Source organism: Lepus europaeus, chromosome 2, assembly GCF_033115175.1.
Source record: "Lepus europaeus isolate LE1 chromosome 2, mLepTim1.pri, whole genome shotgun sequence".
In the NCBI taxonomy this organism is placed as follows: domain Eukaryota; kingdom Metazoa; phylum Chordata; class Mammalia; order Lagomorpha; family Leporidae; genus Lepus; species Lepus europaeus.
In genome coordinates, this window is record NC_084828.1 from 12,544,655 (window position 1) to 12,657,667 (window position 113,013).

The 113,013-nt window shown below is 54.8% G+C and overlaps 2 protein-coding genes across 2 annotated transcripts; one reads left to right on the plus strand and one right to left on the minus strand.

Annotated features, from left to right (window-relative positions):
* The first annotated feature begins 9,967 nt into the window (after nt 1-9,967).
* Nucleotides 9,968-81,755, plus strand: URB1 (URB1 ribosome biogenesis homolog). The gene is made up of 39 exons (XM_062206104.1): nt 9,968-10,195; nt 16,208-16,347; nt 16,956-17,107; nt 17,931-18,063; nt 22,333-22,429; nt 24,951-25,036; nt 26,266-26,391; nt 27,420-27,544; nt 32,471-32,666; nt 34,162-34,299; nt 36,533-36,706; nt 37,418-37,544; nt 38,363-38,479; nt 39,534-39,646; nt 41,379-41,495; nt 42,686-42,802; nt 43,596-43,734; nt 44,403-44,573; nt 45,304-45,497; nt 47,208-47,426; nt 48,017-48,196; nt 49,436-50,291; nt 51,013-51,214; nt 51,782-51,968; nt 54,138-54,196; nt 56,597-56,790; nt 58,311-58,421; nt 58,710-58,773; nt 61,812-61,983; nt 62,415-62,520; nt 72,195-72,355; nt 72,887-72,998; nt 74,399-74,505; nt 75,333-75,476; nt 76,478-76,587; nt 77,461-77,658; nt 78,699-78,940; nt 79,475-80,038; nt 81,164-81,755. The coding sequence occupies exons 1-39, from the start codon at nt 10,054-10,056 to the stop codon at nt 81,358-81,360; spliced, it is 6,789 nt and encodes a 2,262-aa protein (XP_062062088.1). The 5' UTR covers nt 9,968-10,053; the 3' UTR covers nt 81,361-81,755.
* Nucleotides 81,756-84,247: 2,492 nt separating this feature from the next.
* MRAP (melanocortin 2 receptor accessory protein) lies at nt 84,248-94,444 on the minus strand. Its single transcript, XM_062175422.1, has 3 exons — nt 94,216-94,444; nt 86,332-86,431; nt 84,248-84,801 (listed from the first exon to the last, which is right to left on the minus strand). Exons 1-3 carry the CDS (start codon nt 94,319-94,321, stop codon nt 84,588-84,590), a joined length of 420 nt encoding a protein of 139 aa, XP_062031406.1. The 5' UTR covers nt 94,322-94,444; the 3' UTR covers nt 84,248-84,587.
* Between the last annotated feature and the right edge of the window lie 18,569 nt (nt 94,445-113,013).

Sequence of the window (113,013 nt, forward strand, 5' to 3'; positions counted from 1 at the left end):
ATGACTCTTCAAACAAACCGCAAGGTGGTGACAGAAACAGCTTCCAAGGAGTCCCTTTGAATGACAGTGGCTCTTACCTCCCGGACTCCCATTTCTGAACGCCCCCTTCCCCCTCCTCCCTCCCTCCCTCTTGTGGCCTCCTCAGACCTGGCCACCTCCCTCACCCTCTTCCCCTCTGTGATTGACAGGTACACTTGCATTCTGGGACCTGACTTTCCTATGAAATCCCAGCCAAGTCTGACTTTAGCTTCAAGTGCTCCGAGGCCTGGGGATATGGACGGCTAAATATAAATATATGAATATAAATATATATATATATCTCCCTTTCTTTTAAAAATGTTTTATTATAGTATAATACACATAACATAAAATGCACCATGCCAACCAGTTTTAAGAATATGATTCAGGGGCCGGCGCTGTGCTATAGTGGGTAAAGCCACCGTCTGCAGTGCCAGCATCCCATATGGGTGCCGGTTCGAGTCCCGGCTGCTCCTCTTCCGATCCAGCTCTCTGCTATGGCCTGGGAAAGCAGTAGAAGATGGTCCAAGTCCTTGGGCCCCTGCACCTTCATGGGAGACCTGGAAGAAGATCCTGGCTTCTGGCTTCGGATTGGCACAGTTCTGGCCGTTGTAGCCATTGGGGTGTGAACCAATGGACAGAAGACCTCTCTCTCTCTCTCCCTCTCCTTCTCCCTCTGCCTCTCTGTAACTCTGACTTTCAAGTAAAATAAATAAATCTTTTTAAAAAATAATAATACGGTTCAGTGCTCAGTGCATTCATATTGCTGCACAAGCCTCCCCATCACGCATCTCCAGAACCCTGTCCATCATGCAAAACTGGACAACTCCCCATCCCCCTCTCCCCCGCCCCTGGCGCCAACCACAGGTTCACTTTCCATCTGTGCCACTTCGGCTGCGTGCGGAGCCATCTGCCCTGTGTCCTTTAGAAGCTGCTGCTTCGTTCTGCGAGGCAGCCTCCGGTTCCCACCTGTTGCCCAGGATGAACAAAGGTCCCTTGCTTGTCTGTGCCACTTGGGCCCCGGCTGTGACCTTCTCACCTGGAAAGAAGGTGGGCATGTATACACCCAGAGGATCTCCCCTAGGTCAGCAGCAGATTAGTGAAACAAAGCCAAGCAAACCCTTAGCAAGAGTCTCTGGAATAGGAGGGCATGGCAGAAAGGCCCAGGCCTGGTGCCCACGCCGAAGACCTGGAGGGAAGCCCTGGGTCAAGCCGCTCCTGCACATCCGACCACAGATGCTGGCGAGGTGCTGCCAATGGCGCCCTCTGTAGGTGGGAATTTTAGTTTATGTCTGGGACTGGTGAGCGGCTCCTAACTTCAAATTTTAATTTCTTTTAAATGGTGGTAAAACATGCATGACGTAGCGTATGCCATCTCAGCCGTTCGCAGCTTGCGGTTCAGTGGCATTGAGTATATCTGCATTGTTGTGGGGCCATTGGCAACACCCATCCAGAGCGGCTCATGTCCCCAGGCTGAAATTCCCTGTGCATTGAGACCTGGCCCACAGCAGTGGACCATTCCGCTTTCTGTCTCTGCAAATCTGAGTGCTGCAGGTGCCTGATGCACGTGGAGTCCTACAGCACGTGTCTTTTTGTGACTGCTTATTTCGCAAGATTGCGGCTTGGGTCAGGATTTCATTCCTTGTTAAGGCTAAAATGTCACCCCTGGTATGTATTTGTGTATCACACTTTGTTTACACTGATGGGCACCGACTGGGCCGCTTCCACCTCTGGGCTGCTGTGTATAACGCTGTTCCGAACATAGAAATACAAAGTGATCAAAGTTTTTATTTTTTTCTTTTTCTCAAAATATATTTAGATAACCTTTTTTTGGTTTTTGTTTTAAATATTTGTTTATTTATTCATTTGAAAAAAACAGAAATACAGAAAGAGAAGGGGAGAGAGAGATGGAGACAGAGAGAGACAGAGATATTCCACCGGCTGGTTCACTCCACAAATTTCTGCAAGGGTCATGGCTGGACCAAGCCGAAGCCAGGAGCCAGGAGCTCTGGGTCTCTCATGTGGGTGCAGGGCCCCATGCACTACTTTATCAGGCACATGAGCACGGAGCTGCACTGGAAGTAGAACAGCAGGGACTAAAATCGGTGCTCGTAAGGGATGCTGGAGCTGCACCGTTCCATAATGCCAGCAGTTAAATTATCACTCTTTTATTTTTTAAAAGAATTTTATTTATTTATTTGAGAGGCAGAGGTACAGAGATGCAGAGGCAGAGAGACAAGAGAGAGAGAGAGAGAGGTCTTCCATCTGCTTGCTCACTCTTTTTTTTTTTTTTTTTTTCTTTTGGACAGGCAGAGTGGACAGTGGGAGAGAGACAGAGAGAAAGGTCTTCCTTTGCCGTTGGTTCACCCGCCAATGGCCGCCACGGCCAGCGCACCGCGCTGATCCGAAGGCAGGAGTCAGGTGCTTCTCCTGATCTCCCATGCGGGTGCAGGGCCCAAGCACTTGGGCCATCCTCCACTGCCTTCCCTGGCCACAGCAGAGAGCTGGCCTGGAAGAGGAGCAACTGGGACAGAATCTGGCGCCCCGACTGGGACTAGAACCCGGTGTGCTGGCACCGCAGGTGGAGGATTAGCCTATTGAGCGGCGGCGCCGGCCCATCTGCTTGTTCACTCTTCAAAGGGCTGCAATGGCTGGAGCTGAGCTGATCCAAAGCCAAGAGCCAGGTCTTTCTTAGCCCACTAAGCCACAGCACTGGCCCCTAAATGATCACTCTTAAGGGAAAGCTTAAAGCTACCACAAAGAATATAAACCAAACTTCACCAAAGAGAATTCAGAATCAACAAAAACCAGTCTGGTGTATGACCTAGAGCAGAGATTCCCAAAATTTCTCTGTTCATGTCTCTCAATAATTTTTCATAATGTCTAAAGACAGAATACAGGCACACACATACTCTTTTTATTTTTTATTTTATTTATTTATTTATTTATTTTGACAGGCAGAGTGGAAAGTGGGAGAGAGAGACAGAGAGAAAGGTCTTCCTTTGCTGTTGGTTCACCCGCCATTGGCCGCCGCAACCGGCGCACTGCGCTGATCCGAAGGCAGGAGTCAGGTGCTTCTCCTGATCTCCCATGCGGGTGCAGGGCCCAAGCACTTGGGCCATCCTCCACTGCCTTCCCTGGCCACAGCAGAGAGCTGGCCTGGAAGAGGAGCAACTGGGACAGAATCTGGTGCCCCAACCGGGACTAGAACCCCGTGTGCTGGTGCCGCAAGGTGGAGGATTAGCCTATTGAGCCACAGCGCCGGCCACACACATACTCTTAACCACTATGTTTATTAAATAGATAGACTCAATGAGTATTTGTTTTAATAAGCAGAAGTTTGAAAAAATACACTTAAATTGAAAGAAAAAATATTTTAATCTTATCTTTAAATAACCATGTTTATTTACTAGTGAGGTATGTGTACCCGTTGGGCATGGCACTCTTTGTACAACCTTGAACTGAGGTTGGACCCTGTGCCCCCTCATTTCCTGTCCCATGTTGGTTTTTTAGTACTACTTGCTTTTTCTTTTTGATCACAGTAACTACTGAAAGCTCAGCTTCGCAAAGCCGTGACATCATCAAAAAGCAAGTAGTACAATCTAATGTTGAAAATAGGAACTGTCTGGCCGGCGCCGTGGCTTAACAGGCTAATCCTCCGCCTTGCGGTGCCGGCACACCGGGTTCTAGTCCCGGTTGGGGCGCCAGATTCTATCCCGGTTGCCCCTCTTCCAGGCCAGCTCTCTGCTATGGCCCGGGAAGGCAGTGGAGGATGGCCCAAGTGCTTGGGCCCTGCACCCGCATGGGAGACCAGGAGAAGCACCTGGCTCCTGCCTTCGGATCAGCGCAGTGCGCCGGACATGATGGCCATTGGAGGGTGAACCAACGGCAAAAAGGAAGACCTTTCTCTCTCTCTCTCTCACTATCCACTCTGCCTGTCAAAAAAAAATTTTTTTTTTAATTAAAAAAAAAAGAAAATAGGAACTGTCTCCAGTGAGCCAGTGGTTTGCCTGGCAAGGAATGGATGTCAAGAATCTCTGTACTCCCCTCAACTTAGCAGAATATTCCAGAATAAACCTGTAAGCTTCTTGGGGCACGGTGCCCTTTGGTGCCCAGTTTCAGAACTGGAAATCCAGACAATTCAATTCAAGTCATGGGCACCACACGAATCATTTTGTCTGACTCTCCATAGATCTCATTTTACCACGCCTGCCCTCCTGCTGCAGACTGCTGCTGCTGTGGTTTGGTTACGGGTTCAGTGTCCCTCCAGGCTCCACGTGTTGGCAGTTGGGCTCCACGGTAGAGACATGGGAGGGGGTGGAACCTCTAGGAGCTGGAGCCCACTGGGAAGTGGTTGGGTCATTTGGGACGCTGTTCTCGGAAAGAGATCCATATGGTTCTCCAGAGAGGGTTGTCACAAAACAGCAAGTCTGGTGCCTTCCCAGGCTCTGGCTCCCTGTCTCGCCATGTCATCTCTCCCTCTCACACAGGCTCTCATGCTGATGCCATCTGCCATGATGGGATGCAGCTGCAGGGCCTTCACCAGAGCCAGCGCCATGCTGTTCCGGCTTTCAGCCTCCATGGCTGTGAGCTACATAGACCTCTTTTCTTTTTGCCCAGCCTTGGACATTTTGCTATAAGAATGGAAATCAGAATAATACACAGATACTCTGGGCCTTTTTGCTGTTGCTTGGCCACTCTGGTCTATCTAGTTCCTGCCTCAGTGCCTTTGCCTGTGCTTGGCTTCTCCTTGGAATGCAGTCCCCGTGGGTTGTCTGGCCTCACCTCCCGCCCCGCTAACTCATTCAGGCATCTGCTCTCTCCTGCCCATGCTAGTGATCCTCGCCCATCTTACTCCCCTTTGGGGCACTCATGCTGACCTGTCTGCCATGTTGTCTGTCTTCCTGCACCTCAGCAGGTGGGTTTCCCAAAGCGAATCTCTCTGAAGACATGATTACATTTAACATTAGCAGTTCAGGATTACTTCAATGTAACAAAGAAAAGTGATCGTGTTGATGCAATTCGAATGTTAATACATGAAAAGGAAGTAAAGACCAAAGCGAAGAGTGCCAATGCATGAAGTTGTCGTGATGCACTCTGAGAGGAGACGTTAAGGGAGATGATGATGATGGAGTGGCACTGGCACTCAGCTGGTCTTCCAATCCTTCCACCTCTTTTTTCTTCATCTTGCTTTATCTCACTGGCCAGGATCTCCAGTAATAGATAAGAGCGTAGATAGTGGAGAGCTCTGTCTTTTCTATTGCTCCCAGCCATAACGCAAGGGTCCCTCAAGTTTTTCCTGTAGGCATGACAATTTCTGCAGGTCTTTGTCATGTTAAGGGGTTCCTCTCAGTTCTAGTTTTAAGGAATTTTAAAGTATTATAAATAAGCATTTTTTCAAATGCCTTTTTTAAAGAGATTTTATTTATTTACTTGAAAGGTAGAGTTACAGACAAGTGAGAGGGAAAGACAGAGAAAGATCTTCCTTCTGTTGGTTCACTCCCTAGATGGCCTCAACAGCCAGAGCTGCGCCGATCTGAAGTCAGGAGCCAGGTGCTTCCTCCTGGTCCCCCATGCAGGTGCAGGGGCCCAAGGACCTGGGCCATCCTCCACTGCTTTCCCAGGCCACAGCAGAGTTGGATCGGAAGTGGAGCAGCCAGGTCTCCAACCAGCACCCATATGGGATGCCTGCACCGCAGACAGAGGATTAACCTACTATGCCACAGCACCGGCCCCAAATGCCTTTTTCCATCTATTCAAATAATAATTTATTTTTCTCCTTTAATCCATAATTGTGGCTATTTGTTTGTATTTATGTACACACATCCGTATCCATCATTGAAGTAGTTCCCTCCTCTCCTCTGTCTGTATTCTCTTTGGTTTTGACCTTAGGGTTATATTGGCCTATTATAAAAGATGTTGGAATACTTTCTTCCTTTTCTGTTTTGTGGAACAAACTGAGCTAGGTAAGGATTTTCTATTTCTAAGAACATCATTAGAATTCACCTGATGAATCATCTGTGTTTTGGAAAAGGTTTGATTGGCTTGTCATTTTCTTTAGTTGTTGGTGTATTTAGATTTTCTAGTGCTTTTTGTGTCGATGTTGGGACTTTTACCCTCCAACAGAATTTAGTTTCAAGGTTTTGGATGAATAGTTGTTTATAATACTTTTTATTATTTTAAAATCTGTGGTGTTTGTATACTAATTTAGTTCTTTTATGTTTTAAGGCATTTTTTTTGCATCATTTCCTTTTATCTTCCCAGCTTTGTCCCTAGAACATAAAAACCAGAACCAATCAATTTTTGGCCTAAGAATATTCTTTAGTGGGTTTTTTCTGTTCTTTTGTAATTCATTTCTGAGCTTACTTTTGTTTCTCCTCCCTTCCTACCTGTTTAGGTTATTGCACTTTTTCCAATTTCTTGATTTGAACATTTTTGATTAGCTCACTTGTTTCCAATCCTTCTCACTTTCTGATGCTACTTCTGAAGTTCACAATGACTGTCTTTGAAATCATCCATCCTTGTTTTCCTTGTTAGACAAGCAGATAATTGAGAACCGTCTTGATTTGTGCAAATGTCACACTAAAACACTCACTACTGGCACTGGCAATGTGGTGCCACGGGGGTTAAGCTGCCGCTTGCAGTGCTGGCATTGGTTCAGGTCCTGGCTGCTCTGCTGAGGCTCAAGCTTCCTGCTCACGTGCCTGGGAAGGCAGCAAATGATGGACCAAGTGCTTGGGCCCCTGCACCTGCGTGGGAGACCAGGATGGAGTTCTTCGCTCCTGCCTTCAGCCTGGCCCAGACCTGGCTGTTGCAGCCATTCAGGGAGTGAACCAGCTGATGGAAGATCTCTCTTTCTGTCTCTTTCTCTCTGTGTCTCTTCTACTCTGCCTTTCAAATAAATAAATAAATAAAATTTTAAAATATTGGTGGTTTCTCAGTTTGAGTCTCTCTTACAATTGAAATTACAGAGATCAGAATTTGCATAAACAATGCTATACCTCGCCTCAACGTGGGATTGAATTAGCAAGCCTTTACCCAGATGAAACGATGCAGGACAAAGCAATCAAAACGACGTCACGTTGTGTCCAGCAGTGCATTCTTCTCACATTCTGAGTCTATGATGGATGCGATTTAACATGAACTTGAACATGAACTTGACGTGCATCCTGAGCGTCTCCCTTCACGCCTTTCCAGAACTTGAGTCTAACACTGCAGATGGAAAGGAGCAAGAAACACAACGAACAGGTGTGAATGTGCAGTGTGGCCTCTGGAGAGGAATCAGTGGGCTCCTCGGGTGGGACGCTTCCCTCGGCTAATTCACCGAGGTCCAGGGGTCCATTCAGAAGTCTGCAGCCAAGGGTCTTGGACACTGTTCTAGGAGTGAATTGGTCCTTTAGGGTAGACTCACGGGAAATCAAGCACAATACCCAGGTTGATGTGTCCATTCACTCATAGTCATATCTCTATAGACATTTACTTAGCAAGCATTTCTTGAATCCTATGGTGTGTGGTCTGGGCAGTGCGAGGCGAGCACTGAATTTTGTTGTGTGCCAGTCTACAGTCCACATTTTAATAAAGAATATCTACTATCACAGGGTGATAAGGTCAAAAGTCAAAGGAGGAGGGTAAGGAGATAGAGAATGGAGGATGGAGAGATCACGGCTTTCTCAAGGGAGAGGCTAAGCCAAAGGGAGCCCAGGCAGAGTTTCAGGGGGAGGGAACAAGTGCAAACGCCCGGAGTGGGATTCCAGCTTCCAGCAGCCTAGGAACAGGGATGCTCAGCCCCTGGGGACTAACCCGTGCAGGGCTTTTCTATGCAGAGCCACGCCACTCCCTGGAGGTGGGGTGCTGAGCCAGAGTCTGGGCAGAGGGCTGTGACCTGGTGCCAATGATTGCTGGCACCCGGTGGTGTTCCTGCAGCATCTGCCTGGGCTTTCTTGCCCATCTCCTGCCAATCAGGGTTGTCCCTGGCTGAGGCTGGGATGGGCACTGCCAACTCCGGTTTCTTGAACTTGGGGCTAGATACACTGGGTGACTTCTGGCTTCCCCTTTAGCTGGGCAGTCCTGGCGACTTCCTGGCACTAATTATTTGTGAGGCAAATCAGTCCAGAACAACCGGAACTTGCCCAGGGTTACAGAGTCAGAAACTGAAGCTTTGACTATGCTGCTGCCTCTTTTGGTCGATTCGTCCTGGCAGAAAACCAAGCTGGTGTTGACAACGCACCCGAGAAGAGAACCGATGTGGACCAGAAGTCTGTTTTCATTAAGAGTAAAAAGTGTGGTGTCTTCTGCAGTCTGATTGTGAGCATATCCCATTCTCTTAATATTGCAGCCTCCGCTCAAATCAGCAGGGGCAGCTCCCTCTCTGACATTCCCGTAGGCAGCGGCTGTGGTCAACACTGGGTGCCTTTTTCCAGTACAGTCTTGGAAACCCCAACAGGTCCCAAAAGGCCACTGTCCTCAGATGCTCACTGTCCTCGCTGCCGTGGCGCAGCGGGTTAATGCCCTGACCTGCAGTGCCGGCATCCCATATGGGCACCAGTTTGGGACCCGGCTGCTCCACTTCCGATCCAGCTCTCTGCTATGGCCTGGGAAAGCAGTGGAAGATGGCCCAAGTCCTTGGGCCCCTGCACCCACATGGGAGACCTGGAAGAAGCTCCTGGCTCCTGGCTTCGGACTGGCACAGCTCCGGCAGTTGTGGCCAATTGGAGAGTGAACCATTGGATGGAAGTCCTCTCTCTCTCTCTCTCTCTGCCTCTCCTCTTTCTGTGTAACTCTGACTTGCAAATAAATAAATAAATTTTACCAAAACAAAACATCCACTTGCAGAGCAAAAGTCCGTATTTGCTTGGCCTAGAGGACAGCCTGGCAAAGAATTCCAGGAATCATCAAACTCATCGGCTCTTAGCTGATTTGACTGCATACTCAAGTATTAAGTCGTATTTTAAAAATGCACCTGCCTGTTTCCACATTCAATTTTTTAAAAAAATATTTATTTATTTGTAAGGAAGAGTTACACAGAAGAGAGGCAGAGAGAGAGAGAGAGAGATCTTCCATCCACTGGTCACTCCCCAGATGGCCGGAACGGCCGGAGCTGTGCTGATCCAAAGCCAGGAGCCAGGAGCTTCTTCCCGGTCTCCCATGCAGGTGCAGGGCCCAAGCACTTGGGCCATCTTCTACTGCTTTCCCAGACCACAGCAGAGAGCTGGATGGGAAGTGCGGCAGCCCGGACTTGAGCGTCAGCAGGAAGCCGGATCGGAGGCAGAGAACTGGAACCGCGCACTCCGACGCGGGACGCGGGCGCCCGGAGGCAGCCAGCTCCTCGCCGTCTCTTCCACCGACGGATTTTCGGTGTGGAGGCCCGGGCCGTGCCCCGCCGGTTTCCACCCTCGTCCCCCTCCCCGGGACCCTCCGTCCACCCACGCGGTCCCAGGAGCGCAGCGACTCCTACCCGACCAGGCGGTCTGCTCTAGGCGGTGGCCGCCCTGGGGCGGGGGTGGAGGGCACCTGCACAGTCCTCGGCCAGGCGTCGGGGCCGGAGGACCTCCCAGCTCAACTAACCAGGCCTGCTGGTCAGCGAGCCAGAGGGAACCCACTCCCAGGCGCATCCCGGGCGCGTGAGGCAGGGTCTCCAGGTGACACCGTCAGGCGCCTGCGGGTGGCGAACTAAGTCCCTGCCACGGCGCACAGGGTCGGAAGGAGAAGGGGTCTGGGAGTCTTCCCGCCACGGGGCTCCGAGGCTCCGGCGTGAGCCACAGCCACAGCGACCGGCGGAACACCGGAGCGGCGGGACTCCGTAACCTAGCAACCCGCTGCCCCGCCCTCCTCGGGCCCCGCCCCTTCCGCCGGCTCGGTCATCAAGCCCCGCCCCTTCCGCCGAGCCCGGCTGCCAGAGGCCCAGCGTCTTCCGCCCGCCCCGCCCCTTCCGGGCCATGTGTAGGGGCCCTGGTGCGCGTCAGCCCTGTGCACGCGCCCTCTCCCCGGGCTGCCCCGGCAGGTGCGTGGTCGACGTCGCGCCCCAACCTCGCAGCGATGGGGGTTCCCAAGAGGAAGGCCCGGGGCCGCCAGGACGGGGCGGCCTTGCCGGCGGGAGCAGCCAAGCGGGCCCGCCAGGAAGAGCTCACGGGCGTGCAGTTCAAGGCCCAGCTGAGGGACCCGCAGGGCGCGGCTGCGGGTGAGTGCGGGCCGGGAGCACGTGCCTGCCCGGTGTTCTCCGAGTGCCGGGGTGCGCGCCAGGCCTCCGGGGGTGCGGGGCACCCGGGCCCCGGTGGTTGGGCCCCGCACCTTTCCTCGCCGGGAGCCGGCCGGCCGCGCGGTTGCTGTTGTCGGGAACGAGAAGCTAGGGTGCCCGTCGGGAGCACCCGGAGCCTCCAGCCCCGTGCTGACCGCTCCCGGGCAGCAGAGCCCAGAGCTGGGCCAGGGGCCGGGTGGCTTCCTGTACAGCGCGGCTGCCCTTCGCAGCTGCCTGGCGTCACTTGGGAAGGTGCAGGTTGTCAGGGAAGAAATAGCAGCGAACGGGCTGTGTGCAAACGTGGTCAGAGTGCTAAAAGAAAACAGGGCGGTATTTCTCCCAGGTTAACGGGATGATGAAGTGTAGCGGTCAGACTCGCCTCGATGTGCGATTTTTCTCCTACAGAATTTTTTTTTTAAGGTTTACTTATTTTTATTTGTTTGAAAGACAGAGTTAGAGGGAGAGACAGAGAGCATCCACCTGCTGGTTCACTCCCCAGATGCCTATAATAACCGGGCTGGGCCAGGCCGAAGCCAGGAGGCAGGAGCTTCTTCCAGGTCTCCCGCTGGGTGACAGGGGCTCAAGGACTTGGCCATCTTCTGTTGCTTTTCCAGGAGCTGGATCGGAAGTGGGGCAGGCGGGACAAGAATCAGCACCCAGGCCGGCGCCGTGGCTCAACAGGCTAATCCTCCGCCTATCGGCGCCGGCACACCGGATTCTGTCCCAGTTGCCCCTCTTGCAGGCCAGCTCTTTGCTGTGGCCCGGGAGTGCAGTGGAGGATGGCCCAAGTCCTTGGGCCCTGCACCTGCATGGGAGACCAGGAGAAGCACCTGGCTCCTGCCTTTGGATCAGCGTGGTGCGCCGGCTGCAGCGCACGGGCCGCGGCCGCCATTGGAGGGTGAACCAACGGCAAAGGAAGACCTTTCTCTCTGTCTCTCTCTCACTGTCCACTCTGCCTGTCAAAAATTAAAAAAAAAAAAAAAAAAAAGAGTCAGCACCCATATAGAATGCCAACGTTGCAGGTGGTGGCTTAGCCCTGTGCTCTACAATGCTGGCCCCTCCTACAGGTTTTTTTTTTCTTTTTTTAAAGATTTATTTTGGGGCCAGCACTGTGGCATAGTGGGTAAAGCCGCCACCTGCAGTGTTGGCATCCCTATGGGTGCTGATTCAAGTCCCAGCTGCTCCACTTCCGATCCAGCTCCTCGCTATGGCCTGGGAAAGCAGTAGAAGATGGCCCAGGAGCTTGGGCCCCTGCACCTGCGTGGGAGACCTGGAAAAAGCTCCTGGATCCTGGCTTTGGATCAACACAGCTCTGGGCGTTGCGGCCATGTGGGGAGTGAACCAGCAGCCTCTGCCTCTCTGTAACTCTGCCTCTCAAATAAATCTTTTAAAAAAAATAAAAGATTTATTTATCTGAAAGGCAGAGTTGCAGAGAGGGAGAGAGATCTTCGGTCCACAGGTTCACTCCCCAAATGGCTACAGCAGCTGGGGCTGGGCCAGGCCGAAGCCAGGCGCTTCATCCTTGTCTTCCCCCATGGGTGCAGGGGCCGGAGGACTTGGACCTTCTGCTGCTGCTTTCTCAGGTGCCTTGGCAAGGAGCTGGGTGCCCATATGGAATGCCAGTGTCGCAGGCTGTGGCTTAACCTGCTGCACCACAATGCTGACCCCTCCTACAGATTTTAAAAAGCATTTGAACACTGAATGGCCAGTGGTAGTACAAGATTCTACGTTTCACTCACTCACTCTTCAGTACTAGGGGCTTTTATTTGGTAGGGTAGCGGTAAAAGGATGAATACAAGTCTGACGTGGGCTCTGCCGCTGTGGGGCCCACAGTCGGGTGGGGGAGGGAGAGGGCAGTCCATAATGTCACATTCCTTACCGTCCCCAGCCCGGGTCCTCCAGAGCAGAGGTGCATGGAGCTTGAGCCTGCTTTACGCTGCTTGCAGCTCAACCCGGGGGATCAGAGAAAACTCCCAGAAGGAAGCGGCTTTTCAGGAGCGTTGTAGGGTGGGGCAGGGATTGGAGCATTTCTGGCAGAGGCAGTCACGTTTTTTTTTGTTTTGTTTGTTTGTTTGTTTTTAAGATTTATTTATTTGAAAGTCAGTTACATAGAAGGAGAGGGAGAAAGAGAGGTCTTCCATCCGATGACTCACTCACTCCCCAACTGGCTGCAACGGCTGGAGTGCACTGATCCAAAGCCAGGACCCAGGTGCTTCTTCCTGGTCTCCCATGCAGGTGCAGGGGCCCAAGGACTTGGGCCATCTTCTGTTGCTTTCCCAGGCCATAGCAGAGAGCTGGATAGGAAGAGGAGCAGTCGGGACTTGAACCAGCGCCCAGATGGGATGCCAGCACTGCAGGTGGCGGCTTACCCACTACACCACAGCGCCGGCCCCAGCAGTCATTTTTGCAAAGGTCCTATGCCCTGTTTCACAGAGACCGCCACGGCCTGCAGCTGCCTCATGCTGATAGGCGTCGGTGTAGGTGAAGGGCGGGGAGATTGGGCGAGGCCGACGGCACTGGATGGAAGTGTGACTCCCTCGTGGGAGGCTCTGTTGGGTCTCCCCTTTGATACGATTTCTTGACTTCCTGAGGTGGGATCGCTGGGAGATGGGGTGCAACAGGTGCAAGTTGGGGGAAGGTTTCTGATGCCGCTCCCTACCGTGTAGTGGAGGAAAGGGCTGTGGTGTCACACGGTGCAGACCCCGAGGGCTCAGGGGTGCGTTGGTGTCAGCATCAGGAGGATCCTGCATCGAGAAGCCGTGTGCTTCAGGCCAGCTCCTGGGATGGTTTTGCCGCTGCCTCCACCAGCAATACAGAAAAGGTCCTGTGGTGGAAGTCCCATCCCCTTCTGCTTCTGTGTCCCATGACAGGAAGGGCTAACTCTGGTCACCTGGGTGTTCCTGCAGGTGCATCTGCCTCTGTCCCCCCGGGCCTGGGCGCATCCCCTCCTGAGTCTCTGGTCCCCTCCATTGTCCTCATCCTCGTTCTAGCCTGGGTGCCGTCAGTCCCTGCTGGGCCTGTGCCTGGGGCTGCCCGGGGTCGTTCTCCCTTTCCTACCCTTGTGCCCTCTATGTGCAGCAGTGGGATGAGCTTTCCTTTTTAATATTTGTATATTTATTTATTAAAGGAGTTACAGAGAGACAGAGAGAGATCTTCCATCTGCTGTGGCCAGGGCTGGGCCAGGCTGAAGCCAGGAGCTTCAGGGTCTCCCCACATGGGTGCAGGGGCCCAAGCACTTGGGTCATCTTCCATTGCTCTCCTAGCGGGGAGCTGGATTAGAAGTGGGAAAGCCGGAACTCGAACCAGCACCCACGTGGGATGCCCGTGTTGCAGGTGGCGGCTTTATGCCACAACGCTGCCCCCGCGCCCACCCCCCCGCCATGAGCTTTTAGAACTTCAGATCTGATCGTTTCACTTCTCTCATGACAACCTCCAGGGATGTCCCAGGGTCTTTAGGATAAAATACAAGGTCATTACTATTACCTTTGCCCTTCCCACCTCTCTGTCTTTGTCTCAGATCACCCTCCCCACTCATTCACGTACTGGGCCCCACCCTCTGCACCCTCCAGTTTGGGGCCTTGGCAGATCCTTGGCCTGCAGCCCTCCGACTCGTTCTTACTCTTAGCAATGTCGGTTACAGTGTTCTGTAGAGAACACCTTCCCAGCCCTCCGGTGTAAATCTTGCTCCCCAGTTGAAACCACACCCCATGCACCCCTGTGTCCTGCTTCCTAGCCCTCTTCCTGCACTGTGCGGTCCCTGCCTATCACAGAGGTTATGGTGAGTGCCTCATAAATATTCATGGCATGGACTGGTCTCTGCCGATACTGCGTGGGTGGAGGCCTTGCCAGTTTGTTCACCAGCACATCCCAGCCACCCCCTGTAGTGCGGGCTGCGTCCTCAGGGAGTGGTGCGTGCAGAGAGAGGACAGGTGCACTGGGCCAGCAGTCCCCACCTGCTGTACCTGGACTGCCCAGAGTTAAGTGAGAGTGTGGCAAATGAGTCCTTGAAGAGAAACATTAGCACTGACTACCCTCTGCATTAGCAACCCCTGCCCTCCCTGGTGTTCTGCTTTCTTGAAGGAGGCAGTGGGGTCCTGTGAGTGCTCAGGTGAATCACAGCTACCGGGCCAGAGCAGCCTCGCCCCTGCTCATGAGCTGGAGGCAGCAGTGGGGTCTGGCCCCAGAGCCTTGGTGGCACCTGCCGCACCCCAGGTGCAGGCGCTTGGTGCGTGTTTAGGGAGTGAGTGTAGCTGCTGGGGAGTGCTGCACCGCAGCCTACATGGTGACTGCACTGGGGCCAGGGCTGGGGCACAGTGGGTTAAAGCCCCAGCCTGCAGCGCTGGCATCCCAAATGGGCGCCAGTTCCAGTCCCGGCTGCTCCACTTCCAGTCCAGCTCCCTGCTAATGCGCCTGGGAAAGCAGCAGAGGATGGCCCGAGTCCTTGGACCCCTGCACCCATGTGGGAGACCTGGAAAGAAGCCCTGGCTCCTGACTTCAGATCAGCTCAGCCATCTGGGGAGGGAACCAGTGGATGGAAGACCCCTCTCTGTCTCTGCTGCTCTCTGTAACTCTGCCTTTCAAATAAATAAAATAAATCTTTTAAAAAAAAATTAAAAAGACCTTTGCAGGCCAGCAGAGGGCTGAATGGCCTGCCACTGAGGACAGCCAGGGCTCTTTTCTGAGGGTTCGCTCTGTGCTAGGCGCGTTCCGTGGGAGCTCTGTGCTAGGCGCGAGGCTGAGGCGCGTTCTGTGGGAGCTCTGTGCTAGGCGCGTTCCGTGGGAGCTCTGTGCTAGGCGCGAGGCTGAGGCGTGTTCCGTGGGAGTTCTCCGCTGTGTGCTCCCGCGGGCCCTGGGAAGTAGGTCCCGTCATGGCTCTCGTTTCTCAGGTGTGGTGATGAAACTCGGACAGCAGTGACTCGCTCACCTCCCCAGAGCTCGCAGGTGCACGGCCAGGCAACTGCTCCGGAGTTTACGTTCTTGCCTGCTACGTTCTTAGTGTTAAATCCTGCTTGTGGCCCCAGAAGTCTCCAAACTCAGCCCTACACGTGTGGAACTGGGTCAGCTGGCGGGCCTGGTGCCGATAGAGGGCCAGGCCCCACTCGGACACCCCCCCACCCCCACCCCCCGCCCGAGTCCCAGGGATCAGTTCCATGAGCGTGAAAGGATGCTCCCTGGGCTCCAGAGCCAGGCTGTCTGTGTTGCAGTCCTGGCTCTGCCACTTCCCGGCTGTGTCGCCCTGCACAAGGGCCTTGGTTTTCTCATTTGTAAAATGGAAGGACCTACTAGCGCTGAGGGCAGTGGGTCACAGTGAGACTTAACTGATAGAAACAGGTAAGGCTTGTGGTAGTGCTTCATTACCTTGCTGTGAGCCCATTTTATGGCTTCAGGAAGGCAAGCTGAGGGGCGGAGAGCGTCCAGGGGAGTAACTGCAGGAGCCAGGAGCAAGCCCGGGAGTGTGGGCGGGCGGTTTGCTCTGTTCCTCTCCTGCGTCGTCTTTCCTGGGTGCCTTGATAACGTCCCTGTGGGTTCATCTGCTCGGTTGGCCGTAACGGAGTGCCACAGCCTGGGTGGGGTACGCACAGAGATGGTCATCTCCCGGTTCTGAAGGAGGCAGGGCTAAGCCGGGGCTCCGGTGGGGGCTCTCTTCCCGGCTTGCTTATGGCTGCCTTCTTTCCCTGTTCCCACACAGCTCTGTTGTCTCCCTCCCCTCCTTAAGAGGACCCCAGACCTGCTGGACTGGCCTCACCCTCAGTGACTGTGATCCCCCCCCCGAAGGCCCTGTCTCCATGCCGTCTCTGGGGGTTAAGGCGTCAGCGCGTGCACGTGGGCGGTGGGGACAGCCGGGTCTCCAGCGTTCACCGCCGCTGCGTCCTGCAGGGGCCCGGGGGCGTCGTGGCCGGGACGGTGTCAGAGGAGGCTGCCCTCGTTCACGATTGGACGCAACTCTCATTTCAGCCTTGGAGGCGTTCGTGTCCGCTGCCCGGAAGCTGCCGAGCGAGGACGTGTATGATGTGGTGGAAGGGTACATAAAGATCTCCGTCGAGTGCGCCGAGGTCTTCCAGCTCCTGAGTGGGGAGAAGCGGCCCGAAAGTGAAGTATGTGGTCCCTGACCGCCTGGCGAGCGTGCTGGGGGTTTCCTGGACGGCCCCAGCTTCCTCAGACAATCACGTTTGCGCCTGTGCCCCGGGCGCACGTTTAGCCCTGCCCTCATGGTCCCTGAAACACGGCCTTGTTAGCACCTGGCGAATGGTGGAGCAAAGGGTCTTCATCAAAACGTGCTTGGTTTCAGCACGGGGGACACAAGCCTTGTGTCACAGACTGAGAACACAGGTTGAATTATCTCCTGAACATGTGAGGACCTGTTGAGACGTCGGAGTTTGCGCTGTAACTGAATGTCCTCGAGCTGTGGGGCCCGCTCCTCAGCGTCTCTTTCCTCTTCGGTTTCAGGCTGTGCGGTTGTACATCGGCTGTCGTCTGCTTGGCTAGACTGGGGGGGCAGACTGAGGGCTTGGTCTTGGCGGGTTGGCCTGCTAGGCCGGCACCCTCCCAGCTTCCTTGCCTCGGCCCAGGGTCTGGGGAGGCCTGATCCTGCAGGTTGGGGGTTTTGAGCCTGCAAGTGACCATGGCCCAGACCGAGGCGCACTTCTGTGCGGGAGGAATGGGGATTCAGTGGTTCATCCGTGGTTGAATCCTGCCTTTGCAGATGCTGTTAATATTTCAAGTTTTTGAAGCCATCCTGCTGAGGACAGCCAGCGATCTGTCGCATTTTCACGTCGCGGGCACCAACATCGTGAAGAAGCTGCTGAACAACCACATGAAGCTCATCTGTGAGTCCCTGTATGCCTCGGGGTACAGGTAAGCCGCCGCGCGCCTGCGCCTGGCAAGGACCAGCCTTTGGGTTTGCTCTCGGCAGGAGTGTTTGACGTTTGTCTTCGCCCATGAAGGACAGCTGAGCTGTTAGCAGGGCTTCTGGGCCATGTCTCTGCCCCCCTTCCTCTGAGAGCAGCCCCTGGCCATCAGTGCCCTAGGAAAACCCCAGACAAGCTTGTACCACCCATTTCCCTCCTGCCTTGGTGGCTCGCCTCTCGGCGCGGGGTTCTCTGTGCCCTGGGGACTGTGCAGGAGTGTCACTGGGCAGGACATCCGTTGACCACACTGCATCCCACAGCACTTGCACTGTCCCCTCTGTCCCTTCAGCCTGCTCTGTGTTTCTCCCAGAGACGGCTGTCCTTCTGCACAGAACATTCTGTGTCTGTCTGTTGATGAGATGTGGGGTGCACACGGCCAGGGCCCTAGCCTGTCTTTCGGGATGGCGCCTCCCCATGCCCTAGCCCCATGCCTCACCTGTTGCAGGTAACTGCAGATGGAGAGGGCGCCAAGAGCTCACTTTTGGAGAAAGTGAGGAGGTTTGTGAGGCACTGTGAGGAGGTCTCTCTCGGTGCCCTGCACATGCCGGAACTGAGTTGGGATCCCTCGGCCACACGCTGGTTTCCTCCAGGGACCCGTAACATCTTTGCATCTTGCATTCTGGGCTCTTGTTTTGCTTTTATTAAAAACAGAGCACATCTGCATGGCTCCTTCCTTCCGTTCTCTGCCCGGGGGGAGAGCAGATCACGTGGTGTGGCTGGCTCCCTGGTGAGCTGCTCCTGACAGGCCTACCGTCCCTGTCCCCGTGCAGGATGGCTCGAGCCTGCCTCAACATGATGGCCGCCATGGTGACCCAGGGTCCTGAAGCTGCCAGGGACGTCTGTGGCCACTTTGATTTGAATAAGAAGACCTTGTACACCCTGGTGACCAAGAGGGATTCAAAGGTGAGAGCCCCACGCGTCTTGTTCCTCCCATGTCCCTTCCTTTGGCGGGGCCCAAGGTTGGTTTGTCTGCTTCTCTCACACCTTGGTCCCACCTAGGTGGGGCGGTGGCGTCTGTCCAGGAGGCAGAGGCTGATCCGGAGGGCTCTGGGGTTCGGAGGCGCAGCCTCCCTGGCGTGGGGATGACATGGCTTGTGAGTGTGTTCTCTGCGAAGTAACCAGAGAACTCCACACGCCTCTGACCCTGAGGCTGCCGTGTCCCAGCCCTCTGTGCTGTCCTGTCTCCCGTGGCAGAAACCCTCGCAGTGCTGACCAGTGAGGCCGCCCCGGTGCCTGTCCTGTAGTGGGTGGGGCTGGGCCGTGCCGGACAGAAGTGGGGTGTGAGTGAACAAGATTCCTGGCAGCCGGAGAAGCTGCATCTGGGTTTGGGGAGGCTTGGGGAGAAAGCACAGTTGGAGAACGCTCGTGCCTGGGAAAGGCCATGCTCCCCACGCACCTGCCAGCTCCAGGCTGTCAGAGCGCCCGTGCCGCTTGCCAGTCGGCCCCTGCGGGTACCTGGTGCTGCAGCCACGCTCTCTCTGGGAATTGAGCTCTCTGGCCAGCTGAGAGACTGAGGTAGTGATGTGTAACACCCAGAGAAGCCTGTCCTAGCCACCTCTAGGGCAGATGTCCTGGTTCTTTGGCCTTAGCTGGTGTCAGGCTGGCCCAACTCCCTGGACCTCAGCCCTCCAGTCATGCAAGTAGACTGAGGTGCCTGGGCCACGCAGAGGGCAGCCCCACCAGGGCCTTCCCTTCCTGGACTTCCATCCCGGGGCCAGGGCAGGTTATTTCGTCGCTCAGGGATCTGTAAAATGGGAGTTACTTCAAGATGGAAGCGTTTCTACCATCCTTTCTGGGTTCTTCCATATCAGATGTCTTAAACAGAAGTGGTATCTAGATATTAGACTTGTTTCTAAATACAGGGAATGTCAGGGATGTTAAAAAATGGAACAATACGAGGAGCACCCAGTGGTCCTGCTTCAGTCCCTGCCCCCTCTGTGTGTCTGGGGCAGTGTACACAGCAGAGCCCAGAAGCGTTTCCCTTAAATATCTCAGCGTGTGCTCTGACAGTCTAAGATCTTTCACAGCCGTTGTCAGTTATCACACCCAGCTCCATTAGAAATTCCCAGTATCCGCTGACACCCAGTGTGGCCTCAGGTTTTCCTGATGATCTCAGAAGTGTCCAAGTCAGGATCCAGACAAGGTCCACATGTTGTGTTTGGCTGATGTGTTTCAAAGACTTACTTATTTATTTGAAAGTCAGAGTTACACAGAGGAGAGGTAGAGAGAGAGAGAGGGAGGGAGAGATGGCCGCAAGGGCTGGAGCTCCTCCGATCTGAAGCTAGGAGCCAGGAGTTTCGTCCAGGTCTCCCACGCGGGTGCAGGGACCCAAGGACTTGGGCCATCTTCTACTGCTTTCCCAGGCCATAGCAGAGAGCTGGATTGGAAGAGAAGCAGCTGGGACTCTAGAACTGGTGCCCATATGGGATGCCGGCGCTTCAGGCCAGGGCGTTAACCTGCTGCGCCACAGCGCCAGCCCCCAAGGCTGATGTGTTTCTTAAACCTCTTCTGGGTCTTCTGAGTTTTTGTTTGTGTCCTGCCCCACCCAACCCCCCTTGCTTGTTTTCTTGCCATTTATTTGTGGAAGAGGTTGGTTAAGGTTTTTTTCTTTTTTATGAGTGCATTTGAGCATGATAAAAGCCTCATGTACAAGAGGATGATGGGTGGACTCACCCGGCCAGAGCAAAGCGTTGTTAAAATCCTGTGCCAGAGAGCAGTTTTGCCAAATATATTTTGGTCTATTTTAGACAGCGTTTTGCAAAACAAGCCTTAAAGGGCTCAGGACGTCTTCTTCCTGGGCTGGTCACCCTGTGAGGTCACACAGGAGGAATGAGGAGTAGGCACGGGGCCTGCTTTTGCTGGGAGTGGGATCCTTTTTTGTTTTTAAAGATTTATTTATTGATTTATTTGAAAGGCAGAGTTAGAAGAAAATACAGAGAAGGATATTCTACCTGCTGGTTCACTCCCCAGGTGGCTGCAATGGCTGGGCCTGGGCCATGCCGAAGCCAGGAACTCCATCTGGGTCTCCCACGCCAGTGGCAGACTGGGCCAAGACTCTTGGGCCATTTCCCACTGCCTTCCTGGGTGCATTAGCAGGGAGCCGCAGGGGACGGGGAGCAGCGGGGCCTCCACCTGGCGCTCATATTGGATGCTGTCATCACAGGTGACAGCTTAACCCCCTGCACCACGGTGCTGGCCCCGGGGAGTGGGATGCTTTGGGTGGAGGAGTGTGCGGCTGTGTGGATGCCCTGGCCAAGGCCAGCGTGAGCGGGCAGCTGTGTGTCAGGGTCAGGAGGGTGAAATCGGGGGGTCTGGTATTTACAAGGTGGAAGTCAGGAGCTGAGAGAGCTACATTCCTTTGCAGTCAGGATTTGATTACTGGATGGACCCACAAAGCAGTCTAGTCCAACTCTGCTGTATACGAGCAGGATAGAAAGGTCTAGAACAGGAGAAATTGGGACCAGCATTCCAGGGCCCTGGTTCCAAGTACTGCTGCTTCAGCAGGAAGTCAGACCATTGTGGGGAGAAGCTACAGCCCGGTTTAATCCGCCAGGCCAGCGTTTGCCAGCAGTCAGTTGCTGCACAGGGCATAGGTAGACTGGGCCAAGCAGTGGCTGCGTTTGGATCAGTCCGTCTTTAGTTGAACACGGAGACATCCAGGTAGCTTAGGAGCGGGGGCAAGGACAGGACCCTAGTCACTGCATCCTCACTCAGCCCGTCATGGGGTCATGCATGTGCTGGGTGTTTTATAAATCGGTGAGTAACACTTGCGGGCGATGGGAGCTGCAGCTGGTTCTCGGCTCTGGTTACCACCAAACTCTAGCTCTGCACTGTGAGGAGGCCCGCAGATCCGTCCCCAGAGCAGGGGGCTCGTTGAAGCTCTCAATGTATTTGTAACAGGCTGGCATTGGTCAAAGAAGGGCTTGCTGAAATACCATGTGACACGGGCAGACGCAGGCCCAGGAAGTGAGTGTGTGTGACACGGGCCCAGGAAATGAGGAGTGCGCGTGACACGGGCAGATACGGGCCCAGGAAGTGAGGAGTGCGCGTGACACGGGCAGACGCGGGCCCAGGAAGTGAGGAGTGCGCGTGACACGGGCAGACGCGGGCCCAGGAAGTGAGGAGTGCGCGTGACACGGGCAGACGCGGGCCCAGGAAGTGAGGAGTGCGCGTGACACGGGCAGACGCGGGCCCAGGAAGTGAGGAGTGCGCGTGACACGGGCAGACGCGGGCCCAGGAAGTGAGGAGTGCGCGTGACACGGGCAGACGCGGGCCCAGGAAGTGAGGAGTGTGCGAGGCCTCGATCCCCCGCTGAGGCAGCAGGGTGGATATGCTCGTCTTTCTCCGAAAGAAGCACCTTCCCCCATAAACCAGGAAGGCACTGGGGAGAGCCTTACACGGAGACCCAGCTGGCGCCGGTTGAGAGGAGGTGACATGGACGAGCCGAGGCCGTGAGAAGCAGAGCGGCTGTGAGGCCCACACGCGGCAGTGGGGTTTTGTGCGGTCTTATTATGACCCCAGTTCTTGGCCATAGCTGCTGCGTGCCTCCGAGCGAGCTTTTTCTCTTTAAGTTTTATTTATTTATTTAAATTCATTTGAAAGGCGGAGAGAGGGGAGGAGGAAGACATCTTCCAGCCGCTGGTTCACTCCCCAGATGCCCGCAACAGCTGGGGCTGGGCCAGGCTGCCGGGAGCAAGGGCCTCCACCTGGGTCTCCCGAGTGGGTGCAGGGACCCAGCTCCTGGAGCCATCATCTGCTGCCTCCCAGGGTGCACGTTAGGAAGCCGAATAGGAAGTGAAGTAGCTGAGACTTGGACCAGGCGCTGGTATGGGACACTGTGCCACAGTGCCCAGCCTCTGCGTGAGTTTTTAAAGCCTCAGTTTCCTCATCTGTAGAGTGGGTGCGGTAAGCATCTCCTCTTCAGGTTGTCCTGAGGACTAGATGGGGTAGCGTTCAGAATAGTGCCTAGCACACAGTCCACACTCAAGGGTTCTCATCATCATCGCCACTGCCGCTGTCAAGGGGAGCAGGGCCATGTGGAAGGCAGGGCTGCCCCTCAGTCTTCCCAGGCGTCCAGTCCTTGTCTGCTACTGACTTGTCCTTGGCAGTGCACTCTTGTCTCCTTCGGCGCTGCGTGGACTCTGCGTGTGACATGTGGTCTCTGGTCCTCAGGGAGTGCCCGACGTCCGGCTGGCCTACATCCAGTTTGCTCTGTCCTTCTTGATCGCTGGTGACGACAGCACCATAGCGCAGGTGCTGGAGCTGAAAGGTATGTGTCCCCTGTGTCCCTCAGAAAGCCCGCTCGTCATCGCTCTCCAAGATCCGCTGCCCACCGTTCTTCCCGGGTGACCAGAGGCCGCAGCCTCTTTCACAGGCTGAGAATGTGTGTGCGTGTGGCCTGGCAGTGGTGGTGCAGGTTTGACCCCACTGGTCAGAATGAACACAGGTGTTCCTGTCTGCCATCTGGATGCCCGGCAAACCCCTCACCAGGACAAGTGCCGGCCTCAGAGAGGCAAACCGGGGTGAACAGAGGAGGCCCAGCTGCCTGGCCTTCCTTGGCTAGTGTGTTATAAAATACAGCCTCACCGCCTCGGGGGCTGTGCCATGTGGTGCCGGAATGTCCGTAACTGGGCTCCAGGGAGTTCCAGCCTGGCCGCCTTCTGGGGCTGTCTCCAGAGAGAGGCTTGGCGTCCTGTGACCTGTTAGGGCCATTTGCATTTGGTCGGGAGGTTCAGGAGCTTGATGAGTGGCAGCCTCTGCCCTGGCACGGGACAGAGCTCTGGGAGCTGGAGGAGGAGGCGCGTGGTGCCGGGCCTAGTGTGGTCAGCTGTCCACTCTGAAGGAGGCGGGGGTCTGAGCTTCCTCCGGGATGTGAGGGTGCAGGTGCAGGGCCCCTGTGTGTTGTCCGCCTGGCCTGGGAGTAGTTCTGGGGAGGAGTTGCTTTCTCTGTGCAAGACACAGCAGGCAGTGTTTCCACTGCTGGTTGCCAGGAACCCAGGGTAGGACATCCTGCTGCTGCCGGGGCTGAGGTTTCCTCGCAGCTCCCCCGGCCCTCTCAGCCCTCGCGCCTGCTGCTGAAGGACAGTGAGCTCTCGTTTACGTGCCGAAGGGGCAGCACATCCAGCAGTGTGGGCTTTCCGCCGGCAGTCTGGCCATGGGCGTCAAAATGCCTAGGCTGTTTGATCGGCAGTCCCATGTCAGGTCCCTGTACTAAGGAAAGAATTAAGGGTGTGCGAAGAGGTTTTGTTAGGGAAGATTTTTTTTTCATGTTCGCTGAAAATTGGGCTCCTAACTATCTATCAGTAAGGGATTAGTTGAGCAAACTGAGCACCAGCCATAAGAGGACAATGCAGCTACCAGAAATGCCGTGGGGATGTCGCTGCTGGCATCCGGGTTTCCTTGTGATACGTGATTGGCGTAGCCTTGGTTACCAGCTGCAGAAGGGTGATTCCCATCTCACTGGAGGTTGAGGGGAGTGGCTGACTGCGTCAGAGGGCTGGCAGTTCTCTCATGGGGCAGCGGGGCCCACCTCTGCATCGTGGCAGGATGGCTGACTTTGAATTTTATTCTTTTGCTTTGGTATTTCCTGATTTTCTTTCTTTTTAAGAATTATTTTCTTTATTGGAGAGGCAGAGTTACGGAGAGAGAGGGAGAGACAGAGAGAGAGGTCTTTCATCTCCTGAATGGCTGCAATGGCTGGGACTGGGCCAGGCCGAAGCCGGGAGCTTCTTCTAGAACTTTGATGTGGGTGCAGGGGCCCAGGCGCTTGGGCCATCTTCCACTGTTTTCCCAGGTGCATCAGCAGGAAGCTGGATGGGAAGTGGAGCAGCCGGGACTTGAAACAGCGACCACATGGGATGCCGGTGCTGCAGGTGGCAGCTTAACCTGCTACACCACAATGCCGGCCCTCTGATTTTCTTTTTCTTTTTTTTTTTTTTTTTGACAGGCAGAGTGGACAGTGAGAGAGAGACAGAGAGAAAGGTCTTCCTTTTGCCGTTGGTTCACCCTCCAGTGGCCACCGCGGTAGCGCGCTGCGGCCGGCGCACCGTGCTGATCCGATGGCAGGAGCCAGGTACTTCTCCTGGTCTCCCATGGGGTGCAGGGCCCAAGGACTTGGGCCATCCTCCACTGCACTCCCTGGCCACAGCAGAGAGCTGGCCTGGAAGAGGGGCGACCGGGACAGGATCGGTGCCCCGACCGGGACTAGAACCCGGTGTGCCGGCGCCGCTAGGCGGAGGATTAGCCTAGTGAGCCGCGGCGCCGGCCGATTTTCTTTTTCTAAGAATAAGAAATTTGCTTTTGTAGAAATTATGTGACACCTCTAAAGATGTGCAGACCAAGTAACACTAGATGTTACATCTCAAATGCTTCAGCCTGGAGCCACCGTGTGCTAGCAGGGACACAGCACCACATTCTGGTGGCCATCTCCCCCCGGGTCGGAAGGTACACAGCAAGCCAGAAGCAAACCAAGTCACACAGAAGTCACTCCTACCATGAGCATAACTGTAGCAATAGAGCTTTAGAAAACTGTTACAACACACACACACTCTTTCAATCAGTATTGATTTTACTTGATGTGAGAAGAGAAAAGAAAAAAGAATTAAAATTCTGTCATTGCTTCACGCTTAAGTACTTTTGGTTTACTTTGTCAGGAAAGGGGTTATTATTGTACCTTGAACTTGTATAATTAAAACTGAAAAAGAGACATTGCTTGCTAAATAGTAACATTCTCACATCTGTTCTATTTTCAAATATTTCTGAGTTTAATGCTTTGAACCTTTTATTTTCAGAGTTTATTCCTTGCATTTTTAGCTCCGGCATAAAGGAAGATAGGATTTCTACCATCAATATTTTGTTGTCCACATTGAAAACAAAGGTACGTGTTTGGTAAGCAGCATTTCTGTTCCTCACTTTCTCCTTGTCAGTGAAGAGCCCCTGGCGTTTTATGGGACACCGTCTGTGGGTTATGGTTGTGTGAGTTGAACGGGAAGCAGTTTCTTAAGTACAGGCTTGTTTGGGGTGATGAGCAAAGCCTGGGCCCGGGAGGCTGAAGACTGGCAGCTGCGTCCATCCCAGCAACGGCGGGATAAAAGCGCGGATTGACATTGCACAGTTGCCCAGTGTGATGATTGGGAGCTGTAAGTTACAAATACTTCTTCCTTGTCACACCTAGCAAAATGTCATTTTCCATATTTTATAGAAACTTACAATTTGCTGAAAGGGTCATTGATTTGAATACAGAAGCACCTGAAGTGATCAGTTAGAAACCCTCCCGCATGTAAAGTTGTTGGAAGTCCACCAGAAGCCTGTTTTCCTGTTCAGGGGACTTTTTTTCAAAGATTTATTTTATTTATTTGAAAGACAGAGTTACAGAGTGAGGTAGAGACAGAGAGAGAGAGCTCTTCCATCCACTGGGTCACTTCCAGATGGCCGCAACGGAAGGAGCTGCACCAATCCGAAGCCAGGAGCCAGGAGCTTCTTCTGGGTCTCCCACATGGGTTCAGGGGCCTAAGGACTTGGGCCATCCTCTACTGCTTTCCCAGGCCACAGCAGAGAGCTGGATCGGAAGAGGAGCAGCCGGACTAGGACCGGCGCCCATATGGGATGCTGGCACTGCAGGTGGAGGATTAACCTACTGCGCCATGGCACTGGCCCTACGCTGATTTTTTAAGTCGATAATTTTGTATGGCTGCAAATGATGTTATATATGTTCAGTGGCTTTTGGCAGAAAAAAAAGATTACCCACCCTCTGTTCTAAAGGAATATTTAATGATGTGGAAAAAGCAGCTTATACTGCATAAGTAAAGGAGACACACAACCATATGTAAATATAATCTAAGGTAATAAGAGATAACCAATGTATATATACATATATATATATATATACATATGAATACCCACACACACACAGGAGACTGAAAAGAAATAGACCAAAATGGTAAATGGATATCCTGAGGTTGGGAATGGGAATGTTGGTGGATTTTATATTTGTATTTTCCTTTTTTTTTAATCAAGCTTTCTGCAATTGTCACATGTTGAATTTATAGGACTGAAAACACAATACATGTTATTTGAAGGGTGACTGAGTTTTATCATTGCTTGCAGGTAGTTCACAGTAAAAGTATCACGAAGACCCAGAAGGTGCATTTCTTTACCGCACAGTTGTTGAGCCACATAGCGTCTCTCTACGCCTGGAATGGGATTGTCGACGTGAACCCGGAGAACACAGAGGTGCGTGTCACTTCTGGCTCTCAGTGGGCCTCGGCTCTGGGGTGTGACCGCCACAGCTGAGAGACTCAGAAACCTTGACAGTACGCTGCACTTCCATAAAAAACCAGCGCCCTCCTTGTGTGATCCATCTCTTTCGGCTTATGGTTATGTGGTCGTATTTTTCTCTGCTATGTGCAATATGATTTTTTTAACAAAAAATTATAGCACTAAGATTTTTGTTCTGCTCTCTGGGTTATCACGAGTGCAATCTGTATTTGTTTTCATTTTTATTAATGGGAAAACGATTGGTCCCTGTGGTCGAGTAAGCAACATCTTGTCTTCGCTGGGATGCCTGCCCAGAGCTTTGAGCATCAGCCGGGCTCCCTCTTCCTCTGACCTTGCCAGACCCCTGCCCTCGTTCCTGTGTAAAGTCTTTGAAGTTTCAAGGTTTGCTTTTAACTGTCTGGGGGGCCTCACGTGGCCTCATCCAGCGGACATGCATAATTTATTTTGTAATGGTTAATTCAAGTGCCAAATTAAAACAGTTGCTTTCACATTGACCCAAGGCCAGCGGGTGTTTTAATTTTCCTCCTTTTCGTTTTCCTTGGGGCGTTTCTGAACGTGGATTTGGCCAGAGCAGTGACGGCTCCGACTTCCTGTTAACTCTGATAATTTACCTCTCGGGAGCCCACTCTTCACTGGCTTTCATCTTGGGGACTCGCCTGTGTCCTCTTGTTTTGAACATGTTTCTGTATGCTCCATTACCAGGAAGCCTCAGGGGCTTCATAAAAACACGCCCAAATGGGGGATTTTATTTGCAAGAGCAAGGGAAATTAAGTCATTTTTAAGCTTTTAAAAATACAGGTTTAAACGTGCTCCTCTTTAGTGTTCTTTTGCCCTGATTGGTATATCTGTGTTTTGATTTTTTTTCTCCTCTGTGTCTTAGACCGACACCAAGTGTTTAATATGTTCTTGAAGTTGCCCATTTTTATTCTGGAGCTATTGTAAAGGCCTGGGATTCAGTCTTTTTTTTTCTTAACCCCTTCTAGATGTCTGCTGAAGAGGCCGGGAAGGCCATGGTGCGGGAGCTGGTGCACAGCTTCCTGCTGGATCTGTGCTGTTCACTCAAGCATGGCATTAACTTCTATGATGCGTCTTTGGGCACCTCTGGCAGGTGAGTGGGACGTACCGAGTATGAACCCTGGGGGGTTCCTTACATGTCGGCACGTACTTGTCTTCCTAGTGGAAACCGAGCACATGGTGGAGTTGTAGTAGGTTACAGCCAGAGTGGTGGATGTTACCGGTGGGAGACCCAGAGAACTCGTGTGCATTCCACGCCACCTGGGGTGGAGATCGCATGGTAGCAATTTATTTAGGCCGCAGAGGACACGCTGCTCGCCCAGGGAGGGGCTGCACCTGACTGCTTCGAGTCAGTGGCGTGGACGGAGTCAGGATGGGTTCACTGCATCAGGCTTCCTCTGACAGGTGCAGGCAGGATTTCAGAGTTGTGCTCTTGCATTTGATTTCTTATGTCTTAATTAGCATAATGGTTCATCAGTAGGGAGGTCAAGTCCAGATCTGATGGTTTGTGTTACATTCTTTTAGACTTTTTCTTTATAATACAGGGATACTTCCAGAAGTTTGTGGGAAAATGGCATTAAGAGGTACACTGATGGGCTGGTGTTGTGGTGCGGCAGGTTAAGCTGCCGCCTATGGTGCCAGCATCCCATATGGGCGCCAGTTCATGTTCCTACTGTTCCACTTGTGGTCCAGCTAATGCCCCTGGGGAAGCAGTGGAAGATGGCCCAAGTGCTTGAGTTCCTGACACCCACATGGGAGATTCAGGTGGAGTTCTAGACTCTTGGCTTTGGCCTGGCCCAGTCCCAGCCATTGGAGCCATTTGCGGAGTGAGCCAGCGGACATGAACCAGTGGATGGAAGATCTCTCTCTGTCTATCTCTCCCTCTATCCCTCTGCCTTTCAAATAAATAAGTAAATACATCTTAAAAAGGTGGTAAGCATAGGGGCAAGTGTTTAGCACCTCAGATGTCAGTTGATGCCCACATCCCACATTGGAGTAGCTGACTTTTGCACCCGGCCCTGGCTCCAGACTCTGGCTTCCTGCCAGTGGAGACCTTGAGAGCAATGGTGCAAGTTCAGCTAGCTCAGTCCCTGGCACCGCTGGGGAAAACCTGAATTGAGTTCTCAGCTCCTGGCTTCCGCTTGGTCCAAGCCCCTGCCATAGTAGGCATTTGGGAGTGAACCAGCAGGTGGGAGCTTGCTCCTTGTTTCTGTCTGTCTCACTCTCTCTCACTTTCTCTCTCTTACTTTCTCTGTCAAATAAATTTTTTAAAAAATTTAGGTTTATTTTGATGCAAAAAATGTTTGAAATCCTTGTGTAGCTTTTTCATAATACACATTTTCCATGAAGTCTTTGAAGACCCCTGTACATATTGTTATATTTTTTTGATCTCCAAAGTAGACTACTGGTCCTCAGTCTCTTTAATTAATGGATGTTTTTTCTGATCGTTGTGAATGGCTTATTTCTTGCCCCGTGACCACATAGCATTATTAGACGGATTGAGTTGCATGTAGTTGGGTTTACTTCCGATTTCAGCTAGTCAGGAAACCACTGGTTTGCCCCGGTGGGGAGAATCTGTGTCTGCGTGTAACTTTGCATGTAACCCAGATTGCTAGGACGCCTCTCGGCCCACCATTTCTGTCCTGTCTCTCTTTTCTCTCATCAGAAAGAATGGACTCTCTCCTCCTGAGATGTCCACAGCAACCTTTCGTAGTCCAGCGCCCTGTACTTAAAACACAAGCATCTCCCCAACGCCTCCTGACTCGCCCCATGACATACGTGGTCACGGATGAGTTACTGAAACACCGTGTCGTTGTGGGCACTGTTGGGAGTGTGCCATGGGGGTTGTGTGTTTTGTGAAACCATGGGCGAACGCAAATGTTTGTGCTTAGGGGAGAGGAAGTGAGTTGTGTTTGTGGGCAGCGTTCAGAAGTGCTGAGACAGTTTAAATCCAGGGTTCCCCAGTGTCCTGTGACTCCCTCCTTGCGTTCAGCCCCACATCGTCACTGCAGGGAGCCCTTCCCAGCAATCCTTTTGAAGTAACGCCCCACCCCGCTGTCGCTGTCCTGCTGCCTGGCCCGCGCTTCTGACCGCCGTCCACCACCTTGCATGCTTGTTGCTCTGCTGGTTGTTTTGGCTCCCAGAGCGTGAAGCAGGTGTTGATGGAAGGCCAACGCTGCAGTGTAGGGCAGGGCTCGGCAGACTTTTTCTATAAAACACCATCTGGTACTTCAGGCGTGGTGCTGACCCAGTCTCTGTTGGTACTCAGCTGTGCATTGTAGCACCAAAGAGGCCCCGGGGGTCAGCAGATGCCAGCATCTGGCACAGTGGATGAAGCCACTGCTCGCAGCCCCAGCTTCCCGCATCAGGATGCCAACTGGAGTCCCGCTCGCTCCACTTCTGACCCAGCTCCCTGCTGATGACTCTGGGGAGGCAGTGGAAGATGGCTCAGCACCCATGTGGGAGACCGGGATGGAGTTCCCACAGACTGGACTATTGCAACCTCTCTGGGGAGTGAACCAGTGGGTAGTCATCTTCTTTGTCCCTCTCTTTGTTGGTCTGCCTGACAAATAAACGAGTCAATCTTAAACACACAAAACGAAACAGCTGGATTCCAGTAAGATGCTGTTTACAAAGCTAGGCGGTGGGTGTAGCGTGGAGGTGAAGAGAGCAGATAACGCGAGTCGGACGGTGGGCTTCAGTCCTAAGTTTGAGCCCTTGGGCAGGTTACAAACCTCCTCTGTAAATGGAGAGAAAACTCGTGCCAGCCACGGAGAGGTGGGGGTGCTGCGTGCCGTGAGCAGCATCTGGCACACGGCCGTCGGTGCTGTTGGTTTATTACGTTGCTGTTGATGGAAATCGGGCGTGGGTGCAGTATTTTTAGCACTCTGTAGATTTCACATTCTGTTCATCTGACGGTACAAACTGCCTTTGCTTAGTTCATGAAAATTTCACATTAGGATTTTTATGTCATTTTTTAAAGGATAGTTTTCTGGTCAAAATTATGCTCTAATTCTTTTTTGAAAAAAAAAATGTATTGTTCGATTGCGTAGAGCTGTTCTATGGCCTGGTAGTTCCACTCGATTTCTAGGGGACATAAGACACTGTGGATCCCAGAAACCATCAGCTCGGCATGCACGAGCTCCGGCATTCCCGGAGTCCAGGGACAGGAGGGAGGCCCCTGTTCCTAGACGGCCTCAGGGTGGGGGAACCCAGCGTCTGTGGCTTTGGCTGGGATCCCAGGATCATTGGTCGCCTATTGTAGGTGTCACGTGTGCAGGTCTTCCTGAGGTTTCCCACCTCTTACATTAATCATTGTGTTGGTCAGGGTTTTGTTGTTGTAAGAAAGTTCCTGAGAAAAGCTCGTTGGGAAGGAAGGAAGTTGACTTGAACTCAGGGTTTTGGAGATTTGCAGTCCATCGCTGTGGCCTCTGGTGAGGGTGGCAGTGGTGAGGTGGAGCGCTTGGACAGAGAATGGGTTGTGGGTGAGCCAGGGAGCAAGCAGAACTGCCTTCTGTGGGCCTGGTGGCTTCCGTGATCCGAGGACCTCCCTCTAGGCCCACCTCCCAAACTCCGTAATTAGATTAAACGTCTGCCCCCTTAGTGCCGCTCATTTAAGACCTTGAGGGGGCCGGTGCTGTGGTGTAGTGGGTAAGGTCACCGCCTGCAAAGCCAGCATCCCATGTGGATGCTGGTTCGAGTCCCGGCTGCTGCATTTCTGATCCAGCTCTCTGCTGTGGCCTAGGAAAGCAGTGGAAGATGACCTAAGTCCTTGGGCCGCTGCCCCCGCGTGGGAGACCTGGAGGAAGCTCCTGGCTCCTGGCTTCGGGTCAGTGCAGCTCTGGCCATTGTGGTCAGTTGGGGAGTGAGCCAGCGATGGAAGACCTCTCTCTCTCTCTCTCTCTCTCTCCCTCTCCCTCTCCCTCTCTGTGTAACTCTGACCTTCAAATAAATTTTTTTGAAGACTTTGGGGCGTGAAAACTGTTAGTGTCCGAGCCGTGTGCTGTTCAGGCCAGGGCAGTTGTCCGCTCAGCCTTTTGAAGTCTGTTTGCCTGCCTGTTTGGCCACAGAAGGTTTTTTTCTTGTACTCACTTCTTTCAGCTGCTGGACGGAGGTGTAGGGATTTGAAATAAGCTGGGAGCAAAGGGAGCAGAAGGCCTCGTGCCGTCCTGGCTGTTTCAGAAAGAACTTCACGACATTGGGGATCCATGTGCCGATCTCAGGAGCATTTCATATTTAAAAAAGAACTATCCATTCCGAAGAAAAATGCCGTATTTGTATGTTTTGTCCTCACATACATGTTCGTATTTTTTCGTGTGTTCGAGGAAAGAGGTCAGTGAGCTCTCAGGAGTGCGTCCTCTCTGCTGGTCTTGCCCCTTTAGAGCAGCCTGAGTGTCCCGTAGGCGGCCGGGGAGGGCAGGGAGAATGGTTTTCTTCCCCTTCTTTAGAAGTCAGATTGAACTCCAGGGAGAGAAGGAGGAAACAGACGGGCCTCAGACAAAGTGGAGACTGGTTTTCAGCCACTGAAGAAGGGGACAGGAATTCAGGCCTCTCTGCCAGAGCCATGGAACCCCTGCCTATGCCCAGCGGGACATGCCTGCTCTGCCCCAGGGCCGTTCTAGGAGCTGTGGTGTTAGCGTGAGATCTCGGTGCTTTTTTTTTTTTTTTTTTTTTTTTTTTTTTAAGATCTATTTATTTATTTATTTGAAAGGCAGAGTTACAGAAAGAGAGAGAGAGAGAGAAAGAGAGAGATGTCTTCCATCTGTTGGCTTACTCCCAAAATGGCCACAATGGCCGGAGCCGCGCTGATGCAAAGCCGGGAGCCAGGAGCTTCTTCTGGATCTCCCACGTGGGTGCAGAGGCCAAGCACTTGGTCCATCTTCTACTGCTTTCCCAGGCCACAGCAGAGAGCTGGATCAGAAGTGGAGCAGCCGGGACTCGAACCGGCGCCCATATGGGATGCTGGCACTGCAGGCAGCAGCCTTCCCTGCTGACCCTCCCTCTCCCCTTTCTCCAACAGAGGAGGAAACCTGACCCTGCTGCACTTCCTGCTGGGGTTGAAAACCGCCGTGGACGACGAGCTGGTGGCCGAGCTGGTGGTGAACATCCTCCGGGTGTGCCCGGACTTGCTGAACAAGTACTTCAAGGAAGTGACGTTGTCCTTCCTGCCCAGAGTGAAGGCCACGTGGCAGAACAACATCAGGCTCCTGAGCAAGGTGGTGCTCGGGCTCCCGCCTGCGAGCCGGCGGGGGCTGCCGGGCGTTCTTGCCCAGTAACTACAATAGGAAGGCCTTCTTTGGGGGACCAGGAGCGTATTTTTGATCATATAAATTTGCAGTCCTTATCTTCCAAGTATAGAAGTATAGTGTTGCTTTTCATTGAGCTGAATTTTGAGTTTTTGTTTTTGGTTTTGTTTTTTTTTTTTTTTTTTTTTTTTTTTTTTTTTTTTTTTTTTTTTTTTTTTTTTTGCCTTTTGAATCTGTGGAACCAATTTATCTTTGAAATTTTGCTTAGAGTAAAAATCTTATTGAATCTCAGCGCAGGTAGGCCAGAATTAGTGAGATGTGTGAATTGTGGGACAGTTCTTTTTGAAAGCCTTTTTTTTTTTTTTTTAAACATTTCTGTCTTTATTTGAAAGAGTTACAGAGAGAGAGACAGAGATCTTCCATCCCCTTGGCTCACTGCGCCAATGGCCTCAATGGCCAGGACTGAGCCAGGCTGAAGCCAGGAGCTTCATCCAGGTCTCCCATGTGGGTGGCAGGGGCCCAAGCACTTGGGTCTTCTTCCTGTGCTTTCCCAGGCACTGGAAGTGGAACAGCCGAGACTGGAACCTGTACCCATACGGGAGCCGGCATTGCCAGCGGCTGCTAAACCTTCTGTGCCACAGTGCAGGCCTCTGTCAGTTTCCTTTGGGTCACAGACGTCAGCAGCCCCCCGCCTGCCCTGGAGGCACTTACTGCTCGTTCTTTGGCAGTGATGCCAGGCTCCATTGAGCTCGCTCTCTCTGCCTGATGCTGAGATACCTGAGATTGTTTTCTTAGGCCTCAAGCTAGGCCTGGCCGTCTGTGAAACAAGCTTTGATCCTGAGTCTCTAAGGTCTCCTTGAGGGCCGCTGTGTGCACTTCTCTCGTGTATCCTGGGGCAAGAAAACACACTTTGCCCCTCACTGGGGAGCACGTAGCCCTGCGGCCAGCATCCCTGTTGGAAGCTGCTTTGGATACTGCCCTCCTGGGTGCAGGCCACAGGCAAGTGTGTGCTCCCTTAGGCCCAGGGTGCAGTCCTGGCTGTTTTCTAGGTCTGTAGTCCTAGGGAAGTTGTCTGACTTCATTAACACCCGATTTTGTCATGCATACACACGTTTTATTTTTACTAGAAAGTCTCCCACACACAGCTTCTCAGAGGCATTGTGAGCCGTCAGACGCCTGACCTGGGCGTCCGTGGCTGGTAAGCAGGACTGTCGTGAGTTCCAGCGGTGATCTGTTTGCCATCAGAGGTTTTTAGTGGCTCCCTAGACCACAGGCCCAGCTCTGCTTTGGAGGTCCCTGACTTGTCTTTAACAAGTGGATTTGGGGGTTGATCTTGAGGCCCCACGCCTTGCAGTGAGTCATTCCTTTTTGCTATGATTCCTTGCTGCAGGGGCTTTAGCTTACAAAGAGCCTCAGACTTGAATCTTGCGTCCAGCACCAACTGGATCTCTTCTGCTCTCTCTAGATCTACGAGGCCCAGCCGGAGATTTCCCGGGCATTTCAGACCCGAGAGTTTATCCCCTTGCCACGGCTCCTGGCCATGGTGATGGTGACCACTGTGCCCCTGGTCTGCAACAAGATCATGTTCACCCAAGCATTAAATGTAAGGCCAGACGATTGCCCCCCCCCCCCTTCTAGAATGTTCTCTCGCTAAACCTTCTGGCTGTGCTGCATGATTGGTCTGCGAATATCAACGTGGATGTATTTGAGTTTTGTTAGTGAGCCTCTGAGGCTTCAGGACAGGGCTTTCATTTGCAATGGTCCCATGAGTACAGGTCTACCTGCCTGGGGAGAGGACATCGGAGTGGGGACCCGTTCCCTGTAGGGGGCGACAGATTTGCATCCTTGTCCCTGCTCTGTCCCATTACCCGGACTTCTGAAGCCCTCCACACCTGCCTGGGGCTGCCCTGGGGTGGGAGAGGTTGGCCTAAGAGGAGCGAAAGTTCTTGGCAGCATCTTATTCACTTAGGGCAGGGCTGCACCTGTAGGGAAGTGTTAAGATTTCGGGGGGGGGGGGGGGGCACTTACTTTGAGGACCAGCTGTTTTCAGGCATTTGGATAAGATATATTCATAGAAAAATTGATGCTTCCACTTCATGTCGTTATTTTCTTTATTGTAAAGTCCTCCAAGTCCCATAGAAGCTGTATTCTTTCACCACAGGCCCAGGTGAACGACCTCCTGGGTCCTGCCAGCCCCTCCTGAGCCCGGGTTGCCTCCGACCTACCTGGAGGATGCCGGGTATTCAGAGTGACATCTCACTTGTTGTGTGATGGGGTGGACCAGATAGGCCGGGGCGAGTGACACAGGCACATGTTGGCCCCAGTGGTGACGGATGACAGTCACTGTAGAGTGGCCCAGACTCCTCAGACTGTGTACTGGGACTGACTGGTGTTTTTTGACTGAGTGTGGGCAGTAGAGAGAGGGAGACCTGTGGACCAGGCAAGAGGGCCTTTTGTTCTGTTTGCCAAATGATCCTACGCAAATCTAGAGCGCAGTTAGCTTGCCCCTCTGTTTCCTGGGAGACATTACTGCTTCCCAAACGGGAAGGCCCCTGTTTGATGCACCTGCTCTGTGGGCTGCTTCTGTGCACCCTCCACCTGCCCCAGCTTAGTCCCCGTGGGCTGGGAGGTGAAAGGCTGGCCCTCGCCTCCTCTCAGTGCTGTCTCAGGGTGGAGGGGGGCCCCAAGACAGCGACCCATGCCCCTGGGCGAAGTGGCCCAGGGAGTGAGAGAGGATCCAGCCCTCTCCCTGTGGCTGCTGACGTTTGGTGGTGGCCCAGGGCTCGTGGGCCACAGCCGTGCCCTTCCCAGGAGCCAAGACAGTGCTTCCATACTTGAGAGACCCAGGGACACAGACAGGCCTACATGCTGTTTAATTTTTAATTCCTTGCAGTATTGTCTAAAAAAACTCTCAACAGCATATATTTTTAGAGTGAGAAAGAAGAAGCTTAATTTGGAAATGGGAAATAAGGTATTTGGAAGCAGGGGCGCAGGCTGCTTTTGGGTGTTGCGAGCCCTGTGGGCATCCTACAGGCATCTTGTTTGGGCCCCGCCTTCCCGGTGGTTCTGAGGCAGGAGCCCGTAGTGGCTTAGGGTATTCAGTGCAACGTGTGCGTAAGGTGAACCCACGGCCGGTGGGAATGCTGGGCACTGGGCTGTGCGGGTGTGAAACAAAGTCCGTGGGAGACCCCTTTGGTTCTGTCTCTCTGTGAATCTCCAGCCTCCCACCCCAGGCTTCCTTCCTGTGCCCCCAGGGCCTTGTGAAGATACGGATTCTACATGCATTGATCTAGGCGGGGGCCGAGAGAGGCCATTGCTGCACTCACCCAGGGTGGGGTTCTGTCCTCCTATTGGTAGCAGCACAGGTCCTTGGGCCTCACTCAGCTCTGTGTCCAGTGAGGACTCGGAAGTCCTCCTGGCTGCAGTGAGTGGCAGCAGGAGGCGGAGTGTGGAGCCGCTGGCTGCCCGAGCCGCCGGCTGGTTTCCCACCATGGGCCCTGGCGCATTTGCCTCGGTGGCAAGGTGTGTTCTGGGCACGTCTCGCTATTGCAGGTGGTGTGTGTTAGCTGAGTGGCTGTCAGAGGAGGCTCACCGATGAGCCGATCGCAGAAGCCACCGTTGGACTCTGCCTTTAGCAGTTGCTCTCCCAGCACCTGCTGAGGTCAGACCTGCAGGCTGTCTGCGAGGGGTGGGGGGCAGCCCAGGTCACCCCATCTGATGTAGAGACAGCATCTTGGAGAGATCCAAGGAGCAAGAGCCAGCCCCGCCCAGGGCCGGGGGAGCCCACGTGCACTGTGCAGCTGGAGACGTGTGGATTTCACTCTCTTTCTCCCCAGTTGGACAGCAAGTCTGTGAAGCACACGGCTTTATCCCTTGTTTCTGTCATTTTGAAAAGAGCGTTAAAAACCATTGACCACTGCCTGGACAAAGAGGTGTGGCAGGAGCCAGGCGTGTACACGGCCGCGATGATGGACGAGTTTGTGCAGCTCTTCAGAGAGGCCCTGAGCAAGGTAGGCACGGGGCCAGGGTTGGACTGGCCCTGCACACCCCCCTGCGGACCACAGCAGGGCAAAGCCATCTGCGGAGCGGAGTGCGGGCCGGGTGTGTCCTCCAGCAGCTTGGGTGCTGAGGGCCCACTGATGAAACCCGTGATTCTGGTCAGGCAGTGAGGTCACACTTAGAGCGCAGTCCGGGAATCCTGTGCAGAGGGAGAAGTCAGATGATCCACTTGTTCTCCCGGGGCAACAGTAGTGGGGCCACGGCTCTTGGGGACCCTGTGGCCCCTCGCCCTCTTGCACACACTGATGGTCCCATGGCCCTGGGGGTGGAGGGTGGCTTGGGGAGGCCGTCTTGGTCCCTCCCATGATTGACTCTGCTCATGAGGGAGGCCAGGCGCCTGCAGATTGGCTGCTCTGACAGCACCGTGGGCATGTGGACCAGTGTCTTGTGCCCGGGGGAGTGATCTTAAAACGGGTCATCCTCACTAGCACGCTTGTGTTTTCACCACATCCTTGCCGGTGTAGTTTTAGAAGGGATACCTGGGAACACAGCGTAGGAGGGATGTGCACCTGCTCTCCCCCCAGCCTTTCTCCTACACTCAGGCTCACTCACACACACTCAGATATTTGCACCTCCCCCTCTGTGTTTTTGCTTATGCTCAGCTCATTTGTTTCCCTTCATTGTTAATGTGACCAATTTCTTTGCTTCTTTTTCCCTTTTAGATCTTGCCAGACCTGAACACTATCGTGTGGGTCTGGCAGTCCCTGAAAAAACAAGAGACAAAACAGGATGACCGGAAAGGGAAGAGAGTGGGTGACAGGGCTGCGGCGGCCCGGGAGGCTCAGTGTGGTGAGGGCCTGGGGGCCGGAGCTGACCTGGGGACCGTGAGGCTCAGTGCGGTGAGGGCCTGGGGGCCGGAGCTGGCCTGGGGGCCCATGAGGCTCACCAGTGTGGTGAGGGCCTGGGGGCTGTGAGGCTCATCACTGTGGTGAGGGCCTGGGGGCCGGAGCTGACGGGGGCCGTGAGGCTCATCGGTGTGGTGAGGGTCTGGGGGCTGGAGTTGACATGGGCAGCCTGGGGTGGCTGCGATCTAGAGGGTCCTCTGACCCTTCCTGTTTCAAGGCCCCTCTGGCCGTCCTTTTTTGCTGAGGGAAAACAGTTGGAGTGGACCTGCAGATGGAGTGTCAATACCCCGAGGGCTGTGCCCGGGCCTTCTGCCGGGCAGTGTTTCCTGTGACACCGGCTGCCTGGTGCTCTGGCCTTTCAGTGGGGGGTGAGGGGGGCGGGGGCGTGGCACTCTTGTTCTGCAGATGGAGGTGGGCTACACAGCCTCCCAGGGGTAAAATGTGTTGGCTAAGACTTTATTGGCTGGGCAATGGGCTCTGTTCCTATAGATGCATCACAGTTAACCTGATCACAGCCCTGCCAGGGGAGGCCGCGGTTTGTGTCCCCAGTGCCCAAAAGCACAAGAGACAACGTAACCTTAGCCTGTCCAAGGCCTTCACAGGGAGACAGGATGTGCACCCAGGCTCCTTGAACATCTCCATCTTTTTGCCATATTGCCTCCCTCCTCTGGCTCTTGGGGGAATCTGTCGCAGCCCCAGTGCTGTTGGTGACCGGGGGCCTAGGGCACGTGTGTCTAACTCGAGCCATGTGCTTTGGCGCAGACGATGCGGAAACTATTCTCTTGAAAGCCGTGCTGCTCCAGGTCATCTGCCTCTACCAGAAGGTGGTGCCCCACGTGGTCACCCAGTACAACTTTGACTTCAGCAAGCTCCTGAAAGGTGGGTGTCGGGGCACGGCCGGCCAGCTGGGGAGGACCTGAGAAGGTTCCCTGGGCCACGGAGCAGGGAAGTGGCAGGCAGGTGGCCTGCGTGCGTGTCGCCCAGCCTGCTGAATTGTGTTTACACCAGCGTGGACTTCTTGAGACGATGTCAGATGAACACTTAGCAGCAGTGAGGGTGGAGAAGGGCAAAGCCAGCTGCCTGGTGACTGCTGCGCAGTCCACAAGTCAGACCACACGGAGCTGATTCTCCAGCGGCTTCTCAAGGGAGCAGGCGTACGGGGGGCTCGCCGAGGCAGGAGCCTTGTCTAAGGGACGGCTCGTCCATACGAGAGCAGTTTTGATGTGGCTGCCCCATGTTCCATCCCAGGGAGTCAGGTTCAAATGGCATTTTGTAAGGGTCACACACTTATCTCCCGTGGCCTGTGGTCCGCTTTGCCCAGTAGGGTCAGCTTTGTAACAGAGCCTCCGGGAGAAGACTTGCAGGCCTGTCACCCTTGGAATCTATATGAGCCTTCAAACAACCCTTTGCAAAAGCTGTAATTAAATTTGTAACCACCCCAAAGGTGAAAGCGCTCCTTGCTGTGGGAATATGGGATTTACTAGGGTGTAGCCATTTAGTATTTAGTAGCTGTGTCCTTCCAAGCAAAGGAGAAACCCAGAGCCCAGGCCAGAGCTTAGGGACCCAGCCTCAGGCTCTTGCCCTCTGGAGAGCAAGGCCTGTGCTGCACATGAGGGATGACGTTAGCGGATGGCCACACTTGGGGGCAGTGTGGTATGGCGGTGCCAGTGGGTGCATGGAGTAAGCCTGGGCTGGGTGGCAGGGGGTGCTGCTGTGGGCGAGTGGAATTTGGGCTTCTGGGATAGAGCCGCGGAGAGAAGTATCAGTCAGTGGAGTGTGCCTGGGCACAGACTCCGTGACGTTGACTACAGGACACAGGGAACAGGAGCCCACGTGTCCCCTCTGTCCTTCTAGATTTCCTCATCTGGTGAATTCCTTATCTGGTTGCTGGGCCACTGCTTCTGCCTGACTGTTTCTTCTCTTGCCTCCGTAGGGATCATCTCCGAGCAGGGCCTTGGGGAGGAGGCACCCCCCATTCTGCAGCACCACATGCTGAAGGTGGCCCTGGAGCTGCCTGCCAACAAGTTTCTGTGGCTGAAGGCACAGGTAGGAAGTACACAGCCCTGTCTCCTGCTAGCTCACAGGCTGGGGCTTCTCGGCTCCCTGGCTGTGTTGGGGGAGTGATGGAAGAAGGTAACAGCTCTCCATGTAGAGCGGCCTCCCTGAGCTGAGCAGGCCCTGACCCTTGCGCTGGCCTGCTTGGGAATCTGCTTTTGGAAAACAGATGCTTATCCTGTCATTCTTGCAAATATGTTGTCGCTGGGTGGGGCGGGTTTTCACCTGTTTATCTTGACTGTTTTACATTTTTGAGTCACTTTTTTTAAACCTTTTTGGAAATAAACACACATTCCTTCCCCTTTGTCCTCATCCTGGAAGAATGACGGTGTTGGGAACAGGCACGGAGCCTGCTGAGTGTTGGGGACAGTGGGAGAATCAGTGCACACCACTACAACGTCCGCCTTCAGTGAAGTCGTCCAGGGCTTTCTGGAGAACCACAAAGGGGTTCTCAGGATGCAGCGGTTTGAGATAACTCAGATGCTCTGTCCTTCTGTGCAAAGGGGGAATTGGCTGAGCACCATGAAGCTGGGCTAGGTGTGTTTCTCAGTAGCTCAGACTATGTTTTTAGTGACTTGGGTTTTATGTACAGTTTTATGCAGAACCAGTGATATGGACACGGACATCGGCACTTTTACCCGTGGCATATCCAGAAAGGTGGAGAGCGCTGTGGCACTGTGCTGGTTGTCCTCCGGCATCCCAGTTGTGGGTAATCGTCTCGAGCCCTAACTGACGCCTGGCTACAGCATGTGCATCTGTGGCTGCTCCACGCACCTCACTAAAGACAGGGCACAGGGCCACGGGGCGGTCAGGGGACCTCCCTAAGGTCCTAACCACTTGTGGTGGGCCCTGCTCTCAGTTTTCCCACCTCTGAGGTCACAGCCCCCAGCCCCGGACAGGTGACAAGTGGGTGCTGTCACTGACTGGCTTTCACTGTGGCTGAACTGGCCCAGTGGATCTTCGTGATCTCGCTGGAAAGTGAACAGAGGCCTCTGACTTTGACAGAGCTGGTGTTGAGACATGTATTTCCTGAGCCCCACCTTTTACAAGGTCATGACCAAAAGTTCAGGACTTTTCTGAAGTACCCGCATATAAGGGTCTGCTGGGCTAAGCCAACTCCAGTGCTGGACAATGTTTGTGGTCATCCTCTTTGGCAGGGGCCACAGCACATCACACAGACACAGTGCAGTTTGAGTCTGGGATCTGGGGCTGTGTGGACTTCTGAGCCTTTTTGGAGGATACGTTATGTACAAGTAAATGGTTACTATAGCTCTGGCATCCTGCTGCAGTACAAGCAGTAGGCCTTTGATGGAGTCACACACCCCTGGGGCCACTCCCCACCGCCCAGCACCAGGACACCCTGGGCTGGGGGCTCCTTTTGCACGTACGTGAAAATAGGCTAACAGCTCTACCCACTCCTAGGGTTGTTGGGAGGAGTAAGTGAGTGGGTGAGAATGTATCAAGACCCTAGGATGGCAGCAGCGTACGGAGGGCATTGCCTGTGCTGTTACAGTTCTGTTTTTCCTACAACTGATGTTTTGGGGTTGTGAGTGAGTTTCTGAACTTCTGAGGTTACCTGCGTGTAAAATCACCGGAGTCTTGCTGAGCTCTGGCGGCGTCCTGGGCAGGGAGTCATCTGTGTGCTTAGCAAGGAATGGCCTGTGTTATTTTTACATTCTGTGGCTACATGCATTAAAAATATATCCGATCGCTTACGCTCTAGGAAGGCCCAGACACAGAAAGTGTGGCAGAGCGATCCGTGTTCTACCTGCTGATGAAGATGTTTGTGACCAGTAGCCACTTCCAGCTGAAGTCGTCGACCCAGCTTCTGATCATGAAGGTGCGCGTTTCCCCGTCTCTCACCCTGGAGAGCGCTTTGCAAGGGTCCCCTGTGCAGGGGGTGCTTCGTGAACAGTCGTCGAACTCAGGAACAGCGGCTTGATGGCAGCTTAATGTGTCGCGTCTTCAGCGTCGCTGCGTTTCTGAGAGGCAGCGGGGTAAAGTGGACGAAACATGGGCCCCGAAGTCCGACTCCTGGATCCCAGTCCTGATTCTACAGGGGTGCTTCAAGAAGTTTGGTGCTTTAAGAAGTTTATTTTGGTGCAAAAAGTTTTGAAATCCATTCATAATTTTTTCATACTGCTCACTTTGCGGGTTTTTGACGCACCCTCTGACTTCCAAGGTGGCCATGGGCGGTGGCCTCGCCTCTCTGAATGGCCCCTGTGGTGGCAGGGCCTGATGCGGCCATTAGGTTGGGAAGATGGAGTGTGGGAGAGGAGCTTACCCTGGACATGGTCAGCTCAGCGCTTGCTCCATGTCTGCTCTCTGGGGAGAGAGCCTCCTTGTCCCCAGAGTCTCGGCCCTCTCCCTGGTGTCCCAAAGCCTTTTGGTCTCATCCATCACCCCGAGCTCAGATGTGGTCAGGGTCCGAGGGAGCTGGTAGGAGTCTGCTTCCGTCCCTCTCTTACTCTGCACTCGGTTCTCCGGGCTGTCGCAGGAAGAACTTAGGTCCTCATTTCAAACTCCAGGAAGGCTAGAGGCTGCAGAACCCGCAGTCACTATTTTCAGGGTGTGAGGATTTGGCCTTTCACCGTTGTTAAACTTGCTGTACTTGAACCTCGCCGTCTGAGCTGCCTGACGATGGTGCTGAGTGCTTGCTTCTGCAGGCTGCCCTTGCCGCCCAGGTGGCACAGGTGTGAACCCGACCCCATCACCGCGAGTAGGTGCACTTGACGTGCTGAGGTTTTGCTTTGGTGCACACTCTTGCGGGGCTCTGTGCCATGAAGCCAGGCGCTTAGACCTCAGGGGTCTGTCATCAGGCCACTGAGGATGTCATGTAGCCCCCTCGCAGATCCAGGTCCTGCCTCAGGACAGGTCGTGCTCCGTGGGAAATGGGGCAGCTGTTATGAACACGTAGCTTTTAGAGGAAGGTTCTGGACCACCTTCTCCTGTTTAGCGCCCCTGGTGCTGGCGCCTCAGCTGCCTGGGAGGCGGCTTCTCTGCTGACCTCCCCCGTCTGCTTGCTGACAGATCCTGCGGGACACGGGGGTGTTTGAGCACACCTGGAGGGAGCTGGAACTCTGGCTGGAGCATTTGGACAACACGGCGGAAGAGCGCAAAGAGGCCGTGATTCAGTTTCTGGAACGTGTAAGCAGGTGTTCCCGCATCCAGGAGCGGGTTGGGAGATAACCGCGACAGGTCAGCCTCGGCCTCATCCAGGCGTGGTGGCCGTGCCCAAGGCCGCTGCGTCCTGGTGCCCTGGTTCCTGCCGAGACCTCCGGATCTACTTGGCTGTGGAATCTGTGCACTAGGAACCTAGGGCTGCACCCTGTTTCGTTTCCTTTGGGGAATTTGGCTTTTGCACAAGACATGCATTAAAAGCACTAAATACACTAAGAGAGTGTGAAAAGCAGCGGTATACTCAAGGGAGATAGACTGTTTTTTAAATGCTACAATAGAAAAAATTTTTTTTGACAGGCAGAGTTAGAGAGAGAGAGAGAGACAGAGAGAAAGGTCTTCCTTTCTGTTGGTTCACCCCCCAAATGGTTGCTATGGCCAGCGTGCTGCGCCCATCCGAAGCCAGGAGCCAGGTGCCTCCTCCTGGTCTCCCATGCAGGTACAGGGCCCAAGCACTTGGGCCATGCTCCACTGCCTTCCCGGGCCACAGCAGAGAGCTGGACTGGAAGAGGAGCAACCGGACAGAACCGGTGCCCCAACCGGGACTAGAACCCGGTGTGCCAGCGCTGTAGGTGGAGGATTAGCCTAGTGAGCTGCAGTGCTGACCAATAGAAAATTTTTAAAAAGACAGCTTTGCAGTTGAGTTATTGCTCCCGTTAAGCACTGTTCACGTTAGCACTTCCCGTGGTGTTGACCGGTGCCCTTTCTTTTCATATCGCCTGTGGCCATCTGACCGTCTTTCACCTGGCTCGCTCCTGCTCAGGTCTTGTTGACTTTGGTGGCGAATCCCTATTCCTACACAGACAAAGCATCTGACTTTGTCCAGGAAGCCAGCACGCTGCAGGCCACCATGACGAAGCAAGACGCCGACGACGTCAGCATCCCTGTCTCTCACATCGATGGTAGGTGCGCCTCCCTCTTGTGCCAGGGGGACCTGCAGATGAAGCCACAGTGGCCTGGGGGAGGCGAACTGCAGCTGTCCCGTGCCTGTACATCAAGGATCAGCCTGCTGTGCAAGTGTTATCTGTTCACGGGGCGGGAAATATGGACAGAACCTGCCGGATTGTGTTCATTCGTGCAGGTTCTACGTGCCAGGTGCCGTCCTAAGTTACCAACACCCTGTGGGCCCAGGATGGTCTTATTGTTCTCATTCTATAAACAGATAAGGCAGGTGAGGCCCAGGGAGGTTAAGTAACTTGCTCAAGCTTACATATATAGCAGAGTCAGGATTTGAACCCTGGCCCTGTGGCCCTTGTCTAGGCTTTAACTCTCACGCTATTTTGCCTCTCAGACTTCAGCTTGTTTGCCTGAATCTCCAGTTTAAAGGTTCCTCGGGCTGCTTGTGTGACTTGAGGAAAGGTGTGGCTGTCATCAGCCCGGCTGAATGAGCTGTGTTTTGTCAGATGCAGTGTCTCCGCCTGTTTAAGATCCGACTGTATTGTTATGTATTTCCCCCAGGAGAGTTGAGGTTTTGTTTTTTCTGTGTTTGCGAACAGTCTCTTGCTTCTGTAACCCTGGAGGGTTATTGGCAATGGCTCTGCCTCACCTGGGTCCCTGCTCTGTGTCTCAGATGTTCTCTACATGGTGGACGTCCTGGTGGAGGGCAGTGAAGGCTTGGATGAAGAAATAGGGTTCTTGTTAAACGAAGACATGATCCTGCTCACTTTTCCGTTCAGCGCGGTGGTTCCCGCAGCCCTGGAAGCCAGGAATAAACTGCTCCTTGGGAAGGAGAATGAAACAGGTACGTGGACAGTGAGGCTGCTCCGGCCGCATCAGGCCCTGGGTCTGGGGGTGGGAGACGCCAGAGGCTCCGGAAATAGTCGCTGAGGACGGAAGGCAGCAAGTGCGTAGGTCCACCTGGGCGGCAGCCGCCCGGCGTGCATGGACTAGGTGGACAGTAGCCATGACGCTGATGTTCTGCCTCGGTATTTATTCTGGGTAACTTGATGCTAACGGTGAAGCCTTCATTCTGCTGGGTCTTCCAGGCAACTTAGGCCCAACAAGTGCTCCCAGATCAGAGTAGTGTAGTCTGGGGAGCTGAGGCTTGGCCCCAATGCATCCGTGGTTCGATGAGGAAAGTTGTCTCAAAGTCTAGAATGGGCGAGCTTGCTCTTCTGTGGGGCTGTCCTGCGGCAGTCAGCTCAGGGACCCACTCTGTAGCTCTGCCATCTCAGCATGTGGCTTCAGGATCCCTGGGGAAGGGGAAGAGAGAGGGGACAGGCAGGCAGGGTGAATGCCTGGTGTGTCCCGGTTCCTCTCCAGTGCCTCTACTGCCTGGCCATCCAGTGTGTCAGGCCCTGATGTCTTCTCATGTGCTGTGCTCACTAGCCCCCAGCCTAGTCGTCAGCAACAGCAGCATTTACCTATGTGTGGGTGTGGGGCGCTCCGGGAGTTGGCGTGCAGTGTTCCGGGCCTTGTGGTAGTGCTAGCTCTCAGAAGGGCGTTCCAGCAGGCCTCTCGTTCTCTTGCAGGGGAAGGCATCGTGGCGTATTTGACCGCAGTGCTGACCGACCTCCTGCACTCGCAGAGGGACCCCCTGGCCCTGTGTCTTCTGCTGCAGGCGTATGACAAATTTGAACCTCCAGGCCCGCCCTGCTGCCATCAGCTCTCCCGGTTTCACAGATACTACAGCCTGTGGATCCCTGAGCAAGCCCGAGAGGCTGGGGTAAGCTGGGGCTGTCCTGCGGCCGCGTAGCCAGGGAACCACGCAGTGCACAGGGTGAAGCGTTTGCCCTCAGTTCCCTCGTGTAGAGGGGAGGCTCAGTAGCGTCACTGTTCTCCACCAACGTGACTGCAACACGACGTCTCAGTAATGCAGCAGAGCGCAATTCCCGTGCTGCGTGGCGGTGATAACTGCTGATCACGGTCCCGGCACCGTGTCAGTGTCGCTCTGACCTGTGCACACTCGTGCCGCAGCTCTGCTGCAGATCTGAGCTTGTCCACAAGGCCCGCAGCAGGCACCGTTGTGTTAGAGCCAGGAAGGTAAAAGAAAACAGTTTTCTTTGGGCGGAAACTACATTTTTTTTTTTTTTTTTTAGTATTTATTTTTTATTTATTTGAAAGTCAGAGCTTTCATCTGCTGGTTTACTCCCCAAATGGCCACAACAGCCAGAGATGGGCCTATCTGAAGTCAGGAGCCAGGAGCTTCTTCCAGGTCTCCCACATGGGTACAGGAGCCCAGGGACTTGGGCCATCTTTTACTGCTGTCCCAGGCCATAGCAGAGAGCTGGATCAGAAGTGGAGCAGCTGGGACTCGAACCAGCTCCTATGTGGGATGCTGGCACTGCAGGCGGTGGCTTTACCCACTACACCACAGCGCCAGCCCCTGGAAACTGCGTGATGGGAGTCCAGCTCCAGTATGGAGTATTGCAGATGATGGGAGGGGCAGGAAGCTAACTTTGCTGGGTGTGCTTACCTGTATTCTTTCAGTTCTAGCTCTGCACTTGGAGAAGCAGGTAGCTTGGGGCCTCCTTGTCTTATGAACGCTAGCCAGCGTTGATAGCATGATTTCTGTTTGTTTGCTGGGGGCATGGTAGACCCCATACTGTGTGTTCTGTGTGCATTTTAAGACAGTTAAGCCTCACAGCAACTTTGAGAAGTAGATCAAGACACCTACCCTCCTCTATATGGGTACACTGAAGCACCAAGTGATGGAGTTGGGACTCTGCCCAGGCAGTCTGGCTGCAGGGCCCACACCCGACACAGCTGTTGCCAGCTCCCTCCACATACAGGCCCTGGTTGCAGCCAGACGGCGCCCTGCCCTGTGTGGAGGTATTACACCTTCAGTGCTGTGTCCCCTAGGGGATCAGGGGGCAGTGTCTGCCCTCTGTTGAGTAAGTCACAGCAGTGAGTCTGCGCCCACACGGCGTGTCTGAGGCCCCTGCAGTAGGCTTGGGTGGGGCCTGAGAGTCTGCTGTCCTCACATCCCAGCCAGGGACCACACTTGGAGAACCACCGAGTTCCATGGCACGTGCAGCCTTGGGTTTTATTAGCCTCAGGAAGCGGGATGTTGATAATAACGTAGGCCACTTGGGATAAGGCAGCAAAGGCGCTTTGGGGATTCTGTTGGGGAAGGAGCCACATCCGCCTGAGGCAGTTGCTCTGTTCCCCACATAGACCTTGTGTTCTTCCAGCGCAGCTCCGGGGCAGGGCGCCAGAAGGCAAGTGGCTCCCAGCGCGAGCCGCTGTTGGTGTTGTGATTTCCCAGTTCCCAGTGAGGCCGATGACTACAGTCCTCTCTGTGGCCTGCACCTGGAGAAACCGCCCCATGTTGGGCCAGTGAGAGCGCGTGGTGCGTGGGATGCGTGTGGTCGACCGTGAGCTGGGGATGTGCGTACTAACGTGATTGGTCTCCCATCTCTTGCTGCTCCCTCAGCCGCTGCAGGTGTCGGATGGCCCTGTGCCCCACGCTACGCCCTCGGCCTCCAGCTTCCCTGCCTTGCTGCAGGCAGCCTACGAGAGCCAGATGCTGCATGATGAGCACGTACAGGCGCAGCTGCAGGCCGCCCTCCCGCACCTCCCCCTGCGCCAGATCCCACGCTCGGCCAAGCAGGCACTGCTGTACTTGCGGAGCACCGTGGACAACTTCGCTCAGGTGAGCCCGTTCCCCCGCCCTGGCTCCCGTGCTCCCACACTCCCTCCTCAGAGACTGTGGCCTTTGGCTTGGGGCCACGCCAAGGGACAGGATTTCTGATGGCCTCAGGGCAGGCCCGTGGCTCCTTTGCACACCAGTTGGCACCGCCTTTTTTCCCCGGAGCAAGCAGGGACAGTCTCGGCCCCAGTCTGTACAGGCCAGCCGGCGCCCCAGCAGCTGGCTCCCTGTGTGCAGCTGTCGACTCCTGGTGGCTGTGGTCAGGACGGGGCCCTCCTGTGAGAGGCTGGGCAGTGGCCCAGCCAGGCGGCCCCTCAGTCTGTCATAAGTTCTGTCCTGCAACAGTGAAGCTGGGAACCAAGAACTCAATCCAGGTTTCCCAGGTGGAGCCATCTTGGCTGCCTCTCCCAGGGTGTGCGTTAGCAGGAAGCCCTCCCCGCACGGGTGTTGAACCCGAGTGCTCCCATGTAGAGTCAGGTGTGTAAACTGCTAGGCCAAGGCCTGTCCCTGCTGCTCTGGTGACGCAGGGTCGTGGCGGTCACTGGTGGCCGCCAGCCCCCCCGACTGAGGCTTGTGTGTCTCCCTCCTCACAGCTGGGCAGAAGCGCGGGGCCTCCCCTGCTGCTGCTCCTCCTGGACCTCCTCAGGCGCCTGGTTGTCCACTGTGAGCAGCTGGATGCCCAGAACCGGCAGAAGTGCGAGGCCGCCCGGGCTGAATCCGACCTCTTTCTGGACATGGAGTCCATGGCCGCGCTGGAGTTGGCCAACGACCAGGTTACCGTGACCCTGTCCCGCGGGTGCCCCCTTGGCCTTTTCCTGTGAAGTCACCGATAGGGGCCTTCTCTGCACTTCTGGTCAGACAGGTTTATTCATGGTAGAAAAACAGAAATGCAGAAAGCCACAGCCACTGCCTGTCGCTCCCCACCCAGAGAGGAGCAGTCAGCGCGGGCAGCTGTCCCCAGGCCTGCTGTGTGGTCTGGAGGAGCCCAGCGTGGGTTTTTCCCGAGTGGAGGATGGTGGTGGGCAGGTGCACTGGGGAACTCGTGCTCCCAGCAGCAGCCAGCGCCTCTCTCCTGGCATCAGGCTGACGGCAGCTGTGTCATGGGGCCGGGGCGAGGGCTGCTCTCGCAGTTCGCCACAGCTGGGAGGCAGACACCTCGCAGTGTCGTGGACCTGCACACCACAGCCCTCCTGCTTTGGTCTCCAAGTTAGAGTTGTGGGCAGGCAGCACCCCTGACACGTGGGCTGCTTCTCTGCTCCTGGCTGGCACTGCTCTCTTGGAAGGGGCGAGGGCTCCTCTTGCCTCCTCTGATGGATAACAAGGAAGAAAATTCCCTGCCGTCCCTTTCTGGTGGGACTTGGTGGCTGGGGCATCAGGATCCGATCTTGGTCCAGTCCCGCTGAGGGTGCTCAGCTGCCTTCTCGTCTCCTCTGCTGGGGTCGCGTCTGGTCTCAGGGACCTCCGAGACCCTGTCTTCTGAAACAGGACCACCTTCAGGCCGGGACTGGGGCCCTTTAACCCCAGTCTGCCTTCCCCAGACACATGGTCTTGTTAGGCTGTACTCATTGCACTCACCTCTCCCCAGCTGTTGGGAGACCCCCGAGTTCTGTAGGAGGGCCAGGCTGTGGAGAAGCCAGTGGGTGAGTGCTCTTCATCACATTAATGTCTGTGCGTGGCCTGGCCTCTCCGCCTGCTGGCTGTGAGAGCAGTGTGCACACAGTAGGCCACCCAGGCTGGATTCATCAGACTGACCTGCTCATGATCTGGGGCGCTGACGAGTCCCTGATGCCCACGGCCATGCAGGGGAGGCCATGTGTGGCCTTGTGTCCATGTAGCTCTGATGGGACAGCAGCTGGGGCGCGGTGTACACCTATAAGGGCTGTGGAGGATGGGCTGGGGTAGGAAGGCTGCCCTCTACTCTCACTGAGCAGGGCCCATACGTGCACAGCAGTCGCTGCCTCTTCCCCCGCCCTGAGCCCTGCCTGAGGCTGTGCCTTGTCGCTGTCTTTCAGACCCTGGAGGAGGTGCTGGTGGCCGTCCTCAGACACCCCACGCTGGAGGGCTGGTTCCTGGCCCTGGAGCAGCAGGCCCTGCCCCCACACACCCTCAGCCCCGTCCTTGTGAAGCTGCTCGCAGCCCACTCCAGTGCAGGGGTCCTTCAGCTGCTGGGGTCGTGTGCCCCGATCCTGCAGAACATGGGTCAGCTGGGCCTCCTCTCCAAGTACTCGGAGGCCATCACTCAAAGCGTGCTCAGAGAGCTGCGAGCGAGGAGGGCAGGCCCAGCGCCGTCGTCACCCAAGACCCTGCCTCAGCTGGAGGCCCTGCGGGAGCTGCACCCGTACATGGAAGGCACCCAGCTCCGCGAGGTCACACTGGCCCTGTTGGGCCTGCCTGAGGCCCACCTGCTGGCCCAGCGCCCCACAAAGTCCGCCGGGGAGGAGAAGCGCCTGAGCACTCTGGGGCAGACCCTGGTGCAGCTGCTCACCAGCAGCCCCCAGGACCGGCTGCGGAGTGGCGAGCTCCTCTGGTCCTCGGAGTACGTGAGAGGCCTGGGGGCTTTGCTCCCCGCGCTGGCCGTGGATGAGCTGGACGCCGTGTTCCTCCGCGCTCTGCAGAGAGACCCAGTGCTGGCGCCCGTGGCCGGGGCCGAGCTGCTGCACTACTGCCTGGCCCGGCGGACACAGGCCACCCTCGGCATCGCCGCGCTGCTCCTGCAGCAGAGCTGCACGCACCTGCTGGGTTTCGAGCTGTGGTGCAGGCAGCCCGGCGCCGGGAGCGGCCTGCGAGAGAACCCAGATGACTTCCTGCCCCTCGTCCACGAGTACCTCCGGTGCCGCACGCGGGGGCTCTTCGCACGCCCAGCAGGAGGTATGAGAAAGGATGGGCAGCTGGGACGTTGAAGCAGGAGGAGCTGAGGCAGTGCACTGTGGGTCCGCCCTCAATCCCTGCTACTCCACATTCTGAGCTGTGGTTTGCCTCTGTCTCCTGGCTTCTGACCCACCTCCGAGGACCGAGAAAGCCGCAGCCCGCTGGGGCCTGTGGACCTCATGGCTTGACTCACACCCCTTGTGCTGCCCCATAGGGGCTGGGGGGAGGGCTGGGCAGTCACTGAGGCCACCGGGCCTGTCTGGTGAAGCTGCAGGAGTCACTCGGGGATAAGCCTTCGCTTGTCCGTCCTGCCCTCCCCACCTCTGGGAGGAAGGTGGGTGAGTCGATCACCCCTAATGAATTCCTGTGCATTGAACCTGAGTGAGTTTGCACTCGTTGCTTTCCCTGTTCCGCGTGCTTCCTCCCAGAGTGACAGGTGTTTGTGGAAGACAGCGCCCTGCAGCAGGGACCTTCCGGCCTGATCCGGGCCCACCTGCCCTCAGGTGCCCTCCTTGCTCCTGCGAGTTCAGAGCTCCTGGCATGGACTCGGTTGGAGCCATCCCCGGGTCCACTGGCTAGAGTGTAGAACTGGACACTGAAGGGAGCGCCTGGAGGCTGCCGAGTCCAGGAAAGGTGGATAAACGCGGCCCCTGTGAGCTGCCCTGAGCCGCCTCCGGCTGCTGTTGCCTGTGATGATGTCGCCTCTGTGTGTCTGTCCTAGTGTCCTCCGCTGTGGTTCCTGTCCTGAGGAAGGCGCTGTGGAGGCGGCTGCAAGATAGGCTTCTCTGTGCCGACGACTCCCCGGCATCGGACCTGCACCACGAGGTCCTGGCCCAGCTGGTCCCGTTCGCGAGAGCCAAGGATCTCCACGTTCTCATGGGCCAGCTGCCCGGCTTGCTGCAGGCTCCGGGCACTCACAAGGGGTAGGGAGGCTCAGGCTGCTCGATGGCTGGGGCCCACTGCTCTTTCTGGAAGTAACACAGTGAAAGATGAATGGTTGTGTTGCTGTTGTGTCGAGCGGCCGGAGGGCTGCTCCTATGAGAAGTCTGCCTTCCAGCCCCCGGCCAGGCAGATGCGTCTCTGTGAGTGGCGGGCGGAGGCTGATCGCCTGAGATGGGTGGCTCCGGGGACACAGTTGGCGGTGCCCACGTTTGTTATCGTCCCACTCTGGCATCTAACATGGAGGGGGCCAGGGTACTACTAAGTTTCCCCCCACGCACAGGGACGCCCCCAGAAGAAAGAGTCACATGGCCCAGAATGCCAGTGGGGCTGCGGTTGAGACACCTGGTCTTGACAAAGCTGGCCATAGAGCCATTTTCTGGAGAGTTACTATGGCTCTCCTTAGTGGTAAAAACCCTGGGATGTGCCTGATGTTGGCCCAAGAGTGCCGGAGACCCGTGCTCCCTGTGAGGGGGGGCCTCTGTCCTCTGTGCCCTGCTGGATCTCAGCCTCCCTCTCACTCTGCGACTCCTTCCTGTCTCCTGCTGCAGTTGGAGCATGGCGGACTCCATCTCGGCGGCCCTGGAGGGCTCGGCAGAAGAGCTGGCTGCCTGGAGGAAGACCCTGCTGGAGTGCTGTATCAAGTGGCTGGTCGTGTCTTTCAGCGGGAGCCCCCAGGGTGATGACGGCGCCCAGGACCAGGAGAAGCAAATGCTGCTCAGACTGACTGAGTTGCTGGTGGGTGTCCTTTCCCAGACAGAGGGTTAACTTCAAGGGAAGGCATGCCCAAGACAGACCAAAGTTGCAGATACGTTTCAGGCCGTGTGGCCCGGTAGCAAATGAGAAGGGCCCAGGGGTGGAGCGGCAGCCCCTCAATGGCATCTCTTGTCAGGAACAGATGCTGGAGTTTGTCAACTGCTTTTTTGCATCTAAGATATTACATGCGATCTTGTGTTTCAGTTAGCCCATCAATAACACGAATTATTCTGAATGTTAAGACAACCGTGCATTCCTGAGATTAGCCTATTGAATATGATGGATTGTCCCTTTTATACATATATCGGTGAATTTGATTTTCTTAGAATTTGTGCACGAGGGATTTTCACGTGTGCTCTTACTTCCCTGTCATGTCTCTGGTCTTAGTTCAGGTTACTCTGGCCTTACAGAGCGAGCTGGGAAGCGTTTCACCAGGTGTAAAATCCTGGTTGATGGCTTATTTTTTTTTTATAAAGTATTTTAAAGATGTTATCTTTATTCCCATAAGAGATCTCTCCTCCTGTCTTTGCTCCTCTGTTCATTGTTTTTTTTCCCCCCCCGTGGGTGATTTTCATATTTTTTGAACCATGGTTTAAAGCAATTCGATTACAATGAACCTCAGTGTAGTTTTCGTCAAGTTTCTTGTGCTTGGGGCTCAGTGGTGTGTAGTTGATAGTTTTTTGAAATTGAGAATCATTGGCCACTCTTCTCATGAGTTGTCTTTTTCCCCTGCCTGGTGTTGGGTTTTGCGCAGAAGTGTTTAACACCCCGGAGTGTGAGTGACATTGCATTAGGAGTCCTGCAGCCTGGGGCTCGTGTTTCACTCTGAACCCGACCTGTGTGACCATGAGCAGGCCTGTGTGGGTCGTCGAGATGCTCTCAGAGACTTGAAAGCCTCTACTTTCAGGCTTGATTCCTCGTGTCAGAGCTTTGTGAATGGAGGGCGCACAGGACCCCAGACGTGGCAGCACCAAGAGAGGATGTAGAGAGAGCAGAGGCACCGAGGCAGGCGGCGCTCGTCAGCTGTGGTTCTCAGGTGTCTTCCTGCCTCGTTTCAGGCAGCCCGCCTGCCCCCCACAGCCTGTCTCCTGTCACACCCCCCCCCCTTTCAGCAGGAGTACAGTTTACATACTGCGAGACGAATGCTAGTGTGTGGATGACACACCTGAGTGCCCTCACCTCATCACCTTGTAAAGTTCCTGTGCCTGTCTCCAAAACCCCCCACCCTCAGATCACCTCCGTGCAGTATAAGCCAGCACCACGCGTGTGTGTGTCCGGCTTCCTTCCGGGTGTGGGGATGAGTGGGTCTGGTTGCCAGGCAGTGTCCGTGTGTGACACCCCCTCCTGTCTCCACTCTCCCGAACGTTTTGAATTACTGGGTTTTGTGATCATGAAACCAGCCAGCGAACTCATTGCAACCGTAAGCGACGAAAGACAACAAGAAGGAAGTGAACAGTCTCCACTAGGTAGAACCGTCCCGTTACGTGTTTGGGGACGGTGGCCTAGGTGGAGCCGTCCCATTGCGTGTTTGGTGAACAGTGGCCTAGGTGGAGCCGTCCCGTTATGTGTTTGGAGAACGGTGGCCTGGGGATCTCGCATGGTCTGTCTTCATGCCCCTGCTCAGTCGTCTTGAGTGACGTCCTGAAAGAGGAGCCGCCGGAGCCGTGCCCGGGCAGGGAGACGCGGCTGCTGCTTGCCTTTCCCCTGCCGCCTCTGGCAGTGTGGTCTCCAGGGCGTGGCCAGCCTGCCAGAGGCAGTGGCCCGAGCGCACAGTGGTGCTAGCCGGTCCCTCTGGTGCCAGCATCACTCTCCTGTCACACAGACCGTTTCACGCCGTGCAGTCTGAGGGTGGGGGAAGGTGGTCCCTGAGTGGTCTTCTGCTGTTTCCAGTCCCTTTGTGCCGTCTGCAATGGCAGACGGGACAGAGTGCCGGGGGCGCTCGGGAAGTTTCCCCTTGCCCGTTTGGTGATCGTGCGTATGCCAGGAGAGTGCCAGCACTCCTAGCGGAGATGGCCACGTCTCTAAAACGTGAAAGCAGTGCCTGTCCAGAGCAGGCGCCTTCCTGCGGGTTGTGTGGTTAGGTTTCCTTCTTCGTGTTTTCAGAAGTCACTGAGATACTCCACAGGGATGTCTTGCTTTCTTTCTTCCTAGCACGCATGTAACGAAGTTGATCCCGGGGACTGGCAGAAATTTGTGAAGACAGGACTCAAGTAAGTGGATTTGAGATTCTCGGTGCCATCTGGTGAGTCAGTGTCACTCACTGATGTCCGGAAGCCCCTTTATCTCCTGCTGTTTGCGTTGCACACGGCACAGCAGCTGTGGGCTCCGTAGTAGAGACGAGAGCCGTTGGAGAGGTTAAATGATCTGCCCGTCGGCACACCGGGCCAGTGGTGAGGAGGAGGAAGCAGTGTTTCTAAAACAGGAAATATTTAGAAAATACAAAAATGTGCAGAGAATAGTAGCAGCATTCAAATTTAATAAATGCTGATGATTTTCTATCTGAGAGTGCTTCCAAAAATTCATAGAAAGTTTTTTGGTGCAAAAAATTAAGAAATTCATGCATGCACGGGTGTCTTCAAAAAGTTCATGAAAAATGCATGTTAAGAAGCTACATATGGATTTTTTTAAAAAATTTATTTATTTATTTGAGGGGCAGAGTTACAGAGAGGGAGAGACAGAGAGAGATCTATCCACTGGTTCGCTTCCCAAATGGCTGCAACAGCCAGAGCTGGGCCAATTCAAACCCAGGGGCCAGAAGCCAGGAGCTTCTTCTGGGTCACCCACGTGGGTGCAGGAGCACAAGCAGCTGGAGCATCTTCCACTCTTTCCCAGGCCATTAGCAGAGAGCTGGATTGGAAGGAGAGCAGAGGGGACACGAACCAGTGCCCATATGGGATGCCAGCACCACAGGTGGAGGCTAAACCTACTGTGTCAGAGTGCTGACCCCTGGATTTTTTACACCATGTCTTAGTCCTATTTTCCACGCACTATAAAGTTCCCTCATACTTGTCCTAATTCATTGTCACCACCCCCCCCCCCCCCCCGAAAGTCACCAGTCTCCCAAGGCTGTGCTCTGGTGCATGAAGATTTTCCAGCTCTGTATTGATGTGTCCTTGTGTGTGTGGTTTTTTTTGGACAGGAAGATTTAAGACAGTGAGAGAGAGAGAGACAGAGAGAAAGGTCTTCCTTTCTGTTGGTTCACCCCCCAAATGGCTGCTACAGCCAGCACTGCGCCGATCCAAAGCCCGGAACCAGGTGCTTCCTCCTGGTCTCCCATGCGGGTGCAGGACCCAAGGACTTGGGCCATCCTCCACTGCCTTCCCAGGCCACAGCAGAGAGCTGGACTGAAAGAGGGGCAACCGGGCCAGAATCCGGCGCCCCAACCGGGACTAGAACCCAGTGTGCCAGTGCCACAGGTGGAGGATTAGCCAAGTGAGCTGTGGCGGCAGCCTTTATGTGTTTCAACAATAAGATTGTTCAGTGTGTTTAGCATTTTACACTGATCTCTCCTTTGTTTGTCCTGTTTCTCGGACATTTCTGTTTTATCCACACTAATACGTGTCCATTTTAAGTCATGCATTTTGACCACTGTAGAATGTTCCACTCTCCGACTGTATATGAGTTTTTTGGTTTGTTTATTCCCCCAAAAAGCCGCCCCTGGCAGTGACTCAGGCTGCTTGCCATGCAGGTGGTGGTGTTGGGGTGGGATGGGGTGGGGCCCCTGCTGGCCATTAGCATCAGCACACCTCCAACTTCACAAGGCACTCAGCTCTCCCCGGTGCTGCGCAGGTGACTGTGGGCTCCTGGCATGGCGTGTGTGAGTTCATTTTCCCTCACAGGTCACTGACACTTGATATGGTCAGACCCTAGTTTGTGGCCATGGGAGAGTCATGAAACGATGTTTTATTGTTCCTGTAACTTAAAAATCAAAGAAGTTTTTCACTCTACTTGAAAGAATTCTCTTTCCATTGGTTCACCACCTCACTGCAACAACTGGAGCTAGGACAGGCCGAAGCCAGGATCCTGGAACGGAGTCTGGGTCTCCCTTATGGGTGGAAAAGACCCCAGTACTTGAGCCATCACCTGCTACCTCCCGGGGTGTGCATCAGCAGGAAGCTGGATTGGAAGCAGAACCAGGATTTGAACTGGGCACTCTGATAGAGGACGTGGGCATGTGAAGAGGGGTCTGAACCACCGTACCAAGCACCCATTCCTGGACCTTCCAAGCTGTCTGACGGGCGGTCCGGGCAGCCAAGAGCAAGGAGGGAGGCCGCCCTGGCAGCTGGGCTCGGAGACCCGGTGTGCTCTCTGCTGCCTGCTGGCACCTCAGCCGCTCAGGGCTTTGTTTGGTGTTTGTGTGACAAAGCAAATAAGTGTGCTGCATCCCCCATTTGGTTTGAGAGGTGCAGTGGCGATGGGCGGGTCCCTGCGAGAGAGAGTGGCACGGCGGTGGTAGGATCTGCAGCGGGGGTCTGCGGCCGTTCCTGGGAGACCCTTAGCTTGGTGCTGTGTTTGAAATGCTCCTTCGAAGTGCTGAGGGAGAGGCTTGTCTCCTGTGAAGTAAAGTTGCCCTTTCGTGAAGTGCTTCTCTCTCGGTCTGCTGCTGCTAGGTCTCGATACCGGGACCACACGTTTCTGAAGACCCTCTGTGCGGCCACCCAGCTCCTGTACGCCCCCGGCAGCACCGGGCACACGACGCTTGTCCAGCTCCCGCTGCTCCACACCATGCTCACCCAGCACTCCCTGTTCCTGCCCACGCTCCTGAAGTCTGAAGAGGAGGACGTCCCTGACACCCAAGTGAAAGGTAGCCCCCTGCCCCCTCCCCTTGCAGACCCCGATCTTACTCCCTGGTATCCTTGGCCTTCATTCGGCTCTGCCCCAAAGCTTGTCTCGTTTTCAGGGCCCAGGGCCCATTACCAGAATGGTGTCGGAATCCCTTAGTTCTGTCAGGTCTGAGGTAACGGCTGTTTCCTCTGCCTTAAGGTCAAGTAGGCACTGCAGGCCTGTTGTTCAGGCCCTGCTTGGCGTGCGGAAGTCCTGTCTGAGGTCGTATTGCCATGCTGTGGGCTAGCATTAAAATCTAGGAATTAGGGAAATTAGGGTATGGGGGAAGTATATAGACATCGGAAATGAAATCGAGTAGTTGGACAAATTGTTTTTTTAAGATTTATGTATTTATTTATTTGAGAGGCAGAGAGAGAGAGAGGATCTTCCATCCGCTGGTTCACTCCCCAAATGCCTGCAACAGTTGGAGCTGAGCTGATCAGGAGCCAGGAGCTTCCTCCGGGTCTCCCACACGGGTGCAGGGGCCCAAGGACTTGGGTCATCTTCTACTGCTTTCCCAGACCTTAGCAGAGAGCCGGATGGGAAATGGAGCAGCCGGGACTCGAACTGGTGCCCATATGGGATGCCGGCACTGCAAGTGGTGGTTTTACGCCACAGCGCCAGCCCCTGAAATTTCTTAATGAGAAGATTGCAACTTTTAGCGAGGGAAAGGGTAAAACTTGTCAACAGTTGTTGCTAGGAGACTCTTCTCGAGCCCCAAGTTGGGCTGCATTCCTGCTTCATCAGTGTGTGCTTCAGTGCCCACGTGGGTGGACTGTGGGAGGGTCAGAGAAGGTGGGCTGTAGATTCCCACCCTCAGTGCCCCCCTGTGTCTAGAGAGGAAGTCACACCCCTACATCACGAGACGTCACTACAGGTTCAGTCTAGTTCAGGCCTGCGTCACTGTGATTCCATCATTGTGCGAACGTCGCAGAGTGTTTTTACGCAGGCCTGGAGGGCACAGACCCATTGCTTGGTGTGGCCTCTTGCTGCAGCCGATCTGTGCGGTGAACACCACGTGTGTGGGGCTGCTGCCCCTATATTACACAGTAGCAGTAAAGGCTGTAGTATAGTGAATGCGTAACCCTGTCCTAAGTGCTTCTCCATGGCCAAGTGTGCTGCGCTGGGCGCACCTGCGTGCCTTCTGCTTAGACACTGACAGTGCAGAGTTGTTCACCCCAGTGTCGCCACAGACACGCGAGGAGACCAGCATGCTGGCTCTGATGGGCGTTGCTAGGCAACAGGAATGGTTCAGTCCTGGGTGGCCTGCGAGGCAGGTGGGGACAGTGAGCAGAGAATGGTGTTCAGCCGTGTCAAAGACCCAGGAAGACAGGTGATGGAGAAGACATTGATGTAAAGCTGAAGAGACACGGGGAAGGGGCTGGATGGCAGCCCCAAGGGAGCCCCTTGAAAGTCTCAGTGGTCCCTGGTGGGCTTCCCACGTTTAGCCTGAGCGTCATGCCCCGGTAGAGCTGTGTGGTTCACCCTGTTTTATTCCAGAAGCCCTGGTGGACCTGATGCTGATGGTGGTGAGGATGTGTCCCTCTGTGTGTGAGAGCAGCCACTTCGCCGTGCTTCTCGGGGCCTACGGTGCCACCCTCAGTGTCCTAGGTGAGGTTTGAAAGCCTGGGGGTGAGAGTGGGGAGTGTGTAAGGACGGGGTGGGGGCGGGGTGAGCAGTGAGCTGTGGTCATCACAGGTGTAGCAGGGAGCATGAGTGCAAGTATGTGGGGCCTGGGTGGCAGGAGCAGGGCGTGTGTGGGACTGGGGGAGGGTGTGACCACTGTTAGTAACCAGGAGCCACGTGAGGGCTGTGCCATGGGGGTGGGGGTGGAGTGCCTCCCATGGTAGTGTTTGTCAGGGGTTCCACTTTCTAAACTGACCCTCACTTGGCTTCCAGACCAGAAAATTTTACTTCTGCTCCGGGCGTATGAACAGAACAACATCAGCCTCATCGACTTCAGGTGCGTGTGGGGCACTGTCAAAGTGGCAGGCCGAATGGTGCCCACCCCAAGACACTGGCGCCCTCTCCACACAGTGAGCTCCAGCCTTGAGGATTCTTTGTGGCCTTTTCTGATTCCCAGGGAAAGGGCAGGGTTGCCGGGGCTCCCCTAGCACCACATAGGCTGCTCCATGAAAACCGGGCCCCTGCTGACAGTGGGTACCTGCCTGTCCAGGACCTGCCCCCAGCCTCACACCTGGGCTCCAGTGTCTGGTTTAGGAGACTTTTCCAATAACCTTTTCCTTCATGCTTTAACTTGTAAATTATTTTTAAATTTACTTGGAAGACAGAGGTAGTCAGAGATTGTCCATCCTCTGGTTCACTCCCCCAGTGCCTACAACAACCAGGGCTGGGCCAGGCCAAAGCCAGAAGCCATGAACTCAGTCCAGATCTCCCACATGGATGGCAGAGACCTGAGTGCTCGAGCTGTCACGTGCTGCTTCCCAGGGTGTGCATCAGCAAGGGTGCTGTAGTCAGGAGCGGAGCTGGGATTTGAACCCGGGAGCTCTGATTCGGGTCACAGGTGTCTCACTTGGCATCCTAACCCCTACACCAGACTCCCACCTCTTCATCGTTACTTGAGATGTGGTGTCTCATTGACGCGAGGAGGACTGAGCAGACGTTAAATCTCTCTCCTGTGTGTGTGTGCACGCGAGTGTGTGTGTCTGCCCACGTCCTGGGGCTGGGCTCAGTGCCTCTCCCCGGGCACCCTGCCCCCTTTTCGCAAGTGCTAGGGCCGAGTGGGGACTTGGTCAGATGGTGCTATAGATAGGAAACGCTTTGCTTCTCTGGATTCCCCTCTCCTCCTCTCGTCTGGGACCAGCACCCTGCTATCAGCCAGCAGGAATGTGAAGAAGTGCGTTGTGTGTTCAGACGGGAACTGAGCTCAGGGGGCCAGGCAGAGAGCGGGGAGAGCCCTGCGGTGACAAAGGCTGGGCTAGCCCGGGAACTGCCACCCCCTTCTCCCCAAGAAGGAAAGAACAACCACAAAACGTTGAAATCATCTTCTTGCTCTTAAGGATGGCAGGTCTTTAGCAAATGTTCTTTCCTTCCACTTCCGCACGGGCCTCGCTCAGTTGCCGCCTTCTGGAATAGAACGGCCCCTGCACAGGTGAGGGCGAGGCAGGCCGTGTCACTGGGAAGCCCCCGGTGGCTGCATGGAGCCCCTCCCACTCGGAGAGCTGAGCGGGCGGCGAGGCGGCCGGCAGAGACGGGTTGGCATTGGTTGGGAAAGAGTCCAGGTGCAGCTCCCCGGAGGAGGCAGTGGCTAGAGAGCTCAGGGTAGCCAAGGGTGCAAAGTTTTCCTCAGACTCCGAGTCAGCGTCACCACGTCCTGAGGTGACGGAGCAGGCCTGGACCAGGGAGCCCCGTGGCGCACTGCACAGCGGACGCCACCGTCTGCCAGGCAGTGGGGCTGTCGGTGGGTGTGGCGGGGCATTAGCTGGGGAGTGCCCTCTGGAGGGGCGGTCCTCCGTGTCGTCACGTCACTCGCTGCTGTTTCCTCGGTAGAGAGGAGTCTCCCTCGGGAGGCCTTCACCTCGGTAGGTGTTCGTGGAGCACCTGCTACGGAGGAGGCTCTGGGCTCGGCACGGTCAGGACCACTCAGGGCCGTGGTTACGGAAACACAGGCTGACCGAGAGGCGGCTCTTTGTGAATTGGCACCTGGCTCCCCCGTGGCATGAACCACTGACACAGCCCAGGTCGTGGTGCCCCAGTGGGCTGGCGTTGGAAGGACAGGAAGGCATGGGGTGGGGCAGGTGTGGCAGAGGAGCCTGGGCCATTCCTAAGTGCGAGAAAATGATTCTCATTTGTTGTCGTTCCTTTCTTCTTGAGGGGATGGGGCGGGGTGGCTTCCGGGTAAGCCCCGGTTTTCTCTGCAGGGCTCTCCCTGGCCCACTTAGCTCAGTTCCCTGAACACACAACGCCCGTCCTCACGTCCTCATCAGCAGTTGTCAGGGGCTGGTCCCAGATGTGAGGCAGAAAGGGGAGTCCAGGGCAGCCAAGAGGACCCCAAAGTGTGTTCCAGCAACTGCACGCACACTCGGTCAGATTCCTGCTTGCAGAGGTGGGCGGGGCCCCCCTGGGATTGGCACCAGGCCCAGGCCCCAGGACCTGAGCTGGGAGGGCCGAGGAGGGAACAGCACACCTAGCAGCTGGGAGCTGGGAAACCAGGACATCTGGGGGAGTGGTGCGGGGTGGCCAGGTCTTAGGGTGTGTGCTGGAAGGCCATGCGGCTGGTTAGGGAGGATGCAGGCTCCCGACAGAAGACTTCCACTCCATCGGGGGATGGCAGAGAGCTGAGAGATGTTCCGGAGTGGAGAGGCGGCCCTCTTCAAGCTGGGTTTTGGCCAGGGCCCTGGTAGCAGTGGGGAGGAGAGGCACAGGGAAGAAGAGAGGCCCGTGTCGTATCGATCTTCCAGGTGGAAAGAGAGCGCCTTTGTGAGCTCTGGCTGGGAGCTGGAGGGAGGTGGTCCACGAGACGCACGGGCAGACGCAAGGGTGAGGGCAGCAGAAGGCCTTGTTCGCTCAGCCACGTGTGAGCAGGCAGAGAGCAGGACCTGTGGTCCAGCACGGACTCTGGAGCCAGACTTCCCGAGTAGGAACTGTGGCTGTGCCACTCACCTCCAGGCAGGTGACCAGGGGTCCACTTCCTCACTCCTATCTGCAGCTCTCCCTGCCATTTGCACAAGGGGGCAGTAGTAGTGCCTGCCTTGCAGGGTCGTAAGTCAGGGACTTGAAATACAATGCCTGGCATGTGGTAAGTACAGTGCTGCAGGGTGCTGGCTTCTGTCATCGTCACCAACGCTGTCCCATCCTCCCCCCACACCCCAAGCAGTGCCCTTGCCACCGCCAGCTCCGGAGGCTGTGACAGGGGTCAAGGAAGGAATGCACGTGGTGGGTGTGAAGTGTCTCGACGGAGGCCACCTAGTGTGGTCGCTGTTGTCACTGTGTTCCTGCTGGGACACTGTGACCAGTCCCTCCTCCCCTCCCTGGCCCTAGGGTGCTGCTGTGGGGCCCGGCGGCCGTGGAGCATCACAAGACGTGCCGCAGCCTGGGCAAGTCGCTGTGGCAGCAGCCGAGCCCTGGAGACATCCTGCGCCTGCTGGATCGCGACCGCGTCTTGCAGACCATCCTGCACTTCCCGCAGCGCCGGAAGCTGCTGCCGCCCGAGGTACCGCCTGCTGTCCTGCCCCCTCCCCACCCCCTCCCAGGGCAGCGCCAACTGCTCAGGTACAGAGCTCCAGCGGTCAGCAGCCACGCCCCTTATTTATAGCCCCTGCCCCACAGATTGATTGCAAAGATCGTTATCCGTTCACGCACAAGTTCTGCCATTCACAGGGCCCCTTGGCCTTCTGGCAGTAACAGGAAATACTCAGGCAGTACGCGTCGAGCACCCTAATTGAGTGCTCCAGCGTCCGAGTCTTGCTGAGCACCAGCAAAACGCTTGAAAAGGCTCTGACGTGGGAGCGTTTCAGATTTCAGCCTTCAGATTAGGGACGCTGAGCCAGTAATCTGTGCTATCCCACCACTGTGGAATCGGAGACCCTCGGCCTGGGCCCCCTGTGTGAGGTGACATTCTGCGGTCGGTTTTGGCTCTTTCAGGACGAGCAGGAGCCTGTGTTTGAAGACAAGAACGTGAGGGTGGATCTCGGTGGCCTCTACGACCCCTGCTTTCTCCTCCATCTCTTCAGTGAACTGACCAGGCCCGGTGGGTGCCCCTCTTGGCGGGCGGGGCTCAGCCATTCGGGCAGTGACCCCCAGGGGCTCGGCCACGCTGCTCCTCACTGCCCTCGTCAGCGTGTCAGGACCTGAGCTTGGAAAGGATTCCTGAGAGGGCTTCGGCCTCCACTCACCTTTTTCCTTCCAGAAGTCACAGTTAATATTTAGAATATAGGGTTTTTTGTTGTTGTTGTTTTTTGAGAAACATTTGTGGGTTTGAAATGTGAGATTGTATCCTTGCCTGAGTTGTAGCAGCCGATGGTCAGACACCAGAGCAGTGAGAGGGTGTGCACTCGTGAACGGGTCAGAGCCTGCTGGGGCCGCCGGTTCTCTGGGCACCTGGGCATCTTTGAAAAGGTGCGTGGGCAGGGAGAGGGAGCGGGAGGTGGCAGAGAGAGGGAGCAGGAGCGGGTCCGTGCGTACACCCTGCGGAGGAGCCATGGCTGCTGTCCCCAGGCTGGCAGGTCCGCTGCCCTGACCTGCTCCTGACCGTGCGTGGCAGAAGCTGGCTGCGGTTTCAGTTCGATGGGGACGTGAATGTCCTTGGGGTGGAATGTCTCTTTGTGCCTTGAGCCTGGTTTCTGATCGGATTGTTTGCTGTTGAGTTTGGGGGTCCCTTCTCTTCGGAGGACATGTGGCGTGCAACCATTCCTCCTGCTGCGGGTCTTTCGTGGCACACAGCCTTTGGTTTGAGGAAGTCCAGTCAGTCATGCACCAAGTCTGTGTCTGAGGACTCTGCCTACCCCTGGATCCTGAGGGATTTCTCTTGTGCTTATTTCTCAAGTTCATGGTTTTGTGCTTTACATGGGCCATGATCTGTACAGAGTTTGTCTTTGGTTCAGACAGGAGGTTCAGGCCGAGGTTCATTTGTTGGCCTCTGGGTGCCTGATTGTCCCACCCTATTTGAGGAAAAGGCCAGGGCTGCAGGCCAGAGCGGGGGTCTCGGGCTTTCCTGGCTGGAGGGTAGAAGCGGCTGTGGTCCCAAGGCTGGGGGAGCTGTGTCACCACAGGGCAGTGGGGGAGCCCTCTCTCCACTGGGCTTCCTCTGATGCCACCCGGGGACTGAGGCGGGCCTACTGTGACAGTCCAGAAGGGCCTCTGATGCGGGGTGCGAGGCCTGGCTCCCCTCTCCCTGTTGCTGGCTTGGGGCTCAGAGCAGTGTCTGATTGTCCAGTAGTCGGTCTCGCTCGGCTGCCCCTTCCCAGGCGTTTTAGTAGCTGCGCCTGTTGATATTTTGGGTTCCTGGTGTCTTCCACTTGAAGTCTGGGATGCTTGAGGCAGAAGGACAACCTGGGGCGCTGGCTGCCTCGTCCGTCCTGGGTCTCAGCGTCCCTGGCTGTCCGCTGTCTCTGTACCCTCAGGGCCACCTGTGTTTATTTCCAGAGTTTTAGTTTCCTTCTTTCCAGAACTGAGAGCCTAATTTAATCAACTCTAGCATTGCATAGTGCGGCACAGATCGAAATTCGGCTGGGGAGGGCGGGGAAATGAGTGGTTTCGTGGTGCCGCTGGTTAAGACCCTGCTGTGACTCTGGTACCCCAGATCAGGACGCCGGTTCAAGTCCCAGCAGAGCTCTGCTGATGCACCTGGAAAAGTAGTAGACAATGGCCCAAGTACTCGGGCTCCTGCCACCTACATGGGAGAGCAGGTGGGAGTTCCTGGCTGTTGGCTTTGAAGCGGTGCAACATTGCCTGTGCATGCACTTGGGCAGTGGATCAACAAATGGACGATGTCTGTCATTCTGTCTTTCAAATGAATCAGGAACTTCGGCTGGGGCTGAAGGGCTTGTAGTGCGGATCTCTTCCTGCCAGACCCTTGGCCGGGGCCTCTTCACCCTGCGGGGAGCACGTGTTAGCAGATGTGTGTCATCTCTGTGGCTCAGGGGCTGCGCAAGGCCCGGTGGGCTGCCAGTCGGGCTGTGACAGAGGACCCCCTGGGACTGGGGGGCACAGGCATGCATAGTCTCTGTGCTTGTTGACACAGCCGGCCTCATACTCCCCAGGGCTCCTTTCTGCAGGATTGGATAGCTGAGCTGTGCCCCTTCATAAGTCTGAAAATGTCTCTCCTTACCCTTGGGAGCAGTTGCTGATCCTCCCCTGCCCTTTAAACCCTTTACACAGGTGGAGAGGGCCGGCTGTCGGTAGAGTTCCCATCTCCAGCCGTGTGTGCTGGTTCTAGCTCCACTGGGCTGACCCTGCACTGATGCTGCAGCTGGGGTTTGTTTGCAAGTGAGCAGAGTGTTTCACACACGTGTCAGACATGGTGGTGGCTCAGGCCGTCTTCGTGACCCTGGGGCCCGCCGAGCAGCAGCTGCCTGTGGCACACCCAGCAGCCCGGGGGCCCGGGGAGCTCTTTGGATTGCCCTATGCCATGACAGTGCTGGCACAGCCTGTGCCTCACCACGCTCAGAAAGAGATTTCCCACAGCCTAAGACTGTGATGCAGCTGGCCGCCATAGCATCAGTGTGCACTGTGAGACATATGTGGTCTGGTCTCTGTCTCACAGCCCAGGAGCCAGAACTCAAAGTCTTGGAAAGTGTGTCGTAGTGCAGTTAGCACAGTGTTTTTCCCAAAACCTTGACTCTTGGCCTTAGTGCCCAGTGGCGGCAGAGTCTGGGAGGCCTTCTGTGTGGGGAGGCGACAGGCAAATGGCGTTCATGTTAGAGAAATGCACAGCCCCATTCTCCCCCCCTTGTCTCACCACAGCCTGCCTTCAGTTTTCCTGGTACAATACAGGAAGGAAAACCAGCAGAGCATGTCTGACCCACTCTTGGAAAGGGCTTGCGACAGCTTACACTGCTGTTTCCACTAAGAACTCATCTCGAACCAGAGCATCCCAGAAAGTGTAGAGGCGGGGGCCGGCGTTGTGGCGGGGCGGCTGCGATGCCAGCATCCTGAACGAGCACTGCTTCGTCTCCCGGCTCCTCCACCTCAGATCCGGCTCCCTGCAGGTGCACCCGGGAAGGCAGCAGATGACGGCCCAAGTGCTTGGATTCCTGCTACCCCTGGGGGAGACCCTGATGACGTTCCAGGCTCCTGGTTTGGCCTGGTCCAGCCCTGGCCTTTGTGCATTTTGGAGTGGGAGATATCTGTCTCTCCCTCGTTCTCTCTTTCACTCTGCCCTTCAAATCAATCAATAAGTCTTAAAAAGAAAGAAAACTTAGAAGTAGAGAGGGAAATAGATATACCTCCCCAAAAGAAAAAAACAAACACTTCCCAGAAGTAGGTGTATTAGCTGTGCCCTGGGCTCCTCGACATCACAAGTGAACAGCTGGGATTTTAAACAGACTTCATTGACTGCCAGATGGGAAGCTCAGCAGTTCACCAGGGAGGTGCCGTGGATTAAATGGGGCCATGGGGGTGTGCACAACCTGTACGTGCACAGGCAGAGCGTGGGGGAGACCCCCAGCCTGCTCAGGACTCCAGCCCCTTCCTCCCCAGGAGAGCCAGGGTCCCGTGTCTGACTTTAAGTACGTTATGGCCCACGCATCCTTGGGTGTCAGCAACATGCATCCCACGTTCCCGCGGAGACTTCATCCGTGCCCAGTGTCACAGCGCTCTCGGCCCCGTCCTTCGTTCCCGCAGCAGCTGCCTGCCTGGTCCTGCAGCGGCGCGTGCTGCGTCCTCGCACGTGTGGCTGCCAGGCCTCAGAGAAGCTGCGTCTCACTGCTCCGTTTTCAACCCTTCCCTGGAAATGGGAGCCTGTTTTCTTAACCTTACTGCTTCCCTTCTTTGAGTCCTTGGCCATGAAACCGGGCCAGCCAGGCCGTCAGCAGTGCCAGTGACAGATGCCTTTGCCACAGCAAACCCTTGTCCTCCGTGGCACTGGGTGAGATCCTCAGCTCACAGTGCACGTTTGCCACAAGCAGCCCGCGCAGGGAGCCCTCTGCGGTCCTCCGGGCCTCCTCATCAGACGACACGGGCCCCAGTGACACCTGTCACCATGCCGAACTTACCCGACAGCTTGGTTCTGGGGGTCCCGTGTTGGAAGAGCTTGTGGAAGGATTCTTAATGTGCCAGTGGCACAGCTGGGATGGTTTTGATTTTAGGCCTTGACAGTTGTCCTAGTTAAGGCATTTTGATCTGAGAGTCTGTTAGCAGAAGGCCAAATTGCTGTGTGTGAGAGTCTTAAAACGGAGGATGGCATTTGTAACTATTTTTAAATAGCCTATTATGTTTTCAACTCCCCAAGGACAGCTTTTTTCCATAAATGATACAAAGCCAAAACCACACAGAGCAACAGACGGGCATGAAATATGAAATTGACTTTTTCCTCATGGACACACGGAAAATCCACTTGTCTTAGACATGTCAGTGATCACCCAAAATACCCCGGCCAGCTGAATACTAGGGTGTTTGGGGAATGTAATATTAAATGCTTAGATTACACCCTTCCCACAAGTATTCTATTGTTGGGTCTTTATTACGTATATATGTAGGTGTCTCTTAAATACATCTCACCTGGGTCCAGTGTTGTAGCATGGTGGTAAGGGTACCACCTGCAATGCTGGCATCTAATATGGGTGCTGGTTCAAGTCCCAGCTGCTCCACTTCTGATCCAGCTCCCTGCTAATGGCCTGGAAAAAGCAACAGAAGATGGCACAAATGTTTGGGCCCCTGCACCCATGTTGGAGCCCAATGTGAAACTCTTGGCTCCTGGCTTCAGCCTGGCCCAGCCCTAGCTGTTGCTGCCATCTAGGGAGTGAACCAGCTGATGAAAGCTCTCTCTAGAGCACTTTCTCTCTAACTCTTTCGAATCAGTATATATATATATATATATATATATACACATATATATGTATATATTTTTTTTTTTGAAAAAAAAATTATTTATTTGAAAGGCAGAGTTACAGAGAGGCAGACTGAGAGATAGAGAGAGAGAGATCTTCCATCGGCTGGTTTACTCTGGCTATGGCTGCAATGGCCAGAGCAGAACTGATCTGAAGCCAGGAGACTTCCGAGTCTCCCAAGTGGGTGCAGGGGCCCAAGGACTTGGGCCATCTTCCACTGCTTTCCCAGGCCATAGCAGAGAGCTGGATCAGAAGAGGAGCAGCTGGAACTCAAACCGGTGCCCATATGGGATGCTGGCACTGCAGGAGGTGGCTTTATCCAAAATAAATGTATCTTTAAGAAAATAACTATTGTTTCAAGAACAATGTGATTATAATTTTATCCACACTTTGATGCTTTTAAATAAGCTTTTGGGTTTGCCCTCCTACTAGAAGTAGTCACATGTTAGAAATGAGAAAATTCAGTTTAGTGCTTTTTGAACCCAGGAGTCACTAGATATTTCTTTTTCCATTCTTTCAGTCTGCATCTTGATAGTAAAAGAGTTTCTCGTAGGCTGCATGTGGTTGGGTTTTAAAGATTTATTTATTTATTTGAAAGTCAGAGTTACACAGGGACAGAGGCGGAGAGAGAGAGAGGTCTCCCATCCGATGGTTCACTCCCCAATTGGCCACAATGGCTGGGGCTGGGCCTATTGGAAGACAGGAGCCAAGATCTTCTTCCAGGTCTCCCATGTGGGTACAGGGGCCCAAGGACTTGGGCCATCTTCTACTGCTTTCCCAGGCCATAGCAGAGAGCTGGGTTGGAAGTGGAGCAGCTGAGTCCCATATGGGATGCTGGCGCTTCATGCCAGGGCGTTAACCCACTGCGCCACAGCATCAGCTCCCAGGTCCTTTTTATCTTTGTTGACTTTAGCTTGTGTGGGTGTGTGCGTGTTTAGTGGTTGCCTTGGGGTTTATAGTGTACGGCTCAGTTTATTGCAGCGTCTTCAGTGTGATAATAACCATAACCATCTGGTAGGGTGTAAGAACCTTGCAGCAGTATAGATCCGTTCGTCCCCTCCTGGTTTCTGTGATTGCTTCAATGTGCTATAAACCCCACAGTATACTGCTGTTTTTCCTTCAAATTGTTCTTCTTTTTAAAGGAGACGTATTTGTGATATAGTTTTCCTTTTTTTTTTTTTTTTTCTTCATTACTTTGTGTGCATCAAGAATTCTATCTGGTGTCATTTTCTTTCTGCCTGCAATACTTCCTTCAAGAATTCTTGTAGTTCAAGGCTACTGGCTATCAAGTCTTTTAGCTTTTTTATGGCTGAAAAAGGCTTAAGTATGGGAAGATTTTCATGGAGTATAGCTAGATTGGCAGAGTTGCTTATTTTTTCTTATAATGCTCTAACGATGCTGCTCTCTGACACCTGGGCTGCACTGTTCCTAACAGGGACGCTGCCGCCCTCGGCTCTGTTCTGTGTGCTCTCTGGCTGCTTTGTGTATGGTTTGATGTGCATTGGTATCATCTTCGTTTTTGTGCGTGGGGTTTGTTGAGCTTCTTGGTTCTGCAGTTTCATAGTTTCCGTCAAATTTGGAAAAGTTTCAGCCATTATTCAGATTTTTTTTCAGGGACTTCACTTTTTTGAGGAGACTACTTTTTTTTTTTTTTTAAAGATTTATTTATTTGAAAGAGCTACACAGAGAGAGAGAGAGAGAGAGAGAGAGAGGTCTTCCATCTGATGGTTCACTCCCCAGATGGCCGCAACGGCCGGAGATGTGCTGATCTGAAGTCAAGAGCCAGGAGCTTCTTCCGGGTCTCCCATGTGGGTGCAGGATCCCAAGGACTTAGGCCATCTTCTACTGCTTTCCCAGGCCATAGCAGAGAGCTGGATTGGAAATGGAGCAGCCGGGACTAGAACCGGCGCCCATATGGATGCCAGCGCCTCAGGCCAGGGCATTAACCCACTGTGCCACAGCGCTGGCCCTGAGGAGACTACTTATAATTGTCTCACAGCTCCCCTGATTTTCTGGTTTTTTGGTTTTTGTTTGTTTTTTAAAAATTGATGTATTTGGAAGAATTACACAGAGAGAGGATCTTCAGTCTGTTGGCTAACTCCCTAAATGGTCATAATAGCCAGGGCTGGGCCAGGCTGAAGCCAGGAGTCAGGAGCTTCTTCCAGGTCTCTCGTCTGGGTGGCAGGGGCCCAAGCACTTGGGCCCTCTTCTGGTGCCGTCCCAGGCATGTTAGCAGGGAGCTGGATCAGAATTACAGCAGCTGGGACAAGAACTGGTGCCCAGATGGGATACCAGAATCGCAGGCTGAATCGCAGGCTGTGCCATAATGCCAGTCCTCCACTCATGCTTTTTAAAAAAAATAATTGGGGGTGGGGGGGACCAGCATTGAGGTATAGCAGGTAAAGCCACCGCCTGCCTCTCTCTCTCACTCTGACTTAAAGATAAATATTTTGAAATGTTTTTTCTGTGTCACGTTGGGCGGTTTCTGTTGCTGTCTGCAGGGTCAGCAGCCTTTTTTGCGTGTGTCTAATCTGCTGGTAATGCAATGCATTTTCCATCTCAGACATTGTAGTCGTCACCTCCTGAGGTGGGTTTGGGTAGCGCTGCCGTGTCTCTGCTCAAGTCTGCTGTCTGCCGATTCTGTTGGCTGTGTTGTCACCTGGATTTTTGAACGGTGAGTTTTGCTCCTCACTGTAGATTGTGTTTCCCTCTGGTTTGAGTACCTGGTGATTTTTTTTTTTTAAGTGGGTGCCACACGTTGTGAATTTTACTTTACTTCGCACTGGATGTTTTTTAATACTTTCAAGTTATTTAGAAACCGTCAGGCTCCTTCCGGTCTGGCTTTTAGGCGTTGGGACACAAGAAAGCACCAGAGCCCGGGGCGAGTGTGCCCTGCCGAGGTGCAGCCTCTGTCCGTGGTGTGAGGACTTCGTCCTGGCCGGTGGGAGCAGCTGCTGTTTCCGGGCACAGCTGAGCCCTGGGCTGTGTCCCCTCTGTCCCTTTGGGTAGTTTGTGCCTCGTCTCAGCAGCGTTCTCACGGAGCTCTCTCGGTGCAGCTTTGTCTTCTTGGGGGACTCTGCATGGTGCACCCAGCCAGCCGGGTCACCCAGGACTCCCAGCTCTGTCTCCTTAACTCGGCATCCACCAGGTTCCGGCTGGGTTTGCCATCCTTATGCTGAAACCTGGGAATTATATCCAGGCTGTGAGAGCAGGATGGTCAGGAGGTATGCCTGGTTCATTTTCCATCTCTTGGGGGTGGCTGTCCTTGTCCCCTGATGTCCACTGTGTGAGAATCCTTGTTTCATTTCTTTGGTCCTGTTTTGTAACTTTCAGTCTGGGCTGGAAGCAGAAATTCTGGTTATTCTTGGCATAGATGCTGGAAGGACGAGAAGGGAGAAGCGTGTGTGTATGCGGCCCCGTTCCCTTGCCCCCTCCCCCCTCCCCGCTGTGGGGGGGAGGCTGAGGAGCAGCATGGCTTCTAAGGAGGAGGGTAGAGAGTCACATAGGATGGGAGGGGCCTCCCTGTCTGTGGCCTCGTCACCCACAACAGTGGGCTGGAGGCGTGGCCGCAGAATTCTTTCTTCGGTTTAGCGTGATGTCTGTGCTTTTGGACGAAGGCCTGTTTGTAGCCCATGGATGTGGCTGTGCAGCCATTCGGTAGCTGATTATTACAGTTGATCTCTCTTATTCTTTTTTTTAAAGATTTTATTTATTTTATTTGAGAGGTAGAGTTACAGACAGTGAGAGGGAGAGACAGAGAGAAAGGTCTTCCTTCCGTTGGTTCACTCTCCAAATGGCCACAACGGCTGGAGCTGCACTGATCCGAAGTCAGGAGCCAGGAACTTCTTCCCGGTCTCCCACGTTGGTGCAGGGGCCCAAGGACTTGGGCCGTCTTCTGCTGCTCTCCCAGGCCATAGCAGAGAGCTGGATTGGAAGAGGAGCAGCTGGGACTAGAACCCAGTGCCCATATAGGATGCCGGCACTGAAGGCGGAGGATTAACCCAGTGGGCCACAGCACTGGCCCCAGATCTCTTATTCTTAAATTTTCAAATTGTTGACATTAAGCTTTATCAGTGAAAAGTTAAGGATAGAGGAGAAAAAAGAGCAATGTTACTATCACTAACGGTATAACCCAAGATTCTCGGCTTGGGGGAAGCATTTCGGTTTTCTTGTCTGCTGGTCACCAGTCTGAAGAACTCCCTCGTGGGTGGTTGTCATGACCAGATTGGCCAGTCTCGCACCTCTCTGTTGTGAGGTTCCTCTTGGGGGCATTTGTCTTGTACAGTGGCCGGGGTTCTTAGCGATGGGCAAGGAGGAGAAGCGGCCCGACTTACCAGAGCAGAGTCGAGCCGTGTCCCCTGCAGTGAGCGGGTTCCTGTGTGTCTGCCTGCTGCTCTCAGCCTCACAGACGGCAGGTGGCTGGGAGCCTGGGGCTCCTTTGCCTGCAGCGTTGCTCAGGCTTGCTGAGCCGCTCTGCTGTGTTTGAAGAAGGAAGGAGGTCACGGCGTGATGCCGGACTGCTGGACTCCACTGGGTTCCCGCTTGTGCCGCCTTCTGGTTTCTCCTCCGTGGCGCTTGGGGATGGGCACTCCGGGCAGTGGGCGGAGCACGGAACTGGGCACGGACCTCCTGTGTTCCCCTGGAACCCCAGCAGTGGCCTCGGCATCTCTCTGGCTCATGGTGTGTGAGAAGCAGTGAGATGGAAACTGAAAGCGTGGCAGTTGCTGCCGCCGAAGGGAAGGCGGCCCTCCGTGCTACTGCAGCACAAGTGTGCGTCCCGGTGTGGAGGGGTGTCCCGCACCCCTCACCTGACACTGGTAAGATGCAAAATGAAACCCCACCGTGTGTGTTTAATGCTGTATTTTATTTCCTGTAGAATTTGTGGTGGATTGTCGAAAATTTTTGGATTCAAACGCACTGGGCCTAACGGTCATGGCCCTCAGCAGCTACGACCCCCAGATGCGAGCCGCGGCCTACTACATCCTGGCAGCCTACTACTCACACCTGGAGGGGGCCCGGTTCCGAGAGCAGCCCCAGGTAAGGGGGCCGTGGGGATGGCCTGGCGGATGGCAGAGAGCTGGCGGTGACCGGGGCCGTCGGAAGGACTTGCGGAGGAGCCCCTGCTGAGTGAGGGAGCCTGTCCAAACCTGTAGGACGAGATGCAGGCGTTCCCTGCGCGATTGGTGCCCTGGGGATGCTGGGAGAGGTTTTCCTGTACGAGCCCTTACGGGTGCACTGAATGCTTTGGCGTTCAGTGTTTCTGTAGTCTACACCTGGGTGAAAGGCCGTTACCACGCGGCACTGAGCTCAGAAACGTGCCGCTGGGGTAGAGGAGCAAGGGCAGATTCGGTTGGCGCCAGGCCTGACTCCTGGCGGCAGGGGAGGGTTCCCCACTGTGAGCTCTGGGGGTCCTGAGGTGGGAGCTCCTGGCAGCAGGGGAGGGTTCCCCACTGTGAGCTCTGGGGGTCCTGAGGTGGGAGGAGCGGGTGCATCCTGCAGTGCTGTGGTTCAGCTGCCCAGGGCAGGACGATCCCTGCTCTGACAGCGGTCATCTGCCCCCACCGTAAGGTTCTTTACCTGATGGATGTGGTCCGGAACGGGATTCGAACTCAGAACATGAGGCTCACCTTCACCCTGGCTCTCTTCATTGCCAAAGCAGCCCTGCAGATTTTGAAACCAGGTACCATGGGTTAAGTAGCTAAAAGTTGAGCTAAACAAGTCCGTGTCTAGGCGTAAGCAGTCACACGCGTGTGATAAAGGACATGTCGACGGCCATTCAGTGCTTGTGGCAGGGAAAGCTTGGGGGCCACAGAAATGCCCCTCAGAGTGGTTGGTAACTGGAGCTGTGAGCAGGCTGCACCTAAAGACTTTAAAGAAGAAACAAGGTGCAGACGGCGTGTGTGACGGGAAGAGGATATCTATCGTCACTGCTTGTGGTTGGATGAAACCGCTGGAAGCAAATAAAGCAGAAGTAAGAAGCCAGGCTGATCCCTTAGTGGATGTAGCCACGCTGAGGGCCCGTGTCCCAGGGGCTAAAGTGAGGGTCCGTGTCCCAGGTGAGGTGAGGGCCCGTGTCCCAGGGCTGAGGTGAGGGTCCGTGTCCCAGGTGAGGGCCTGTGTCCCAGGTGAGGTGAGGGCCCGTGTCCCAGGGCTGAGGTGAGGGTCTGTGTCCCAGGTGAGGTGAGGGTCTGTGTCCCAGGTGAGGTGAGGGTCCGTGTCCCAGGTGAGGTGAGGGTCCGTGTCCCAGGGCTGAGGTGAGGGTCCGTGTCCCAGGGCTGAGGTGAGGACCCGTGTCCCAGGGCTGAGGTGAGGACCCGTGTCCCAGGGCTGAGGTGAGGGCCCGTGTCCCAGGTGAGGTGAGGGCCCGTGTCCCAGGGCTGAGGTGAGGGCTTGAGCCAGGCCGCTCTGAGTTCTCATTGCCTCGGTTTCTTCCCTGTAAAGTGGGGTGATAGTGGCACCCACTCACTCTGCTCCCACAAAGTCTGCTCCCTGTCTTTTAAAGCTTGGTTCCCCTCCCTCTTCCCTCCCCCTCCCCCTCTCAGGAAGGAAATGAAGACCTTTATTTGCAGACTCAGGAGGATGTAGGGCAGGGACCGCGGGGTGTGTGGGCCTCACCTCGTCCCGCCTGTGCCAGCCGGGCTCTGTCCCGCACCAGCCCTGCTATGGGGGTGGGGGTTGTGCAGGGTAGCCATGGCCCCAGGCTGCAGCGGGTCTGCACAGAGTGAGGTGGGTGACGCGAGGGTGGGACGCAGCAGGAGGAGCACTGGAGCCCAGGGACTGCGCCTCCCTGTCTGAGCTCCACCGGCCCCGTGCGTGGGACCAGGCCCTGCTGTTTCCGCAGCTGATGGAGCTCGTGCAGTGGGATGACAACAGGGACATCCAGCCGTGGCCTCTGAGCTGGGGGGAAGCCGTGCACCACAGACCGCTAAGGCGGCCTCTGGTTCTCGAGAGCCAGGGATCGGGAGGCGGGGCAGAAGCTCCCGGGAGGGGGTTGTGTCAGATACCCCAGAGCACACGCTGGGCTCAGCCAGGCCCGGGTGCTGTGGTGCCCCGCGTACCTCACCGTCTGCCTCTTCCCAGAGGAGCACATGTACTTGAAGATCAGCAAGTTCCTGCTGTCCCACGAGTACCTGAACATGGACAAAGTGCCAGGCTTCTACCAGTTCTTCTACAGCTCTGACTTCCAGGTAATGCTGCAAGGCCCTGAGCTGGGTCCCTCAGCCACTGTTGTCGCGCAGGCACTGTCCCGTTAACCCTGTGCACTCGCGGCCGCCAGGACTGTGAGAGCCACGTTAGAGCGGGGAGTCGGGAAGGGGACGCCTCCAGTCCCCTGCACGAGTGTCATGCAGCCTCTCGGCCTTAAACCCCTGCTGGGTCCCGCGTTGTGTTTTTGTTTTTGTTTTTAAATTTTATTTATTAATTTGAGAGGCAGAGTCACATACAGAGAGAGGGAAAGACAGAGAGGGAGGTCTTCCATCCTCTGGTTCATCCTCCAAATGACTGCAACAGCCAGAGCTGGGCCTATCCGAAGCCAGGAGCTTCCTCCAGGTCTCCCGCGCGGGTGCAAGGGCCCAAGCACTTGGGCCGTCTTCCACTGCTTTCCCAGGCCACAGCAGAGAGCTGGATTGGAAGAGAAGGAACCAGGACTCGAACCAGCACCCATATGGGATGCTGGCACTGCAGGCGGAGGCTTAGCCTACTGTGCCACGGCACCGGCCCCTGAGTCCGAGTTTTACAGGGGGCTCGTGGATTTTGTTGGCGAATACTGGGTTAAATGTTAGTTGTTCTCTGCAGAACTCCCAGCTGACTTTCCCCAGCGCTGTGTTTAAACCTGACTTGGTCCTTTATCCCCGGCCTGAAGGACTGGGGTCCGAGGAGGTGGAGGGTCGGGGAGGGGGCCAGGGCTGCTGTGCCATGGTCCTCGCACCCCTGAACGCGGCGGGGTTTGAAGTCGGGCCCCAGCCGGGAGGCTGTGCCTTTCCCAGCAGCAGCTCCCTGTTTTCCTGGCTTGCAGCACAAACAGGAGCAGGAGTGGGTGCTGGGGATCCTGCACGAGGGCATCCGCGACAAGCACTGCTACGAGCTGTACGCCCGGCGGGGGGTCTTCCGCATCCTGCTGGCCTTCTTCTGTAGCCCCTTGTGTGACCACGTGGCGCAGGTGAGCCGAGCCGAGGCCAGAAGGCCCGTGCCCTTCCTCCAGCTCCCGTTGGGAAGTCGAGTCTGTGTGGACGCTGATCCAGACAAAGATGGGGCTCCATGAACGCCCTCCCGGTGGCTGCGCCGCACAGGCCGATCCATGTGTGGTGGCTGTGTGGTGACGCCCTGCCCTTGGCTGACAGGAGGCCTCTTTGTTTTGCCATGCAGAGGGAGGGCCGGTCAGGAATCAGGGGCCTTTGGAGCTGGCCCAGGAGTCCAGGGCACAGCAGCCTCCATGAGTGACGGGGGCACTTGTTGGGGGTGCGCTCGGGCCCCAGGACGCTACCATGGGCCCAGAAGCTGCGAGTCGTCGGGGCCCGGCCAGGAAGCTGCCGGCCTTGCCTGCCGGTTAGGAATCTCTGCGTGCAGCTCTGTCCCCCAACACCCAGTGCTGGAGGGAGGGGTGTTTTCTAAAGACCTCAGGTCGTTGGAAGAAGTGAACAGGAAAAGCCATTGGCATTTGAGTTCCTGGCCTGACCAGCTTCTGTTGCCGCCATTACTGAAGATATAGGCCAGCTGGAGTGAGGGTTAAGAAACCGGTTGAAATAAGCTCAGTTTGCATGTGAGAGCCTGTTTTTATGGCATGGAACAGTCGAGGGGCAGCTCCGGGTGTGCGGCTCCCTTGCCAGGAGTGGGACAGGGCAGGAGTGGTTCGCAGCTGGGCTGGAGCGGGGCTGGGGCCAGGGCTGGAGCGGGGCCGGGGCTGGAGCGGAGCCGGGAGCGGGGCCGGGCTGGGGCTGGGGCCGGGGCCGGGGCCGGGGCTGGCTCCGGCACCTTAGGATGGGTCAGCACCCAGGCACCGCTGTGGACACCGCGTCCCCGGGCTGCCACTCGTGGGGAAGGGCGCGTTCCTGCCTGGCCGCCACCTGTAATCGTGGCACAGCCCTGGGTTGGAGACCTGTCCCTTTGGCCACGTGAGCGACATCTTCCCGCCGCGGAGTAACTTTGGTTTGGGGTTTTCAGAACTGGATTCTAGAAATCCTGCAGAGTGCTGCGCAGGTCGCCAGGTCTGCCTATGAGGTCATCCGGGACTACAGCCTTCTGACCTGGATTTTACACATCCTCGAGAACAAGTAAGGCCTCCTCCCGAGACGCGTGCACGGCTGCCACCAGCTTCAGCCCCGAAGCACCCCGCCCTCCCCGTGCCTGGCCGTCCTGCCCCTGGGAGCGCCCAGTGCTTGTCCTGCCCTCAGACCCCGCTTCCAGTGCCCCCTGTCTGCCGCGGAGTGACAGCCACCACCTGCTGTTGACGCTGGCAGAGGCATCCCAGCCTCCCTGGCTCTGTTAGCACGGGTTCAGACTCCTCCCCCATGGGGCCGGCAGGCCACAGCCCCTCCCGAGTAGAACCACGGGAAGCTCCGTGGAGTCTGTGTGTGACAGTGGGTGACTGTGCTGGAGATGGGCCTCACTGAGTGCTGTCACCTCCCCGTTCAGTGGGGGGCACCTGGGAGGCTAAGGGCCAGGCGTGAGGGGCAGAGGGGCCCGGCTCTCAAAGCTCTGGCTGCTCTAACAGTCCTGGGCGATCCGGGCTCTTGTGTGCATTTTTAAAAAGCATCTTACAAAGTCATAGCCGAAGCCTGGAGTGTCTTTGGACGTCGGTCTCAAGACCGTCGGCTGAAACGTGTAACTGGCTCATTACTGTTTGCCTAAGAGTGGTGTGTCAGGAGTTGCACTTTGTCCTGGGCGGGCGGCTTTTACTGGGGTGTGGCAGCAGCACCCAGGTTTCTGTAGGAACTCAGGCAGCCATCTGGCCCCAGCTCTGCCGAAGCTGCCGGGGTGCAGCAGGCGCCCTGTTTCTGCTCACAGGCCTTGCTGCCTGGGCGGTGTGCGCTGGACCTCCGCTTGGTCCTGCCCCGCTGCCATGTTGGTCCCGCGCTGCCCCTGGACTGGTCCTCTTGGTGGGCGGGGCCCTGGTGGAGCTGGAGCGCATCTGTGTCCGGTTGCAGGTTCCTGGAGACCCCGCTGCTGTCCAGCGTGATCGCCTTGCTACACACGCTGTGGGTGACCAACCTGGGAGACAAGGGAGTGGAGGGCGACAAGCAGCCTGCTGGCCAGCCTGGGGCCCAGGAGCCCCCCAAGATGCTCGCCCTGCACCTGGTCAGCGAGTTCCTTTACGTCCTCATCACACTCCTGAAGCACTTGAGGTGAGCCTTCCCTGCCAGGGGACCCCTCGGCCTGCCCGTCAGGGGCCGTGTCACCTGTGGACACCATGTCTCGGTCACGACGCCACAGGTGGACGCTGGGCTGTGGCCTGGTGTGGGCCAGGACAACACGGGGGCCTCGTGTCGTTGCGTCAGGGCGTCTCCTATTGTTCCGCTACTTCAGCTTTGTATGGCTCCTGGTCAAGGCCCTGAGAACCTCACACCTTTCCAAGCCTGGAGCGCATCGTACTGGGTTGTTTAGGGCGGACAGACATCCACCTCCACGTTCTAACTCAGCCACTTGCATCAGGGGTATTTCACAGGAGAATATTTTCTGTGACCTTGACCCAAGACAGGGAGTTCCAGTCCTGCCTCTTGGCTTCGTTCGCCGTGAGCACTCTCGCCTGTGAATTTTCTCGGCTGTTTGAGTGTTTTCATCCAGGCCCTCAGAATCCTGTTCTGGGTGTTCACAGGGGACCTGAGTTCTCAGATTCCGCCGTGTTGTAGGAAAGACACTACTACGCATACTCACGTTTCTGGTCTTGGTGTGCCGGTCGGGGCAGGAGGTGGCTGGCAAGCACACGGTACCCACAGTGAGAACTCTCAATAACGAACGCGCCGTGTTGTTGGGCGCTGTTCCGCACGGAGGGAAATCCGTGCTTCCAGGAGGTGTATTGGTGTCTGAGAACTGACTGCTACTTGAAATAATGGTTTCACTTGAAACCCGATATTCAGAGACCCCCTTCCTCCCGGTGACAGTGGATCGGGGGTGGGCGGTGGGCTGATGCCGGCCCATGGAGTTTGGAGGGTGCATGCAGTCCTGTGCCCACTCGTGGTACCTGGATCTCAAGCCTCGCCCTGCCTGGCCGCCCTTGTAGCCTGGGTTCCTGCAGGGTGAGGGTCGGGCTCTGCCTCCCTGCCGGCTGCCTGGGTCCTGCAGCACCCTCGGCAGCCCTGGGTGTGTGAAGCCGACAGGCCCCTGGTCCTGGGCTGCCGGCCAGGGGGGCAGCCCCACCTCAGTCTGCCTTGTCGGCCCCAAACAGGCCCACCCTGGCCCCCGCCCAGCTGACCAGCTTCTTCGGGACCCTCGCCTCGGTGCTGAGGTACCAGGCCACCGTCCTGCAGGCCTTCAGGGACATGGACCGCTTCACCGTGAACGAAACCGTGCTCTCTGCCAGGGACGTCCTTGTCCTCCTGCACAAGTGGAGCCTCATCGACGGGGACGCCAGGCTCCAGGAAGACCTGAGGGCGGTCGTCGAGCGGTGCCAAGTCCGGGAGCTCGTGAGTGAGTGTCGGCGCCCCCTGGCCCCACGCGGCAGCGGCCTGCCCGCCTCGGAGCTCCAGCGCCGGAGGGGCCTGGCTGCAGACCACGTCCTCTGGAGAGGGAGCTGGGGAGCCGGGCTTTGAGTCCTAGCTCTGCCACGTAGGAGCGTTTCCTTTTTGGAAAGTCGCTTAGCCTACAGGAGTATCAGACCACTCACCTTAAAGGGGCCAGGGGCTCCTTGTCCCCACCTTGTCAGGTAGCACAGGGTCCAAAGGACAGAGTGGAGACTGCCTGGACTCGCTCTGACAGCGCCACCTCCTGGCGGCTCCCTCGGATGCACGCGAGGGCGAGGGCCAAGGGCGCCTGCCTCCCGAGGTTAGGAGGATTGAGTTCATCCTGACAATGGAGGCAGTGGCGGTGAAGGGGGAGCAGGTCCCGTGGAAGCTGTGGCTGTGCCCCTCCCTCCCGTTCTCCCCCAAAAATTTCCGCCCCGGCGGGTTCTCTGGGGACGGAGGGGACGCCGGTCTCACTGCCTGTGTTGTGTGCGTTTAACAGAAATGCTCAAGGAAAAGAGCAAGCCCGCTGGGCCAGCCCGAGCCAGAGGCCCGCGCGGCCGGAAGAGGAGGCTGGGGGAGGCGGAGGAGATGGCCGACCCTGAGCTGAAGGCGTCCAGCTTGGAGACGTGCCGCGGCCACCTGCGCTCCATACTGACCCACTGGGGGCCGGTGGTCCCCGCCGCCCCTGCCCAGGAGCCCTGCGAGAGCGAAGCCACAGCCGCCCTGGTGGTCAGCTGGGTGCTGCGGTCGCTGGCCGGGCGTCCGCTCCCCAGGCTGGAGGCCGCGGGGCTCCTGGGCTGGCTCCGGAGCCACATTCTGCCGCACCCGGCGGTGGTGGCCGGCCTCCTCAGGGACAGCGCTGTGAGGAGCGGCCTGTTTGTGCTGTACAGCCAGCTCTGCGGGGCCGAGGGCCTGGCCGGGCCCGCGCAGGACGTGACCTGCCTCTTCAACGCCGTCATGCTGCAGCTGCTAGCGGCCGGGGCCACCGCGGCCAGCCCTTGGCACCCGGAAGTCGAGGCGCTGTGCGCTTCCTGTCTGCCCGAGAAGGACGAGGCCTCTCGAGGTAAGGCCCCTCCGGGGCGGGAAGCTGCGAGGCTTGAGGGGAGGAGCGGGCAGGTGTCCCCTCTTAGCCCTTCCTCATTGCCAAGCCAGACCCCTCCCCCCCCCCCGGCGGGATCTGGAGGCCCAAGGCCGAGGGCCACGTGGCAGGAGGCAGGAGCACACACGCGTGTCTGCTGGCCTCTCCCTCTCTGCCCCTGCTCACTGCCCGAGGCCTCACCCCTGCACACCACCGCTGGGTTCAGTCCCCTGCCTCCAGCACCTCCCAGCGCGCGCCCCCTTGTGGACACTTGGGCCGCAGCAGCCGCTTCCCTCAGGCGGGGAGGTGTTGAGCGCGTGCTCTCCTCACGTGGGATGAACGAGGGGTCTAGGGGTCTTTGTCTTAGCGGGGGGCCCTTCCCGTGAACTCCGTGTCCCACCAGGGACTCTGCCACCCTGCAGAGCGGGGGTTTTTGATGAAGATTCCTGTTCCTCTTGGCCAGGGTGTGTGTGCTCACACACACGTATGTACGTACACACGAGCAGACACAGTGCATGTCTCGGCGTGTAGGATACACTTACACACATGTATGTATGCACGCGTTTCTGCAAGTAGGCACCTACACGCGTGTGTCTGCACGAGCACCCATCCACACACGTGTATCTGCGCACGAGCACACACACGCACGCACGGCTTACATGCTGGGCATTTAGCAGATGCCTAAAGGTAATGAACAAAGTCAATGACGCCGAGAGTTAGGCAGAGGCCGGGCTGCTGTCCCGTCCCGAGGCTCCCGTGGGCTGCCCGCTAGGTGACACAGAGTTAGGCAGAGGCCGGGCTGCTGTCCCGTCCCGAGGCTCCCGTGGGCTGCCCGCTAGGTGACGCGGGAGTTAGGCAGAAGCCAGGCTCCGTGGGCTGCCCGCTAGGTGACACAGGGTTAGGCAGAGGCCGGGCTCCTGTCCCGTCCCCAGGCTCCCGTGGGCTGCCCACTACGTGACGCGAGAGTTAGGCAGACGCCGGGCTGCTGTCCTGTCCCCAGGCTCCCGTGGGTTGCCCGCGTGTGCGGCGGTCTGTGCGGGTGCTCGGCTGAGCCCCAGCACTGTGGACGGGTGGCCTGTCCTGACCTCCTGGTTGTCCCCTCTTCCACAGGCTCTGCGGCCTTCCTGGTGTCCCTGTACGTCAAGGACCTGTGGCTGGGGGCCCCGCAGCCCGACACCCTCCGCGCCCACGTGCGCATGGTCTGTGAAGCCGCAGAGCGTGCCCCGGGCGCCGGCGAGGAAGCCATCGTGGCGCTCTGCATGGGCCTCGCCGCCTCTCGGCCCGGGCGCCAGGGTCAGCGGGACTGACAGGGAAGCCACGGCCACGGCGGCGGCAGGTGCGGCGCGGGGACTGAGTTCCCAGACAAGGCCAGGTGAGGGGGCTTCACCCGCCACGGCCCGGGGGCCCCGCCCTGCAGGTGACACCCGCTGAGGGGACGTGGGCCAAGCAGGCGGCATCACGGGCGTGAAGCTGCATTGCAGACACGTCGGGTGGGTTAGGAAGCACGGAGAGAGACGGCTTTCCTTCCGTGAGAAGCCAGAGCAGGTTCCGCGGGAGTTGTAGGAAAGCGAGCTCCTGCCGTCCCTACACGGAAGGATGACACCGAAGCCCTCCCGGCGCCGTGGCCCTGCAGGGGAGGGGCGCCACGGCTCAGAGGAGGTCTGCGTTTTCTCAGCTTTGGCTAATAAATGTCTATTTTTGTAAGGCGCTTGTGTTTGCCCTCAGAGGTGGTGGCGGGCACGTGCTGCCCCGCGGAGACCGGGGGTCGGGACGCGGCTTCATGGGCTCCTGCGTTGGTGTGGAGCTGAGGGTTCTCGACGGGCAGTCTGGTGTTTCCCGGATGGAGCTCTCGCCTCTCATGAGAAGCCTCCCGCACACCCGGTCACCAGGGCGAGGCTGTCTTATTTGCCCACTCGGCGCACGGAGCGGCAGGGTCCCGTCTGCCCTCCCCCACAAGTCGGGTCGCTGTGGTCCACTGTGGTCCCCTGGCGGCGCTCCCTGAGAATGCCCAGGGTTGGGACCTCGCCGCTGCGCTCAGCTGGATTCACGGTGCACGGTCCAGCCAAGGCCACGTCCCCTTCCGCTTCTCTACGGTTCCCTCCTCTGCACGTTTATTGAGGTTCCTTCCTTTGCTTACTAGCACCCCGACTTCCCTACGCAAAGGGGTGCTGGCTGGGAAGGCATGGCCAGGGGTGCCCTGGCAGCCCAGGCCTCTGGAGTTGGGAAGGGGCCGCGCGTGGGGTGGGCCTCCGTGGCTCTGTCAGCTGTCTCCTGGGGCCTGAGCTCCCAGGGACCGGGCAGGATTGGAGTCCCTGGCTGACTGGCTGATGCCCAGCCGACCTGGTGACGCCCAGCCCTCCCTGTTGTGAGCCCTGGGTGCGGAGAGGCTGCCAGGCCTTCGTCTACCCTTCCCTGAGTCTCCCTGTGCCAGCTAGCGGCTCGGCCCCTGCCCTCTGCCCCAGCAGTGAGCTGCCCGCCTGGAGCGTACCATCCACAGGGTCATAGGGGGTGGGAGCAAGTGCAGCAGGTGCCATGCTGGGTGGTGATGGGTACTGAGTGGCAGCTCCATGAAGTGCAGACAGGTTTCTAGCAGCTCGCCCCAGCTCTGCACCTCTGGAGCCCACCTGTCTCCCCTTCCCTCGTCTCCCTTCCAAACCCACCGCCCTGGTGTGCGGCTCACTTCCTGTCGGCCAGGCGAGGAAGAACAGTGACTGCGGGCAGCAGCCAGGCTAAGACCAAGCGCAGAACCGGGAACCCACAGCCTCCGTGTTCATGGGGTCTGCGCCGCACAGCCAGACCGAGCTTGGTTCAGAAACAGACTTTGTTTCATTGTCCCTAGGCAATGGCCGTAACCACTGCTCACGCAGCGTTTGCATCAGGTTAAATCTTCAAGTCTTCTAGACTTGACTGAAAGTCCTCGGGACTGTGTGCGGGTTCCATGCAGACACCACGGCGTTTCGTACAAGGGCCATGAGCATCCCTGGATTCTGGTAACTGAGGGGGCCATGGAACCCATCCCCGTGGCTACCAAGGGACAAGTGTATCTAAGATGCCACGGTCCGATCCGGGAACAGTTACTTTAGGAACAAAGCCCACCAACTGCCCCCTGAAAGCCAGGGTGCTGTGGTGTTCCGGGCCTCGTGTATGCCGCTCGCTGCCTTCCTCACTGTCAGGGTGGAGGGCTGAGACGTGGAACCTGAGACACTGACCCAGACGGGGCCTTTCCTGCCAGCTTCCCGGTGTTTGGTGCCAGCCTCGGAGGCTGATTATCCCTCTGGGGCATGGGCTCTGTCCTGAAAGGCTGTGAGGTTGGGACCAGCGCTGTGCTGCAGCGGGTTAAAGCCCCGGCAGGCAGTGCCGGCATCCCATATGGGTGCCAGTTCGAGTCCCGGCTGCTCCGCTTCCAATCCAGCTCTCCACTGTGGCCTGGGAAAGCAGTGGAAGATGGCCCAAGTGCTTGGGCCCCTGCACCCTCATGGGAGACCTGGAGGAAGCTCCTGGCTCCTGGCTTCAGATCAGCTCAGCTCTGGCCATTGCAGACATTTAGGGAATGAACCAGTGGATGGAAGGCTTCTCTCTCTCTCCCTACCCCTCTCTCTCTCATTCTACCTTCCTCTGTAACTCTTTCAAATAAATTTTTAAAAAAGAAAGTCTGTGAGGACAGTGCACAGTGTGACTCGGGTCCCCTGGCTGCAGCTGGGCTGGTGGTGTGGATGCTACTCCATCTTGATGGGCCATGGGCTCTGCAGGCCTCCCAGGTGTCCTAACAACACAGGCACAGCTGGGCCAGGTGAGCCCAGGGGCATGGGATGTTCCAGAAGAGGGTCAGCATTGTGGTTAAGCCACCACCTGCGACACTGGCATCCCATTGCACAGTGCCAGTTCGAGTCCTGGCTGCTCTGCTTCCGAACCAGCTCCCTGCTCATGCGGCTGTGGAGGCAGCAGAGGACGGCCCAGGTGCTTGGTCCCCTGCCACCCACGTGGGAGATCCAGATGGAGTCCTTGGCTCCTGGTCTCAGCCTGGCCCTGGCCAGCCCTGCCTGTTGTGGCCATTTGGGGAGTGAACCAGCAGATGGAAGATCTGTCTCTCACTCTGCCTTTCAAATAAATAAAGTAAATCCGAAAAAAATGTTCCGGAAGGAACAATGAAGTGGCATAATCGGAACTAAAAACACAAGGGTTTCTCATCTCCATGCGCATACATTTTATTTCCCTTCCCTTTCCTTTAAGTACCCTGAACCCGGTCAGTAACGCAGCAGAGTACACACTCTAAGTAAGACCAGTCACGTCCGGGGCATCTGCCCTACGCTGGAGGGGCCGTGTGCAAGCCTCAGCCAGCTGCTGTGCTGCGCTGCCTCGGCGAGCCCTGGGCCCCCCCGCGCTCTACTGCCTGTGAGTGGGCTGTAGAGACCTGGGTGTGGCCAGGCGGCTTGGGGGCCCCCAGCTCCCTGGGCCTAGGTGCCGATCACTGGCCTCGGTTCTACAGTGGCGAGGCTGTGTCTCCTGGGTGTGCTCGCGGCACCTGCTCCTGATGTCAGCTGATGCTGCGAGGTCCCCCGTGGATGAGCGTGGGGTGGGCTGTGGCAGCCGTAGGGGGCAAAGCTGGGGGGCCGTCACACGGCAGCCTCTGCTTGGCGCCAGCCCTGCCTCCGGGTTCCTTGACCCTGTCCTGGTGGGCCGGCCGGAGGCAGGAGGGGAGGGGGAGGCTGTGGCTCCACCGGCACGGGTGGCGGGGCTGAGGGCTGTTCCTGTGGACAGAGCAGAAGGGGAGGCGGCATCAGAGGAGACAGCTGGGCGCTCCCCTGGCTCCTGCCTGCATGGCCCAGGGAGTGGCAAGCCCCAGGGGAGGCCAGGCCAGAGCCGAGAGCTGCAGAGGAAGCAGAAGACAGGGAGCCGGGCTTTGGGCTTTCTCGGGAGCTGGGCCTCCGCCTCGCCCTCGAGGTCACTTCCTCCTCTAGCTGTTTGCTGTGGGGGCTGGGCAGGTTGGCCTTGTATCCAGCCATGTATCAGAACAGCGGTGGCATCCCATACCCCAAACCAACTCAGGCCTGGGGAGGGTGAACCAGCAGGTGGAGAATCTGTCTGTCTCTATCACTCTGCCGTTCAAATAGATAATAAGTCTGGAAAAAGTAAAACAACTCTAGCTCACAAGGGCTGTAGTGTCCACTGAACTTGGGCTTGGCAGGGACAGCCGCTGTGAGCCTGCTGGGGCCGAGAACATTCCCCCGAGTGGGGCTGGCTGACAACCTTCACAAACTGTCCCCGAGGTAACCGGAGCAGACCGGAAGGGAGTAGACCTGGTGGGTGGGTCGCTGCGGGTGGAGAGGCGGGCAGTGGAGAAGACCCCCGGAGGTGCCTGTAAATTTACGAGTTATCAGGGAGGGGCGCTACCCTCCGGTTCTCCGGGGCCCCTCATCTCCTCCCCGGCTTGCTTGGCTCTGCTGCCCAGCCGCCTGTGCCTCATCCTGGCTTCTGCTCCCCAAGGCTTCGGGTCTGTGATGGGCACGCTGGTCCACTGTGGCCTCCTGCTCTGTCTCGCCAGCTCCCAGGTGCAGAGCTGGCGGTCTCGCTGGCCCCAGCTCATCTCCAGGTCAGCTGCCCACCCCTGGTCCCATTCGCTATAGCGGGAGTCCTTTGGGCCGCAGCAGCCAATCCTCCAGCACCGGGAAGAACACGGCCCAAGCTGGGTCTGAATCACTTCTTGCAGCTCCCACGTTTTTCCTCCGGTGCAACCACAGCCGTGGCAGCAGCCCCTGAGAGAGTGGCCGGACGTACCCAGGCTAGGGGCCCGTTCTCCGGGGGAGCCAGGTGGCGTGACTTCAGCCACACGTGGGGTCAGTGTTGGCTTTGTTCTTTTTTACGGCTTCATTGAGAGAGATCTTTGCAGGGGGTGGAGCTGAATTGCACGGTTCCAAGCGTACAATTCAGTCCTCTGTGCAGCCATAATCAACATTTTCACCATTACCCCCCACCTCCCAAAGAGCAGCCACTCCCCCCCCCCCCCCCCAGCCCTGGGCATCCAGTAACCCACTTCCTGTTCCCATAGAAGATCCACCCCGTCTGGATTTCACGTGCAGTGAAGTTGCACTAAGTGGCGGAGATACTTGGAGAACTGTGCAGTCTGCCACGGAGTGAGTGAGCCGCCATCATGTGCACGTGACTGTAAGGGGAGCCACGTGGTCTGCGGTCCACGGTCCCCGGCTCCTTCCCCTGAATCCTCCCTTTCTGGGGCCGACCGCACCCCCACTGCGGAGCTGTCCCCGGCCCCTCTTACTCACCTCCCGTGCGGGGGACCCGACCAGGACATGAGGAGCAGGATGAGGAAGAGCAGCACCACAAAGGCGGCCAGGCTCACCCAAAAGGCGATGACGATGGAGTCTGCGGGGGGAACAGAAATGGCTCAGTGCGGGTTTGAGGCCAGAGTGCCCGAGTGTAGCCCTCCTCGCCCCTCCCAGCCTCTCTTGCCATTAGCACTGGGAGGGGATCCCCACGACAGTGACCTGGGGAAGGGACCCGCCAGCCACCGGGTCTGTGTGGGTGACCAGTGCAGGCAGACGCATGGCGCCCTGGTCTGTGTTCAGGGCTGCACCTGCTGCAGGTTGGCAGAAGAAAGGCCATGAGCAGCGCAGGGCAGTAAGACAGACGGGCACACGCACGCACGCCAGGTCCTGGAGTGGAGGCGGTGTTGACCCTGACCCGAGCAGCCTGGGAGACCCCAGGGGTTGGAGACCTGGAGGAGGGTGTGCCCTGAGCCCCCAGGCTGCCCTGGAGGCGATCGGGTGCCTGGCTCAGCAGACAACCCAGGAAGGAGCTGCCCTCTCTTTTCCGGGGGACGGCTCACCTTGCGGCTGGGGCAAGAAGGAATGCACACCTTTTTTGCAGCCAGCACTCTTTGCTGTGTGTGTGGCCCAAGGCAGGGGGGAAACCACAAAACCCTCTTGGCCTCTTAGGGACCCCAAGTGGACCCTGGCTGGCCTGGCAAGGGCCAGCTGTTAGGGAACTGTCGTGGTATAGCTCGTGTTCCTGGGCGGGTGTCCGGGTGGGCCCAGGGCATGAGGCTCCTACTTAGAGAGGCTGTGAGAATCTTTGTGCAGACCATATGGCTGACCTGAGCCTAGACAACTTGTGTCGAAAGCCAAAGAGGACACGAAGGACCGTACCCCACTGAGTGTTTGTGGAGGTGGGGCCACGGGTGGGGGTGGTGGGTGGCGACTGTGCTCCAGAAAAAGGAGTAAAGGAGTCAGCTTCTGTGACCCCAGACAGGCGAGGGAGAAACTGAGGTCCTGGAAGAGCCCAGCTGGGACCCCGCAGTGAATCTCGAAAACAGAGCGTCAGGCAAAGGCGAGCATTTGTCAGAGGAATCACCGCACCCACCACACCACTGAAAGTGGCCAAGAGGAGGCCGGCGCTGTGGCACAGAGGGTGAAGCCGCCACCTGTGGTGCCTGCATCTCATATGGGCGCCGGTTCGAGTCCCGGCTGCTCCACTTCTGATCCAGCTCCCTGCTAGTGCGCTGGGGAAGGCGGTGAAAGATGGTCCAAGTGCTTGGGCCCCTGTACCCACGTGGGAGACCTGGAGGAAGCTCCTGGCTCCTGGCTCCTGGCTCCGACCTGGCTCAGCCCTGGCCATTGCAGCCATCTGGGGAGTGAGCAGATGGGAGATTCTCTCTCTCTCTCTCTCTCTCTCCCTCTTTCTCTCTGTAACTCTGACCTTCAAATAAATGAATAAGCATTAAAACAAATAAAAAGGCAGCAAAGAGCCCCAGCCTGGCTCGCACATCATCATCTCCTCTCCATCCCTGAGCCGAGAAACTGATGGTGGCACCCTGGGCGTGACACTGTATCGGTACCCTGGGCTCCAGGAAACAGGAAGTGAGGTTGTCTGTCCTAAGCTCTAGGACCTTTGCACGAAGCCCCCAACTTTGTGGCTGCTGTGCCCACCCGGAGTCCCCGTTTAGTCTCCGGGCCGTCACAGTATCAGAGTGCGCGTGCTCCTGGGATGCGGGGGTGGGCTCTCACCCTGGGAGGGATTTCAGGTTTGTACAGTCGCACACTCTTCCTCCTCCAGAGTGCGGTGCTGGATTTGAGATCTGCAGCACCCCCACGGTCCTCCCAGGGGCTCTGGGCAAACACTGAGCAGCTCCGGGTCCCCCTTCTCCAGCCCAGAGCAGGAAATGTGAGGCCACCATTCCCGGAACACGGTGTCCTCAGAGAAGCGAGATTTCAGCTCGCTGGGTGGCCGCTCGCCCTGCCCTGCGCTGCGCCAGGAACTTTGTTCTCATCGTGTTTTTGGGAGAGGCAGCCAAGGAAATCGCATTCCTTTTGTCTCCGTCCTGAAGCTTCACCCAGATAGATGCTCAGAGAGAACACTTTGTTCCAGGGGCAAAGAACCGCCACTCCCCAGTGTTGGAAGAGTCGCAACACCCACGGGCCTGTTTTCACAACACTGGGGGTGGGGGCTGGGGTGACACCAGGCTGGTCCCCTTATGGAGAATATCCCCCCCACTTGCCTCCCCTTCTCTGCCTTGTCCTCCCCTCCCCTCTCCCTTCCCCCACCTCCCTCTCTCCCTTCCCACTCCCGGCTGGGCTGCACCTTGATGGATCAGGGAGGAGCAGACACCAACTAAGGTGAACATTCTGGAAGGCATGGCTGGGGCTTCACCTCACATTAGGGGATTTCTCATCCTAACTTGGGAGTCAGCAAACTAACCCAACTCTCTGCTCGCAAGAGGGCACTTCAAAAAAGTTTATGGAGGGGCTGGCACTGTGGCATAGCGGGTAATGCCGCTGCCTGCAGTGTGGGCATCCCATATGGGCACCGGTTCTAGTCCCGGCTGCTCCTCTTCCTATCCAGCTCTCTGCTATGGCCTGAGAAAGCAGTAGAAGATGGCCCAGTTCTTGGGCCCCTGTACCCATGTTGGGGACCTGGAGGAAGCTCCTGGCTGCTGGCTTTGGATCGGCACAACTCCAGCCGTTGCAGCCAATTGGGGAGTGAACCTGCAAATGCGCTCTCTCTCTCTCTCTCTCGCTCTCTCTCTCTCTCTCTCCCTGTTTCTGCCTCTGCCTCTCTGTAATTCAGCCTTTCAAGTAAATAAATAAATCTTTTTTTAAAAAAAAAAAAGTTCACGGAAACTGGGATTACCCACGTTTATTTTGGTGCAAAAGCTTTTTGAAATCCGTGCGCAGTTTCTGCTGTGTGTTTGTGCTAAGTGCTTCCCTTAAATTTTGAAAAGTGCCCTCCCGGGAGCCACTTCAGTGTTGTTGAGTGAAAACTGCTGAAACGCACGGTGAGCGCTCCTCCACACACTTTCACAGGGTGGCCCAGGAGCCTAGAAGGTCAAGGTCAAGATCTGTCCCTTTTTGGGGACTGATCACACACACACTATCGAGAGCCCGAGCACTGAGGCAGGCGGCTCAGCCGTCTCCTAGCAGTGCGATCTTGGACAAGGTGGGATTTTACATTGGTTCGCCTGTCTGCAAAAGGGGGAGAATGGCACCTGTTGCAGAGGGTGTTGGGAGGACGGCAGAACCCATGTATCTAAAACCCATGGCAGTGCCTTGTTCAATGGCTGTGAAATGATTCCTGCAGAACTCCAGTCCTTATTTCTGGCTTTGTGGCCAGTCATATGACTGCATCCTGCAGGCTCACGAACACGTACGACGTGAACAAAGCGACTGTGGCGTCCCAGCTGGCTGCCCATCCTGGTGTGCTCTCGCTTGTGTTCCCACAGCTATGAGCCTTTGTTTTCCACTGGGAAGGGGCTGCCTGTGATAAAGGTCACATTTCCCAGACTCCTGTGCAGCCAGACGGGACCAGGTGACAGGGTTCTGGCCAATGAGATGTGAGCGCAGGCTTCCAGGGCAGCTGCTGGAAGACCATGGACAGAGATGGCTAGACCTCAGGACGCGGGCCCTCTCCTAGTCCATTACTGCCTGGAACACAGCCGTGATGGCCCAAGCCACAGTGGAAGAAGAGGATGCGGGATGGGGGTGCAGGGTGGGCCCCTGAGGACTCCGTGAGCCCCACTGACTACCCCAGCCCTGCAGACTTTTCCTTGAGACAGAAATCAGCTCCTGTTGCATCTGCTACTCTGTCTGCGGCATCACTTGTCTTTAACCAAGTCAGGAATGAACCTGACCTTCTCAATGCGCACACTGGAGCTTGAAGACCCGAGTGAAGACTGGCCTCCGAAACACGGGTACTCGCCATCCAGTCTTAAGTTCCCTAAAGCACATCTGTTGTCCAGACATTGACAGAGTTCCTCTTCACCTCTGAGGACGAATTGGTCAACACACATGCACACAAACACATGCAAGCACATACATACACACATGATACACACATATACACATACATACACACACATGCCCACACATTTTTGCTGTGTTATGAGATCATATTTCATTTTTGACACCCGGATGATACCAGTCAGCTTCATTGCTGGTTTGGGGGCAGGTGCTGTAGTAGTGGATGAAGCCGCTGCTGTGACGCCAGCATCCCCTACCAGAGTGCTGTTTCAAGTCCCGATTATTCTGCTTCCAATCCAGCCCTCTGCTGAAGCACCTGGGAAGGCGGTGGAAAATGACCCAAGTATTTGGGCCCCTGCCATCCACGTGGGAGATCCCGATGGAGTTACAGGATCCTAGCTTCTGCCTGGGCCAGCATTGGCTATTGCAACCATTTGGGGAGTGAACCAGCAAATGGATGATTTCTCGTTCTCTGTCTCTCTCTCCTTCTCTCTCTCTCTCTCACTCTGTCTTTTGAATAAATAAATCTTTATAAACAAAAATACAAAAAAAACCCAGGGCCAGTGCTGTGGTGTAGTGGGTAAAGCCGCCGCCTGCAGCACCGGCATCCCATATGGGTACCACTTCCCATCCAGCTCTCTGCTATGACCTGGGAAAGCAGTGGGAGATGGCCTAAGTCCCTGGGCCCCTGCACCCATGTGGGAGGCCTGGAGGAAGCTCCTGGTTCCTGGCTTCGGATCAGCACAGCTCTGGCCATCATGGCCATCTGGGGAGTGAACCAGCAGATGGAAGACCTCTCTCTCTCAGTAACTCTGCCTTTCAAACAAATAAATAAATCTTTTTGAAAAATATCTACTCGCTGTTGCTGTTTTCCTTGCTGATTGATGGGTCCTATTAAATGATGGCACAAGGAAGGGGTTTCCATTTCTAGGACGATTGTCCTGGCACCCTCTTTGCCCTTCCTTGCGTTCACGAGGTTCCTACCTACCTCTTGCTGTTCCAGCCACCCTGACACACCCTCAAGGCTTGGTCTGCCACCCGCTCCCAGGTAGTTTGGGGAGGCCTCTCCACCCAGCACCCTCCTCAACTCTGCAGTCCTGCCATGGGCCCAGCTCTCCCTGGCCACCCCTCCAGTTCTTGAGTCTGGCTAGCCTCAGATGTGGATCTGAGTGGAGCTTCGGGGTCAGGCCCAGCGGGCTGGCTAGGGAGTCCACACGCCTTGTGTCTCCACGGCTGCTTCCTCCCGGCTGCCCCCCCCCCCACACACACACACACAAAGCCAGCTTTCTGTCCATTTCCTTGACAATGACCTCATCCATGTGGTGCGATCTTTGTCTGGCCCTGAACTTCTCCTCTAGAGAAAACCATAACTGAGTCCAGAGAGACGTGAAGACAGGGCCCTCGGGGATGCAAACAGGAAGAAAAAAGGCTTGAAAGAGCAGCTCTGTGCAAGTGTCATGGACCCTGGGTGTTCAGAGACTTGGGTAAAGTGGAATCCACTACCCTCCAGAGTCAATCTGGAATGAATCTCCTAAAGAACTATAGTCTTTTTTTTTTTTTAAATAGATTTATTTATTTATTTGAAAGACAGATACAAAGAGAGAGAGGAGAAAGAGAAGACTTTCACTCCCCAAATGGCCTCAATGGCAGGGGCTGGGCCAGGCTGGAGCCAGGAGCCTCATCCGGGTCTCCCACGTGGGTACAGGAGCCCAAGCACTTGGGCCATCTTCTGCAGCTTCCCAAGCACATGAGCAGAGAGCTGGATCAGAAGTGGAGCAGCTGGGACTTGAACCAGCACCCATATGGGATGCCGGCACTGCAGGTGGATGCTTAACCTTCTACTCCACAGAGCCAGCCCCAGAACTAGGATACTTTTGAAGCAAAAAAAAAGTTTTTCAGGCCAGTGCTGCGGCTCACTAGGCTAATCCTCCACCTGTGGCACTGGCACCCTGGGTTCTAGTCCCGGTCGGGGTGCCGGATTCTGTCCCAGTTGCTCCTCTTCCAGTCCAGCTCTCTGCTGTGACCCAAGTCCTTGGGCCCTGCACCCGCATGGGAGACCAGGAGAAGCACCTGGCTCCTGGCTTCAGATCAGCACTGTGCGCTGGCCACAGCGCACCAGCCGCAGTGGCCATTGAGGGGTGAACCAACGGCAAAGGAAGATCTTTTTCTCTCGCTCTCCACTGTCCACTCTGCCTGTCAAAAAAAAAAAAATTTTTTTTTTCAGGCAGATCTCTTAATAGAGTTGAATTTGTTGGCATCTCCAGTGAGTGGGACGAGTTTCTTCAAATTGTAGATTTTCTTTTCTTTTTTTTTTTTTTTTTTTTTTGACAGGCAGAGTGGACAGTGAGAGAGAGAGAGACGGAGAGAAAGGTTATCCTTTGCCATTGGTTCACCCTCCAATGGCCGCCACGGCCGGCGCACCGCGCTGATCTGAAGGCAGGAGCCAGGTGCTTCTCCTGGTCTCCCATGGGGTGCAGGGCCCAAGCACTTGGGCCATCCTCCACTGCCTTCCCGAGCCACAGCAGAGAGCTGGCCTGGAAGAGGGGCAACCAGGACAGGATCGGTGCCCCGACCGGGACTAGAACCCGGTGTGCCGGCGCCGCAAGGCAGAGGATCAGCCTAGTGAGCCACGGCGCCGGCCCAAATTGTAGATTTTCTGTGGTCTGCACGCCAACCTGGGAGTTATTTTGTCTATACCCTGAGACGTGCAACTTGAACAACTGCTATTAAGGTCCAAATAGCTGAGTGATCAGTACCAGGGCCTGGCGCTCACCCTCTCCCTGATGGCACTTTCCTTACTGAGAGTCGTGGCTTGGGGACTGGGGAAGGGTTCCCAATTTCCCCTCATTTCTGTGCTCCGTGGGCTGTAGTCTCCTAGCTCTGATGCATGAGCAAGAAACAACATCTTTTCCTTGAAATTCTTCATGTCCATTCTTTATTGATTTATTAGAGAAGGAGAGAGGGGAGAGGTCTAAGCTAGGAAGCTGGCCTGCAGGTCTTCCACGTGGGTGGCAGGAACCCAGTTAGTGTGGCAGTCTTGGCGGCTTCACTTCTGATCCAGCTCTCTGCTGTGGCCTGGGAAAGCAGTGGAAGATGGGCCAAGCCCTTGGGCAGCTGCACCCACATGGGAGACCAGGAAGAAGCTCCTGGCTCCTGACTTCAGATCAGCCCAGCTCCAGCTGTTGTGGCCGTTTGGGGAATGAACCAGCAGATGGAAGATCTCTCTCTCTCTCTCTCTCTCTCTCTCTCTCTCTCTCTCCCTCTGCCTCTTTGTAGCTCTGCCTTTCAAATAAATAAATCTTTAAAAACAAACAAACAAACAAACAAACAAAAACCTTGTTTTGTACCTTTGTCAAGCCAATGGGTAAAAATGGTATACTCCTGTAGTTTTAATGATCTGTGATGACTATAAAATTTACTGCATATGGGGGAAATGGTCATTTTTTCATTCAATTATTGTTTATGGCCATGATCTATATTCTCACTAAGGTAGGATCTTTCTGCTTTTCACTCGTTAAACTTCTTATTGGGCAGAGCCTTAAGCCTTTTTACTGTAATGTAAATTTAAAATATGTTATATCAAAAGCTAAAAAAAAGGCAGAGAGAAAGGGAGAAAGAATAGGAAATAGCATTTTGTTCTCAGAATTGTATCAACAAAGCACACTGAATCTGTTAAAAACTAGTTAAAGATGAAAATAACAGTTTAAAAAGTATCTTGGGAAACAAAACCTGCCTTGAAAGAGCATTCCAAAGCGTCTTAGCTTCTCAGCAGGGCGACTGCGGGCTCCTGACTGAAGATACCGGCGGAGCCAGCTTCCCCCCCAGCCCCGCTCATTCTATCTGTGTGTTCCCTGGCCTGGTGGCGTCATCCAGAGCTAAGAGGGGAACGGGGAGAGAGCAGGGAGCCTGACTTACGCTTGTTGGCCTTCAGCTTCTTCTCATCCACGGGGATGAGGTCCAGGTAGTCCAGGTAGTATTCGTAGCTGTAGTACGGGGTGGAGCTGTTGGTTCTGTTGGCCATGTCCACAGCACCGGGAAGCCCGCGCCCACCCGGCCACCAGCTCGCATCAGGAGCCGGGCCGAGCCCCCGGGAGGAGATTGCCTAAGGGGCACGTGGAGGACTCAGCCAAGTGTGTCTGTGGGTCTCCAGGCACAAGACCCGCCCACTTATCGGAGGCCCCAGGCTGGAACAAAGGTCAGGGGCCGGAGCCTGACATCCCCGGTGCAGGGGAGGGAGTGGGGCCGCCCGTCTGATCCTGCCCCTTCTTGATTCAACTCCAAAACAAACAGAGCTGGAGAGGCAGGACAGCAGGCTTCAGGCTCAGCTCTCCGCTGCCTCTCTGCGCTGCCTCTCTGCGTAAGAGACCTGGGCAGGCAGGCAGATGCTGGGACAGAGAGAGAGAGACAGAGAGGACCCAGTGGACAGGACAGTCACTGCCTTCAATACATGGAAAGTGAACAAATCCAAAATGAAAACCCAGCCGTGCCCTTGACTTACACTGAGGTAATTCTCCATGCTGTTAAGCAACCAGCAAGTCACCGGCTTAGGGTCAGCATCTGAGGGCAGAACTTGAGTGACGTTGACCCTGAATTTGAAACCTCTCCATGCACGCATGGCCAAGCAGCTCCCTGTCCCAACTGGGTATACAGCTCAGCTTTCGTCGAAGTCCCCCCACCCCCACCCTAACAGTCAACGAGTCAGATGAATGGGGTTGTTGATCTGGGCCCAGGTCCCTCCTGGACTGGGAGCTTGGGACACGGGACTCTGGGGCCCGCTCAGCCCTCTGCTGCTCCTGAGTGATGAGGATTCCTCTGGTTTCCGCAGGGCCTGATTCCCAGTCATGCAGTCACTCTCGGGGAGCCTCAGACGTGAGCAAATGGAACATACGAGAAGTCTGGAATCGGCAGAGCTAAACGTGAGAGGGGCCCCAGAGCTCAGCCTTTGGGAATAGGAAGTCAAAATGTGCAGATTTTATGGAGTCTTTCCCTCCAGTATCCCGACTTTCTCGTGTTCCTGCTCAGGTCTACACTGCAAGAATAAAACTGGGAGCTGACTGTATAGACAATGTATTTGCTGGCTTAGATCAGGCCTGCTGTGCCTGAGCCATGCCCAGGGGTGCTCTGAGGGGGCTCAGTTGATCAGCTGGGGAGGAATGAGCTCGTGGGCCCCAAAGGGAGGAGGTGAAAGGTACCCTGGAAAAGCAGAAGGGGCCGGTGACGTTGCACAGTAGGTTAATCCTCCGCCTGCGGCACCGGCATCCCATATGGGCACTGGTTCTAGTTCCGGCTGCTCCTCTTCTGATCCAGCTCTCTGCTATGGTCTGAGAAAGCAGTGGAAGATGGCCCAAGTCCTCGGGCCCCTGCCCCCATGTGGGAGATCCAGAAGAAGCTCCTGGCTCCTGGCTTCGGATCAGCTCAGCTCTGGCTGTTGCAGCCATTTGGGAAATGAACCAGCGGATTGAAGACCTTTCTCTGTGTCTCTCCCTCTCACTGTCTGTAACTCTACCTCTCGAATAAATAAATTAAAAAATAAGAACAACAACAACAAAAAAGAAAAGCAGCAGCAAATTCCTTTACCTTTAGACACCCACCCTTCTGACATCACAGGTGTGGATTTTTTTTCCCCACCAAGCAATTTCCACTTCTCAGAAGACACTGATGGGGTGTGCTCCAATTTAAATCAATTCTGACGTTGACTGGCTGGAATTGTGTGTGTGTGTGTTTAAGATTTATTTATTTATTCAAGAGACAGAGTTACAGACAGAGAGGGAGAGAGTCAGAGAGTCTTCCATCTGCTGGTTCACTCACCAAAATGGCTGTAACAGGGGAGCTGGGCCAATCCGAAGCCAGGAGTCAGGAGCTTCTTCCAGGTCTCCCTCGCTGGTACAGGGGCCCAAGTACTTGGGCTACCTTCCACTGCTTCCCCAGGCCATTAGCAAGGAGCTGGATCAGAAGTGGAGCAGCCAGGACTCAAACCCACACCCAGCTGGGATGCCGGCACTGCAGGTGGAGGCCTAATCTACTACACCACAGCGCCGACCCCAACTGCCTGGAATTGTCACAGACCGCACAGGTTGAGTGCTGAGTCCCGCGAGATTGTGCCCCACTTCAGAGTCAATCACAAGTCCCACATGGTCACCTATACCCCTGATAAACCGGATATAAGTAGGGGATTCTCATGACCCTATCCACAGGTCATGAGATGATGATTTGCTAGAATGGCTCATAGAACCACAAATGGCTTACTTCCTAGTTAGGGGCGTATCAGGCGCAATGTCACAAAAGGACACCGCCACCTCTGGCACACACCTGAGCACTCCCGTAGGGTGCGCTACACCTGCCTGTCAGGTGTACCTCATTGAGGGGCAGAAGCGTGTAGGGGTCAGAGTGTGGATTCTGCAGCCTGATTGCCACTTCAAATCCTGCCTCTACCTCTTCTTAGCGACGTGGCTCGTGTCAAGCGCCTTAACCTCTCTGGGCTTGCTTTCCTCATCTGGGAAGCGGACCGACTGCAGCAAGTGTCTCTCGGGGAGTTGGGAAGTTTAAACGAGAACCTGCTGGCACGGCACTTCAGGCAGCGCCCCGTCCATAGCAGGCACTCACCAGCATGCACCATTATTGCTGCGCCAACAAACGTGGCCTTTCCTCCCACCCGCCCACCCCTCTTCTCCCACTCCTCATCCTCTTTCTCATCCAACTTTGCTTCTCTCTCTGCTTTCTCCTTGTACAATGCCAGCCTTGTGTGCAAATGAACTCCTTGCTTCTTGTCTTCATGTTCTCCAGTAACATGGCCACCCTTTTTGGGGACTCTCTGTCAGGTGGAGAGTCAGATACAGGTGACTGGGGAGGGCCCACAAACCCATCATCCAGGGGTGGGACAGGGGCCCGCCTAAGATGCTCACTTTGGGTTCACCTTGTGCTGAAAGTATTCTGATAAAGTGGCAACTCAGCCAAACCAGCCAAGTCTAGTTTATGGCACACGCTCAGTGAGACCCGGTTGACATTGGAGTGACCCTGCTTCATAATATGATCATTATACTATGATCAGCATTGTGGTTTCGTACCTCCCCTGCCCCTGCCATGGTATGCATTCCCAATGCATGCTGGGAAACCACACGTGCAGAGAGCTCCAGGCATACAGTTCCCAGATGTCAATCAAAAATGTCCATCACGAGCATCATGGCCAAATTACCAGTCATCATCCCTCACACTTCAGGAATAAAGTCCTAATCCAGGAAAAAAGAGGGCCATGTGCTCTCTACTGGCCCTGTTTGGACTGTACTGTAATAAACTTGTGCTTTACCGTCCCTTCTTTTGTGTGTCTGAACTATAACTGATTACTCAGCTGGCAAGAAGGATTCAAGGCAAGCCAGCTGCCCTGGTTGACATCTGTAATAAAATGCTTTCTCCAATCTGCGGCTACCATCACCATCTCTCACCCTCTGTGTTTTCATGTCGCACACACACACACTCAGGTTCTTTTCCAGAGAGTTAATGTCTCGTTCAAGCCAGCCAATTAGAGACCAAGTCCAAATTGGCAGCAGGGTCTCCCAACTCCCAGTTGGATGAGCTGCCCTTGGCATCATGCATACTTCAGCAGGAAATGAACCAGCTAAGACATGACCTCTGTAAACCATTTTTTGTTGGACACAGAGGTGTACGGTTATAGCAAGAGAGAAGAAACAAGGACTCCTCCATTAGGAATTGAAGGTCAAATGAGTTGATCCAGGACAGCAACAGCAGAGAAATGTGACCCAAGAGAGGTTCCATTTCAAGGTCAAGTGAGACCTTGCTAATAAAAAGATTAAGACATTGGATCTCTGACTTCAAAAGATTTATTAGACACTAAAGCTCACCCTTAGGCTGGGTCGTACAGGTTTTCATATTTTTAGGCAACTCAGTATCTATCTGTCCAATTGACTATAATTTTTTTTCTTCTTATTCAATGCTTAGAAGGCTGGAGTTGAGAGATGTTATGTAAAAATGATCAGAGGCTATTTTTTTGAACAAGGCTCCAACAGAGCAGTTTTGAACGGGCTCCAACAGAACAGACTAAAAATCAAAAGTATGCCACTCGTGCCATGGTTCCACTTCACCCAAGTGAAACTGAGCTGTTCTCTGTTCTGCGAAACCAGACTCACAGGCGAAAACTCTGGAAGAACCAATGTTCTCTTTGTTCTTTGCTTCTGCTTTCTTTGGCCCTTCTCTGTCTATAAAACCAACCCCTTCTGCTCGACTCATGGGAACAGGAACTCTATTTCATAGAACGGGGTGCTATCTGATTCTAGAATTGCAAATCAAGCCAAATTAAGATCTTTAATAAGATAAAATTGTTGCAATCTTGTCTTTTGGAGGAGGAGTTGGAAACTGGTAGCTGAGTAGATGGAGGATACTGAGTCCCGTGGGAGAGCTCGCTCCTTGCTCTGCCATCCCAGAACCTCCCCTCCTCAGCTTGTTCCTGAGTTCCCAGAGGCCGAGAAACCTTCCCAATCCTGCCGGGCCTCAGCACTCGCCCCACCTCTCAACTCCAACCACTTGTATTGGTCATCATTCCCACCCCTTGAAAATTATTTTTAGTTTTAAAATTATGTGTTTATTTCAGAGGCATGGGGACAGAAATTGGAGGGAGAGAGAGAGAGAGAGAGAGAGAGAGAGAGAGAGAGAGAGATGCTCTCACCTGCTGGTTCATTTCCCGAATATCTGAGACTTGGGTAGGCTGAAGCCAGGAACTCAGTACAAGTATCCCATGCAGGGGGCAGGAACTCAACGACCTGAGTCATCATCTACTGCTTGCCAGGGTCTCCATTAGCTGGAAGCTGGAGTCAGAAGCATGATCTGGGATTTAAACGCAGATCCTCTGACATGGGATACGGGCGTCAGTAGGCTAAATGCCTGCTCCTATTTTAAAATTGAGGTATAACTTAAATAAGATGCAGGCATTTACAGATGAATATTTTACACACACACACACACACACGTAACCATAAGCCAGATCAGACATAGAACATTTCCAGGTCCCTGGCAGCCTCCTTCATGTTCTTTCCTGATCAATAAACCCCCATTCCCAGCCCTGCCATCACCCAAGGAACCTCTCTTCTGCCTTCCGTCATCAATGATTGGTTTTGCCTGTTTTGGACCTCACATCCATGGAATCCTGTGATCCCACCCAATACAAACCCTTTTGCTTTCTGGCTTCTTTCACGTAACACGCTGCACATAGTGGTCACTTATTCTTGGTCTTCTACATAGTATTTCATTGTATGAATACCTGTTCTCATATTAACGAACACGTGTTTTTTCCTCCTTTGGCCATTTGTGAACGGAGTGGCCATGCACACTCTTTTTCACGTCTTTCAGGGACGTGAGTGTGGATTTCTCTTGGGTGAGGAGTCGATAGGCTGCCCCAGCTCACCCTCCCACAACGCGTGTAGGGCGCTCAGGCATTGCAAAAAGGGCAACCACTTCTCTTCCTGTGCACACCATGACTTTGCATGTTCTCATACAAGAAAATGAAGAGAATTTCTTCACCCCTCAAATGTGAGTTGGCCTTGCAACGTGCTTTGGCTTCGGTTGATAGGACTTAGTTTTATGAGGCCCAGGCCAAGGTCTCCAGAGGTCTCGCACACTCTGTCACCCCCTGGAACTCGGCCCACTCACTTTGTGAATAAGCACGCTTTGACCTGCTGCACCATCAGAGACCTGGCGCCTGGATGGCTGCCAGCAAACCCCGAGGACAGGGCTGCCTGGCCGATGTGGCCACAGTCTGAACCCAGGAACACCCAGCTGAGCCTGCCTTGCAGTGCTAATCTGCAGAATTGGGAGACGGGGCTACATGGACAGTCACTAAGTCACTAACTATATTAGTTTTTTTTTATTTATTTATTTTGTTTATCTGAAAGAGTTTCAGAGATAGAGGTAGAGAGAGAGATAGAGAGAGAGCAAGAGCTTCCATATGCTGGTTCACCCCCAAGTGGCTGCAATGGCTGGGGCTGGGCCAGGCCAGACCCAGGAGCCTGGAGCTCCATCTGGGTCTCCCACATAGATGCAGGGGCCCAAGCACTTGGGTCATCTTCTGCTGCTTTCCCAGGTGCGTTAGCAGGGAGCTGGATCAGAAGCAGAACAGTAGGAGCTCATACTGGTGCTCTGATATGGGATGTCAGATCACGGGAGGCAGCTTAACCCACTGTGCCACAACATTGGCCCCTGCATTAGCGTTTCATTACTATAACAAAATACCTGAGGCAACCAACTTACAAAGAGGCACAATTGATTCAGCTCACAGTTTTGGAGGTTCTAAGTTCAAGCTTAGGTGAGGCCCTATTGGTTCAACCTCTGCTTATGGTATTCTGGCTGGCAGAGGCCCGAGGTAACACAGGACCTCACACGGCCAGAGGCAGGGCACACACTGCCTGTCTATCTGTGTGTCTCTTACAAAGCCACCAGACTCACTCACAGGCCCCACCCCAATAACCTAATCCAACCTAATCACTTCCTACCTCCAAAGACCATAGCTGGATTCAGTTTCCACCCACTTAGCATCATCAACATGAGAATTTGGGAAACAAGTGCCTGATATCGGGGTACAACCATCAAATGACAGCACTGATCTTGGGGTGATTTCTCATGCAACAGGTCGCTGATAAAATACAGAGCTCCTGGTGCTCTGTGTCTTCACCAATGTTGGGTATTTCAGTCCTTTTCACTTCAGTTACTCTGATAGGGAGGTGCCATGTTTTAAATTTCACTTCTGTTCATGACTTAACTTCCTAGCTGCTTTTGGATGTTTTTTTTTTTTTTTTGGACAGGCAGAGTTAGACAGTGTGAGAGACAGAGAGAAAGGTCTTCTTTCCGTTGGTTCACCTCCCAAATGGCCGCTATGGCTGGCGCGCTGTGCCAATCCGAAGCCAGGAGCCAGGTACTTCCTCCTGGTCTCCCATGTGGGTGCAGGGCCCAAGCACTTGGGCCATCCTCCACTGCCCTCCTGGGCCACAGCAGAGAGCTGGACTGGAAGGGGAGCAACCAGGACAGAACTGGCACCCCGACTGGGACCAGAACCCCGGGGTGCTGGCGCCACAGGCGGAGGATTGGTCTAGTGAGCCGCGGCGCTGGCCTTGAATGTTTTTGAAGACACTGTGCTTCACATAGGAGCTGTAATATCGGAATTTGTGGATATTTGTAATCATATTAAAAGCTTCCAAAGGATAAATGAGACCTGTTCCTAACCCCTGGAAATCTGAAGAGTGCAAAGAATGATGCGACCATCAACCAACCCAAGTTATTTCTATGCAAAGTTATGAAATTAAAAGCCTATCAAATGGCTTTGGGTAACTGTGGAGTAGTGTCTATTCCACTAACCGCAAAATCTTGACAAGATATAACACAGCAGCCTTGGCGGGGGAGGGACTTGGAGAGTGATAGAAGGAGGCAGAAATGGAAGCGAAGCCAACACTCGAGGGGAGGGAACTGCACTGGTGAGACTTGTATTCCCGTAGCATTTTTCCTGAGTGCATTCCTTGGTCATCCTGGCATGAAACAGTGCAAACTCAATCAGGAGACCAGTTGTACTGGCTTGTAGAGTCAGAGGACAGATTTTAGGGCTGCAGGGTAGTTGGAAAGTGTGGGGCTGGAGATCAGAGAGCCATGGGGGAGCAAGCCCCCAAATCTCCCTGCCAAAATTGCTTAAATCCTTGACTGAGGAACACAACCAAATAGAGAGAGCTCACAATGGCCCAATCTGGAAAAATTGGGCAAAGCAAATAAATAAACATACACACGTACTATCTTTCTCTTGTGTGTAATGTACACATAAGATGTATAAAAATTTAAAATGCGAAAATGTATAAAATAAAAAGTCCTAAAATATGTAATAATAGTATAGGATTATAGCCCATAAAATAAATGGAAACATATACAAAAAATAGTTGGATGATAGCCCACAAAATGAATACCCATGAATCCATATCAACAAATAATTGACAAAGAAATGTTGGTGTTAGGATGGCCTTTCCAACAGTAGAGTCACAGTCAAAGGATGGAGGAAGAAGGCTGGACAGAGAAAAACACCCATAGTACCCCATTGCAGTCATTATTGGCAGCCAAGACCCACATCCAGGAGGAGAGTTTGAAGACAGACAGACAATATTTGCGTAGTTTGAGAAGCATCTCCTCCAAGTTCCATTAGTTCTAGAGAGATAAACAATATTTCTACAGTGAGAAGCCCAGTAGAAACTACCTTGAGGCCGGCGCCGTGGCTCAACAGGCTAATCCTCCACCTGCGGCGCCGGCACACCGGGTTCTAGTCCCCGTCGGGGCGCCGGATTCTGTCCCGGTTGCCCCTCCTCCAGGCCAGCTCTCTGCTGGCCCGGGAGTGCAGTGGATGATGGCCCAGGTTCTTGGGCCCTGCACCCCATGGGAGACCAGGATAAGCACCTGGCTCCTGCCATCGGATCAGCGCGGTGCGCCAGCCGCAGCACACCAGCCGCGGCGGTCATTGGATTGTGAACCAACGGCAAAGGAAGACCTTTCTCTCTGTCTCTCTCTCTCACTGTCCACTCTGCCTGTCAAAAAAAAAAAAAAGAAAAAAAAAGAAACTACCTTGAAGCAGTGGTAAAAGCACCCTCAAGAATAAGGCATAGTGACTTATGTATGATAAAGGCACCTCGCCTCTGTAGTGTCCTTGCTACGTGTATAACCCCAGCTAAATCACCATCAAGCATCAGGGAACGCCAGTCAAGGAACATGCTACACAACAACTGACCAGTGTTCTTCCAAGGGGCGAAGGTTATGAAAGTCAGGGGAAGACTGAGGAGGCGACACAGATGGTGCCTCCCAGAGAGACGTAATAACTATTGCCACCACACAGCCTTCTGGATTGGATCCTGGGCCAGAAAAAAGGGACCTTGGTGGGTGCTGTGGTCTGAATGGGCCTCTCCAAGTTCAGGTGTTGGAAACCTAACCCTCAATACAGCAGCGTTGGGAGGTGGGGTCTTGCAAAGTCCTCGTGAATAGATTAGTGTCATTCCAGGAGTGAGTTCATTATCAAGAGAAGGCTTGTTAGAGTAGCTATTTCTTTTTTTTTTTTTTAAGATTTATTTATTTGAAAGTCAGTCATATACAGAGAGAGGAGCGGCAGAGAGAGAAAGAGAGAGAGGTCGTCCATCAGCTGGTTCACGCCCCAATTGGCCGCAACGGTTGGAGCTGCGCTGATCTGAAACCAGGAACCAGGAGCCAGGAGCTTCTCCCAGGTCTCCCACTTGGGTACAGGGGCCCAAGGACTTGGGCCATCTCTACTGCTTTCCCAGGCCATAGCAGAGAGCTGGATTGGAAGTGGAGCAGCCGGGTCTCAAACCAGCACCCATATGGGATGCCAGTGCTTCAGGCCAGGACATGAACCCATTGCACCACAGCGCTGGCCCCACTATTTTTAACTTTTATGTAATTCTACGTCTTTTACAAAAATATTTATTTATTTATTTATTTGAAAGCTAGAATATACAGAGAGGGTGAAAGAGAGAGAAAGAGACATCTTCCATCCATTGGTTCACTCCCCAAATAGCTGCAACAGCTAGAGCTGGAACAGGCTGAAGCCAGGAGCCAGGAATTCCATCCTGGTCTCCATGTGGGTGGCAGGGGCTGCTTTCCTAAGTGCATTAGCAGGGAACTGGATTGGAAGTAGCTCCTGCTTTTGGCCTGGTCTGGCATTCCATATGGGAGCCAGTTCAAATCCCGACTGCTCCACTTCTGATTAAACTCCCTGCTAATGTGCCTGGGAAGTACTTGGGTCCCTGCTGCCCTTGTTGGATGCCCAAATGGAGTTCTGGACTCCTAGCCTTGGCCTAGCCCAGCCCCAGCCTTCGTGGACATTTGGGGAGTGAACCAGCAGATGGAAGATCTCTGTTTCTGCCTTTCTCTCTCTCTAGCTCTGCCTTTCAAATACATCAATAAGTAAAATAAGAGTTTTAACATTACACTGTAAATATTTGATGGAACTAGGCAGAAACACTTGAAAAATTCTAGATGATATAAATACCACCCCACTGTTAGGGGACGAGTTGTGCACCCTGCCCCAATGTCTATGTCGAAGCCCTAACCCTGGATCCCACTGGATGACTGCACGTGGGGACAGAGCTTAGAAGAGGTGATTAGATGAAAGCCAGGTGTGGAGGATGGGCCCTGGCCCTCTGTGACTGGTGCCCTTACCAGAGCAGAGGACGATGTGAGGGCATGGAGTGATCTTGTGAAGGCAGAAGGAGACGACAGCCGCGACAGGGCAGGGAGAGGGGCCTCAGAGGAAGCTGGCCCTGCCTCAAACCCTCAGAACTGGGGAAAATACATTTGTGCTTTAAGCCTCTGTGATCCTTGGGCTACTTTGGCAGCCCAAGGCAGCCAACACATCTACCAGACATCTAGACCTAGTTACTTCTTTTTTAAATTAATTAATTTATTTTTGACAGGCAGAGTGAACAGTGAGACAGAGAAAAAGGTCTTCCTTCCATTGGTTCACCCCCCCCCACACACACACATCTGAAGCCAGGAGCCAGGTGCCTCTTCCTGATCTCCCATGCAGGTGCAGGGCCCAAGGACTTGGGCCATCCTCCACTGCACTCCTGGGCCACAGCAGAGAGCTGGACTGGAAGAGGGGCAACCGGGACAGAATCCAGCGCCCCAACCGGGACTAGAACCCGGTGTGCCGGTGCCGCAGGCGGAGGATTAGCCTATTGAGCCGCGGCGCCGACCCTAGTTGCTTCTATTATTATATCCAATAGCTGCAGATTGTACTTTCTTTTCAGGTGTAATTCGTGTTTTTTTTTTTTTTTTAATAAAAGGCTTATTTATATTTATTTGAAAGAGTGACAGTGAGAGAGAGAGATCTCTCATTCATTTGTACACTCCTCAAATGGCTGCAAAAACCTGGGTTAGGCCAGGCCCAAGCCAAGATCCAGGAACTCCATCTGGGTCTCCCATGTGGATGGCAGGGTCCCAGGCAATTGGGCCATCTTCCACTGCCTTCCCAGGCCATTAGCAGGGAGCAGCTGGGACTTGAACCAGCGCTCTGACATGGGACACTGTGATTGCAGGCCCGAGCTTGCTGGGCCACAATGCTAGTTCCTGTACTTTTTTTTAAGACTATTATAAATGCTTCCTGCTAGTGTCCAACAATGTAAAATTACGCAGGAATAAAATCAGCGAAAGATGTGTAAGAGTAAAGGTGCAAAATATGACTGAGAGAAGTAAGACTCCCAACCATGGAGAGATCTACCAGGCTGATGGTGGAAACAGTATTAGTAAGAGGCAAACTGCCCCAGATTGATCTGTTGATTCATTGCAATCCCAATCATAACCTCAGAAGCTTTATTAAAAATAGAAATCAACATATCCATCAATGATATTTTGCTGAAGTTTAAAGCTTTTGTTTATCAAAAGATATCATTAAGGAAAAGAATAGGCAAGCCACACACTGGGAAGCAATATTTTAAAATTATGTATCTGATAATTTATTTCCAGTATATATAACTCAGTAGTAAAAAGACAAACACCCTAATTTTAATTTCAATTCAAGAAACGTGCTTGAACAGATATGTCACAAAGAAAGACGCACAAATAGCCAACAAGCACATGCAAAGCTGCTCAATTAGGTATCAGAGGATGCACGTGACACCAGGAGGCACCCATATACCAGCAGAATGGATAGAATGACAAAGACTGACGATGCTAACTGTTGCTAAGCACACGGAAGAAGTGGAAATAGCTTGCTCACGAGAGTGCAACACGGTATAACCCGCTTTGAGGAAAAGAAGCTAGAAATATACCACCAGTCTCACGCAGTGTGCTTCCCATACACGAAATGCTAAAAGAGGCAAAACTAGGTGAAAAGAATGAGAGGCAGAAAAGAGAGAGAGAGATGGGAATTCAACCCAGGTCTCCCACGAGGACGGCAGGGACCCGATTATGTGAGCCATTACTATTGTCTCCCAGGGTTTGCATTAGCAGGAAGCTGAAGTCAAGAGTGGAGATGGGTTTTGAATGCTGGGTATCGAACCCAGGCACTCGGATATGTGATGAGATGTGTACTGAACCCTGCACTTGGCTACGGGATGCCAGCATCTTGGCTGGCAACTTCACCACTAAGTTCCATGCCAGTGCTGTGACAACAAGACCCTTCAAAGTGGATGCCTGTGAGTATGGCAACTGGAGAGGCTGGGGCGGGGCCCAGGGAACTTTCTGGAGGTGACACTAATGGCTCTGTTTCAGCACTAACATGACTTGCACAGGTATGTGCTGAAATTCACCCAACCATCCCCGAAGATCTGTGCTTCTCACAGTTTGCCACTCTTACCCAAAACATGTCCACAAACAAAATAAATTGTTTTCAAAAGAGCTATTTACGAAACCCCCCAAACTCTATAGAAACTTGAGTCAATTGTCTCTTTCTAAAGGAATTGCATGTGAAAATTGGTAGAATTCCCACTGTGGTTTTAAGGAGTTATGCTTCATGAGTACAATCATCTCTGTGTTGCGACAGAGCTCTGCCTGCCAGTGCCCTGGGGACATAGGGTGCCGCTCACGCAGGTGTGCGGGGGCCTTGCTCCTTTCCTATGCGTCAACTCTGGAGAAGGGGGCTGGGCCGTGGGATAATCACTGCACGTGACTTAGGGTAGGACCCCAAGATCCGGGGAGCAGGGGAGGACGTGGCCTCCTGGAAGCCCTAGCAGTTTACACACTTCCATGGCACTGGTCAAGTGTATGCAAATAAATGTGAGGGTTGAAGTTAAGAGATCGTATGGATTTCACATCTTTGTGTAACTTTCATTTTAAGTGAGGAATTAAGATAAATTGACCTTTTTTTTCTAAATTTATTTATTTGAAAGAGTTACACAGAGAGAGGAGGAGAGAGAGAGAGAGAGAGAGAGAGAGAGAGAGAGAGAGGTCTTCCACCCACTGGTTCACTCCCCAATTGGCCATAACGTCCAGAGTTGTGCCATTCCAAAGCCAGGAGCCAGGAGCATCTTCTGGTCTCCCACATGGGTGCAGGGGCCCAAGGACTTGGGCCATCTTCTACTGCTTTCCCAGGCCACAGCAGAGAACTGGATCGGAAGTAGAGCAGCCAGGACTCGAACTGCTGCCCATATGAGATGCCGGCACTGCAGGCAGCAGCTTTACCTGCTATGCCACAATTTCTTGGCCCCAATAAATTGACCTTTTTCCTTCCTTCCTTCTTCACTGCATTTTCCAATGGACTCTAATTTATTTCCATTAGTTTGGAATTTTCACTTCTATGTGACGAAATACTGGCTGTTAAGGTGAAAATGATTGGCCTGATAATCGTCTTGATTTTAAAAGATCCACGAGTGTACCCTGGTACAAAAACAATTCAAACGCTTTTCCCCTCCGTGACATCAGTAAGAGCGAACGCCGTCATCAAGGTCGGCTCTCTGAGATAATAATGACATATTTATATTAACAAATCGCCCCGAAGCCCTTGACTGCCAGCATTGTTTTTCTGGCCCCTTTAATTTATATCACCGAGCTGGAAGGTGACAGTGTTCTTCTGTCGGGGTTTCTATTACAGGAAGTGTGCTTACTCGGGAGCTGTCACTGAGCCTGCAGATGGGGTGGAGGGGAGGAGGGGAGGAAGAGACGGGGAAGGGAGGACCAACATTTGCAGGTGCATGGTTCCCACAATGCTGTGCCTGGGTGTTAGAAACCCTGTTTTCCAGCATGAGCTAGGACACAGGCAGAGGGCACAGCCCATGCTCTGTGCAGCAGCCCTGCGATTTGAACGCTGGGATGTCGTGGTGACTTGTGCTCACTGTGATAAATTACCACAAACATGGTGGCTGAAAACAGCACCGAGTTATGATCTTAGTGCTGGAGATGACAAGTCGGGAACGAGTCTCAAGGCACTGAAGTCAAGCGGCTGCCCAAGACTGGATCCCTTTGGAGACCCTAAAGGAAGATCTCCGCATGCTTTTCCCAGCGTCTGGGGGCTGTCCTGGGCTTCTGGTCCCCATCACACTGCCTTTCCCTTCCACCTCCATCATTACACCGCAGTCAAATCCCTCTTCTCCCAAACTGTCCTTGACATAGACACAGCACTTTGTTCCAGCTGTCCATTTTCAGCTGTGACATTCCAGGGCCAGCTTCTTGGGCTGCTCACCGTGCATCTCAGAGTACCTGTGTTGGAGTCTCAGCTCTGCTCCCTATCCCAGCTTTGTGTTACCCATGCGAACCCTGGAGGGCAGCAGGTCATGACTCCTATACCTGGGTCCCTGCCACCCCCATGGGAGACCCAGATAGAGTTCCTGGTACTTGGCTTCAGCCGGGCACAGCCCCGACTGTTGCCAGCATTTAGGGAGTGAACCAGCAGATGGGAGATCTGTCTACGTCTGTCTCTGTCTCTCTTTCAACTGAAGAAATCTAAGACTTCACATTTTAATATTGAAACAAACATAGATATGTAAACACAAAATTTGGATGACTTTTTTAAAAAGTGAATTTTTTTCCAGCGACAATTCCAGATAGTTAGAGTGAGAACAGCATAATAAAACCCCATCTCGGCCAGCGTTGTGGCTCAACTGGCTAATCCTCCGCCCTGGGGCGCCCGCACACCAGGTTCTAGTCCCGGTCGGGGTGCCGGATTCTGTCCCGGTTGCTCCTCTTCCAGTCCAGCTCTCTGCTGTGGCCCGGGAGTGCAGTGGAGGATGGCCCAAGTGCTTGGGCCCTGCACCCCATGGGAGACCAGGAGAAGCTCCTGATCAGCGTGGTGCGCCAGCCATTGGAGGGTGAACCAACGGCAAAGGAAGACCTTTCTGTCTCTCTCTCACTGTCCACTCTGTCAAAAAAACAAAAACAAAACAAAACATCACTCATCTTTTTTTTTTTTTTTTTTTTTGACAGGTAGAGTCATAGAGAGAGAGAGACAGAGAGAAAGGTCTTCCTTCTGTTGGTTCACCCCCCCAAATGGCTGCTACGGCCGGCACTGCGCCGATCCGAAACCAGGAACCAGGTGCTTCTTCCTGGTCTCCCATGCAGATGCAGGGGCCCAAGCACTTGGGCCACAGCAGAGAGCTGGACTGGAAGAGGAGGAACCAGGACTAGAACCCAGTGCCCATATGGGATGCCGGCGCCGCAGGCGGAGGATTAACCAAGTGAGCTACGGCGCTGGTCACCATCACTCATCTTCAACCATGATCAAGTTGCGGCCAATTCAGTCTCATCTGCACCTCTTCCTCTCCTTCTACTCTGAGTTATTCTGAAGCAAATTCTACACTTATCCTCTCAGCCTCACACCTCCCATGTGTGTCTGAAACACAAAAAGCAAAATCATAGTACAAGTAACTCATTTAAAAGAAACAATATTATTTTAAGAACTTTTATTTAACAGGCAGAGTCACAGAGAGAGAGGGAGAAACCTAGAGAGAGATTGCCCATTTGCTGGTTCACTCTGCAAATGGCTGCAATGGTCAGGGCTGGGTCAATCTGAAGCCAGGAGCCTGGAACTCTATCCAGGTCTCCCAAGTGGGTGGCAGGGCCCAATTACTTGGGCCATCTTCCCCTGCTTTCCCAGGAGCATCAGCAGGGAGCTGGATCAGAAGTGGGGCAGCCAGGCCTTGAACTGGTGCTCCCATGTGGGATGCTGGCATCACAAACATGTGGCTTAACCTGCCGCCCACAATGCCAACCCCTGACGACAATTATTTCATTGCACCAAGTACCCAGTCAGTGTTCATGTCTTCCCTGTTTGTCTTGTGAAGTTCAAACCAAGAGTAAATAAAGTCCAAGTGTTGTACTTGATTGTTACAAGTCTGACATCTTATTAAATTCATAGGTTTCTTTTGTATCCTGTCTCTCCACCCTTCCACCTTCCCTCTAACTCTACCTCTCAAAAAAAAAAAAAAATCTTAAAAAAAAAAGAGTGGTTTTAGACTCACTGCAAAATTGAAAGGTTCAGAGATTTCCCAACTGTCCTTAGAGCAGCTGATATTAGAATTTTATGCCTTGGAAATACATTCTTCTCTTATATGATACTGGAAATCTTCAAAGTTAGTCCCCTTGGAAAACTGTCCCTTGCAAATTATAAGGCACTATCATTTACATCAAATGTACGCTATTACATTTCAAGCCTTTGGAGCCAGTGTCGTAGCTAAGCTGCTACCTGCAATGCAATCCCACATCGGAGCACTGGTTGGAGATCTGGATGCTCGGCTTCTGATCCAGCTTCCTGCTGATGCTCCTGGGAAATCAGTGGAAGGTGGCCCAAGTACTTGGGCCCCTGCCACCTACATGGGAGACCTGGATAGAGTTCTGGGATCCTGATTTCAGCCTGGACCAGCCCAGGCAAAGTGTTGTAGCCATCTGGCAAGTGAACAAGCAGACGGAAGCTCTCTCTCTCTTTTCTTCAAATAAATCAATAAACATTAAATAAGCCTTTTCAAAATTTCAACCATTTGGTCTAGCCGTCTGACCACTGTACTCAGGGGCTGAAGAACTTGGTTCTCACCTGGAATCTGCTTTTAGTCAGAATTCTTTTGGTAGTGACTTAAATATCAGTGGGGCTCGGTGGGGACTGGGTGTGAGGGGTGGCCTGGGTAGCTGGGAGTGAGCGCTGGGAAGTAGAACGCTGTGATGACCGTGGTCTCCCTGCATCTTGCTTCTCTCTGAGGGTGCCAGCCCGGGATGTTCCATGTGGCTGGGGACTGGCCTGGAGCCATGATTCAAGAAGAAAGGGTGGGGTCCCATGCTGTAGGCTAAGCCCCTGCCTAAGGTACCAGAATCCCATGTGGGCGCCTCCCTTTGAGATTGGCATGAATGTTCCCAGGGGTGGACGGAGCCTGGCTCTAGTTCACCTGCTCACCTTGAACTCTTCACTGTGGACAGGCAGACCATCACTGGGGCAAAGGGCATAGCCCGCTCCCGGGATGGGGCAGGCGGGAGGGAAGACCTTCAGGGTGGGAGCCCCCTCAACAGTTGGCTGTAGGGGTGAAGGGAGGGGCTTTCCCAGATGAAGGGGAAAAGCGCTGCACAAAACAGCCCCGTTGTCCAGAAGCCTCTGCTACTATCCAGACCTGGGACTCCTGCGCCACCCCACACCTCAGTTTTCACCCACAGAGTGAGACGTGAGGATTGTTCTGCAGCTCAAAGACATTATGGTTTTTCCTGAAAATCAGACACTCTTCTCATTCCTTTTAAACATGCATGAGAAACCAAATAGCACAAGCTCACGATGGGAAAATCGTGATCCCACATGTTAAATAAGAGAGGCGGAAAAGGGCGTCCTGCCCCCAAGGGTCGCTCAGCGGGTGAAGTGTATTCCTGTAGCCACTGTTGCACACTCTTCCTACAGCCCCCTTTATCCCCTAAGGAGGGCTGTGACTGTGAGAAGCTGGAGCCGAGGGCACAGCAAGCATGCATTCCCGCGGTGCCAGCTGGTCGCGGAGGGCAGCCTTGTGAGTTTTCTGGCTCCCAGCTCCACGTCTACCAGTCAGCTGGATGACGTTGTCCGCAGGGGCAGCTGCAGCTGGCCGTCTACGCAGTAAGGGGAGCGCCTCACCTACTTCCCTGACCTTAATCACGTTGTCATTGTCTTGTGGAAGTATAAGGAGTTGCATGGCATTAAAATCTAGCCCAGGACCATCCTCAGCAGCCCTTACTTTCTGAGTTTTCCTCCTTTTACACAGCTACAGTTCAAAAGAGCAAAGCTCTCAAGGTCTCATTAGTATTTCTTCTCCCCCTCTTCCCATCCCTTCTCACTTTGTTATATTCTGTCTCCCATCTTCCTGCCTCCAGTGTTGGCCATTGACATTAGACTAGCATCTGTTTGTTATTTATATCAAAGCTTTTGAACCAAGCCAGAAGCCAAGGCTGAGTCGGGGAGTAGGGGTAATTGAGACAGTGAGCAAGAAATTGTGCAGGGTAGAATGGGAACGGAACCAGATTTTAAATTTTGTTGCTGGTTATGCCCTTAGGCCTTACTCGGTGAGGATGGGCTTCCCCCTCTGGATGGACACAGAGGCAGTCTGTGTGCCTGCTCTCCGCCGTGGGAGGCTGACCTGCGTGGATTACATCAGGATGTTCCCCACCCTTGGAGCCCACTGAATCTGCGCAATGCGAGGTCCAGCAGGTAACTGGAGGGAGGGAGACAGCACAGTGAGGGAATTCAACCTGCCGCCTCCATCCCCGTGAGGCCATCTCAGCTGGCTGCATCCCTACACAGAAAGGCAGGCCTCTCAAGGCGGCCTGTGTGCACACCTCATTGTCCTTTGGGCTTCTAGCAGCTTCTTCTGGCATCCCTGTGCGTTGAGGGAGAACAGTGTTGGCTCCAGTGTTGTGTGAAAGTGAAAGGAGGGGGGCCAGCACCGTGGCGCACTAGGTTAATCCTCCACCTGCGGTGCCGGCATCCCATATACGCGCCGGTTCTAGTCCCGGCTGTTCCTCTTCCAATCCCGCTCTCTGCTATGGCCTGGGAAAGCAATAGAAGATGGCCCGAGTCCTTGGGCCCCTGTACCCACGTAGGAGACCCAGAAGATCCTAGCTCCTGCCTTTGGATCAACGCAGCTCCGGCCATTGTGGCCAACTGGGAAGTGAACCAGCAGATGGAAGACCTCTTTCTTTCTGTGTGTGTAGCTCTGACTTTCAAATAAATTAAAAAAAAAAAAAAAAGTTAAAGAAAAAAATGAGGATGATAGCAACACTGAAAGAGCTTTTCGAAGTGGA

Bases quoted from the DNA above. Each gene is read 5' to 3' on its own strand.
- URB1 (XM_062206104.1), top strand. From the start codon at position 10,054: ATGGGGGTTCCCAAGAGGAAGGCCCGGGGCCGCCAGGACGGGGCGGCC. The intron at 45,498-47,207 runs GTAAGCTGGGGC...CTGCTCCCTCAG, and splicing joins AGCAAGCCCGAGAGGCTGGG to CCGCTGCAGGTGTCGGATGG. The intron at 62,521-72,194 runs GTGGGTGCCCCT...TATTTCCTGTAG, and splicing joins CAGTGAACTGACCAGGCCCG to AATTTGTGGTGGATTGTCGA.
- MRAP (XM_062175422.1), bottom strand. From the start codon at position 94,321: ATGGCCAACAGAACCAACAGCTCCACCCCGTACTACAGCTACGAATAC. The intron at 86,432-94,215 runs GTAAGTCAGGCT...TTCCCCCCGCAG, and splicing joins GAAGCTGAAGGCCAACAAGC to ACTCCATCGTCATCGCCTTT. The intron at 84,802-86,331 runs GTGAGTAAGAGG...CTCTGTCCACAG, and splicing joins TCGGGTCCCCCGCACGGGAG to GAACAGCCCTCAGCCCCGCC.